The sequence below is a fragment of the Lissotriton helveticus genome, chromosome 4_1, assembly GCF_964261635.1.
Source record: "Lissotriton helveticus chromosome 4_1, aLisHel1.1, whole genome shotgun sequence".
Taxonomy (NCBI): Eukaryota; Metazoa; Chordata; class Amphibia; order Caudata; family Salamandridae; genus Lissotriton; species Lissotriton helveticus.
This window is the reverse complement of record NC_136063.1, coordinates 735,830,119-735,974,297: the sequence shown is the minus strand read 5'-3', so window position 1 is coordinate 735,974,297 and position 144,179 is coordinate 735,830,119. Positions and strand designations below refer to the sequence as shown.

General features: G+C 43.9%; 1 long non-coding RNA gene across 1 annotated transcript; it reads right to left on the bottom strand.

The window, feature by feature from the left end:
- Positions 1–64,029: 64,029 nt before the first annotated feature.
- LOC144827317 (uncharacterized) lies at positions 64,030–117,741 on the bottom strand. The gene is made up of 4 exons (XR_013610132.1): positions 117,709–117,741; positions 117,435–117,548; positions 75,354–75,448; positions 64,030–64,350 (listed from the first exon to the last, which is right to left on the bottom strand). It is a non-coding gene; the product is annotated as an uncharacterized LOC144827317 (long non-coding RNA).
- Positions 117,742–144,179: the final 26,438 nt, after the last annotated feature.

The window sequence follows — 144,179 nt, the reverse complement described above, 5'->3', positions numbered from 1 at the left end:
TCTATGGGTGATTGGAAGAGTGCATGGGTAATGTCTGAGTGTTTGTATGATTTCATGATTACTGTCTAGATGATTGCATGGGTAGTGCCTGGGTGATTTGAGTAGTGCAAGGATAGTACGTGGTGATTTTAGAAGTGCTTGGGTAGTGGTAGAGAAATTGGGTACTGGCTGGGTGATTGGAGGAGTGCATGGGTACTGAAAGAGTGAGTGGAGCAGTGTATGAATAGTGTCTGTGTTATTGTATGAGTGGATGAGTTGTGCGTGGGTGATTTGAGGAGTGCATGAGTAGTGTGTGGGTTACTGCATGAGTGGATGAGTTGTGCGTGGCTGATTGTAGAAGTGCATTGGTAATGCCTGGGTGGTTTTGTAAGTGCATGAATACTGCTTGGGTGATTTTGTAAGTGCATTCATAATGGCTGTGAGATTGCATGAGTGTAGAGGTAATGTATGAGTGATTGGAAGAGTACATGGGTAATGCCTGATTGCTTGCATGAGCTTATGGGTAATGCCTGGATGATTGCATAAGTGCATGGGAGTGCCTGGGTATTGCATGAGTGGATGAGTTGTGCTTGGACGATTGGAGGAGTGCATTGGTTATGCCTGGGTGATTTTGTAGGTGCATCAGTATTGCTTGGGTAATTTAGTATGTGCATGGGTAATGGCTGTGATATTCAATGAGTGCATAGGTAATGTATGGGTGATTGGAAGAGTGCATGGGTAATGCCTGAGCGTTTACATGAGTTTATGGGTAATGCCTGGAGGATTGCAGGAGTGCATGGGTAGTGCCTCGGTGATTGGAGGAGTGCATGGATAGTACTTGTGTGATTGGAGGAGTGCAAGGGTAGTGCTTGGGTTATTGCATGAGTGCATAGGTAGTACCTGGGTGATTGCATGATTGCAGGGGCAGTGCCTGGGTGATTGGAGAAGTGCAAGGCTAGTGCCTGTGTAATTTAATAAGTGCATGAGTATTGGCTAGGTGATAGATGGAGTTCATGGGTAAAGCCTGGATGATTGCAGGAGTAAAGTCTGGGTGATTGGTAGGGTGGATGGGTACTGCCTGAATGATTGAAGGTGTACATGGGTAATTACTGGGTAATTGCATGAGGTGCAGGGGTAATGCCTGGATCATTGTGTGAGTGCATGGCTACTGCCTGAGTGATAGTTGCAGTGCATAGTAATGCCTGGATAATTTGAAGAGTGCAAGAGTAGTGCTTGGGTTATTAAATGAGTGTACAGGTAATGACTGGGTGATTGCAAGAGTGCATGTGTAGTGCCTGGGTGATTTTGGAGGACTGCAAGGGTAGTGCATAGTTTATTCCATGAGTACATGGATAGTGCCTGGTGATTGGAGGAGTGCATTGGTAATCCCTGGGAGATTTTATAAGTGCATGAGTATTACTTGGGTGATTTTGTAAGTGCATGGGTAATGGCTGTGCAATTGCATGGCTATGGAGGTAATCTATGGGTGATTGGAAGAGTACATGGATAATGTCTGAGTGTTTGCATGAGTTTATGGTTAATGTCTGGATGATTGCATGACTGTGTGGGTAGTGCCTGGATGACTTACGGAGTGCAAGGGTAGTGTGTGGTGATTTTAGAAGTGCTTGGGTAGTGGCAGAGTGATTGGATGAGTGCATGGCTAGGTGACTGGAGGAGTTCATGGGTATTGAATGGGTGATTGGAGCAGTGTATGAGTAATGTCTGTGTTATTGCATGAGTGGATGAGTTGTGCTTGGATGATTGGCGGAGTGCATTGGTTATACCTGGGTGGTTTTGTAAGTGCATCAGTATTGTTTGGTTAATTTTGTGCATGGGTAATGGCTGTGATATAAGATGAGTGCATAGGTAATGCCTGAGTTTTTGCATGACTGCATGGGAAGTGCCTGGGTGATTGGAGAAGTGCATGGATAGTGCCTGGGTGATTGGAGGAGTACAAGGGTAGTGCTTGTGTTATTGCATGAGTGCATAGGTAGTACCTGGGTGATTGCATGAGTGCAGGGGTAGTGCCTGGGTGATTTGCGGAGTACAAAGCTAGTGCCTTGGTGATCTTATAAGTGCATGAGTAGTGGCTGGGTAAAAGAAGTAGTTCATGGGTAATGCCTGGATGATTGCATGAGTGCAGGAGTAATGCCTGGATAATTTTGTGAGTGCATGGGTACTGCTTGAGTGATAGTTGGAGTGCATGGATAGTGCCTGGATAATTTGAGGAGTGCAAGACTAGAGCCTGGGTTATTACGTGAGTGCATATGTAATGACTGGGTGATTGCATGAGTGCATGAGTAGTGCCTGGGTGATTGGAGGACAGCAAAAGAAGTGCCTGGTTTATTGCATGATTACATGGATTACCCTGAACACTACCCCCCACAATGTAAAGGACAACACTGTGGAAAGGAGCACCCGGGGGAAAAGGGAAGGAGACAAAATAATAAAAGAACACTGTGGCTTCACAGGTCTGGTCTAGATCGCCTGCCTTCTTCTGGTTGTATTGCATATAATAGAAAGTAAGAAGACAGTAAGAGGCATAGAATTCATACATACGGGACACCACTATTATTCAGAGAAATGGTACACTCACAGAGAGTTTCTGAGCCTGTGTCATTGTCCTGGGCTGCTAGAACCTAGAGAACTGCTCTTATTTACCTTGAAAACACAGTGCAATAGAGTGCGTAATTCTAGACCATCACAGGGTTAAAGTTGCACGGATGCCTTCAAATAATGCGACTGTTTATTCTCCCACCACACTACAGAGGTTTCTGAGGGCGGAAACAAACTTCGTAATGGTCTGTTACCCCAATTGTAAACAATATAACAAATATGTCCCAGCCGGGACTGAATCAAAACTGAACGGGGAAGCCTTGCACATTCGAACTGCCCCGCATTATACTGCTCCGGAAACTGGTGGTTAGTTCGTGGCTGACTGTAAATCAAGCCCTTCACAATCGAGCTGCCCCGCTGGTACCATGTTGGAAACTGGCAGTTACACTCTTTTGCCCCAAGAGGAGAGTGCTTCCGTGCGCAGTCTACCTCTCTCGAGGTGAAGGGAAAATATCTGCGACCACCAGGCTTGGAGTCCCTTAACTACATTGGTGCTAAGGCAATTCCCGCTGGGTGCTGAAATTTACATGATCCCATTGTTCATGACAAGGTCAGCTCGTCATAAGCACAGGATCAGTGCACTGCATGACGAGCTGACCTTGTCATGAGCATGGAAGGGGTTAATGCGCTGGCATCCGGAGTCCAGGAAATGAGCACCCGAGTGTTCTATGGCTTAGCACGGCCCCGTTGAAGAAAGGCAGCATCTCTGCGGCGCTGTACCGAGAGTCCTCCAGCAGGAAAGTACCATCCGCTTACTCGGCTTCAGGAGATTGTCAAGCGCCGTTCTCCTGAAGATATATAAAGGAGATTGGGTAACCCAGTAGACCCTTGTAGCCTTGGGCAATATGTAGTTTAAACGGAAGATTATCTACAAGGGATTTACTTAAGAGACTAATGCAGAAAGGAATCTAAGCATTTGTCTATAGAGTTAGTTATGAACAATCTAGCTCTACTGTATCCACAGGATAACGATGATTTTATCACAAACAAATAAATGTGAAATAGAAAAGGAAAAAGGCACACTGAAAAACCTATTTGTTATAGAAAACTCAATTTCATGAGGTTAAATCAACATGTGGAGATACATTAAGGAATATATCTCATCATATACAATTATGAACAGATAAAATAAATCAAATAATACATCAGTTCATAATCAAAACATCAACTCCTATCAATCAGCCAAGAGTAACTCAAGACAAACATGAGCCAAAGAAACTCTTCGGATCAATAAATAGTTTTTGGAGATGATGTGTAGGTCGACGTTTCGGTCTTGATTGCAGATGTCAAAAGACCATCATCAGGACAATTATAAAAATGTAGAGAAAACCCCTTCAAGGAATAGTGATGCAGAGAAATAAATGAATTGATCGCTGCCAAAGGCCGAGCAGACCGCAATGTTCTTTCTGTGTTTCTAGAGTGCAGAAATCTATCCCGGTATAGTAATCTGACGTCAAATGGTAAATGGCACTTTAGGTTTGGGTCGTCAACATTTGGGGTGATGGTGGTTCAGGAGAAATACACCACACGCATTTCCAGAGGCATTCGTACGTGGATGGGAATGCCTCTGGAAATGCGTGAAGGGGTTTTCTCTACGCTGTCTGCCACCACACACTACGCACACGCCTCCGCGACGCTGGAATCCGATACATGGCTCTGGACTGGACCACCTCCTCCCTCTCCGGCAGAACCCAGAGCGTCCGCTTCGCCCCTTTCTGCTCCAAAGCCACTGAGATCATCTACGGCGTACCCCAGGGCTCATCTTTTAGCCCGACATTGTTCAATATCTACATGGCACCGCTCGCCCTACGCAGACAACACCCAGCTGATCCTCTCCCTCACCAAGGACCCCTTCACCACCAAAAACAACCTCCACAAAGGAATGAAAGCCATCACCGAGTGGATGAAGAACAGCCATCTGAAGCTAAACTCCGACCAGACGGAAGTCCTCATCCTCGGCTCCACCCCCTCGACCTGGGACGACTCCTGGTGGCCAACCGCACTGGGAACAGCATCAACACCCACACGCGCAACCTGGGGTTCATCCTCGACTCTACTCTCTCCATGACCAAGCTGGTCAACGCCGTCTCATCCTCCTGCTTCAACACCCTCCGCATGCTTCGCAGGTGGATCCCCACCGAAACAAGAACGGTCACCCAAGCCTTCGTCAGCAGCAGGTTGGACTATGGAAACACCCTCTACGCAGGAGCCTCGGCCAAACTCCTTGAACGCATTCAGAACACCTCTGCACGACTGATCCTCAATATCCCTCACTGCAGCCACATCACACCCCACCTGAGAGACCTGCACTGGCTCCCCGTCAACAAGAACATCACCTTCAAGCTCCTCCCCCACGCACACAAGACTCTCCACATCACCGGACCAGAATATCTCAACAGACGACTCACCTTCTACACCCCCAACCGCCAACTCTGCTCCGCCAACCTCGCCCTCGCCACCTCACCTCCAAGACCTAGAACACCCTCCCCATCCTCCTACAGCAGACCCAGGATCTGCTAATCTTCAGAAGACTTCTCAAGACTTGGCTATTCGAGGGTAGCAGCACCCCGACCCCAGTGCCTTGAGAGTGACCCATGCCGGTGAGTAGTGAGCTTTACAAATGTTCTGATTGATTGATTGATTGACTCTTTTATTTTAGTTTCCAATTTTCTTCCATCCGCTCTACAACTTTGTAGCATTAAAATTACATATTGTCCAAATCTTTCTATAAATAATGTTGACAACATTTCTGATTTGCAGTGAGTACATTTCATATCTTGATTAGCTGATTTTACAATTTTTTTAAAAGACTCTGTTTTCAATCTGGCATTGTCAAATATATGAATCGTTCAGTGTCTATTTCAGTGGTAGAAGAAAATGAACAGTCTTCATATTTATGATCCCATCTGTAACGTAGTCCAAACAGATTTTCAATTTGTATTCCTTTATCTTCCAATATTGCAAGCATAAACATAAGAAATTCATGAGCATCTTGTTGTATATTGAGTGTAAATTGTGAAGAACCAGTACATATATCCAAATGATGCAGTATGGATTTTAGTTTTATCAGTTTTCAACTTTTCAAAAATATAATGTAACAAAGAACAGAATCTTTTTTCTTGATTTTCCATAATTTGATAATAAAGATCTAGAAAAAACATGACGTTCACAATTACATTACATAGCAGTTGATAACTGAACAATATTTTATTTCATTTTCTTTTCAGCCTCAACATTGTCTTGCATTGTTTTCTTCTTTCCAACCTCACTAGAGTGTTTCTCATATGTTCATTTTGGACATGCTACACATACTACGCATTTTTCATATATTGGATATTCACCTAGGTTAGGAGCATACAGTCTTCTTAACCAATTATACTCTCTTACACAATTTGCATCTGCACTAACCTTTTCCGCATCAAAATCAATCAAATACAATCCAGATAATGGTGTTACTCGAGACAATGCAACATATGCCATACCCTCTTTACTGTACTTCCAATGTTTACCAAAGCACTGTCTACACTTAAACCTTGAGATTTATGAATGGTCACTGCATTTGCTAAAGAAAGAGGAAACTGTTTTCTACGAACATACACGTCTTTACCAAGCAAAACACGAACAGCACAATGTCCAATCTCTTCAATCTGATCAAATTTAATCTTCAAGAATTCAATTCCATCTCTGTTTGGATAATTAACAAAAGAAACAACTTGTCCGATTGCTCCATTTACTAAACCTTTTTCTTCCGTTTTTTTTTAATTTTTTAAATGTATTGTTTCACCGGCAGTTTACAAAATCAGTTATAACAACTTCAAACAGCGAACCCCCACCCCGGGTCTGGAAAAAAAGAGAGAAAAAAAGCATACTGTATAGGGCTAATCAGCATTGCAAACTCTCGAGTATATAAATGTTTCAACATTAACTAAACAGTAGATACTAAATCAATAGAATAGCAAAAAAAAATATTTTCTTAAAGAAGAAACGTGGGGCCATTAATATAAAAGAGTATGAAAGGAGATGGATCGCGGGCAGGGGGGAGTGGTGGGGTGCAGTCGGTGCGCCAGGGGGGGAGAAGTAGAGGGAGAGGGTAAAATCCAGGGGGAAAAGAGAAAAAAGTTGTATACAGAGACCAGTGCATTATACATTCTGAGTACTCATAGTTTCGAGCCAAATGGTCAGGGGATCCCACACTAGCAAGCCCCTTTTTTTGGCCCTTCTACCTTTTTCAGCATAGATTGCCCTTTCCAATCTGTAAGTAGGTAACAATCTTGCTTGCCATTGATCAAAAGAAGGGGGATTCAGGTCTTTCCAGTATGTAGCTATACATATCCGCAAAATGGTCATTGCAACAAATATTAATGCCCCACCTTATTTCAGATCTATCTGGTCGTAAAGCCCTAATATAATGGTACTTGGCGTGAGATGAATGTCTAAAGAAAGAATTCTGCTTAAAAATCATTGAACTTCTACCAGTAAGGGCTTGAGTTTAGGGCATACCGCAAACATGTGTACTGCATCCGTGCTATATTCTGTACAGCGCGGACAGTTAGTTCCAGGACCGGTTGCCCATTTAGTCACCCTACTGGGAGTTACATAAAAAAAAAGCCAGTCTTGTAAAATTGTGCTTGCAATTTAGGAGATAGCAGATATGTTTGCGCTAGGCCTAAAACATTGCAAAAAACATTAGGTGGAGTATTTAATTTAAGCTGCCATTTGGTGTTAGTTTTGCTTATATCACATGGCCGCTGCTCATTCAGGATACAATAGATATTTCCTATCTTTGGTAAGCTATGGCTGAGTAATTTGTCTATAAGGCCTACCATCTCGAACCCCGCGGACCCCCCGGTTTTGTTTATTAGATAGCTCGTAATAGCATGATATTGAAATATCTGGTTATTGCCCAGCTTATAACAAGTTTTCAAATCTTGAAATGACCGGATGCGGCCAGTGTTGAACAGATCCCCTAATTTGCAAATACCTGCTGAATACCATTGATGGAAATATGCATTTTTAAATATCAGCGGTAGGTTATCATTATGTCTAATAGGGGTGTAGCAATTTAGCTTGGCAATTCCAAATACCCTCCGAACATTACAGAAGACCCGATAAGCACTGATCATAGTTTTAAATCGAACACTCTTGTAGTAGCGGAACTCTAGTTGACGCCAGAGACAGCCCCTTACATTTCCCCCCAAAAGTAGAAGGTAAGGAGAAGGCAATCCAGATGGATTTAGAACACAATCCTCGTATAATAATTCACAGCAGTGTTGTAGGGCAGCAGCCCAGTAATATAGTTTTAAGTTGGGAAAAGCCCAGCCTCCCCTTTCCCTAGGTATAGAAAGGAGATTAAAGGCTCTTCTTGGCTGCGTCTATGGCCCAAATGAACCACGAAAAGATTTGATCAAAGACGGCAAGTGTGTGATTGTTAAAAACAAGAGGAATTGTCCGGAAAGTTTTTTAGGAAAATATGTCATCTTTAAGACGTTACATCTTCCTATAATAGTTAAATGTAGATTATTAATTTTCTGAAGGGATTTCTCCATACCGGTAGCGAGAGGAGTCAAGTTTTCTGACACAAGCGTGTCTAAATCTGAGACTATATTGACTCCTAGATATTTTGCCTTCTTGGTTATTCTGCTGTCAGCCCCGCTTATTTTTCCATTCACAACAATCTGCATTTTTGTTTTGTTTAGGGCATAGCCAGAGATCACTCCAAATTCCTGAGCTTCTTGCTCCAAAGCCCTGATGGCCGACTCGGGTTCAGAGGTTATTATAGCTAAGTCATCGGCATAAGCCATGATCTTTGTATCGAATCCAAACCTACTTACTGGCAAAATAGAGGAATTTTGTTCTATTTTTTTGATCAGAGGGTCAATGTAGAGAGCAAAGAGCAAGGGCACCCCTGCCTCGTTCCTCTCAAGATTTAATTTGCTCTGACAAATGGCCGTTAATGAATATTTTGGCAGTAGGATCTTGGTAAAGTACCTGCACTGCCTGAACTATTCTTGGTCCGAAGCTGATCCTCCACATAATAACCCAGAGAAATTGCCAGGAGACCCAATCAAACGCTTTTTCAGCATCTAAAAGGATTAGTGAGATTGGGTCTCCTGGCACATTTGCGGCATCAAATAGGGTAATGGTCTGCCGGACGTGCTCGGTAGTGCCTTTTTTTGGTATGAATCCATGTGGCCAGCTCGAGACTAATTGCTCAATGTTGGCGGAGAGTCTGGTGGTGATGATTTTAGAGAAAATGTTGTCCCATGTTGGAGAGGTTTCCATTATGTCATGTATATCCACATTACGTTTTGCAATGGTTATTGTCGCTAGGTATTCCCTGATTTTGGTTTCGATGTCTTCATTTGTTCCTTCTATCTCTTCTAGGTATAGTTTCTCATAGAATTTCCTGAATGCTTCCTCTATTTTTCTGGGATCTGTGGTTGTTCCTTTAGTGTCTATATTAATTGCTGTGATAGTATTGGCAGTTGCCTGCTGCCTCGTAGCAATAGCTAGCTGATGGCCAATGAGTTCTCCCAACTCGTATCATTTCTCTCTTGATGCTGCCCATTTAATAGCTATTTTTCTGCCAACACTGCACACATCCCTGATTTGGCCACTGAGACCACTAACTGTGCCTCCTCTACTCCGGTTCCTGCCTGAACCGCCTGTATTCATTTTTTCTCCGCTTCTATCATCTGTTCTTGCAACAGGTTAATTTGAGTCTTCTCCTTTCTGTTCCTCCGGATAGAGAAACGTAATGTCTCGCCTCTTATTCCCTCTTATTCCCGCTTTAAGGGTGTCCCATACAACCATAGTGGATGCCGTCCCAATATTTAAAATAAAAAATTCTTGTATCAATCCGGCCATATATTCTCGGTAACTATTATCATATAATAGTGCCTTTTCAAAGGTCCAATGTGAGGTTGGCTCCTGATTAGCCCAGCCTTCTAGATTTAAAATAGGGGATTGTGATCCAACAATAGAAGGGGGCTACATCAATAGAGCAATCGTGAATTAAAGGGGGCGAGACAAAGAAGTAATCAAGTCTGGCTAATGACAAATGAGGAGCGGAGAAAAAAGTACAGCCTTTCTGATCAGGCTTCGAGAAAGCCCAAACATCCTTTAAACCATGAGTATTTACTAAGTTAAGAAACGCTCAGAAAACTTTAGGCTTCCTACCTTTATAGATACACGACACTTCTGGTTCCCAGGTACTGGGCAAGTTTAAATTCAAATTACTGCATAAGATTACTGGGAGCGGCCACTGAGCAAGCTCTTCATTTACGTGGTTTCTTATCCCCGGGTCATCTAGATTGCTGGCATACACAGAACAAATCGTGAATGAGAATTTAGAAAATAAAGAGCACCTTACCATAACCCATCTCCCTAGCGTGTCAGATATAACTTGATTCACTGCTAATGGTAATTTTTTACGGGCCAAGATACCGACCCCCTTCACCTTGGCACCCTGAGAGGTTGCCCCAATAGTTTTAAGCCCTAGAGAATTCAGCAGGGATTCTGGCCCCCTTCAATGTGGGTCTTTTGGAGACATATTATATCTTCCCCCATCAAGCGTATTGTCTGTGCAGTTCTCTGTCTCTTTAGTAGGTGGTTCAGGCCACAGATGTTTAACAAAATAATCCTAAGTTTATTTGATGGATTCATGTTTTATTCTAGTGGTGACCTGTGCATGAGTCACAGCAGCAAAGACCCACCCTGCCGACCACCAATTTGGGCTAACCGGGCGTCCCAGGAAGTGAAAAAGAAGGCAGAAGATGCTTATATTTTCATGTGCAACAAAAAGAGAAACCAGAAATTAAAGCTTAAAAGTGCCAGTCGAGTCTCCACAATACCTTAAAGTGACAATTTAGAGAGTCTTTGCCAGAGTCTTAGAGTTCATCGCTCAGGTTTTCTTCCTCCCCGTTATTTTTTTTAGGTACTCTTCAGCTTTGATCTTGGATAAGAACACGAAGGTTGATCCTTCGTATATTACTTTCAGTCTTGCCGGATTCATGAGGTAGATTTGAGCACCTAGTTGTTGTAGAGGAGTTATCATTTGGCGGAGCCGCCACCTCCGCTCAACTGTTGCATGGCTAAAATCAGGTTTGGAAAAAAACTTTATCCTGTCTACTTCTTTCGGAGAATTAGGTCTGGCCTGGTCATACACTATTTGTCTTAAAAGAAAGTTCCCAAAAAAAAAAAAAAATGCTCTAGGTTTCTCATTTCTGAAGCTACTGTCGTCCCGTCTTGATTTAAGGTTGAAAGGAAAGCGGTGCGCTCTTTGGATCTCCTGATCCCAGTTCAGATGTGAAGGAAAGGCTGCCCGGAGTAGTTTCATGATGATCCTTCTAGGGTCTTCACCCTCAGCACCTTCCGGTATCCGTAGTAGTCTCAAGTTATTCCTCCGCAGCCTGTTTTCCTGCTCCTCCAGCTTGTTCATCATGTCGGTAAGGCAAGCCTCATTAGTGGCGCATTGTTGTTTCACTTGCCTTACTTCGTTTTCAAGAGTCTCTGTTCTTCCTTCTAGCATTGAAACCCTGTCGCCAATATCGGTGCAAGTCTTGTTTAGTTTTTAAATACCACCTTGGAGTTTTTGGGAAGCCCCCTTTGCAGCTAGGCTGTCTATTCTAACTTCCTCCTGAAATTGCTTAATGGATTCGAGAATTGACAGCAAAGATGGTTCAGGCATATATGCGGTGGTTAACGCATTGTTGCTGATTAATGACCCCCGAGGGTGGGGTTCCTTGTAGATCTAAGTGATCCCACTTCAGCTGACTACGCCTTTTTGCTACGGGCTTTTTTTTATAGAACCCGCAACAGGATCACTTTCCTTCTCTTCAGACTTGCTGCTTTCTGATGAGCTTGATGCCTCATCGCCTGTTCCTGAAGGTCTGAGATGGAAAAAAAGTTTTCATTTGCTAAGTCTGGGGTCTGTGGGTCTATTGATTTATGATTCGCATTTTCAAAGCTGTTTTCTGCAACTTTTTTATCCTTGCATAAGATCATTCTTGAGGCTTCGAGTTCGGTAAAGGTGATAACAGTGGTGGCGGTAGTGGCAGTAGTGGGAATGTTATCTTTAGTAACAGCGGCGGTAATGCTTATGGCAGCTTGATCACCTAAGTTAGAGTGTGGTGCCAACAATTCTTCCCGCGTAGCGGTCTCTCTTCCGAGATCATTCATAGGTGATTGTGCTGTTTGCAGTGAAGGTTGTATGACGCCAGACGGACTACTAAGTTTGGATAGGGTGGGAATAGGAGAAGGAGCGGGAGTAGGGATAAGTGTGGGGGTTTTTTTAAGCATGGGAAAATGTCCTGCGATGGAACAAGAATTCCCAGCACCTGCAGCTAGATTTTCCTTTAAGCTGTTTACCCCGGGCTTGCCGTTTTTTTTACCCCGTACTTCCCTTTTACCTTTAGTCAGGAGGTCCGGTTTATCAGGTACTTTCTCCACCTTGTCTCTGTCTCCTGGCTCTTCGTGAATCGTGTTAGCTTTTTGTTTGAGGGTTTTCTGGCCTGCGTAGTCATTCCGCCACCCCTGCCGCTGCTACGCTTCCCAAACAATTTTCCGCTGCCTCCGCTCCTTCCGTCAGTGCCACTCAGCAGTTTCAGGCACTTTCGAATCCCGTCTGTGAGAGCGGAAGCAACACCGCCTCCGTTTGCAGGAGAGCCAGTGCAACAGCATGCACGCAATGTCACAGAGACCCAGGCTCATGATCCAATGTCTCTGTGTCCGCTCCAAGCGTAGACAGAGTTTCGAGGTGCCCGGGATTCGGTGGTGTGGAGTGGAATCAGGGTGGTGTGGAGTGCAAAAAAACGATGGATTTAGGCCCAGATCCTTGTACTGGGGTGAATGTATGACATTGTTCTACATTCTGTCCATCAACTGTGTTTTTTCGGGATTCGGGTTCAGCAGGCAGCGAGGACAGTGCGATCATCCGTCAGGTTCGTTGAAGGACCAAGACTTTTAGCCAGGGCAGCAAGCCGATTACAGAGTCCAGCCGTTGAGCCGTTCAGGTCATCTTCGGGTTGCAAGGGGCGTGGTGGCCGGGAGAGGAAACACTCACACCAGCACCATCTGCTGTCTACTAAACTGTTTTCTACATACAAATTATGCAGTAAAATTACCCGACAGTTTTCACATACATATAAAGTCTTTTCTAAACCAGCACTCTTAGATATAGACTTTTCCAGAGAATCCAATTTTGATTTACATTTTTCTGAGAGAATAATAGTAATTCCTTCATGTTCTATATTTATCAATGGCTTCCATTTTCAATATTTGTAGTTTTTCCAGCTTCAAAAGTTCTTGATTGAATGTAGAAAACTCTTGCAATGTTGGCATTAGGCAAATTATAGACATCTTTTCTCCAATTTTTTTGTATATTATTTCAGGACCAACATTTTCATTTGGAAACAATTTTGTAAGTTGCCAAATTTGTAAAGCTTCTTTACCATGTTTTGTCAAAACACCAATTCGTATATGTTGAAGAATGTTTCCATAATGTTCATCACTTGCTTGTCTCATATTCTTATAAGTTCTTTATATTCAAAATGAGACCAAATGTTGACATTTCCAATACTTCTCATAGATTCCCTAGTGTCTTCATGGACAAGTGTTTTAAACACTGATTCCCCTTTTACAGGAGTAAGTTGTAGTAGGTCGCCGAATACAATTACATGTGTTCTTCCAAATAAAACATCATAATCTATTTTTAGACTCTGCTGCATTCTTAAATGTACAAAGGCAAGCATTAAGTTTGATACCATGCTAAGCTCAGCAATGATCAGAAGTTTCATTTTCTTTAGTACTCTTGCAACTTCATAACAACCTTCTCCAGATAGATTGTGATACTCCAATTTATTTTCATGTTCAACTGGTAGCATCAGTAAACAATGAAATGTAATCCCTTTAATGTTGTGTACTGCTAATCCAGTTGGAGCAGTTACAACACAAGATAAATGTGATTCAGTGGTTTTCTGTAGATAACCAGTCAAAACTTTAGTTAAGAAACTTTTTCCTGTATCAGCTTGACCACTGATATACATTCGAATAGGTTTAAATGATGTGTAGTTGCATTATATTTTTCATGCAGTAAACTATGCTCTATCTGTTGTGTAACTTGCTGATATATTTCTGTTCAATATTTAGTTGTTCTTCCAAATTTCCCAACTCCATAATATCCTGTTGTGCTTGTTGCATTGCCGTTTCTATCTACTTCACTCAGCGCTATTGCTGCTTCCTTTTCAAGAATTGGTTGTCCTAGTGGATCTTGACTCAGTGGAGCAGAACTTTGACTATCTCTAGAACTGTCTCTAGCAATTTCAACTGCAATAGAAGTTTCCTGTTCAATCTCTTCATTCAACATTGTTAGATAATTTGGAAAAACTGAATTCAATGCTGTCTTTACATGCATTAAAAGAATCTTCATAGCAGTCAGAATCTCCATGTAATTCCATTTCAGTACACCAAGGCTTAAAGAGTTGCAGGAGTGCTAAATAGAAAAATTCCCTTTTATCTGCAGTATCACAGCTGATTTTCCTGTGATTAATAAGATTTCCTTTGGCATGTTTTACCAGACATCCATCCCATCCAAATACTGCATATTTGTCTTCATTTATATTTTCTGTAACACTCTCTTAAAGCTGTAATATTGCAGTACTTCATAGAGACATATGTTTTCCAGATGTAGACTTCTTTTTGGATAGTATGTATCCAACATGTTTGTTTCAACAATATTTGTAGTTTCCGGTTCATTTAATGCTAAATATTCAATTTCTTGTACAGATTTCAATACTCGATTTCGTGTTGCAGCAAGACCTAGACTTACCCAAATGATTCCTCTTGACTTTGAATATAAACTTGCAGAAGTCAACCAATCCGAACATTCATATGATCAATCTCTCGATGGGAAAGCATCTTCAAACTAAAGCTGTACAATTTGTTACTAAGAGTCTTCTCTTGTGAAATTTCTTCCCACATTTCTATAAACTCTGTCTTTTCAGATTTTGTTATATATGATGTAATATGGCGAGCAATAGCAATTGAATTATCTGCAACATAATGGGTATCCATATTTGCATTCCACATCGTCAAAATCACTGGATTGTAATCATTAATATACTTTGAATCTTTACTTCTTTTTATATTGTAAGTATTCTTTGGATATTTTCGAGTTATAGTATGCCTCACTGCTGACATGAAACTGTTGACTCTTCCTTTGGAAATTACTGGATGTGGGAATCCAAAACAACATTTTGTATAAAGTTTTTCTTTTGACTTGTATTCCCTTCGACAATATTTCCCACATTGATGACTTTGAAACCGTAAAACTTTTTGCCTCAAGGTATTTTCTCCTCCTGTTTTTGGAATAACACAGGTTACATAGTCTTCAATGAAAGATAAAACAGTCTCCTCAGAATTGGTTCCAAATTTAGGTCCATCCTTAATCCATTATAGCATAGGTATATGAGGAGCACCTCTGGCTTGGTACTCCTTTCTTCAAAAGAAATCAATACATTCTCCAAGAGGTGGGTTATTTTTATTGCAGATAAAAGACATCATTGTTTGAAACCTATGATTAAAATATCTGCACACATTTACAGGATCCAAGGAACACAGTTCTCCAGCTGTCTTCAATTCAATGTTTTTAATATTTGAATTTGCTTCTCATAGAAATTCAAGTAAATCATCCCATGCATATTCAGCACAGCTTAGCGTAACAAACCACATATGGATTCCTAAGTTCCTTAACACATATTAAGTTCTCCATGACGACGATACCAATACTCATTAGTACCACGTTGACACACCATCAAATTAATCAATTGAGATTCTAAATGATCGTCTCTTTGTTGTACTTTGTCCATAAATTCCTTTGCAGCAACATGTGTAAGATCAACCCCTGTTTTTAATATGTGGTTCACTGCATATGAAAATCCAGACAAGTCAATTTCAAACAAAAGATGAAATATATATGGAATACATTGTCGAAATCTTGGATCTTCTGAGTACAATCTTGTTGTACGATATTCTGAAGCTGGAATCTGCACTGGTCGTTCATCATATTGTCCACCTTTTCCAGTTGGGAAGAGCTGTAGAAAACAATGGGCTTCTAAACTTCTTTGCCAAAGGAGTTCCCTTCGCTTTCTTCACTTGGAATAATTCAATAGTATTTCCAATCACTTTTTTTATGTAAAGGGTGTACACTATAATGTTCATACATTTCTTCACTCCTGGAGATGTCCACTTTTTCGATTTGGACTGTTCTGCCAGATATACATTTTCATAATGAAGATTGTTTTTATGAGATATATTGTAGCCTTTTGAACTTTGGTGACATCTACTTACTCTTGCCATATTTTCCAACTCTTTGTTGGAATACCATGAACTAAAATAACTACAGGTTCTGTATTCCTTTCTTTCTACACCAATAGTTTCAATATTTTTCTTTAAGTCTAAAGGTAAATAGACAACTCTTCCTTTTAATCCTCTGTGTGAATCTGTGGGAGGCAACTTACCTGTTTTATGCTCCATAGGAACAATAGCCTGAAACGGGTACACAGAGTGAATCAGAATATACTCATACGTATTTAAATCCACCAGTTCTGGCGGAATAGCTATCAACTCTAGGTTATTATGTACAGCTCTAGCTGGCATTTTGTTCTCTTCTAATTTGCTGTAACAATATTTACAAATACATTGATCACTACCCATCTCTATAAGACCTTCTACCAACAAACAAGGACCAAATTCCCCCCACTAATCATTGTTTTCCTTTTCACTTTTTAAATACACATCAACATTCCTAGTTTGATTTCTATAGCGAGTATGTCTAATACAAACATAGTTTTTTTTTCTAGAACAAACTACCTTAAACTTTGTAATTTCTTCTACAAACTTCTCAGTAGTACTATCTTGCACCTCTTCTTCAACACCTATACTTAATAAACTTGCACTTTGTCTACAGTCTTCTTCAGTACTATAGAAACCAAACTCTAAATCATCACAAACTTTTTTTACATCCGATACTGACCCATGCAAAAGAGCAGTGTTTATTTCACTTAAAAATAATGCAGAACTGTTTACATAGTACAATCTTCCTATTAACTTCCACATTGCAGAGTGATGTACTGATAACATTCTCAAATGATGAAAAACACTTTGACACACTTTTCCAGAAAGACAAGCCAGAGAATGACCCTGCAAGCCAGTATATTTTCTCACTTTACAAGGATCTAATACTTGCAACATCTTAATCTTTTGTTTAATACTGTTTTAGCATACTCTCGTAAGAAATTAAACACATATCAATAGATTCCTGTTGTATAGTACAAATACTACTACAATCCCATACACGGGAGCTTGTCAACGTCTCACTTGAACTTCTTCAGCTATCACTTCTAGGAACCATATTTTATTTTTTTATTTGGACAACCGTTCTTAACTTTATAATCACGGCCACTAGTATTAACTGCGTGAACCAATTTATTGTTTTGAAAATAGCTCTCTTCATTAAAAAAAGGTTCTGAACTAGAAGTGTGCTTCCATTCACCCAAATTGTTCTACAAAAGTTAGTTCTGTTAATTAGTCTTTTCCTTTTCCTTTTGTCCTTCATAGAAGTCATTGGTTTATCCAATGTTCGCATTCTTTTCAAACTAATATCAACAATCTTCTTTTCAATTCAAAAACGTTCTCGACAATGCTTTCAATCTGTTGTTTCTTTTTGTAAAATGCATATCTTCTTTTATATTTCTTGCCATCTTTCAATACATTTTGAAGTACATACGTTTCCTAATATTCTGATATTGTTTCATCCTTCTTTCAACATATATTGTTTTCTCAGAACATGATTTTCCATTAATTTGTCCTTTTTTAATTTCATTTTTCTTCTTTCTACAACTATTCTTTCTATTTTCTGCAGTTTCAAAATTCTTACCAGTCCTTAAAAGTCTTTTAACAAATTCTTTTATTCTTACCACAACACTTTTTCTTTGTTGTCACATGTTGTAGTTCATCTAATTCCTGCTTTTGTCTCTCCTTTAAATAGTACTGTTTTCTTGGTTCTTTTTTCTTTTGCGCTTTTGTTGTCATGGTGAATCTTTCTTAATAATAATGAAGAATATCTAAAACAAGAATTTTAAAAATAATATATTATCAAAATAATTATATACAAATATTCATATCTATTACTAAAGAAACACCTTCTATTTAAAAGCTACAAACAAATGCATATATGGTTTTTAGAATATGGTGACACTTACACCTGAGCTGCAAAATAAGGGAAAAGGGGTGCCGAAACAGAAAAGAAGAATACAGCTGTAATGCCTGAGTGATTACAGCATTGCACATCTAGGGCCAGATGTAGGAAGCGTAATTCCGGTCGGTAACGGCCGAAATTACCGAATTTCGGCCGTTACCGACCGGAATTAGGCTTTTCATATGTAGGTGGCTTCATTTCAGATTCGGTAATTTACCGATTCTTAAAAATACAGAATCGGTAAATTACCGAATCTGAAATGTAGGGAGCACTCAAATGAGTGCTTTTCCCATCTTAGGATTCGTTATTTACCCCCAACTAGAAGTTGGTGGTAAATAATGAAAACCTTAGAAAAAGCATTTTTTTGCTTTTCCAACAGTGCCATGTTGCAGACATACATGCCCTTAGGGCATGTATGTCTGCAACATGTGCACCCATACACATTTGAGGGGTGCAACAGGGTGTCAAAGTGACACCCTGCCAACCTTCAATGTTTCCCCCATTTACCGAATCGGTAAATACCGATTCGGTAATTGACATTCATTCCTATGGGCCACCAGGCCCATAGGAATGAATGGCAATTACCGAATCGGTAAATACCGATTCGGTAATTACCGAAACTTACCGATTCGGTGATTATTTAAGAAAAATTACCTACATCCCACTTGCCTGTTCTTAAATACCGAATCGGTATGATTCGGTATTTAAGAATCGGTAATCTGGGATTACCTACATCGGGCCCCTAGTGTTTACATAATTGTAAGACTGCATGGGGACTACTTGAGTGTTTTTATAACTGCATGAGTATTGGAGTCAACTATAAGTCTCTCCATATTGTTACAAGCATTTACACATATGTCTCTATGTTATCAAAACATCATGATATCTAAAAAAAAATGTATATAATATTTCTGGGATATAATAGAATCTAGAAACTGAGACATGTAATAGATCTGCTTGAGTAATTGCATAACTCTATGGGTAGTGCTTGGGTGATTGAATGAGTGCAAAGATAGTCACTGGGTAATTGCAATAGAAGATGAAAGAGGGAAGACGAGTGCAGAAAGAGACAACAGGGGTCCCGAAAGAAGCAAGAGAGGTGCAGAAAGAAGCAACAGAGATGCAGAAGGAGGCAAAAGAACTGCAGAAAGAGGTAGAAAAGTTGCAGAAACAGGAAAAAGAGAAAAAGAAAGAAAGCTAATTGCAGACATAGACGTTGAGTGCACAGATGACTGTATAAATACCACCTGAAGGCATACACGAGTGAATAGATATAGACTGCATACTTACATGACTGCAGGGGTAGTACATAACTAGTGCCCGAGTGATTGCATGTCTACAGGGGTAACATATGGTGGATTACTGGAGTACATAGCATGAGAGTTTGCCCTAGCCAAATATAAAGCAGCACACTATTACAGGGAATGGAGGTACAGACAGAGGCAAGAGAGGTGCACAAACAGGTAAAAGGGGTGCAGAAAGAGGCAAGAGGGGTGCAGAAAGAACAAGAGCATTGCCAAAGAACCAACAGAGGTGCACAAAGAGGAAAGTAAGGTACAGAAGGAAGCAAGAGAACTGCAGAAAGAGGCAAGAGAGTTGTAGAAACAGGCAAAAGAGATACATAAAGAGAGAACAGGTGGGCAAACTGAGGCAAGAGAGGTACATTAAGAGGGAAGAGGGGTGCAGAAAAAGGGAAGAGGGATGCAGACATTTGGAACAAAGGTGCAGGAAGAAGCCAGAGCAGTGCAGAAAGAACCAACAGAGGTACAGAAAGAGGCAACAGGGGTACAGAAAGAGGCAAGGGGAGTGCAGAACGAAGCAACAGAGGTACAGAAATAACCAAACAAGATAGAAAAAGAGGCAAGAGGAGCGCAGAAAGGGGTAGGAGAGGTGCACAAGGAAGCAAGAAGGGTACACAAAGAGGCAGGAGGGGTGCAGAAAGAAACAGGTGATGAAAGAAGGAAAAGAGGTACAGAAAGAGGGAAGAGTGGTGCAGCAAGAGGGAAGAGAGGTGTACAAAGAAGCAAGAGAGTTGCACAAAGTGGGAACAGGGGTGCAGGAAACAGGCAACATGGGTGCAGAAAGAAGCAAGTGAGGTGCAGAATGAGGCAAGAGAGGTACACAAAGAGGCAAGAGAGATACAGAAAGAGCCAAGGGAAGTGCAGAAAGAGGCAAGAGAACTGCAAACAGAGTCAATAGGGTTGCAGAAAGAGGCAAGTGAGGTGCAGAAAGAAGCAAAAGAAGTGCAGAAAGAGGGAAGAGGGTTGGAGAGAGAGGCAAGAGGGATGCAAAAGAAGCAAGACAGGTGCAGAAAGAAACAAAAGAAGTGCAGAAAGAAGGAATAGAGGTGCATAAAGAGGCAAAAAGGGTACAGAATGACGTAAGAGGGGTACAGAAAGAAGCAAATGAGGTGCAGAAAGAGGCAACAAAGGTGCAGAAAGAGGGAAAAGAGGGACAGACAGTACAAGAGATTTACAGAATGAGGCAAGAGAAGTTAAGATAAAGAAAGAAACGTGTAGAAAGAAACAACAGAAATGCAGAAAGAGGCAAGGGAGGCGCAGAGGGAAGCAGGCATGGCTTGCACACCATTAGTACCAATTTAACACCCACATTTAGCAACAAGTAACAGGTGACCATTCTAGGATTCAAAAGGCCTTCCACCACGCTGTAACACTGCATAGTTGTTAACATTTGAGCCTTTTGAGATAGAAATAATGCTTTTTGTTGTTCAAATCTGCAGATTAGGGTGCAGATGATGAATTATGTGGCTAATGTAGAACATGTATAATTGTGCGAAAGTCGGTGCAGCCAAACAGTCACATAATTCTAGTGGCCCTGTTCATACCTCTAACTAGGTTCATAAGTGCTCCTCAGTGAATCTCCCCATGTTGTTAAAAGCATGCATACATATATCTCTATGTTTTCAAATCATCATATCTAAAAGAAATATGTATAAAACATTTCTGTAATATAGTAAAACATAGAAACTGATACATGTAATTGATCTGCCTGAGTGATTCTAAAACTCAATGGGTGCTCCTTGGGTGATTGTATGAGTGCAAGGGTAGTCACTGGATAATTGCACGAAAGGATGGATAGTCACTACCTAATTGCATGAGTGCAAACATACACATTGAGTGCATGGATAAGTGTATAAATAGCACCTGAAGGCATAGATGATTAATTGAGTACTGCCTAGGTGAATAGATGAATGCAACAGAAGGGCATGGGTGATTCTGCAAATGTAAGGGAAGTTGTTGGTAATTACATGATTCCCTAGGTACAGCCTGCATGATTGCATGACTGTAGGGGTAGTATATAACTAGGCCCTGAGCGATTCCTTGCCTGCACGGGTAATATCTGGGAGATTACTGAAGTACATAGCAAATGAGTAGGTGATTTATAAGTTCATGAGTACCGCCTGTGTGATTACTGAACTACTAAGATGCTGCCTGAGTGATTACTAGAGTGCAAAGGTAGTGACTGGGTGATTTTAAAAGTACATGACTGCTGGCTGAATGATTTCATAGTACAAGAAAAGTGTGTACATGATTGAAAGAGTACAAGGGGATTAATGGACTACATAGGTAACACCTCGGTGATTGCATGACTACAGGGATAATGGCTACAGATGTACATGACTACATAGCAAGTGACTGGGTGATTTTATAAGTGTATGGGTACTTCTTGGGTGATAGCAGGACTACTGAGGTAGAGCCTGAGTAAATAAAAGAGTGTGAAAGTAGTGCCTGAGTGTTTTCATAACAGCATGACTACTGGCTGAGTGATTACATGAGTACAGACGTAGTGCCTCCATGATTCAAAGAGTGCAGCAGTAGTGCCTGGGTGAGTATATACGAAATACCTTAGTGATTGCATAACTGCATAGACACTGTCTAAATGATTGCATCAGTACAGCAGTATTGCCTGAGTGAGAACAGCACTGCCTATGTAGTGCCTGCATCATTGTAAGACTGCAAGGCGTGTACTTGGGTGTTTTTATAAGTGCTTGAGAGTTGGGCCTAGCCAAATATAGAGCAGCACACTATTACATAACGCTGCAATTATAAGTATGTCCATATTGTTAAAAGCACACGTACATATGTCTCTACGTATTCAAATCATCATGATATCCAAAATATGTATTCAATATTTCTGAAATATAGTGAAACCTAGAAACTGAGACATGTAATAGATATACCAGAGTGATTCCAAAACTCAATGGGTATTCCTTGGGTGATGGTATGAGTGCTACGGTAGTCACTGGGTAAGTACAGGACTAGATGAAAAGTGGCTGGCTAGTTGCATGAGCACCGATATAGACGTTGAGAGCACGGATACGTTTATAAATAGCAACTAAAGGCAAATATAAATCATGACGTACTGCCTGGATGAATAGAGGACTTACAATAGTACAGCCTGCGTATTCCATGACCGCAAGAGTAGTGTGGGGGTTATTACCTGAGTACATAGATACAGCCTGGATGATTACATGGCTGTAGGGGTAGTACATTAATAGTACCTAGATGATTGTATGACTACAGGAGTAATATCTGGTGGATTACTGGAGTAGATAGCAAGTGCGTGGGTGATTTTATAAGTTCATGAGTACCGCCTAGGTGATTACTGAACTACTAAGATACTGAGTACAAGAGTGCAAAGGTAGTAACTGGGTGATTTTAAAAGTACATGAATACTGGCGCAGTGATTACATAATTACAAGAAAAGTGTGTCGGTGATTGAAAGATACAAGGGGAATAAAGCAGTACATTGGTAACACCTCGGTTTTTGCATAACTACAGGGATAATGTCTGGAGATTTACATGACTACATAACAAGTGACTGGGTGTTTTTATAAGTGTATGGGTACTTCTTGGGTGATTCCAGGACTACTGAGGTAGAGCCTGAGTAAATAAAAAAAGTGCAAAAGTAGTGCTTGGGTGATTTCATAACAGCATGACTACTGGCTGAGTAATTACATGAGTAAAAAGGTAGTGCCTCCATGATTCAAGGAGTGCAGCAGCAGTGCCTAGGTGATTCTATGAGTAACACCTTATTTATTTATTTTATTTTTGGCATTTAATAAAGCACGAACAATTGCCCGTGGGCGTCTCAGCACTGTTACTACTGCAAACTTCTCCACAACTGAGCTTCAGGCGATTACTGATTAAACAGCCAGGTTTTCAGTTTTTTTCGGAATGACATGAGAGTAGGGCTAGTCCTGATAGACTGGGGGAGTGTGTTCCATAATTTTGGTGCGGCAACCAAGAAACGACGAGATCCCCAAGTGACCAACTTTGTGTGGGGCACCACCAATTCGTTAAGATTGGAGGAGCGGAGTGGTCTCGAGGGGCGGTATGGAGTTAACTGGTCTCTCAGAAACTGGGGTGCTTGTTGATGCAGTGATTTGTAGACTATGCATAGGGTCTTGAATTTAATACGGTTACCAATGGTGAGCCAATGATAACTTCTGATGGTATCGGCTATGGGTTTATACCTAGTAGTTCCCGAGAGAAGTCTGGCCGCCGCATTCTGTACCGTCTGCATTTTCTTGATGACCCTAATCTGGGCATTGGCAAACAAGCCATTGCAATAGTCTAATGCAGATAAAACTAAGGAGCTTACCAAGGTCTTAGCTGCACTCTTCGGTAGAAAAGGCATGATTTTTTTCACCAATCGTAATTTGTAAAAAGCTGTGGCAGCAGTCTGATTGGCATGGGCTACAAAATTAAGGTCGTTATCGAAGATAACACCTAAGTTTCTCACCTTGGAAGTTGGTTTCGGCAGGGTACCGAAAGATGTTGGCCACCAAACAGGGGACCAGCTAGGAGATAGGTGTCCAAAGGTTACCACCTCCGTTTTATCGGAATTAAGTTTCAAACAGTTTGCAGACATCCACTGTTCGATTGCCAGCATACCTGTTTTAAAACCCTCTGCCACTTTTTCTCCATCATTTTTGATGGCCAGAACCAGCTGTGTGTCGTCTGCGTATGAGGTAAGGTTCATCCCGTATGCTTTGATGGTTTTTGCTAGGTCCGACACATAGATGTTAAATAGTGTCGGACTAAGGGATGAACTTTGAGGTACCCCACACGGCCAAGACAAATTGGCCGATTGGAACGGTCCCAACGTTACAGCCTGCGATCTTTCGTTCAAAAAAGAAGCCAATAGGTTCTTAGCTGTCCCCTGAATATCCATTTTTTCGACATGGTCGACCAAAATCTGATGGTCGACCGTGTTGAAGGCTGCAGAGAGATCCAAGAGCACCAATAGTGCTGAGCCTCCTTGGTCTCGGATGACTCTAATGTCATCCGCAGCCTTGATCAGAGCAGTTTCTGTTCCGTGGAACTTGCGGAACCCATATTGGGTTTCGTCGAGTAGGTGATGTTCCTCGATAAAAGCTGCTAACTGGGTGTTCATTGCCTTTTCCGCAACCTTAGCCAAAAATGGCAGATTGGCAATCGGTCTGTATTTTTTCAACTCTGTTTTATCTAAGCCTGGTTTTTTCAGGAGGGGCTTCAGGAGGTTTTTTTTTCAATGAACTCGGATAGATTCCTGTGCTAAACATGAGATTACAGATTTGTGTAATAGTAGGAATCAAAGAGTCCATGATCGGGACAAGAGTTTTCAGAGGACATGGATCCAATGCTGATCCCGATTTAATAGTGCTTATGATATCTCTAGCTTGGGTCTCTGAGATATCTGCAAACTGAGAAAATGCACTGCTAGGGGGGACAGTGTATACAGCGTTAGTACTGTGATTAGCATTGGAGGAGAAGGCTGAATAAATATTATTCACTTTTGTGAAGACAAATAGTGCTAAAGAATCACAAAAAAATTTGTGAAGCAGGGGGATTAAGATCAGGAGCACTTCCTGCTAGCTGCTTGGTTATGTCGTATAGCTTCTTATTGGAGTTTTTTGCACTCTCTATTTGCTCGCTAAAATACTTTTTTTTGGCCTCTGTAATCATGGATTTATACTCAGTTAACCGCTCTTTATAACATTTTTTACTTTCCTCATCATAGTTTTTTCTCCAATACCTTTCCCTATTTCTGCAGAGTTGTTTCTGCTTCCTTAGTTCCTCAGAAAACCATGGGGCCGAGGGGGTCTTCCTATTTCTGGTTATCAGTTTGAGCGGTACCAGTCCGTTAATAGCTTGGTCTAACCAGTCCTGGAATTGCTTAATGGAAATATCCGGATCATTAGACAGAGTTGGTTTAGTACTGTCAAGTCAAATTTTGCGATTAGGAATATTAATGTCTTTCCAGGCCTTAAAAGGTTCACGACTAAAGAGGGGTATCCTAGCGATGGGGACCTCATTAGTTATAATTGCACCAAGAACTACATGATGATCAGACCAAGGTAGCGGGAGGATATCAGTTATTTGTAGATCTTCTAGATTAGTGAAGATACCGTCCAACGTATGTCCTGCATCATGAGTAGGCCGGTTTACTAATTGAGAGAGCCCCAAGATTTCCATCTCAGATAGAAGAGACAGTGTATCGTTGTCATCAATTCTATCTAAATGGAAGTTGAAGTCTCCAAGTACTGTAAGTGACTTCTCAATTGCCAATGATTCCAAAATAGTGCCGACTTCTGTGAGGAATCCGGAGCATGCTCCTGGCCGTCTATATAATAACAGTCCCCTAAAATTGTACGTGGGGGAAAGATGAATATCAAATTGCATTGCTTCGCAGGTGATCGAGGGTATCGGTGAGGTCCGGATATTATACGTGTCTCGAGCAATTATAGCTATCCCACCTCCTCTTTTACCCTGTCTGTCATATCTATGGATTCTAAATCCACTGGGGACCGCAATCACAAGATCTGGGTCGGACGACTTGTCCATCCATGTTTCAGTCAGAAACATAATATCAATATTCCTGTCTCTAACTAGGTATGATATTTCTTGTCGATGCTTTCCTAATGAGCGGACATTAGTAAGCGCTAATATGTTTTTTTTTTCAGGGTGTTTCTGATTAATACAATGAGTAGAGTTGTTCTCTAAAGGTATGGTGGTCTGACAGTGCATACATTTGAGCAAGGTAATGTCTAAGGTGGAGCCTAGGTTAAACTTGGTGCATTTGTCTGCGGGCGAAGGACGAAGATCAGTCAGCTTTAGGGATGAATAGGTGAGGTGGCAAGCTGTACCGTGAGGTCCAGGGGTTGTGGCCCTCGGCCCGGTTCCGGCACGGACGGGCGCAGACGGGCTTGCATTTGGCGCGCCTTGGGAGTGCCGCCGGCGCGCCGGCTGCACCCACCCGCTGCGCGGACGGGAAAACATGGTTCCTTTATACAGGGTGGAGGAGGGCGTGAGGCGTCCAGCAGCTGGACCGCAACCCTCTCCTACCAGTAATTTGGCGGCTGTAGTGTCAGAGTCATGGCGTCAGCACCTTACTCGGCTGCGCCGTGACAATCAATCGAGTATGTAAGCCTCGGTGTGAAGTAATCTCACACACGAGAACCTGAAGTGCAGGTAAGCTAAAAATTACGTATTAAAATATTTACAGCTTTTAAAACAAGTATTTACCGGCAGTTGTAAATTCAGTAAGCTGACACAGAGATAGCAGGAGAAACCCCCGGCTTCCGCCTCAGGGGAGAAAAATGCAGTTTGTGAGCGCGATATCAATTAACAGCCTTAAATAATCTGGGAGGGCGGGAGGCGTCCAGCAGCTGGACTGCAACCCTCTCCTACCAGTAATATGGCGGCTGTAGTGTCAGAGTCACGGCGTCAGCACCTTACTCGGCTGCGCCGTGACAATCAATCGAGTATGTAAGCCTCGGTGCGAAGTAATCTCAAACACGAGAACCTGAAGTGCAGGTAAGCTAAAAATTGCGTATTAAAATATTTACAGCTTTTAAAACAAGTATTTACCGGCAGTCGTAAATTCAGTAAGCTGACACAGAGATAGCAGGAGAAACCCCCGGCTTCCGCCTCAGGGGAGAAAAATGCAGTTTGTGAGCGCGATATCAATTAACAGCCTTAAATAATCTGGGAGGGCGGGAGGCGTCCAGCAGCTGGACTGCAACCCTCTCCTACCACTAATATGGCGGCTGTAGTGTCAGAGTCACGGCGTCAGCACCTTACTCCGCTGCGCCGTGACAATCAATCGAGTATGTAAGCCTCGGTGTGAAGTAATCTCACACACGAGAACCTGAAGTGCAGGTAAGCTAAAAATTACGTATTAAAATATTTACAGCTTTTAAAACAAGTATTTACCGGCAGTCGTAAATTCAGTAAGCTGACACAGAGATAGCAGGAGAAACCCCCGGCTTCCGCCTCAGGGGAGAAAAATGCAGTTTGTGAGTGCAATATCAATTAACAGCCTTAAATAATCTGGGAGGGCGGGAGGCGTCCAGCAGCTGGACTGCAACCCTCTCCTAACAGTAATATGGCGGCTGTAGTGTCAGAGTCACGGCGTCAGCACCTTACTCGGCTGCGCCGTGACAATCAATCGAGTATGTAAGTCTCGGTGTGAAGTAATCTCACACACGAGAACCTGAAGTGCAGGTAAGCTAAAAATTGCGTATTAAAATATTTACAGCTTTTAAAACAAGTATTTACCGGCAGTCGTAAATTCAGTAAGCTGACACAGAGATAGCAGGAGAAACCCCCGGCTTCTGCCTCAGGGGAGAAAAATGCAGTTTGTGAGCACGATATCAATTAACAGCCTTAAATAATCTGGGAGGGCGGGAGGCATCCAGCAGCTGGACCGCAACCCTCTCCTACCAGTAATATGGCGGCTGTAGTGTCAGAGTAACGGCGTCAGCACCTTACTCGGCTGCGCCGTGACAATCAATCGAGTATGTAAGCCTCGGTGTGAAGTAATCTCACACACGAGAACCTGAAGTGCAGGTAAGCTAAAAATTGCGTATTAAAATATTTACAGCTTTTAAAACAAGTATTTACCGGCAGTCGTAAATTCAGTAAGCTGACACAGAGATAGCAGGAGAAACCCCCGGCTTCTGCCTCAGGGAAGAAAAATGCAGTTTGTGAGCGCGATATCAATTAACAGCCTTAAATAATCTGGGAGGGCGGGAGGCGTCCAGCAGCTGGACCGCAACCCTCTCCTACCAGTAATATGGCGGCTGTAGTGTCAGAGTCACGGCGTCAGCACCTTACTCGGCTGCGCCATGACAATCAATCGAGTATGTAAGCCTCGGTGTGAAGTAATCTCACACACGAGAACCTGAAGTGCAGGTAAGCTAAAAATTGCGTATTCAAATATTTACAGCTTTTAAAACAAGTATTTACCGGCAGTCGTAAATTCAGTAAGCTGACACAGAGATAGCAGAAGAAACCCCCGGCTTCCGCCTCAGGGAAGAAAAATGCAGTTTGTGAGCGCGATATCAATTAACTGCATACATAGTGTCCAAATGATTGCATCAGTGCAGCAGTAATGCCTTAGTGATTAAAGCACTGCATATGTAGTGTGTGCATCATTGTAAGATTGCATGGCGAGTACTTGGGTGTTTTTATAAGTGCATAAGAGTTGGGCCTAATCAAATATAAAGCAGCACACTATTACATAACTCAACTATAAATGTGTCCAGATTGCTAAAAGCACGCATACATATGTCTCTATGGTTTCAAATCATCATGATATCTAAAAGAAATATGTATACAATATTTCTGTAATATAGTTAAACCTAGAAACTGAGACATGTAGTGGATATGCCTGAGTGATTCCAAACCTCAATAGGTACTCCATGGGTGAGTATATGAGTGCAAGGGAAGTCACTAGATAATTGCTCGATAATATGGATAGTGACTAGCTAAATGCATGAATGCAAACATACACGTTGAGTGCATGGATTCTTGTTTAAATAGCACCTGAAGGCATAGATGAGTCATTGAGTAGTGGCTAGGTGAATAGATCAATGCAACAGAAGGGCATGGGTGATTCTAAGACTGCAAGGGTAGTGTGTGGATTATTACATGACTGCATAGGTACAGCCTGCATGATTGCAAGACTGTAGGGGTAGTACATAACTAGTGCCTGGGTGATTGCATGCCTGCAGGGGTAATATCTGGGGGATTACTGGAATATATAAAAAGTGAGTGGGTGATTTTAAAAGTGCATGAGTACTGCCTGGGTGATTACAGACATACTAGGTTACTGCCTGACTGATTACAGGAGTACATTACACTATCCAAAACTTATCATTTCAACCAAACATGTAAAACTATGCATCATCATTCAACTATACCTTTCTACAGACTAGAAAAAAGAAGCCTAATTAATAGCACCTTATGTGAACATTTATCAAAACACACTTTTGTGCTACATCTTCACCATTCTATCTAAAATGATGCGGCATCATTCAACTATATCTTCCTGAGGACTAGAAAAAAGAAGCATAACTAATAACACCTTATGTGAACATTTTTCAAACCACACTTTTGTGCTACATTTTCACCATTCTATCTAAAATTATGCGGCATCATTCAAATATAACTTTCTACAGAGTAGAAAAAAGAAGCCTAATTAATAACACCTTATATGAGCAGTTTTCAAACCACACTTTTGTGCTGCATTTTCACCATTCTATCTAAAATTATGCTGCATCATTCAACTATACCACCTTTCTACAGACTAGAAAAAAAGCCTAATTAATAACGCCCTATGTCAGCATCTTTCAAACCACACTTTTGTGCTGCATCTTCACCATTCTATCTTAAATTATGCAGCATTATTCAACTATACCTTTATACAGACTAGAAAAAATAAACCTAATAATAACACCTTATAGGAGCATCTTTCAAACCACACTTTTGTGCAGCATCTTCACCATTCTATTTAAAATTAGATGGCATGATTCAACTATACCTTTCTACAGACTAGAAAAAACAAGCCTAATTAATAACACCTTATGGAAGCATCTTTCAAACCACAATTTTGTGCTGCATCTTCGACATTCTTCTAGTACTCACAGTCTTGACCCTACCACATAAAAAGCAACAACAGCTCTTTGTGATACATCATGCACCTTCAAATGTCTAAGACATATGAAAATTCATATACAAGTAAAAACATACTCGGGACAGAAATCCATGCACACCTTAAAACTTGACAGACTCCACCTCCAAATTTAAACCAACAGTTAAAATTATACGGTATACTTCAAAGGTACATATCCACACACTAAAACAAGCTACCATAATCACTAATCCAGCTTCCAAACTACACATACTACTATACAGAATCTTTTTCAAACAAAATTTAAGTACAATAAAACAACTCTACATTTAGTAATATATTTCAACTATCACCGTTTTTAATACTTTTAAAAGTTTAAAAATAAGCCTTACATAATACACCTCACAAATGTATAACTCACCTTCCAAATAGATGTGTAGGATTTAAAACATCACAAACTCTTAAAAGATTTTCTTTTGCACACAATCAATATAGTGCACCAGTCCCAGTAAGCTAAAACCAGTAATGGCAGACTTTCCTTCTTTCTCCACACAAATTCATGTAACAAACCACACTGCTTCCTAGATTATTTTAATTTGTAAAACACATTTCTATTGGTTACACATATTTACCCTTACCAACTGACTTCTAAAAGTGCCCAAACTGCTTCTAGATTTTTTTTTTAAGTCACGACTCTACCGTGCACCTTTGCAATGGAGCAGCGAATTGATACGGGAGTTCAAAAATATCTTACACATAAAATTACCACTATTTTTTAAGAACACATCACTTTTAAATATAGTACTGACTTGGATACTTACTTTAATAACATTCCCAATTTTGTCAACATTTAAAGCTGTGATATGTAGTACTCGCACCAGTCGGTGCCTCAGTAAAACATACTAAAAACGATATACAGAAGGAAACAATAATGAAAGTTGCAATAAATAACAGATAATCTGCCAAAAGTGAAATGGTCAGTTGACCCTGTATTGTATATATTATAACAGAGGATAGTAAGGAGTCAAGTACAAGAATGAACTAAGTTGCAACCCTACGTGTTGAATGGAGAACTAAGGCAATGAACTTACAATGTGTTGTGCAAATCACACATAGGGTCCCTCATAACTCATGAGAAGATTCCCATCAGTCACCACTCGGATCCGCCCTTCATCATCTGGGATCCTTATTTCTCACTTGTATATTATGGAACCCACAGTGGATTGGCAGATGGTAAAAGCCTAATCCTACATGTGGTATACAATGTGAGTGAAAAAAGGTAGTAAAGTGACTGAGAAGCAGTGCTAAAAAATAGTGAAGTGAAAGTGAACTAGTGAAGTGTACTTGTAAAATTAGGTAATGAAGAGAAACAAATTAATTTATTAGGATTCTCTTCAATCCTAAACATAAAATGAGTGCGTAGTGGTATACACAAATAACCACTAATGGAGATGGAGGGTCGACATGTTTCTGCAGACTTATTGGATCCAAAAGGTATCTAGCTGCTTCGTCAGGACCATTACCGCTACTGCTTGAACCAAAAACAAATAGAAAGGAAAAAGATATATATCACCTGAGTATAGTGATACCGTCCTTCTCCTGACTGTGTAGAGGCTCTGGCTGAGGGATGGTTGTTAGAAAAAGAGGCACAATATCTATGTGCAATGTTGTATATAAAATGATGGATAGTCATGTAGTTTCTTGATGTTCCTTTATTCATGTAGGATGGTAACAAGATATGATGAAGAAAACCCCACCAGGAACAGGATGGTCACTGCTCAGCCCACTCTCTTCAACTGTCATTTCACATACACACCAGGCACACTAACATTCTACTCACTCTGTCATCCAGCATTCAACATTCTACACAGACATCACATTCATACTGGCTGAGCAGCTACAAGGAGATAATCCAATGTACAACATATCCCCTTTTCTTCAATAACAATAAACACAATAATATGTTACATAGCTATTTAAATTGAAAAGATTACATAGCTATTTAAATTGAAAAGAGAAAACTTGCAATATATCACATAGTTCATAATATCAGAAAAGAAAGAAGAGACTAGGTGGTAAAGAATATGTAGCTGAAAGTGAAGGCACACATCTCCTTCCCTTGGAAAAAATTAAAAAAACTTAAGAAAGAAATGTTGTTTAGTAAAAGTGAAATAGTACAGGACTGAGAGAGAAGAAAAACTTTGCATAGAGGTCCCAAAACTATGTATATGTACTTAACGCATTGCCTAAGGCATAAAGGCTCAAAGACATAATATTGCATAAAGGCACAATGTATAGGTTAGATAAATATAAGTGCATAGCCTATTGTATACTGGCATAAATGTATAGGGACATGACCCATGTATAATTGAAATGTATAGGTAGATGACAAAGTGCATAACTCTTCAAATACAGATACAAATGAATAGGTACATGACCCATTGTATTTTATAAACTGAAGTGTGAACTCAACATTGTAATCCGTAGTGTAGAAACAATGAAAAAAGTGTGCGCACCACCCTCATTGAAGAATAGAATAAATGTAAAGAGGCCTGCTCCTATACATAACTACACTACTCAACAAATCAAAACTAGAGTTCTACAACAGTTAATATCATTCAGATAAACACATGTTACTTCTTTAAATTCTAATTATAGAATCATGTAAAATACTGTGCATATAGCATGTAATCATAAATAATGAAAATACAGAAAACTTCAACTACGTCTTAACATCAGTGCGCAGGAAGCGTTTCGTGACTTATAATATATGTGATCAAACTTAGAGCTGTACATATATCAATATTAGCCAAATATAACATATAATAAAGAAAACTCTAAAATAACATCACGTCTTAGTATCAGCGCGCATGAAGCATCTCGCGACTTATAACATGCGTGACTAAATTTGGAGCTCTACTAACCTCAAGACTCATATTATGTATGTGAGTCACGTAACATGCATTAATACTAGTGCATGTAGGAAGCATTACGCGATTTATAATATGAGCGTTTTAATTAAATTGTCATATAACGCGTTTTAATATCAGTGTGCAGGAAGCATCTCGCGACTTATGAAATGCACGTGTTCCTACCTCTTTATACATAACTACTGCTAAATACATCACAGGAACTATGAATTTTAGTACTAGTTAATATAAGCTTAATAAATTGGAATCACAATCACAAATAAGAATGCATGTAATGTAATATAAACAGTGTAAACTCAATAAAACTTGAGTAGAGTTCACATTGACATAAACATTGCAGATAATCAATGTTTAAGATAATAGCACTGTAGATTATAGTTCCACTAACTGTTTGTAGCGAAATCACCACTTGTCTTGAAATCCCATGTTCTTAATATTAGAAATAAAAACCGGTTACCAGTTAAGTGCAGGCAGTTTCAATCGAGTATTACAGCTTCACTAAGTTTTGTCCGACGAACTTCACCATCGGCAATTTGCGGCAGTTCTCAGAGACAAGTCTTAGATGGCGGCACGTTACTTGACGTTGATCCGGGTGGTTCACGGTGCTCTAGTGCACACTGACGACTAAAAGCAGTTCCGATCGTCATGGAAATAGTTTTGCCTCACGAGGAGATGCAGGTGAGCTCGAGTGCATGGCTCGTGTTTAAATCAAACTGACAACGGTCATACTGCCTTCGGGTGCTCCAAGTGATGTACATAGAAAACATAAATAAATAAATAAAATCTGCATACATACGAACTGCTCACTCGGGTGTTCGATCACAGCGAAGGAAATTATTCCGACATTTTCTTTGAAACATTTTAGAGCAGATGTACAGTACTCGTACTGGGGATCTAATTCCAATGAAATAAAAGTTCCTTTTAAATCCAGTAGATGGCAGCAGCACAAAACAAAATACATGGAGATCGTTTTCTAGCTTGTCTGTCCGTTTTGACAGTTGAGCATTCCTTCTCCTCAAATACCTCTCGTACTGCTCTTGGACTGGTGTGAGAGATGACTCATCACTCAGGAAATTAGCAGGAGCAAGTTCAGTATAATTACGGAGCCAAAAGCAGTAAACAGTCAACTGTATTAATATTCGCTTGAAGAGCCCCGAGTCCTGACACTCTTCAGTGTGTTTCTCCTGCTGGTCACACGTATTACGAGAGGTTACACATCTCATTAAATGACACAGCTCTCTGCTATTAAGGTCAGTAACTTTGAACATATAAACTTAACATGGCACTGGTTTAGAGTTTAGGGCGACCGATTTCGGGGTCACTGGTGGGGTTTAATAGTGCCAGTTTGCCTAAATGTATATTTTAAATTGAAAAAAAATCTTTACCTTGATCCAATTCTGTTTCTTAAGGTTTTATTCCTTGTAGATACCTTAGTTTGTTTGTACGTAGTTTCTTGCACGCTTTAAGTTCTCCAAACGTCGCCAAAATGTCGTATATAAAATGATGGATAGTCATGTAGTTTCTTGATGTTCCTTTATTCATGTAGGATGGTAACAAGATATGATGAAGAAAACCCCACCAGGAACAGGATGGTCACTGCTCAGCCCACTCTCTTCAACTGTCATTCCACATACACACCAGGCACACTAACATTCTACTCACTCTGTCATCCAGCATTCAACATTCTACACAGACATCATATTCATACTGGCTGAGCAGCTACAAGGAGATAATCCAATTTACAACATGCAACCAATCCAATCATGCCGTATTTCTATATACTGCCAAAGGTACACAAACCCCAGAGACCACCGCCTGGGCGCCCCATTATATCGGGCATTTGCTCGTTGCTTGAGCCATTATCCACTTTTGTGGATCACTTTCTTCAACCGTTGGTACTTGAGATGCCAACTTACTTAAAAGACACCAAGGCTGTGCTTAGAACTTTACCAGAAGTCAATTACGATATTGATCAAGATCTTCTATTCTCTTTCGATGTGGAGAGCTTATATACTTCCATACCTCAAACTGAAACTTTGGAGGTAATAGAAAGCTTGCTCGAAGCGAGAGATCTTAATTCTATCACACCCGTGAGGTTGGTCATGACTCTTGCCACCTTGGCGATGACAGAGAACTTTTTCATGTTCGAGGAGACTGTGTACCTACAGATTAGCGGGACCAGCATGGGCAGCGTTTTTGCCCCTAGTCTCGCTAATCTGTACGTACACAGTTTCGAACAACACCACGTACTCAATGTTATCAATCCATTCCTAGACAATGTGCGTCTATGGAAACGATACATTGATGATATTTTAGTGGTGTGGCATGGCTCAATCGAGGATCTGAATAAGTTCCATGGGTGGCTAAATGAAAGAAATCCTTTTCTGAAATTTACCATGGAATACAGCAGTGATAAACTTGCCTTTCTTGATCTTTTGATCACTGCTACTCGTACTGGTTTGCACACAGAAATATACCGTAAACCAATATCAAGGAACTCTTTACTGAGCTATGAGAGTTTCCATCCCAAGGCACTTCTCAACAATTTGCCCTACGGACAGTTCCTCCGAATTCAACGGAATTGTTCCAGCAGGGCAGCATTTGACGAACACTCTCAGACTCTTGAACAACACCTGATTGAGAAGAAATATCCGAAAAGCCTAGTAAAGGCCGCAAAGAAACGTGCTTCGAACAACAATAGGGAAGGTTTATTAGAACTACTACCTCCCAAGCCGTCACTAAAAAGGATTACATGTGTCAATACTTTTAGTACTAAGTCGAATCAGATCCAGAAAATTGTGAGGAAGCACTGGGCGATTTTAAACACAGGGAATGACACGGTCGATTTACCAACCCCCTTATTCGCCTTCAAACGAGGACGAAATATGAAAGACCAGTTGGTCCACACTAGACCTAAGCCCACGATTCCCCGCACCATAGGAACCCTATGGGACATGCCTGCAGTCACAGGACATCATCCTTGCGGGAATTGTGTTGCTTGCCCATTAACAACTAAGTCGACTCAGATTGATATTGGTACAGGTCGTCCCTGGGAGCAACAACGCTTCACCAATTGTAACAGTCAAAATCTAATCTATCTGATTACATGTCCCTGCGACAAACAATATGTGGGGATGACTACACGTAAAGTGAAGCTAAGAATATCAGAACATAAGAGCTCTATTAGATGTTGTAAACAGGCCACAAGACTCACCTCACATTATATAGAGGCTGGGCATCTACCAACAGAGCTGAAGTGGACTGTCATTGAACAGCCTATGATCCCTCCCCATATCACTGACATCAGCAGCTTTCTTTTTAAAAAAGAACAAAAATGGGTGTTCAAACTCAGATCTGATAAAGAGGGCCTCAACGAAAATATTCCCTGGATGGCACTATAAAGACCTTGTGGTAATATTTATTACCTATGGCATTGATAAGCATCACTCTCTTTCTTTACAGTCTTAGAAATTGTGAAGATTTGTCTATTTTTTCAGTTGATCACTCCAGACATTACATATGGAGAATATACATTTTCAATCACATAGGATGCTTTTCACTTTTTAAACCTCTAACTGATATCTAGGGTTATTTTCTTATGAGATACCATCCAAATATCGAGCCGCTCGAAGATTAGCAAACGCTTTTTTTAAATATTGACAGCGCAATTGCCATTCTCGCCCTTACTACAACTCCCATGAGGCTAGGGGTGGCGCGGAGAAACTGACGTCACCCAGGCGACTCCGGCACCGAAGAAGAAGCCGAGATAAAATGGACAACTGCTGCGCACCGCGTCGGTACCTCCCACGACAGCCCAGAGGGACGCCTGGGGTACCGACGGACAGGTAGGCGCCGTCACATCTTGCGCTGCGTTTCGAGGCTTATGATTTACCGGCATACGCGTGCACCTGTGGTTGGCTAGCAGCGTGAATATCGGTAAAAAGCTGTGTAAGAGAGGCTTAACTCAGTCATAGTTTTGAAAAGATACCTTTGAGTCCCGTGGCCTTCGTCCGTCACGGAATCCAGCAGTGTTGCCGAGTGTTCCACGTGACGGTCGGCAATCGCTTATTTTACAATGCTAAAGCACTGCTGGTTTGAAATAATGGACACGAATAATGCGTCTGTGTCAAGACATGCTTGTAAAGCACGCATAACTACGATGATTTTCAATGCTAAAGAACAGCTGGTTTGAAATAACGGATACGATAAATGCGTCTCTGTTAAGATATGCTTGTAAAGCACGCATAACAACGATGATTTTCAGGCGTAGCACTAACGCATAGGCGTTTCACAATAGACATTGTCAAATGTGTTCGTTGTAGGGCTCGCCTGTTAATGTTACGTAACGACTATGGTTGTAAATAATGGCATCAGTAACATCTGAGTAATGACCCAATGCGAACATTTGGCAAATAATTGTTGGGACATTCACATGGAATAGTCTTTTTGACTTAATGATTGTTTGCTGGAGCAGAGTGGGACCTTGGGTGTCCTAATTTTCTTTTCATTGATTCTTTTTTGCTACTTTAGAGCGGTGCCCTATTTTACCTGCGCTGTGGCCAGGTGAGGTGGGACTTTTCTCTCCTGCCAAATTGGTAAGTGAGCAGTCAATAGTCTTTTTTGCTGAGAACAGATGTGTATGATATATACAGTTGAAATACTACACATCTGCAACTAAAGAAGTTGTATCTGCGTTAAGAAAAATTCATTTCTAATACAGTGTTTTGTACCTAATTTTGTATGCACTTTGTTTCTTCCCTTTATGTGTATCGTGTTATGAATGGATTCACTTCTTGGTTTTGACTACACAGTCAGGAGAAGGACGGTATCACTATACTCAGGTGATATATATCTTTTTCCTTTCTATTTGTTTTTGGTTCAAGCAGTAGCGGTAATGGTCCTGACGAAGCAGCTAGATACCTTTTGGATCCAATAACTCTGCAGAAACATGTCGACCCTCCATCTCCATTAGTGGTTATTTGTGTATACCACTACGCACTCATTTTATGTTTAGGATTGAAGAGAATCCTAATAAATTAATTTGTTTCTCTTCTTTACCTAATTTTACAAGTACACTTCACTAGTTCACTTTCACTTCACTATTTTTTAGCACTGCTTCTCAGTCACTTTACTACCTTTTTTCACTCACATTGTATACCACATGTAGGATTAGGCTTTTACCATCTGCCAATCCACTGTGGGTTCCATAATATACAAGTGAGAAATAAGGATCCCAGATGATGAAGGGCGGATCCGAGTGGTGACTGATGGGAATCTTCTCATGAGTTATGAGGGACCCTATGTGTGATTTGCAGAACACATTGTAAGTTCATTGCCTTAGTTCTCCATTCAACACGTAGGGTTGCAACTTAGTTCATTCTTGTACTTGACTCCTTACTATCCTCTGTTATAATAGCTGTTTACTGGGACTACAGTATTGTTGGGTCGTTAAACGGTCCCTCAGACCCTCATTCCCCTCGTTTGCTAATGACCCTGTATTGTAATCAAATGTTGTACTAACTGCATAAATGCTCATTTTTGATTGCTGTTAACATTTGACTGACCAATTATAATGTTTGTTAAAAACAAATTAATTGATAGACCCTATCAAATAATGCAATTCAATAATGCAGACACAACCACAAAACAAATCCTGACATTGGCATAAGACCTACTAGTGACAACTAGTGGTATTATTTTATTGCAATAACAAGATGTAAACAATATGGAGATCATAACTCTGACGTATGTATCTCAGGCCACAGAATATAAGTGACAATTCACATAAGCATGATACCAGCATAAATGCCGATAATTCATGTTAGAGCAAACTACCCATATGCCTTCCATGACCTCATAGCTTATTCTACATCTTAACATGCCAACTCTATGTGGTGTTGCAATAGCGATACATCAGCCGAATGAGTCAGGGTCACTATCTAATTGGCAAACCTTAGGCAGATTCATTCTCTTTAATGTAACTGGGGCATGGTGCCCCTACTCCTCATTCCTAGGCACTGGATTTTGTACAAACTTAGCACTTTAAAGTGCAATGTGTTTTCATTTATAAAGTGCAAATAGTGTTTAAATGTAATACCAATATTATAGCCTTAAAACCACTTCTAAAAAACACTTCTAACTTAATATTATTTTTATGGGATTTTTTATAATTTTTTTATTTAAAAACGTTATGTGTGATCATTGGATGGTATTTGTATTAAAATACAAATCATGAGACTGAAGCTAGTTAATAAATAGAACGTACCCTAGAATAAATAAAAAAAAATCACTACATTATTTCAAGATAGGAAATGACTTTGTGGGAAATATGACCTTACTGATTATATAATTAATAGTGCAAGTCCTCAGTGGTGTTAAGGCCATTTGGGGCCATGCTGTCAAATTCCATTATCATGTGCGTTTCAAGTTTCCTAAGTTTTAATTCTCTATTACCTCCGCGGAGAAGTACAGGAATCGCCGCTATCACATAATATTTTAGACAGCTAAGGTCGTTGTTGTGTATTGCCTTAAAGTGCCATGCTACAGTATAATTATTGTAATTGTTGACAATAGCACGCAGGTGCTGTAAGATTTGTGCAAGTACCGGGAGTTTGGTGCTCCCTATGTAATTTAAGTTGCAGGTACATCAAAGGACATATACAGCGAAGTTTGTACGCCATGTAAAGTGACCTCTTATTTCTCTTTGATGTGGGCTGAACGGAACAGTGTAATGGGTGGTATTCCGGCCAAATTTGCACGCCCTACAATTAGAACATTTGAAAAAATATATATAACCCTCCTGACTACAAGCCTCATTCTGATTGGCTGCTAACACTCCTCTTTCTGCAACTCTCTTGCCTGTTTCTGCACCCCTGTTCCCTCTTTCTGCCCCTTTTCTTGCCTGTTTCTGTATTTCTCTTGCCTCTTTCTGTACCTCTGGTGTTTCTTTATGCACTTCTCTTGCCTCTTTCTGCACACTTTGTGCTCCTTTCAGCACCTTTAGTGCCGCTTTTTACACTTCTCGTCCTTCTTTCTGCACCCCTCCTGCCTCTTTCTGTGCCCTTCTTGCCTCATTTTGCATCTCTCCTACCTCTTCCTGTACTCCTCTTGCCTCTTTTTGTACCTCTGTTGGTTCTTTCTGCACTGCTCCTGCTTCTTTCTGCACATCTTTTGCAAATTTCTATAGCCCTCTTGCCTCTCTTTGCACCCCTCTATCCTATTTCCTCACATCTCCTGCTTTTATCTGGACTTTTCTTGCTCCTTTTTGCACTGCTCCTGCTTCTTTCTGCACCTTCTGTATCCTTCATACCTCTTTCTGCACCCCTGTTCCCACTTTCTGCACCATTCCCGCCTGTTGTTGCACCTCTCTTGCCTCTTTCCTCACCTCTGCTGCTTCTTTCTACACTTCTTCTGCCTCATTCTGCATCCCTTTTGTCTCTTTCTGCACTCATCTTCCCTCTTTCTGCACCTCTCTTTTTTTTTTTTTTTGGTTAAAAACTTTTATTGAGCAATCAGATAAAAAGTACAAAGATGGGCCTACAACCACACGGGCTGGCCGCTAATTCGCAAAGCACGACACATGAGGTAGACAATCCTTTCCGTGGCCAGGACGAAATCATAGAGTAAATATTGCTCCAGACATAGGACAGAACATGATAATTTTCTATATTAAACATTAAAATAACGAACACTAAAACAAGGCGAATGCAGCAATCAAGTCAGCCCGGATGTCAGAGGGGAGGGCCACTAATCAGGAAAACAAAGGTGAATCAATGAGACTCGGCAAGGCCGGGGGAGGGGGGAAGCAGGGAGGACAGGAAAATCCTAAAACAGAATGAAAAATTTCGGGAAAGTCAGCCTAGGGAGACAGGGTAATATCGGAGGTGTCAACCAAGGGAGGGGTACAAATTTCTCCACGATATGCATTCCATTGACCCCAAATTTTCGTCCACGCCCTGGGTCTGCCCCTAGCCACATAGACGGTCTTCTCTCGGAACATGGACCAGTCCATGTTATCCTCCCACACAGAAACGTCTGGAGGACGGGATGCGCCCCAAAGTTGCGCAATGTCACGCTTCGCGACCATGTAACCCAAGGTCGCCCATCTAGTCTGGGCCACAGAGTAATCGGAGGGTTCCCACACGTTCAGCAGGCATCGTCGGGCCTCAGGCCGCAGTACAACACCAGTCACAACAGTCATTATCGCAAGTACATCCACCCAGTAGGCTGCCACCACAGGGCACTCCCAAAGTATATGCATAAAGGTAGCGCTCATCCCACACCCACGCTTACATAAGCCATCCGGGGAAAAACCCATTACCACCAGACGCGGACCAGTCACATACACCCAGTGGAGGATTTTAAGTTGCACCAAACGAAGACGGGCGGGAATGGCGACTTCTTTCGGAGAGGAGAGTGCCGACTGCCAATCCTCGTCATCTAATTCCAATCCGTCACCGACCCACATCTCTCTGAGCCGGAGCAACAAATCAGGGCGAGTATGAATCAATTTTTTGTAAATAAGGGAGATAGTGCTGTCGGGCAGGTGTCCATCTAGTATACGATCCTCAAGGGGGGAGGACTCGGGCAGGGCCACATCAGGAGTCAGAACTGAGGACAGGGCATGCCGGACCTGCAGATACCGGAAAAACTCTCTATCACTCAAGTCGTATTCTGCTTTAAGGGCCTGGAACGACTTCACGCTACCATTCACACAAACATCACCCACCTTACAAATCCCAATCATATCCCAGCGGTCAAAGCCCTTAGTAGACCAGAGACACCCCAAACGTTCAGAAGCATAAAGCGGAGTCGCCAGCGTCAGTCGATTCTCCCATCCCAAACTCACATTCGCGGCGCGCCACACGTTGACTGCGGTCCTGGACGGGCCCGTAAGGTGGCGCCCGGCCGATCTAGAATAAAGCGCTCTATTAAAGTCCCCTCCCGGCAACTGGAACCTATCCATCTCAAAGGCCGGATCGCGACCCGGCGAATACATCGCGTGGTTAATGGCAGATAGCTGGGCAGCCCAGTAATATCTCTTGATATCGGGGAGCGCCATGCCCCCGTCGTACCAAGGGATGGTAAGTTTCGCAAGGGCTATACGTGGACGCCGGTCCCAAATCAGTTGTCTTTGCAGACTCTCGATCTCTCGGAAATAGGTAGCGGGAATGTCGTCATAGGAATTTTGAAGTGCGTAGAGGAACCGCGGCAAGGACATCATTTTAAAAAGAGCTGCCCTACCCAAAGGAGATAGGGGCAGCTTACGCCAACGGGCCTCATCCAGTCGCAGTCTAAGAAGCGGGGGGAGGAGATTACGCTCAAACCGGAGTAAGGGGTCCAGGGTAATAAAAATCCCCAAATACTTGAAGCCAGACTGGACCAACTGGATAGGAAATCTGTCCGGCAAAGGGGGCAAAATACCCGAAAGAACATACACACAGGACTTAGCCCAATTAATAACAAGGCCCGAATTAGCACCGAACGAAGTAAGAACATCAAATAAGACATTTAAAGATTTACGCGGGGAGGTAAGATATAGAAGAATGTCGTCCGCGTAAAGAGAGACACGGTCCTCAAAGTCCGGTGACCAACGGATCCCTTTGAGCGAAGGCTCCCAACGAAGCCACGCAGCTAACGGTTCCAAGGCAAGCGCGAAAAGCAATGGAGACAAGGGGCAACCCTGACGGGTCCCCTACCAAGGCAGAAGGGGACAGAAACTTTACCGTTCACCACTACTTGCGCTAAGGGTTCAACGTACAACAACTTCACCCAACCGATAAATTCAGGGCCAAAACCAAATTTTTCCAGAGCTGCCCAAAGATAGGGCCACTCTACAGTATCAAAGGCCATCGAGGCGTCTAACGAGGCCAAAATGGCCGGCTCCGTCAGAAGCCCTGCCCTCGCAACAGCACCGTGGAGACGACGTAGGTTAAGAGCCGTGTTACGATGTGGGATAAATCCGGATTGATCCGGATGAACCAAGCCACTAATGACCGTCAGTAGGCGGGTCGCCAGGAGCTTAGCCAGGACCTAAGGCTCAACATTTAACAGGGAAATGGGCCTATAAGACGAACAAAGGTCCCGCGGTTTCCCGTCCTTGGGAATTACGACTATCGTAGCCAAACGCTGGTCATGCGGGAGAATACCCCGTTCCCGGGACTCCAAAAACATAGCCCGAAGATAGGGCGCTACCCTGTCAGGGCGTAGCTTGTACAGCTCAATCGGTAACCCATTGGGGCCTAAGGCCTTGCCCGAACGGAGCGAGCGAATGGCAGTCGCTATCTCATCCGTAGTAAAAAGGGACTCCAATGAGACACGGTCAAGATCGGAAACAATGGGCAAAGCTATATCGCGCAACAAAAGGCGAGAGTCAGCCACATCCCGTCCAGACACAGGGGTATAAACCACATGAAAATATTCCGCAAAACATTCAACGATTCCAATCGGGTCCGTCACTGCAACACCAATCGATGACTGAATCACAGGCACCACACGATTCGCCCTCTCTTTCTTATCCAACCACGCCAACAATTTACCCGCTTTATCCCCCACATCATACAGACGACCCTGCTGTTCGCGGAACATCAGTTTAGCCGCATCCGTGACCAAGGACTTATAAGCAAATTGTTTCAGACCCAGGGCGTGGAGTTTATCCGAGGTGACATCCGACTCCAAGTCGGCCTCCCTCTCCGCAATCTCTCTCTCAAGGTCCACCGCCTCCCGATTCCTAGCCTTCTTGGATTCAGCAATAAGGGAAAGGGCCTGCCCACGAATCACTGTCTTAAAGGCCTCCCACAGGGATACCGCAGAGGAAACGGACCCCTCGTTGTCTAAAAAATAGGCATCCAACGACTTAGTCAAAAGGTTGCAGGTCTCAGGGGAGGTAAGATACCAAGGGTTAATAGGAGCCACTCGGCTCGCCGCCTCCACCCCAATTTCAAAACAAAGCCAGAGCGGAGAATGATCGGAGATGCCCCGGGGGAGGTGTCTAATTTCACGCACCGCTGGCGTTTGCGCCGCGGGTATCAGGAAATAATCCAGTCTAGACAGACTCCCATGGGCCCCCGAATGGAAAGTGTATTGAAGCTGGGTAGGATGCAGAAGCCTCCAGCAATCCACCAAGCCAAACGTGTCCAAAAACCCACCCAGCCACTGATGGGCCGAAGGAGTATCCCTAGGGGGGTAACGATCGTGTAGACCGGAGATCACAGAATTAAAGTCACCTGCAATAAAGAGAGTACTATCAGGGAGGTTCAACAACACACGGCCCAAATCGGAAAAGGTAGAAGTCTGTAGGCCGGGGGGCACGTAAACAGTAAACAAGGAGAGGGTACGACCCTCATAACGACCCACAAGGACAGCATAACGCCCCCGGTCATCAAGGATCACATCATCAATAGCCAGGGGGAGGGAAGCCCGAACAAGGATACCCACCCCCCTGGAACCCGTGGTAAACCCCGAATGTGCGGCAAGGCGATATCCCCACCTATTCATCGCACGACAAGTATTACCCACCAAATGAGTCTCCTGTAGAAAAACAATATCTGGAGATAAACGGCGTAGACATTTTAACACCACACTCCGCTTAATGCGATCTCCCAGACCATTAACATTCCATGAAACAAACCTCAACCCGCTACCCCCATCCCACACAGCAACGCCGAAACCCCTCTGCAATGAGCATGACATAAAAAACATCAGAAACAAAATAGAGTCGCCTTGAAAACATAACACACAAACATCAAACGTCCCAACCACCCACCCCCCAACAATCAAGATAACACCCCCCACCCTGCACCCCTGCAAAATGCTAAAAAGCCACCCCAACATGCAGTGTGCCTGTCGCCCAAGAACCCCAATTCTACAAAAAGACCCCGGAGGAGGAAAGGCTCCGGTCCACCCGCCACCCCGAGCAAGACAGATAATGAGGAGAACACATAGACAGTGGAGGTACTGAGGCATAGAATCCCTGAAAAGTTTACTCTATACGAGGGCCCAGGCGTAGACAAATTGTTCAGCTCTCCACACCACCCTCAGCACCACCCGGGTGGGCGTCGGACTCAGTCGCAGGAGGCCGGTCAGGCAGAGAGTCCAGCCAGTCATTCACAGAATCAGGTCGATCAAAGAAGAAGGTTCGGTCATTGTACTCGACGCGCAGCCTGGTCGGAAAAAGCATAGCGTTGCGTAACCCCATGTCTCGGAGACGTTTCTTGACACCACGGAAGCCCATACGCTGTTTCCGGACCTGTTGAGAAAAGTCCGGATAAAAGTTCACCGTGGCGTTCTCAAAGGCCACCGGGCCCTTCACACGTGATGCTTGCAGGATAGCGTCCCGATCCCTATAATGGAAGAGTTTCGCAACAATAGGCCTCGGCGGGGCACCTGGCTTACCCTGGCCCCCCGGAACACGATGGGCACGCTCCACTGCGAAAAATTTACTCAGACCAGACGGAGAGAGGTAGTTCTGGATCAAGTCCTCAACAAGGAGATCAACAGAGTGAGGTTCTGGATTCTCCGGAACTCCGACCACGCGCACATTACAGCGACGTGCCCTGTTCTCAAAGTCCTCCAAGCGCCGGGTCATGAAATCGTTCACCTTACGGAGGTTGCCAATCTCCGTCTGTATCTCCGAGACGTCTGCCGTGAGGCTGGATGACTTGAGATCCAATGACTTCACCTTCTCATTGGTTTTCGACAGGTCGGCTCAAATCAAGTTTACATCAATGGCCACGGTGTCGATTTTGTGGGCCAAAGTTTCATATTGTTGGCCTATCGTCTCCTTCATGGCAGAAATGGCGCCCATGATGTCCTGCAAGGACGGCTCAGTTGACGCTTCTACAATGTGGTCAGAAGTACTTGATCCGGGCAGGGCGGCTCCGGAGGACTCCTTTGAATGGGTGTAGCGGTCCATAACGTTAGACTGAACCGGGCCCCCACGCAGGGGCGTCTTGGTCTTCCGAGTCTCTCGGTCCCCTCTGCCTGCCATGCTAGAACTGCGTCACCAGGAGATTTACCAGGCTCGATGGAATGGCCACAGGAAGGTAGGGCTTCGGGATCAAAGAGCCGCTACTAGGGTACCACTAGAATAGGGCCAGCAGATAGGAGAATCTACCAGCCAAAGGCCAGACCGCCGTTTCGTGCCCCGGATCCAGCCCAGGCCAGGCTCCCCTGCCAGATGTCGCAGTCTGAGGCAGAAACGAAACCGAAACTTAAGAGGGGGACCCACAAGTCGAATCCCCCTGCCGCTGTTGTTCAACTCCAAGACGGCCACAGAGCCTCACCCAGTCCCGGGCGCACCTCGAGGGCGGAGCCCAAAAGTTCGAATCACCGTAACTCCGGCACCTCGGGTCCAAATCAAATTACAAAAGTTCCAGGGTAATCAGCTCAGCGTCCTCTACACAAATCCTTGTAAAGAGTCAGGATATGTTCAGGATGTCATGCCGGGAGTGGCGGGGGTCCGGGGAGCGCTGTGCTCACGCGGCCATCTCGGATGCTCGCCAAGCTCCTCTTTTCTGCACCTCTCTTGCTGCTTTCTGCACTTCTTTTCCTTCTTTCTGCACCTTACTTGCTTCATTCTGCACCTCACTTGCCCGTTTCTGCACTTTTCTTCCTTCTTTCTGCACCCTTCTTCCCTTTCTCTGCACATTTCTTGCCTCTTTCTGTACCTCTCTTGCCTCTTCCTGCACATCCCTTGGTTCTTTCTGCACAGTTCTTACCACTTTCTGCACCCCTCTTTCCGCTTTCTGTACCTCTGTTGCTTTTTTCTGCACTTCTCTCTGTTCTTCCAGTACCCCTCTTGCCTCTCTCTGCACCTCTGTTGCTTCTTTCTGAACTTCTTTTGCCTCTTTCTGCACCTCTCTTGCTTCTTTCTATACATCTGTTGTCTTTCTGCACTTGTCTTCCCTCTTTCTGCACCTCTCTTGCTGCTTTCTGCACTTCTTTTCCTTCTTTCTGCACCTCACTTGCTTCATTCTGCACCTCACTTGCCTGTTTCTGCACTTTTCTTCCTTCTTTCTGCACCCTTCTTCCCTTTCTTTGCACATTTCTTGCCTCTTTCTGTACCTCTCTTGCCTCTTCCTGCACATCCCTTGGTTCTTTCTGCACAGTTCTTACCACTTTCTGCACCCCTCTTTCTGCTTTCTGTACCTCTGTTGCTTTTTTCTGCACTTCTCTCTGTTCTTCCAGTACCCCTCTTGCCTCTCTCTGCACCTCTGTTGCTTCTTTCTGAACTTCTCTTGCTTCTTTTTACACCTCTCTTGCTTCTTTCTGTACCCTACTTCCCTTTATTGCATCCCTCTTGCCTCTTTCTACAATTTTCTTGCTATTGTCTGCACCTCTTTTGCCTCATTCTGCACCTCACTTGCCTGTTTGATCACTTCTCCTGCTTCTTTCAGCAATTCTCTTGCCTCTTTCTACACTTCTCTTGCTTGTTTCTGCAACTCTCTTGCTTCTTTCTACACCTCTTGTGGTTCTTTCTGCACTGCTCCTGCTTCTTTCTGCACCTCTGTTGCAAATGTCTGCATCCCTCTTGCCTCTTTTTGAACCCCTCTATCCTCCTTCTGCACCTCACTTCCTTCTTTCTGCACCCCTCTTGCCTCTTTCTGCACCTCTCTTCCGTCTTTCTGCACCTCTGTTGGTTCTTTCTACACTGCTCTTTCTTCTTTCTGCACCTCTGTTGTAATTTTCTGTATCACTCTTACGTCTTTCTGCACTTCTCTTGCCTCTGTCTGCATACCTATTTCCTCATTCTGCACCCCTTTTGTCTGTTTATGCAACTCACATGCCTCTTTCTGCAGTTCTCATGTTTCTTTCTGCACCCTTCTTCGCTTGTTCTGCACATCATTTACTTCTTTCTGCACCCCTATTGCCTCTTTCTGCATCTCTGTTGCTTCTTTCTGTACTGCTCTTGTATCTTTCTGTATATCTCTTGGTTCTTTCTGCACTGCTTTCTCCTCTTGCTGCACTCCTCTTGCCTCTTTCTGTACCTCTGTTGTTACTTTCTGTACTGCTCTTGCTTCTTTCTGTACCCTCTTTCCTCTTTCTGTACCCCTCTTACCTCTTTTTGCAATTCTCTTGCCTCTGTCTGTACTCCTGTTCCCTCTTTCTGTACCTCTTTTGTCTGTTTCAGAAACTCTCTCGCCTCTTTGTGCAGTTCTCTTGCCTCCTTCTCCACCTCTGTTACCTGTTTCTGCAACTCTCTTGCCTCTTTCTGCAGTTTTCTTGCCTCTTTTTGCACCTCACTTGCCTCTTCCTGCACTTCCCTTGCTTCTTTCTGTACCCTTCTTCTCTTTTTCTGCACATCTCTTGCCTCTTTCTGCACCTCTTTTGTCTCTTTCTGCACATCCCTTGGTTCTTTCTGCACTACTCTTTCCTCTTTCTGCACCCCTCTTGCCTCTTGATGCACCTCTTTTGCTTCTTTCCGCACTTCTCTCTTCTCTTTCTGCACCCCTCCTGCCACTTTTTGCACCTCTTTTGCTTTTTTCTGTACTTCTTTTGCCTCTTTCTGCACCTCTCTTGCTTTTTTCTGTACCCCTGTTGTCTCTTTCTGCACTCATCTTTCCTCTTTTTGTACCTCTTTTGCTACTTTCTGCACTTCTCTTGCTTCTTTCTGCACCTCTCTTGCTTCTTTCTGCACCCAACTTCCCTGTTTTACATCTCTCTTGCCTCTTTCTGTAGTTCTCTTGCCTTTATATGTACCTCTTCTTCCTCTTTCTGTACCTCACATGCCTCTGTCTGCACTTTTATTGCTTTTTTTCATGCCTCTGTTGCTTCTTTCAGCAATTCTCTTGCCTCTTTTTGTACTTCGATTGCTTGTTTCTGCACCTCTCTTGCCTCTTTCTGCACCTCTCTTACCTCTTTCTGCGCAACTGTTGGTTCTTTCTACACAGATCTTACTTCTGTCTGCATCTCTGTTGCAAATTTCTGCATCCCTCTTGGCTCTTTCTGTACCCCTCTTCCCTCTTTCTGCACCTCTCTTGCCTCTGTCTGCACACCTGTTCCCTCTTTCTACATCCATTTTTGCCTGTTTCCGCAACTCTCTTGCCTCTTTCTGCAGTTCTCTTGCTTCCTTCTGCACTTCACTTGCTTCTTTCTGGATTCTTCTTTCATTTTTCTACACATTTCTTGCCTCTTTTTACACCCCTCTTGCCTCTTTCTGAGCATCTTTAAGTTCTTTCTGCACTGCTCTTTCCTCTTTCTGCACCCCTCTTTCTTCTCTCTGCTCCTCTTTTGCTTCTTTCTGCACTTCACTCTTCTCATTCTGTACCCCTCTTTCCTCTTTATGCACCTCTGTTGCTTCTTTTTGCACTGTTCTTGCTTCTTTCTGCACCTCTCTTACCTCTTTCTGCATCCCTTTTCCATCTTTCTGTAATTCTCTTGCCTTTGTCTGTACCCCTGTTCCTCTTTTCTTCACCTCTTTGTCCGTTTCTGCAACTCTCTTGGTACTTTTTGCAGTTCTCTTGCTTCCGTCTGCACCTCTGTTGCCTCTTTCTTCACTCATCTTGCCTCTTTCTGCACCCATCTAGCATCTTTCTGTACCCCTGATGCTTCTTTCTGCACTGCTCTTGCATGTTTCTTCATGTCTCTTGCAAATTTCTGCATCCCTCTTGCCTCTTCTGTATCCCTTTTCCCTCTTTCTGTACCTCACTTGCTTCTTTCTGCACCTCTTTTGCTTCTTTCTGCACTTCTCTCTTCTCATTCTGTACCCCTCGTTCCTCTTTCTGCACCTCTGTTGCTTCATTTTGCACTGTTCTTGCATCTTTCTGCACCTCTCTTACCTCTTTATGTACCCCTCTTCCTTCTTTCTGTAATTCTCTTTCCTTTGTCTGTACCCCTGTTCCCTCTTTCTTCACCTCTTTGTCCGTTTCTGCAATTTTTTTTAAAATTTTTTTTATTTAATCCTCATTAGCCTTATCGCCACCCATTATATGGAAAAACGGTACCGCCCATGGGCTTTTACCTCATGTACCTACTTGTCCAAAATGGCTTCTTACAGCATCCCTCGAGATTACGGACTCTCTTTTTTCTTACCAGACCCTGATTACAGTCCGGCACTCGAACGACTACTGTTACCATTTCGACTCAATGCAGGTGAGATAGGCCAAGACCTTAATCATTGGATTTTTCATTTAAACATTACTCATTATTAATACCCCTACCATTACACTACTACTACCCATTATCTCCCTCACCCGAAAAGTGTAAAAAATGGCAACCAATATTTACATTTTTTCTCATTCTGACCCATAGAATCTACTCTTGCAATATTCCTCATGGCCCTCACCCAATCCATAAGCGTCGGGGACACATTTGATACCCACAATTTACACAGCTCTCTACGGGCCAGGAGTATCCCATAAAACACTAGTTTAACTTTATCATCTATATTTTTACTCTGTAAATCAAGTCTTCCTGTTATTATTAATTCAGGGCTTACCTCTATCCTTTGAGCTGTTACCTCCGCCAAACTTTTACTTACAGCTCCCCAGAATTCTCTAATATTCGGACACTCCACAAACATGTGTAGGTCATCCACATTTACACATCTGCACTTCGGACACTCCACTACCCCTTCGGCTCTGAACTTGGATAATCTGCGAGGGGTCCAGTAAGCCCTATGGGTTGTAAACAAATGATTCCGCCTTAAATTTGCAGATTTAACTGTTTTGTAAAGTATAGTCATTGTTACTTGCCATTGGGTTTCCGTAGCGATGTCTGGCAAGCAATTCCTCCACAATACTTCCGGAAGTAGAAATACACCATCCTCCGCCTCGAGTATCAGCCAATACCAGAGTGATATTTCCTTCTTGTGTGAGCCTATTGACATTAGTTTATCTTCCAGAGCATTCTGAGATCCAATCATATTCTCTGCTTTGCTTGCCCAGCTGCGGATTTGCAAGTACTTAAATTTTGAAAATCCCTGACCCCACAGACTCTGAACTTGAGTCCAGTCCATCAAATTTCCTTCCAAAAATATGTCTTCCCAGCAAACTACCCCTGCAAGTTTAAGAGGAATCGCCAAAGCATCAAGTGCCCACATAGGTGAACCTGGTCCGTCCCACATCGGGGCCCTGTAACTATAGTATGGAATCTTCAAAGTTTTCCTTATACTATACCACAGTACTGCAGCATCATGTAGCAATTTCAACCGAACTTTTTTGAAGTATCTTGGGTCGGAAAATTTACACATAAATCCATGATCATTATATTTACAAAATTTGAGCATTGCTGCATACATTTTGCCAATATCCGAGGCTGGCGGTGTATCCATTAACATCCTCAATTTTTTTAATTGAAAAGCCCAAAAGTAAATCTGAACATCTGGGGCCGCAAAACCCCCCTTAACCAGCCATCTCCTTATCTTTTTCCAGGCCAGCCGAGACCCCTTTGAGGCCCAAATAAAAGAACATATTTCACTCATCACCTTTTTAAACCAATCCTTTTTTAAATTCTAAAGGGATAGTTTCAAACAGAAATGTCAGTTTCGGCAGAATTGTCATCTTTATCAGGTTAGTACGCCCATATAAGTTAAGTGATAGATGCCCCCACCCCTGTAACATGACTCCTATTTCTCTTTTTATCCTGAAAACGTTAGTTTTTGCTAGCTCCTCAAGCTTATGAGTAATCCTTACCCCCAAGTACCTCATCTCCATTTTGCATTTGATTCCAGATGTGTCCAAATTCCAGGCCATGATTTCGGTTTTATCCTTATTTATTTTGTACCCTGAAACTGATCCAAATTCTTTCGCTATATCTAATATGGCTTGTAGTGACTGATGTAGATTGGGGGTATAAATAATAATGTCGTCCGCATAAAGACCCATTTTTTTTTACCATGTTTCAAATCTAAACGAGGGGATATCTTCCGTATTTCTAATCCTGCACGCCAGGGGCTCTATATACAAGTCAAATAATAAAGGGGACAGTGGGCATCCCTGTCTCGTTCCTCACATTACCCTAATAGATTTAGTTAACATCCCATTAATCAGTACTTTTGATGTTGGTGAGTCATATAAGGACATCAATACTTTAGTAAACCTGGTCCCAAGTTCTAGATGCGCCAGCAAGGCCTTTAGATAGTCCCAGTTAACCCGGTCAAACGCCTTGGCGGCGTCAAGTGCTATAAGCGCCAGCGGTAGTCTCTCTGTTGTGGCCATATCTATTGCACCAATTAAAGTAAAAGTAAGCTCCTTCATAAACCTGCCCTTAATAAAACCCTTTTGATCTTCATGCACCAACTTGGGAATAACCGTGCTTAATCTATCCGCCATTATTTTCGCAAATAATTTGTAATCGCAATTTAATAGCGAAATAGGTCTGTACGAATCTGGATATTTAGGGGATTTCCCTGGTTTCAGTATTAAAACAATAGTAGCCTCATTCCATGAATGCGGCAGAGATACCTCTCCTAAAAAGATACCATTAAAAAGTTGGCAAAGTGAGGGCTTATTATCTCAACTAAACTTTTATACACCTCTAAAGGTAAACCGTCTGGTCCCGGCGCTTTTCCTTTCTTCCCTTCTTTAATAGTATTTACGACTTCATTCAAAGATATTTCCCTATTTAATACCTGCTTAAACTCAGTCGGGAGCGGGTCCAACAAGTGTAACCAACCTCTTATTGCAGTTGCCTCTGGTTTTAGCTCTTCTTTGTATACTTTTAGAAAATATTTATAAAAAACCTCCACAATTTCTTTGCTGTCTGTAGTGCTTAGATTGGCTTCTGGAGATATTATTTCTTTAATGCAACTACGAACCTGCTCTTGTTTTGCCTTCCAGGCTAAAAGTTTCCCACATCCCTCTCCATAGCTGAAATGTGCCACCTTGCTTGCTTCCCACGTCTCTTTAATTCTGTAATAAAGGGTTGCCATTAACTCTAATTTCCAGTTTTCCAAATTCTGCAAGACTCGGTCGTAACTACCGGAAATCCTGGCGCTAATAACCTCTGCCTCAGCCGCCCGAATTTTTTCCTCCAGTTCTGTAATTTTACTGTAATAAAGTCTCCTCTTATTTGCTCCAACTGCTCCCAACCTCCCTCTCAAAAACGCCTTACAAGCTTCCCAAACCATATCAGTGCTTGCCGTACCCAGGTTACTATCTACAAAAACTTCTAGCTCATCCTTGATTGTTTTTAAACTATCCTCATCCAGGAGAACTGTCCTATCCAGCCTCCATATTGTCTCCCCCCTAACCATTTCTAGTTTTTAAATTCAGAAAGACAGCTGAATGATCTGATATATGTACTCCCACATGTCTCACCTCTGTTACAAAATCCTTCAATCTGAAGTCCAGAAGATAATAATCAATACGGGATCTGTGTCTGTATTTTTTATTATAGTACGTGTACCCCAACTGTCTACCTTTCTTTACCCTCCATATATCACAAAGCCCAAATTGAGTCATCAGCCACCTTATTTTTGCAGTCATTTTAGAATTTATTAAACCCCAATCTAATACTACATTAAAATCGCCTACCATGATAATTTTTCCCGTAAAGTCTACTAACTCCCGGGCTATTGTTTCTAAGGGAACATCATCATCCACATTTGGACCATAATAGCCTATTATAACAAATGATTCTCCTGCTATTTTTATTTTCAAAATTAACCACCTGCCCCTCGGATCTGCCCTAAAACATTCAACACAAAAATGTAGGCCTTGTCTAATCAAAATCGCTACTCCTTTCGTAACTAAAGTTTGAGGCGTATAACCTGAATATGCGATCCACCTCTGAGCCGACAACATTTCTTTACATTCATCTCCCGTTAAATGTGTCTCCTGTAATATGATAATTTGAGCTTGTGAATCTTCTAAATATTTTAATATTGCATGTCTTCTATGCTTAACCCGTAACCCGTTAACATTCCATGACAAAATCTTTAAGTCCATGGTATTAGCGCCACTCATACCATTAAAAAAAAGTTGCTACTATGTAAAACCGGCTAATGAGGAAATTTTTTCCTATTTTCCCCCCTACCCCTTCCAACCCCCAACCCCCAACCCCCTCTTTCCCCCCCGTGCCCCCCTGGAAAACCCTCCCATTCTTCCCAGTGGCAAACAGCCCATTGGGATGCCAACAAAAGGTGCTGCAGATTAGATACACATTTTTGCAATAATTCCTATTATGAAATAAGGTGAAGTTCGGTGCACAATCCTCTCATCCCTGGAACTTATACACCATCCTGCCGCCCTGACTCTTGACATTGCGCTATAAAAGTATCCACTTCCTCTATTACCCTAAAGGAATACATCTTGTTCCTCCACATAACTTTAAAAAATGCTGGGAATTTAAGCTGCACTGTAGCTACCAGTGCCCTTAAAGGATCAATCCGTTTTCCTAATTCCCACTGGCTGTTTGCGGTGGCGGGAGATAAGTCAGATCTGACTTCAATTTTTACTCCATCCAATAGAATAAACTGTTTTTTCAGGGCGGCTATCAGGATTTTTTCTTTTAAATCAAAAGTCAAAAAATGTATAAGAATCTTCCTGGGTTTGCTACGATTTGGATTCAACCTAAAAGGATCTCGGTGGACCCTCTGAATATCGGCCAATATGTCCTCTTCCCCAACATCCAAGTCCAACTCTATTTTCAGTAAGTGTGCCACAAACTTTTTTATATCCGAACCTTCCTTTCCCTCCGGTAATTTCAAAATTTTTAAATTATTGCGTCTTTGCATATTTTCCAGCCTCTCCAGTCTATCTTCTTGTACCCTCTCTCTGGCTTTTATTTCATCAATTTCCTTACGGTTCTCTGCAGCGGATTTTTGCAACTTTTTGGTCTCGGCTTCTAACTCCTCTGTACGGGAGCTTAATGCATTTAACTTGGCCTCCAATATTGTGCATGAAGCTTGGATACTATCCTGGTTTACCTTCGAAACCTCAAAGCCTTTATGTATATCTAAATCTAACTTCTTAAGTAGGGCAATTACTGAAATATCCATATTAAACATCTTTAAGTCTTCATCGTCTTTATCTTCTGTAGGAGCACAATCCAACTGATTAAGAGTTTCTTCTTGAACCCCTGGATCCTTTGCTTCCTCCAACACTGTACCTATCGAACTTTGAAAGTTAGACTTGACTAAACTATTTTCCTGAATCTCCTGATCCCCCATTTTCTGTTCTTCCATTTCCGACATAAGCATTTGATATCGATTAGGACTTAAATGTTTAGACCAATCTGATAATGAATCCTCAATTTCTCCCCCTTTACCCTCCTCGTCGTCAGAATTTATTAAGGGCTTGAGAATTAGAGTTTTTGGGACGACTTTAAAATAAGAATTGAGAGAGGGGGTAATTTTTGGTTTGACCTCTGCTAGCTTAGTTTTACCTGATTTGTTTGCACTCTTAAGACTCTTCTTGCTTTGCAGTTTTTCTGTAGTAACTACCTGTACTTTTTTTTCCTTGCGTTTATTAATTCCGCAACCTTGCTTTACCCCTTCCCCTCCGACCCCTCTCCCAGCACTTCTCAGTGCGTATCCCACTACCCTACAATCCGCCTTCTCTACCAGCTCTTGTACATCCAAAACCTGTGAAGCCTGTGAAGTCGGTATTTCAATCTCGGTCTCTCCTGATTTTAACTCACTACCCCTTCCACCGCTCCCTTTGTTTCTGTATCCAATTTTTGCTGCTGCTCGTCGGCCTCTTCCCACCTCAAATGCCGCTCTCCCCCAACGCCCCAGGTCTGTCCGCGTTGGACTAACAACTGCCCCCGCAATAAATACTTTGTTTAGCTCCGCGTTATCAGTCAACGTACCCTGTGTAACTTTTTCCTGGCTGCCCGCCATACAGTTGTCCACCACTATTTTCGCGGCGTTGCCTGAAGCCAAAGACTCGCATATAGCCAATCTCATGCCCTTTACCTCTGTACAAGCTTTTATCCTCGTATTCACAGTATCAATGCCGCCGCCTTACTCTCTAAGTTCCTTCTCTGGAGCCGCCACCAACAGCCGCCGTAAACGGTCTCCAAAACGCCAAAATGCAAAAACCGCCGTAACAGCCAGCAGTCGGCAGCCAGCAGTCGGCAGCCGATCCCTCGAAGCCAGACCCGATCAGCTGATTGCAGCTCCTAACCTCCAGATCAGTCCGAGCAAAAAACACATTATAGCTCCAAACGTAGGCCGATATTATTTGGAGAATCTTATTTAGAGAACCGCAATGACCGAAGAGTTCTGCCAAATAACCCCGCCTAAGCACAGACCGGAGCGGCTGGTTTTAGAGTCTACGCTGCAGCACCCTTTCTCCGCACCCGCGACCCGCTGCTAGCCGGCCGCCATGTTTTCCTCTCTGCAACTCTCTTGGTAATTATTGCAGTTCTCTTGCCTCCTTCTGCACCTCTGTTGCCTCTTTCTTCACTCATCTTGCCTCTTTCTGTACCCATCTAGCATCTTCCTGTACCCCTATTGCTTCATTCTGCACTGCTCTTGCTTGTTTCTTCACCTCTCTTGCAACTTTCTGCATCCCTCTTTCTGTACCTCACTTGCTTCTTTCTGCACCCCTCTTGCCTCTTTCTGCACCTCTCTTGCCTCTTTCTGCACCTCTGTTAGTTCTTTCTACACTGTTCTTCCTTCTTTTTACACCTCTGTTGCAAATTTCTGCATCTCTCTTGCCTCTTTCTATACCCCTCTTTCTTCGTTCTGCACCTCTCTGGCCTCTGTCTGCACACCTTTTCACTCTTTCTACACCCCTTTTCCCTGCTTCTGCAACTCGCTTGCCCCTTTGTACAGTTCTTTTGCTTCCTTCTGTACCTCACTTGACTCTATCTGCACTTTTCTTGCATCTTTCTGCACCCTTCTTACCTTTTTCTGCACATTTCTTGCCTCTTTCTGCATCACTACTGCCTTTTTTGCACGTCTCCTCCCTCTTTCCGCAATTCTCTTGCCTCTGTCTGCACCCTTGATCCCTATTTCTGCACCTCTTTTGTCTGTTTCTGCAACCTTCTTGGCATTTTGTGCAATTCTGCTTCCCCCTTCTGCACCTCTGTTGACTTTTTCTGCACCCCACTTGCCTCTTTCTGCATCTCTTTTGCCTCCTTCTGTGCCTTTCTTCCCTCTTTCTGCATCTCTTTTGCCTCTTTCTGCACTTCTCTTTCCTCTTTCTGCACCCTTTTCACCTCTTTCTGCACCTCCTTTGGTTCTTTGTGCAATTCTCTTGCTTTTTCCTGTATCTCTCTTCCTTTTATCTGTACCCCTCTTGCCTCTTTCTCCACATCTGTGGCTTATTTCTGCACTTCTCTTGCTTCTACCTTTTTGTACACAAATTTACAGAGTATGCTGTTTAAAGCACAGGTATTCACTGATTTGCATGTTTATATTTATGTAACTTGACACTAGATAAAAGCTGACACACACGTGCATACCTTCACAAACTTGGTCAGGCTTACAACAGTGATACGCTTAGGATTGCTGTTTTATATTTGGTAGGTCTAACATTCTGAGCAGTCGATGAATATTGAACCTTCATGAGAAAAGTAAGGTTTAAGACATCTTGGGAGACGGATTTGTGATGAAGCTACTTTGTATGCGTCTGTTGTAATGTTCAGACAAAGTAGGCCTCTTTTTGCACCTCTGTTGGTTCTTTCTGCACATCTCCTGCTACTTTCTGCACCTCTCTTGCTTCTTTCTGCACTTTTCTTGCTTTTTCTGAGCCTCTCTTGCTGTTTTCTGTACCCTACTTCCTTTTTTTGCATCCCTCTTGCCTCTTTCTGCAATTCTCTTCCCCTTTTCTGCACCTCTTTTGCTGCTTTCTGCATCTCATGTACCTCCTTCTGTACTTCTCATGCTTCTTTCTATACCTCTGTTGCTTCTTTCAGCAATTCTCTCACCTCTTTCTGTACTTCTCTTGCGTGTTTCTCGTGCCCCTGTGTTCTTTCTGCACCGCCCTTGCCTCTTTCTGTACCCCTCTGTTCTCTTTCTGCAGCTCTCTTGATTCTTTCTGCACTTCTCTCTATTCTTTCTGCATGCCTCTTGCCTCTTTCTGCACCTCTGTTTCTTCTTACTGCACTGCTCTTGCTTCTTTCTGTACCTCTCTTGCCTCTTTCTTTGCTCCTCTTCCTTCTTTCTGCAATTCTCTTGCCTCTGTCTGCACCACTGTTTCCTCTTTCTTTACCTATTTTGTATGTCTCTGCAACTCTCCTGACTGTTTTTGCAGTTCTCTTGCCTCTTTCCGCACCTCTGTTGCCTCTTTCTGCACCCATCTAGCCTCTTTCTGTACTCCTGTTGTTTCATTCTGCACTTCTCTTGTTTCTTTCTGCATCCCCTCTTGCCTCTTTCTTTACCATTCTTCCCTCTTTCTGCAGTGCTCTTGCATCTTTCTGCACCTCTATTGCAAATTTCTGCATCCCTCTTGCCTCTTTCTGTATCCCTCTTCCCTTTTTCTGGACCTCACGTGCTTCTTTCTGCATCCTTCTTGCTTCTTTCTGCACCTCTCTTGCCTCTTTCTGCACCTCTGTTGGTTCTTTCTGCACTGCTCTTGCTTCTTTCTACACCTCTGTGGCAAACTTCTGCATCCCTCTTGCCTCTTTCTGTACTCCTCTTCCCTCATTCTGCACCTCTCTTGCCTCTGTCTGCACACATGTTCCCTCTTTCTGCACTATGTTTGCCTGTTTCTGTAACTTGCTTGCTTCTTTCTTTAGTTCTCTTGCTTCCTTCTGCTCCTCACTTGCTTCTTTCTGCACCCATCTTGCTTCTTTCTGCACCCCTTTTGCTTCTTTCTGTACGTCTGTCTTGTCTTTCTGCACCCCTCTTGCCTCTTTCTGCACCTCTGTTGCTTCTTTCTGAAAAGCTCTTGCTTCTTTCTATACCTCTCTTGCCTCTCTTGGATTGCGAGCAGCCCGGTGGCAGTGGGCTTGCTAGCAGGAGCTGAGGGCTACGTTTACATTTTTAACTTTTGCGCGTTGTCACGCTGACTGAGAGCGGAGGCGCGCTTGTATTTTTAACGTCGTTTGTGAATGCATTTACTAACCTGTACTGAACATCAACAGGTTTATTAATCACCCACCTTGCTTCCTAGGGGCTGTGAGGGCTGGCCGGCAGCTAATTCTATCGCGGGCTTGCACCAGCCGTGGCCGCCATCTTGGCTTGGGCTGGATCGCCCAACCCCACCCACGCCACTCCCCCCACGCTGCTTCTCCATTTAGGAGCACTTCCGACGTTGTCCCAGCGATTGCGAGCAGCCCGGTGGCAGTGGGCTTGCTAGCAGGAGCTGAGGGCTACGTTTACATTTTTAACTTTTGCGCGTTGTCACGCTGACTGAGAGCGGAGGCGCACCTGTATTTTTAACGTCGTTTGTGAATGCATTTACTAACCTGTACTGAACATCAACAGGTTTATTAATCACCCACCTTGCTTCCTAGGGGCTGTGAGGGCTGGCCGGCAGCTAATTCTATCGCGGGCTTGCACCAGCCGTGGCCGCCATCTTGGCTTGGGCTGGATCACCCAACCCCACCCACGCCACTCCCCCCACGCTGCTTCTCCATTTAGGAGCACTTCCGACGTTGTCCCAGCGATTGTGAGCAGCCCGGTGGCAGTGGGCTTGCTAGCAGGAGCTGAGGGCTACGTTTACATTTTTAACTTTTGCGCGTTGTCACGCTGACTGAGAGCGGAGGCGCGCCTGTATTTTTAACGTCGTTTGTGAATGCATTTACTAACCTGTACTGAACATCAACAGGTTTATTAATCACCCACCTTGCTTCCTAGGGGCTGTGAGGGCTGGCCGGCAGCTAATTCTATCGCGGGCTTGCACCAGCCGTGGCCGCCATCTTGGCTTGGGCTGGATCGCCCAACCCCACCCATGCCACTCCCCCCACGCTGCTTCTCCATTTAGGAGCACTTCCGACGTTGTCCCAGCGATTGCGAGCAGCCCGGTGGCAGTGGGCTTGCTAGCAGGAGCTGAGGGCTACGTTTACATTTTTAACTTTTGCGCGTTGTCACGCTGACTGAGAGCGGAGGCGCGCCTGTATTTTTAACGTTGTTTGTGAATGCATTTACTAACCTGTACTGAACATCAACAGGTTTATTAATCACCCACCTTGCTTCCTAGGGGCTGTGAGGGCTGGCCGGCAGCTAATTCTATCGCGGGCTTGCACCAGCCGTGGCTGCCATCTTGGCTTGGGCTGGATCGCCCAACCCCACCCACGCCACTCCCCCCACGCTGCTTCTCCATTTAAACGTCCTTCATGTGTCTGCGCAGCGGACGAGCGCAGCGGGCGCACCGTAGACGCGCCGGAGTCACGCCAGAGTCCAGCCCGTCTGCGCCCATCCGCGGCAGGCCGGGGCTAGGGGCACCTCCTAATGTTCCACTGCTGTCTTATTCCTCCCTCGGTCTTCTGTCGCTCTGGACCCCTGGCACCATTAGCTTGTCTGTCTCCGATCGGCTGAAACACTTAGGTCTCCTTTCCAGTCTCCCGCCCATTCCTCCAGCTACCACAGCTGGTTTGTTCCCCTCGCCCTGCACTGTCCCCCCCACCCCTTCCTTTTTACCTGCCCCCCACACTCCGGCCTTTAACACCACGGCCGCGCTTCTTAATACCAGATCAGCAGTCAGCCACCAGTATGAGCTATTCGACTACATCGATACTCATAAACCGGATCTCTTGTTTTTAACAGAGACCTGGTTCAAGGCCGACTCCCTGCCCAATGTCCTAGCTGCACTACCTCCCTCATACTCTACCATCCGAGCGGATCGACCGGAGAGCAGGAGAGGCGGCGGAGTGGCTCTGATAGCTCATACTGATTTCCACTTTCAGATTCTTCCCTCCCCCCCCCATTCCGGAAGTCGACTGCCTGATAATTCGTTCTAGTTCTCACTTGACTCCCTTAACTGTTGTCCTCATCTATCGTCCCCCCACCCCACTCCCACCTTCGTCTCTAGTCTTCAGGACATTCTCGCAACACTGGTAGTAAACAACTCGTCAGTGTTAGTCCTAGGCGACCTGAATTTTTGGCCTAATGATCCCGCCGAAAGCCCCTCCTCCAAAGAATTCACTGATCTTATGATCAGTCTCAACTTCACCCTTCATGTCCACAGCCCTACTCACGTACATGGCCACTCGCTCGATCAGGTTTGGACCCTGAACATTCCCATCACTCCACCCACCATTTCCCCCTGTTCCTGGTCTGACCACTTTTTAATCTCCTTCTCCCTTGCCTTAGCCCCAGCTGTCAAACCCCCTCTCCCTAAGAACATCTGGGTCAGAAAATGGGGTAAAGCCGACATGCCATCCCTTTGCTCATTCCTGGCCAACTCTAGCCCCAACCTTATCGGCCTCGCCGCCCCGGCCCAACTGGCCACCATCAACAACTGGTTGACCCACGCAGGCGACGACTTTGCCCCCTTAAGGCGGATCACGGTTAAGCGAACTCATGCTGCTAACCGTTGGTTCACCCCTGATCTCAAGGAGAAAAAGCTGGCCGCACGCAGAGCAGAGCGCGCATGGAGAAGAACATACTGCCCCGCCCAAAAAATTACCTACTTTTCCGTGCTCAAGGTATACAAGCAAGGCATCCTTGATGCTAAGACCGTGTTTTACTCCAACAGGATACTGTCAGCTGAGTCACAACCTAAAGAAATCTTCGCCACGGTACACGAGCTTGCCTCATCTAATAGAGCCACGGCTTCGATCCCCCCCTCCCAACCGCTCTGCGACTCGCTCAACGATTTCTTCGTTGATAAAGTCGCAAAGATTAAGGTCAATATCCCCCCTCCATCCCCCACATTCATCAACCCCTCCCCACCTGCTGTCACTTCCAAACTCGCTTCCATTTCCCTCCTGACTAAAGTCACGCTCCCCCCTCTGCTTCAAAAGGTGAAGTCAGGTTCCCCCCTGGACTTTGCCCCTGCCTACATCCTGAGAGAAATCTTCCTAGCTTGTCCAACTCCACCCCTCACACTCCTGAATGACTCACTCAGGAACGGAGTGGTTCCCGCTGCCCACAAATTCGCGGCTATTATTCCCATCTTAAAAAAGGCTGGTGCCGACCCCTCATCCCCTTCCAACTACCGTCCCATCTCCCTTCTGCCTTACTTGGGCAAGGTCTTGGAAACCCATGTAACCAGCACCCTGAGCACCTACGTGGAAATCAATCACTGCCTCTCCCCTCGGCAGGCGGGCTTCCGCCCCCTCCACTCAACGGAAAAGGTGGTGATCTCAGTGATGGACAGCCTACGCGAGGGCATTGACACCAATCTTCCGCAGGCCCTCATTCTTTTAGACCTGTCCGCCGCTTTTGACACGGTGGATCACTCCATTCTTCTTACCCGTGTCAGGGCGGCGGGCATAGAGGGCCTAGCCCTCGCTTGGCTCGAGTCCTTCCTGAGTGACAGGGCTCAGGCGGTCCATCTAGCTGGTTTCATGGCTGCCCCCCGTAAGGTTGCTTGCGGGGTCCCCCAAGGTTCCTCACTTTCCCCTCTTTTGTTTAATTTATACATCTACCCCCTCATTTTTATGTTACAGCAGCTCGAGGTCACGGTGTTCAATTACGCCGATGACCTCCAGCTAATTTTTAACCTTTCTCATTCCCCTTCATCTTCCCAGAATGTTCAATCTGTCATGCTGTTCATCCAAGATTGGATGAACTGCAACCACCTCAAACTCAATCCGGACAAGACGGAGCTAGTCTTGACCGGAGGTGGTTGCAGTCCCTGGTCCCCTTCCCATTGGCCGTCTTCACTTGGTGTTTCCCCGCTTCCCGTTCCTAAGGTCAAAACCCTTGGTATCTTCCTTAATTCTTCACTTTCTGTTCACTCACAGGTTAATTCGGTTGTCTCCTCCTGTTATTTTTCCCTCAGAACTATTAGGAAGATCTCTCGCTTTTTTTCCCTTCCTGCCCTAAAGATCATAGTGATGGCTATGGTGCTCTCGCGCCTTGATTATGGTAATATCACCTATAATGGCGCTCCGGCCTACGTCACCCACCGGCTGCAGCTAGTGCAGAACCAGGCTACCCGCCTGATCCATGGCCTGCCTAAATATCATCGCGCCACCCCTTTACTGCAGGCACTGCACTGGCTGCCGGTGAAAGAGCGAGCCTTATTCAAGCTTGGTTGCCTCACCTTTCAGGCTAAAATGGGCACTGCCCCGGAGTTTATTTGCTCCGCCGTTAAGCCTTACATACCGGGCAGAGAGCTTCGTTCCACCCACCAGGTACTCCTCACCGCTCACCGGTTCAGAAAGAAAAAGGCGGGCGGAACCAAATTTGCAGTCCTCGCCCCCATGTTTTGGAACTCCCTCCCTGCGGAACTTCGCATGACACCCTCCTACACTGAGTTCCGTAAAGGTCTTAAAACCCTGCTCTTCTCCCGAGCCCACGCTGTCTAAAACCCCCTCCGCTCCTGCTGCCTCCTCGCAATCTAAAAGCGCCAAGAAACCGCGTGGTAAATGCGCGCTATATAAATGTTTTTAAATTAAAAAAAAAATTCAAATTCTTTCTGTACCCCTCTTCCCTCTTTCTGCACATCTCTTTCCTCTGTCTGTACCCTTGTTACCTCTTTCTGCACCTCTTGTGCCTGTTTCTGCAACTCTCTACATTCTTTCTATACCCCTCTTAGGTCTTTCTGCATATCTGTTGCTTCTCCTGCACTTCTATACCTTCTTTCTGCACCCCTCCTGCCTCTTTCTGTAACTCTTGTTTCTTTCTGCACTTCTTTTGTTTCTTTCTGCACCTCTCGCGCTTCTTTCAGCATACCTCTTGCCTCTTTCTGAACCTCTTGCTTATTTCTGCACTTTTCTCTTCTCTTTACGCACCCCCTTGCCTCTTTCTCCACCTCTATTGCTTCTTTCTGCAATGCTCTTCCCTCTTTCTACACGCCTCTCTTCACCTCTTTCTGCATTTGTCTTGCCTCTGTCTGCACCCCTGTTCCCTCTTTCTCCATCTCTTTTGTCTGTTTCTACAACTCTCTTGGCACTTTATGCAGTTCACTTGCCTCCTCCTGCACCTCTGCTACCTCTTTATTTACCCTTCTTCCCTCTTTGTGCATCTCTCTTGCCTCTTTCTGCACTTCTCTTTCCTCTTTCTGCACCCCTCTTGCATCTTTCTGCACCTTTGTTGGTTCTTTGTGCACTTTTCTTGCTTCTACATTTTGTACAAAAATTTTCAGAGTGTGCTGTTTGAAACACAGGTATTCAAGTATATGTATGTTTATTTTTATGTAACTTGTCACTAGGTAAAAGCAAAGCAACACACATGCATACCTTCACAAACTTGGTCAGACTTACAACAGTGATATGCTTAGGATTTCTGTTTTATATTTGATAGGCCTAACATTCTGAGCAGTCGATGAATAATGAACTTTCAAGGGAAAAGTAAGATTTACAACATCCTGGGAGACGGATTAGTGATTAGGCTACTTTGTATGAGTCTGTTGTAATGTACAGTCAAAGTAGGCTTCTTTCTGCACCTCTGTTGGTTCTTTCTGCACATCTCTTGCTTCTTTCTGCACCTTTCTTTCTCTTTCTGGACTTCTGTTGCCTCTTTCTGCATTTTTCTTGCTGCTTTCTACACCTTTCATCCTTTTTCTGTGCCTCTTATTCCTCTTTTACATTCCTCTTGCTTCTTTCTGCACCTCTCTTCCTCTTTCAGAACTTCTGTTGCCTCTTTCTGCATTTCCCTTGCTTCTTTCTGTGCCTTTCTTCCTCTTTCTGCACATGTCCTACCTATGTAGGCATAGTTAGAAATTAGCATTTAAAAAACCTTAGAAATTCACAGAAAAAATAGAGGTTTCAAGGAAATTATAGCTAGAGATTAGCATTTAAAAAACCATAGAAAGTTACTGAAAAAAACACAGTTTTCAGGGACATTATAGTTAGAAATGTTCATTTAAAAAACCTTTGAAATTCACTGAAAACACCATAGGTTTCAGGGACATTATAGTAAGAATGCACTGCTCAGGAACTCCCATTCATGACATGGTAAGTGATATCACTGATGACATCTCAAACAACCTCTCCTACTCCTACTTACATATCTGCAAACCTCACCCATTCGCAGAACTTTACCAGTACTCACATACCCACTCACTACTACATAGATCTACTCACACACCCATTCACTCATACAGCCACTCACACAACCATACAGCTACCCATACAACCAGTTACACTCATACAGCCAGTCACATAACTACACACTCACCTATACAGTTACTCACACATCAACTTGTTTACTAACAAACTCACTCACACACCCACTCTTCCATCCAAACAAACTTTCAACACAACCACTCACTCACCCATAAAAGCCATCACACACTAATATACCCTTTCACACATCCATACATGCACTCACAGATCCACATTCTCACTTATACAGCCATTCATACAGATACTCACTCTCCAATACAGCAACTCACACACCAACTCATTTAATGCAACACCCACTAAAACAGCTACTCAATAACACATACAGCCACTTACACACCCAGTCAGTCCCTCATACATCCGTTCATATACCCACTCACTCACCCATACAGTCACTACACACCCATTTACTGACCCATAGAGCCATTCACACTGCCACTCACAAACCCATACAGCCACTGACACACCACTCACTCACCAATACAGCTACTCACAAAGCATTTCACTCACACACACAGCTACTCACACAGCCACGTATACACCCATACAGCCACTCACATACCCATATGCACAAGGATATATGCAGTCATACAGCCACTCACATAATATATATTAGAAATAGCATCACTCATTAGTAGTACACCTAGTATACTACTTCAACTTTTGTAGTACCTTAGTGTATATGTTTAACAATCATACACTCTTACAAAATACTTTCACTCACCGAATGATGTAATCTATGATGTTATCAGTGATGTCGTTTGAGATGTCATAAGTGATGTCATCAGTGATTTCACTGACTATGTCAGGAGTGATAGACACAATCGCAATGGACCGCACACCGCTAGCCCCTCCTCTGGATCGCCCCTAGGGACTCTGGTACATGGAGTTCTTGAGTGGTTCACCCCAGTGGGTGCAAGTAGGTACTTGTTGAACTGATGATCTCTAGACCCAATACATGTGCCGGGTTTTTGGATATCGCCCGAGACATGGCTCGGGTTTCGGGATAACTTCCCTCATCAGTGGAGAAAATAGTTAGGGGTGGAAGAGAAGGCCGCCAAGCAACCATCAAAGGCCTCGATGCCCGAACCGGCAGGCAGGTGCGTCGTCCAGGAGCCCGTCGGCTCAAAGCTCAAGGGAGCCAATTTGTAGACACAATCGCAATGGACCGCACACCGTTAGCCCCTCCTCCGGATCGCCCCTAGGGACTCTTGTACATGGAGTTCTTGAGTGGTTCACCCCAGTGGGTGCAAGTAGGTACTTGTTGAACTGATGATCTCTAGACCCGATACATGTCCCGGGTTTTTACTATCGCCCGAGATTTGGCTCGGGTTTCGGGATAACTTCCCTCATCAGTAGAGAAAATAGTTAGGGGTGGAAGAGAAGGCCGCCAAGCAACCGTCAAAGGCCTTCTTCTCAACCCCAGATACGTTCTCTACTGATGAGGGAATATATCCCGAAACCCGGGCCATGTCTCGGATCTAGAGATTCTTGGGACCAACAAGTACATACTTGCACCTACTCAGGTGAACCACTCACAAACTTTACAGTCATTCTTCGAACTTCACGCACTTCATGTACCAGAGTGCCTAGGGGCGATCCGGAGGAGGGGCTAGCGGTGTGCGATCCATTGCGTTGGTTTCTTATGTCAGGAGTGATGTAATATGCAAGGTCATAAGCAGCGCATTGTGAGGGTGTACATTATAGTTAGTTCAGGTAACTATGACTGCAAAATTGACTGGTTTTGTACGAGTGAAATCTGAGCCTAATTAGGACGTCCCTGTAACCTTTTGTTTTTTCAGTGAATTTCTAAGGTTTTTTAAATTCTATTTGCAAACTATAGTGACCCTGTAACTTTGGTTGGGATCATGTTTCCATAGAAGCTTTTTTTTGGTTGCTTATAACTTTGGTGTCATTTGGCAAATTTTCACAAACTCAAGGAAAGTCTCATCTAACTCACCCCCTCCCTGGAAGGTTTTTGAATGACCCATCTAGTGGTAGAGGAGAGAAAGAGGAGTCCCAAAACACATTTCCCCCCTACAATCTTTAATTAGAAATAAGATACAGCTACAGCCAAATCAGCTAAAATGTATTTCACCACATTTTGCAGAAAGCTAGATCTTGGTCCAGAGAGCATGCTTTTGTGATTTGGGTAAAGCTGTTCAGCAAATTTTTGAAAATTTAAGGATTAAAAAATGTAACAGATCAAAACATATGATCTGTTAAATTTTTTAATCCTTAAATTTTCAAAAATTGCTGAACAGCTTTACATATGATCTGAAATCCTAAAGGCGGTGGAGGACTACAGGAGGAATCATTTTCGAAAAAGGTGCAAGAGTGGGCGCGACGCTTTGTGCTCGTATGAGTTTAAAAGCGCACTTTTGGATTTATCAAGATTCAAATGGAACCTAAAAGTCCTTAATGGACGGAATTGGACCCTAGGATTGAATGTAAAACTCAAAAGAGGACAAGCTTTTACACATCGGGGCCACAACTATCATATTGATGAGTGAAAAATAGGAGTGCATACCTGCGACAACAATCTGCGTAAAAAAATGAATTCAAATATCCGGGATACCTTCCATCCGCTTAAGAGAAAAGCATCTAAGGGAATACTCATAATCATAGACGTTTGGAGAAACTAATAACGAGCCTTCAGAAAGCCTTGTGGGCGAAACGCACGTCGGCTGCTGTTTTCTTCTCGTGAACTGTGAAATTAAAAACAGACCTCAACCTAAGAAGATCTGTTTGGACTATTTACTTCTTCTTTTTGAAAATCTCTGGATCTAGAATACATAGGGTGCTGAGACGTTACAGATTGTTTTGAAAAATATCTATAGTATCGATTTTGGAAATAATGATATTGGTGTGCTCAGGTGTTTTGTGTATATATGTATGACCCTGGTTCCTTTGAATTCTGGTACTGAATGACACTTTGATGGGTAGGTGTCTTATACCTTACGAGCACCCTAGCCATAGTCGCTTTCTGTTATAAATTGATGTTCTTATCACAATTGGCATAACCTTGTGATGTGCGGCTCAAGTTAAGCAAACCCATTCAATCTATGTGCAGGAGGAACATGGTGGCGGGCTGACGCCGGTCGCGGGAGCTCTTGTTCCGATCAGGAGATTACCCCGAGCTAACTGACCTTCTTTGACGTGGATGGACGAGATTCCGGCGGTGAGAGTGGGGGGATTCTTCTGCACCCATAGTGCGGTCGTCGCTTTGCCTGCGAACCGGGTGCACGTTAGTGGAGCCGGGCTTTGAGACTCGGGAGGCTAAACCCGCATGGGGATGAAGACAGAGGTGGAGGCCGAGTCAGAAGTGCTCGAGCTACACGGAGGCCATGGAAGATATCGGGAAAAACTTTGGAGGAGGATCAGGGCAGCAGCGGCGAAAATTGATTTCCGTGCCCCTGAGGGTCGAGGAGTTGCTGCAATACGGTCAGTGGGGGCAGGGATGGACTGTATGCAGCAGCATTTTCAAGGGTGCACTGACGTTCCATCACAAAGGGAGCTGGACGTTTTTCAGGTCCTGCCCATGGAAAAGGACTCTCCTGTCCCAGGTTTGGCGAGTGTTGATACAGCTGTGAAACAGGGCCCAGCCACGAGTCACAGAGCTAGGGATAGGACCACGGCCACCGAAGACGGGGGGAGAGAGCATTTCCTGCTAAGAACAGGTACCAGCTTCACTCCCAGTTAGAGCTGCAGAATAAAGATTTACAGGTAGCCCAGGGACATAGTACAGGGGGGTGTGAGTTGTAGTCCCATTGACCCCTCTGAATAAGAAAAACAATACGAAGGTGGGGGAGCTTAAAAAACGTAAGACCTTTAAAGACATCGCCCCACCTGAAAACCACGCCTTCGCTCAAATCGTATTTTAAGATAATGGAGCAAGTGGCAATCTCTAAGGGGCTGAGGACTGCCTCTATATCTTCCTCTATACATTCTCCCCCTCTTGTCTCCACCGAAAATCGGTATTCTCCCTTAACCTGCGACCCTGACATTGGAGAGGGAATCTCACCCACATTGGAGTTAACTGATCTCCTGGTTTTATTCGCACCAACCACCCCAACTCAGTATCCAGATCAAGACCCCGATCCTACTATTAGTACTAATATCAACACCAGTACGGTAGTAGGCTCTCCATCAGTCCTATGTTTAACGCCAGGCACTGATGTAGAAGGAGGGAAAAAAACAAACCAAGGCGCTCTTGGAGCAGGATCTGAGAATTTGAATAGCGGGCAATTACAGCTGGAGTTGCTGCTACAGTCCCTTAGCGGGGACTTACTTTCTAAATTTGAAATCTCCGAGGCAAACCAGAAAGGAGTCCATCAGAAGTATGAAAACCTCAAAACTAAAATAGACAACATTTGCAAGCAAACTGGAGTTTTGGAAACAGAAGTGGCTACGCTCTCAGATGTAGTTCAAGGGCATACAAAAGATATAGCGGGGTTAAAGGCGCAGAATAAATCATTCCAAATGTACATCGAGAGGCTCGAGATTCATGCCAGAAGGAACAACTTAAAATTCCGGAAGATTCCGGAAGGGGCGGAGAGTGGGGATGGTAAATCATTCATTTGTAAACTTCTCAAAGAGGGAGTATTAAAAGATAGACCAGATTTAGACCTCGAGAAAGAAATCCAAAGGGTCCATAGAGATCCCTTTAGGCAGCATCCTAACAGGAAATCTCCCAGTAAAATGTTAGTTAATTTCCATACTTATGCAATCAAGGAGTTGATACTGGGAAGAGCGCTAACTGACACGACACTCCAATCTGACTCTGTGAAATACCTTATTCGCTCCGATATGGGAAAAATAACGGCACAAAGGCAATGGGAGCTGGGGTATAGAATGCCCGAGTTAAGGAGCCCGGGAGCGCATGTCCAGATGAAGTTCCCCGCATTATTAAAGGTGATGTGGAGAAACAAGCTCCACAACTTTACTATCCCCCAAGAAGTTGATACCTTTCTGATCTTAATAAAAGAAAACTCCCATTAAGGGGTCACCTAGATGGAGGGTTGGACTTGAAGTTGAGATTCTAGTGGCACATTCCATGGTGCCCTCCCTTCCTATATGGTAAATTATAAGGAGACATCAATAATGGATTTATAGATATAAAATATATTTAAAAAAAAGGGGGAGAGAAAGCTTGTACATAATTATAAGAGGGTGATAGCATATTAGGTATTACGTTTCACATAAGGGGGTTTTGTCCTGGTGTCGGGTCAAGGGTGGTCCCAAATAGGGGACAAGGATCGCCAAAGGAAAGAAGGGTGGGTTCCTTATGGGGGGATGGGGGAAGGTTCAATAGGGAAAAAATAGAAACATTAATCCTCATACAAGTGTGCAGAAAGGAAAGTACAATGTCCATGTGGGAACAGAATTCAGTTTATATAAGTAAGTCCCAAAATGAATAGCACCATTAATAAAATCAAGCTAATCAGCTGGAATGTGAATAGGTTAAGAGATGGAGAAAGATGTCTAGAGTGAGTGAATTTCTCAACAACTGTAAGGCCCATATTTGCTTTTTAGAAGAAACGCACCTAGAATCACAGGAGTGCAAGCTGGGGTTTGGCAAGCTCAGTTGGGTCCAAGATGTTCTCTATTCCGAACAAAAGGGCAGCTCCAGGGGAGTAGCAATAATAATCAGAAGCAATGCAGGGATCAAAGTGGAGAAGCTCGATACGGACCAATCTGGGAGGTGGTTGGTGGCCTCGCTATCAATAGCAGGTTTACCAATGGTGTGTGCAGTTTACTGTGGGCCGAATCAAGATAATCCAGGGGTTCTCCTGAAATTAAAAGCTAGTCTTTTCGATACAGCAGCACCCATTATCTTAGGGGGAGGTTTTAATTTGATATTTGATGAGTGATTAGATCGCACCTCAAAAGCCAAATACACCCCTCCTCTTAAATCACACCTGGAGCTTAGAAATATCATTAAAGAATTCAACCTGTTAGATATTTGGAGAGTAAAAAACGGACGTAAAAGGGATTTTTCCTTTTATAGTCAGAAGTATAGACATCACTCCAGAATTGATTTATTTCTGCTGGATCAGACCATCTTTTCAGCAGTAGATTCAATTTCTTACATTCCAGCTGTACTTTCTGATCATTCTGCAGTGGAGTCGAATGTTAAGCTCAAACAAAAAGAATGCCAGAGAAGGTGGACTCTGGATAGATCCCTATTACTGAAGGAGGAGGTTAAGCTAGACCTTGTGACCCATTCAGAGGAATATTTTAGGCACAACTGTGGCACTGCAAACGACCAGGTTGTTTGGGAGGCTTTTAAGGCTGTTTTAAGAGGACTATTAAGTTCGCTGATGATTAGGAAAAACAAATCATTGAGAAGGCTGGAGGAGGAGCGCCTCTGTAAGATTAAGGAAAAAGAGCAAGAATTGCAGAGGGCCTCAGTCGTCTTCCGGATATAGTACCACGTCTGCAAAATGAGTTAGATGCACTCCGGGCAGAATTCCAAGCTAGCATGGACAAGACTTTAAAAGAGAGGTGGGAAGCTAGCAAGCTCCAAAATTTCTCTTATGGGGAAAGATGTGGCTCTCTTCTTGCCTGGAAGACCAGGACAGATAGAGTATGAAATCAAATTAAAAGTATATCTCAGAGTAGTACAGGAACTATTTTATATGATGATGATCAAATTCGGGAGGAGGCCAGAGCATTTATGCAAGATCTGTATAAGGAAGACACTGACTATACACCTCAGAAAGCCAAAGAATGGTTAAACCAGTTAGATCTCCCCCAGCTGTCTGAAGCAGATAGGGCCCTCTTACGTTCCAGCATAACAGAGGGTGAAGTCGAAACTCAGCTGAAGAAAATGGCCAGGGGCAAGGCTGCCGGCCCAGATGGGCTTCAGACTGAGGTATATCTCGCGATATCCGACAAGGTAGTGCCTGTGTTAAAAAATCTCTATAACAGAATATATTTGTTGGGTGAGGCCGTCCCAAAGTCCTGGTCTGAAGCCACAGTAACTTTGGTTCTGAAAGCCAACAAAGATCCGTTAAAAATTGAGTCATATAGACCAATTTCATTGTTAAACTCGGATTACAACATTGTTGCTGGGGTTTTGGCAGCAAGGACAGCAAGAATTACTAAAACAATAATACATCAGGATCAAAGGGGTTTCATCCCCGGTAGACAGTTGAATGAACTAACTTTCCAACTTATTGGGGCAATAGATGTGGCGACGGATAAGAAGCTCCGACTGACGTTAGTTGCCATTGATGCCGCTAAGGCTTTTGACCAGGTGAACTGGTCATACTTATGGGAATCCCCGTCTAGTTCTGGATTCCCTTGTAATTTTGTCTCAGCGGTTAGGTCTCTTTATTCTGGCCCTCAGGCAAAAATCTTAGTCAACGGAGCTCTGATGGACTGGGTCACCATTTCCCGTTGCCCTCCGTCACCTCTATTGTTTAATCTTTATATCGAACCTTTTGTCTGTCAGCTTAGGTCCGACCCTCAGATCAAACCTTTTAAAATTGCAGATTTGGAGTTAAAATTTGCTTTGTACGCTGATGATGTGCTTATGTATACAATCAATCCCGCAGAAGCTATTCCTAGACTAGTAGATCAAGCCGAACTTTTCGGAAGAATCTCGGGTTACAGAATAAACAAAGACAATACCGAGATCATGGAATGGAACCAAGATGCTGAAACACAAGGGATTAAGCCCCGAATGAGGTATCTTGCTATCCATATAGCCCAGAAAATTGAGGATATATCCAAGATCAACTGGACTAGGGTTTCTAAAGATGTCTGTAGCTTGCTTCTGCAGTGGTCAAGCCTCCCTTTAAACATCTTCGGAAGGGTAAACCTGATAAAAATGATCATCCTGCCAAAAATAACCTTTCTATTTAATTCAATTCCGCTATCTTTTATGGCATCAGTTATTGCGAAACTGCAGGGAAAAATTGGTTCTTTTATCTGGAACACTAAGTCCCCTATATTCACTTGGAAAAAGCTTAGGAGAAGTCTAAACACGGGTGGTCTGGCTTTACCAGATCTACTCACATACTGTCACGCATTTCATTTTAAAAGCTTTAGAATTTTGGTTAACAAGACTGATTCATCCTCATTGGGTCTATTGTTTCGGGCTTTATTACATGACATCCCTCAGGGGCAGGAGTTGTTTCTTTTCAAATTTGGGGACCCTAAGTTTTATAAGAAAGTCAGGCTTAAGATTATGGGTGCTGCTTTAAAAAATTGTCTCTACATTAGAAAAAGTCTTAAAATTCCTTATTATGTATGCCAGACCGCAATCTGTCTTAGAGATCAACTTTCCGGCCACTGAAAATGGCAGGCATTCTACTCTGGGGCGATCTCCAGAAGGACTCGCAGCTGTTGAGCTGGGAGTGCCTTTCTGGTATAACTGGTGGCACGCTCACTAGATTTAAGTATTATCAGCTGTCGGGATGGTGGGCAACGAACTCCTGGGATCATGAAGAAGCAAGCTCCAATTTTGACTCGGTTTCAAGGAGGGGAGGATGGAAACCGGAGATCTCCTTTTGGTATTGGGCCCTTCTGGAAGCTGGTGGAGCTACGGAACCCGAACTTCAAAAACTATGGGGTAGTGTCCTCAGTGCCAATACTAATAATATCGGGGGCATCTGGGGTGATTCCTTCACTAGGCTGCTCTTAAAAGAAATCATCTTTACACTGCATATAGGGTATATTGGACACCTGGAAAACTAGCTACGGTGAGAGGTTCAGAATATCACTGCCCTTGGTGTAAGCACCCGGCTGCAGATGATCTCCATATGTTTTTGGATTGTCCAGGGATTTTCCACTATTGGACTGAGGTGCAAGAATTCTTGGAGGATGTGCTCCATCAACAAGTAGAGGTTATTCCTAGGACAATCTTTTTTGGCCTTACAACTGACTACCGCCTGAACGATCCTGCTTCCAAATGTATCTTTTACGTCATAATCCTGGCGAGGAAAGAGATATGCAGGGCCTGGAAAGCTGTAAATGCCCCAACCTTTGTGGAGTGCCTGAAACATATAATTTTTACAAGTGAATCTGATTTGGCCTGTGATAGTACGAGCTTAGATAAGATCTGGGAGGCCCTAGTGGCCTGGCAAAACAAGTAACGGTGGTCCTATGATTTTGCCAGGGCTCTGTTGGCTCTTTTTCTCCTAAGTAACACATGGTCTTGTAGGCGGTGTGAACCGGAGTGGATTAAGAAAACAGTACCGGCTTGAGGGAATTCCATCTCCCGCTTTTCATAGGCCTAAATGCCAGGGTCGGAACAGGTTAGCTAGATGAGAAGGGATGTAGGTTTCCCATCAAGAATGTCCATCACGGTGTATGAGGACCAAAAAAACCACACAAAAAAACATACAATCTGATTGGCTGCCACTACATAAACCAAGATATGGTCACAGCAGTTTTATCACTTGGGTACTCAGTCTGCTGTCATGAATAAAAAACTTCATATAGAGGGGCAGGAAAGGGATACCCTGCCCCCCCTGGCCTGTTGGGAATAAGAAGGGATCCCACAGTGAAAAAGATTGATTTCTTTTAATTATCAAAGAGAATCCATGGAATAAACATAGGCTCTTGCCCATTTTAAAACATATTTCCTGGGTGAGCTAGGTCCCAGGGAGTCATCATGTTTTTTAGGGGGCGGGGGATATGCCACCCCTGTCACCGACTATTTGTCTGGGACCCCTTTCTCTAGGGTTGTGTTTTATTAAAAGGGAAGAGGGGGTGCACAGTCCTCCCTCCCAGAGCCTTAGTAGGCCCTGAGAAACCCTTCCCTGGGTCTGATATACATAGTTAAGGAATGGGGCATATGGCTGCCATTTTAGAGCCTCAAAGACTGACTAATATTTAATTTTAGGAGTGGGGTGTGCTGCCCCCTTCCCTCAGTCATTGGATGGGCCCTCGCACCCCACCTCAAATGGACCTGCAGTGTATCAGGGACTCCATACCCTGGGACACTTTAGTTCCCTGTCCAGGAGAGTGCAGGCATTCCCTGTCCACCCTCCCCTGACCAGGAAACAAAACTTTTCTTTTTCCCTGGCGGGAGCAGTGAAATATGTTGCTCCAGCCTAGGGGCAAGCAAAGTAACAGAGCCCACTCCCGCTAGCACCATAATGGGTGATAGTGGGGAGCCAGCTGGGGTCTCAAGGCCTTTGGGGATCCCCTTGCAACCCTCAACATTTTGGACAGATGTGGTTGCACCAGGTGGGCACTGGGGGACCCACTTTTCTAAAAACATTCTGATTCTTGCTGGCAGCTGGTAGGGGTGCTGCTGGGGTGCCAGCAGGGGCACAGGGGTGTCAGGTAACCTGGGACTACCCCCTCCACCCCAATTATTAAAAATGAAAAGGTGTAATTACATAAAGAAGTCCCTCATATATTATTCACTGCTCAGCAAGAAGCACCCCAAATATCCTAGGGCTTTTAAAATTACATATGTTCTACTTTGTGGTGCCATAGAAGATGCATGAGCACAACCAACCATTTTTATGTCGGCGTCTACAGGGAGTGCAGCAGCACCTCAGCAACAATGAAAGAATCACACAGCAAGTCACTTAATCCATGATCCCTGGAGAGCTTACCATATTTTTGGGAAGCACTTCGAGCTGGAGTTTTATGCTCTTCAGGTGGAGTGCCGGGTCCTTTTGTGGTAGGTTCTATGGCTGCATTGTTTGGCCTGAAAGATGTTAAAAAAAACTTCAAGATATGTTTAATGTTTTTTGTGAAAAATGTATCAAAATAACTTTGGGCAATGACTATAAGTTTAAACAGTGTCAAGTGTGAATTTATGAAATATATATTTGAGTATAGTTACAGGTGACATTTTAACAAAACCAATATGTCTGCTTATACATGTTGATGTGCTGACCACTTGATACGAGCCAATTGTTGCTATTTTGGCAAAGGCAAAGTGGCCTTGCATGGCTTCATAAATTTCAATTTTAATTTGTGTCGCTCTTCCAACACGATGCATTGTGCAAGAGCAACACAAAGGGGCTCATAAATATGGCCTCAAAGGTTACAGGGGCGTTATATTTAGGTTTCGATTTTACACACACAAAGTCATAGACATTCAGCAGTTACAGTTTTAGTTATTGTTATCTCATGAAACAATAACTCATGTCCTAAGGTAACTTTAACTCACTCTCCCGCCATGCACAACTTCCTCAGCAATATTTTTATTTTATCGTAAATGTTGCATAAAAGATGTCATGACTGATGTAACATGTGGGATCATTAGCAGTGCATGGATATATTTACCTGAGGGTACAAGTTATAGTTTCTTACGATAAGTATAACCATAACTGCTGAATTTATATGGTTTTGTGTGCGTAAAATCTGAACCTATCTATACTGTACCTGTAACATTGGCTTTTTCAGTGAATTTCTATTTTTTGTTATTCTATATTCTTACTATATCATCCCTGTGACCTTTGTTTTTTTCAGTGAATTTCACCTTTTTTAATGGTATTTCCTAACTATAACTTTCCTATAACCTTTATTTTTTTAATGAATGTCTATGTTTTAAATTTAAAAAAAATAATATGTAATTTTCAAATGATAATCCAACCGCCATGGCACACAGCCTTTGATCAGGTGCAGTAGGGGTTGGCCACAGGCCCTGCGCTCATGCTCTCAGCCAACCCCCTTATGCAGTCAACCTCACGCCTTGGGACCGATTTTGGTACAGGGACCCCATATCCCTGGGCCAGCCATTCATGGCCCGGGGATCCATCCTCCAGGACCCGCTGCTGGATTTATGGGGATGGGGGCACACAGTCCCCCTCCCTGGGCTGATTTCAGCATGTGGACCCCATCATCTGCAGCCAGGCAATATTGTAAATAGGGTTGGAGCACATAGTCCTGCTCCCGGACTGATTTCTGGTCCCAAAAACCTAATTCTCCAGGGCCCTTAATCTTCTTAAATAGGGAGGTGTGCATGCAGCCTCCTCCCCTGGCCTATTTCAGCCCCGGGGACAATCACTAAAGGGGGAGGAAACATGCAAACCCTCTTCCTGGGCTTATTTCCCCAGGGCCTGACCACCTGAGGGTGGGTGCCCTGATGCCCATCCAGAGAACCCACCATGTTCTTGTTGGGGGCTGCAGTGGTAGCTGGCATTGCTCTGGCCAGTATGTCCCAAATTAGTTTGCTAGTCACTTCTGCTGCTGTCTTGAAAGTTTCAGGGTGATTCATTAAGTGGGGGATAAGAAAAGTGGTCATCCCAAAATGCATTTTCCCCATGTAATTTCCCGTGGGTATTTTAGACACAATTACAGCCCGAACCGCTTAACGGAACTACACCAAATAAGGCAGAGAGCTAGATGTTGGTCTAGAGAGAGTGTTTTCTATAATTTATTGTAAATCTGTTCAGTAGTTTTGGAGTTATTAAAGAAAAAATAAGTATCGGGATAGAGATATCCTGACGCCGGGGGGGGGCTGATAAAGGGGTCCGAGAGGGACCCCACATGGGGAACAAGTTGATGATTTTTTTTGCACTCTCAAGGATCCATGGATTCATCATGGCACTCAGTACGACCCTGTGTGAATTTGTGAGCGATCCACAGATCTGAATCCAACTGGATCAGTGAATCCAGACTCTAATTAAAAAAATGCACCCACTCAAAGAACCACTTGTGCACTCTCTCACACACTATTCAAGAATCCCTTCACCCACTCACACACCCATATAGTCACTCATACAACCTTACTGTCACTGATACATCCACTCAGAAGCATAGATAAAATCTCACACACATCCACTCACAGACCCACAAAGTCACTCACACAGCCATGTACATACCCACACAGCTGCCTACACACCCACCCATAGACCCACACAGCCCCTTACATACCCACTCACTCACCTATATAGCAAAACCACTGACACACCCATACAGTCACTCACACATGGCTTAGAGACCCACACAGTCACTTATGCTCCCACCCATCACACACTTACTCACTCTCCCACACCCCCACACAACCACTCACACACCCACACATGTGGATACACCCACTCACACACCCAGTCATTCACATATTCTCTCATGCACCCATACTTTCACTAATACATCAAGTCACAAACCCAGAGAAGAACTCACACACACACACACTCACAGACCCATAGAGGCACTTACACACCCACTCACACAGCATCATAAATACCCAATCATACATGTACCCTTCACACACTCACATACTCTCTTACAGCATTGCTCCACCAATCCCTCACCCACTCACATGTCCATACACCCACTCAAACAGTCACTCACACACCCTTTCACTCATCCATACAGTGACTGATACATACACTCGGAGCCCCAGAGAGCCACTCAGATACCAACCCACAGATTCACACAGGCGCTCACACAACCATGTACATGGCAATTGGGGAGTAGGCCTTAGTAAATGGATGTATGACATTACAACGCATGCTTTTACATCGCATGCCTTTACAACGCATGCCTTTACAACGCATAGTGCTTTTGGGCGCTGGATAGTGAATTGTTTAATTTGTGCTAGGGATTTGACTAGTCTTAGCTTTAATCTTTTTTGAGTTATCTAGAAATTTTGGAGTGTTAGGTAGCTTCTTCCAAATGTTCTTTGGAAGAAATTGGGCCTCTCCTCCATTGAATTGATAGCTTTTGCATCTTGAGAGATGGTACTATGGTAGATATTCCATCATGAAATGTTAAATTTGGTTTTGTGCATGTGTCCTGATTAGTGCAGATGACCAATCCAAGTGTCTTCAAAATAGTCTATTAGTGGTGATAGTTTTTCAGTTGTATGGGGATTCTAATACCATGTCATAGACCTTGCTTATTTCACAGGGACGTAGGTTAATGCTGCTAACTTTCTCTATGCAAATTGCGTGTGTGTGGTGCGTTCTGTGCTGAGTGTAGATTGTCGTAGTTGACTTCTTATACTTTGGTTGATCTTGTTCGAAAATAATAATGATTTATTGGGGAATAGTAATTATTTGTTTTTTGTTTCATTAGTGTTAAATGTTCATTATATTTTTCAGTTTGCTTGTTTGGCAGCAGTACATTTATTTAAAGGGATATTTGTTTTATGGTATTGTACATGTTTAGTGTACATTTGTGTAAGAGGTGCTGGGCACAATTTAAAAGTCCGGCCCATGACCCTTGGGTTGTACTATGTTAGGATGAGTAAATGATTGCTAGTTGCATACACCCTGATTCCTTTGCTTTTATTTCATTGTCATGAAATAAGAAACCTTGGTTAGTATGTAATATTTTTAAATGATGGATATTTCTACATATGTTCTGGATGTTCTTAGGATATACTTAGTATTTCTTCTTGTTCTATTTATCCATATTTTCAGATTTTCAGTGGGAGAGAGTTGCCCAGTTGTTACTTCAGGAACTTGGGGAATTACATTTTTTGTATACGGGACCCTTACGAGATTGTGCTCTCTTCTCATAAGTATTGTAGGAAGTTCCTATCTTGAATTTAAGATACGGCCCGAGGGTGATTGTGTTTCTTTGTACTTTCAACAATAAGTTCTTTTGTGGTGACCCTGCCAAGCATTAACTGAACAGTTGTTTCCTCTTTTGTGTTTTGATATATCCTACAGCTTCCCCCATTATATCTGCCAATGACAGATATATCAAAATATATGTTTGAACTAACAAGCATCGCGCCCTCTCACACTTTATAGTTCAATTAAGAAGGCCTGTTTGTTGAGATAAGGAGGTTTCAATAAAAAAAAATCCATTTGATTCTTCAGGTTTAAAATTCAAAGTATTTTATTTAAAATTAAAGGAATGGGTATCCAAAACATTTTGGCGAACACACGTCATCACTAAGAAATCAATGATAACTTGCTGCTTCTTCAGAGTCAACACATAGTTAATTTCATTTTGGCTAATAAGTCTAATTATTTGAACTTTTTGAGAAATCTTGTATCATAAATGAAAAACACCTATTGGAAAGCTAAAGCCTCAATATAGTTTGATCATTAATTTGAGCTACAAAGCACTATGATAACTCCGTACCAATCCAACATCAGTTCTAGTTCCAGAACTGATGTTGAATCAATTATGTGTTGACCTTGAAGATTCTCCAAATTGCAGTACATTCGTTAATCGCGAAACACATGTTGTCCAAAACATTTTGTATATCCATTCCTTCAATTTTGAAAATAGTACATTGAGTTTTATTCCAGAAGAATAATTTAAATTATTTTCGATTCAACCTTAAAAAACAATCATTCTGAATTCAACTATAGCGTGTCAGAGTGAGAAAAAGAAATAATTATTTATTTTTTTAACTAGATTGGTGAGTGAGGAGTTTATAAAAAAAAGAAAGAATTCTTTCTTTTTCTGCATCTCTCTCCATCCATCTTTGATCACTAGGACTGTGTCCTGGGGATACTCTCTCTTTGTTTCGTAAAAACATTAAACTAACCATTGCATAGTAAACAAGTGTGTATAAAAGGAAGTAGGTACACAAACATGTAAGTGCTGAAGGATTGGAGGAAATGTAGGTCCCGATGTATTTAACATATTTAATTTTAAAAACCACCACATCTAGTTCTATAAATATGTACTCAACAAATGCATAAAACTAAAAGTAAATAAATGGTTAATTTGCACATGCTCACCCACACACACACGCACCCACCCACACACGCACCCACACACACAACAGAGAGTGCTCTAACCTTCCCTGTGATATACAGTACATGGTTTTCTATTTGCAGAGCATCGAAGTTATATTTCAAGGTCTCACATAATACAATAATCCTTCTACATAACAACAGTCAGATGTGTATTAGGCTTTTTTTTATTTTCAGACAGAGCGAACTGGCTCAAACAGTACACAGTGTGAAAGAAGAAAGCTTTTCAAGTGTCACTAATGCCAATGGAAGAGGGAAAATGTTCAATGCTCTTTGCATGAAATGAAAGCAACTGCTGGGACTCCACGGGGCCCAGGATGAATACGCACATGCAAGACAGTTTCTTATGCTAAATTTCTGATTTTATGGACTGCTTTTCCATATTTACTTTCATGAGTATTCTGGGGAATCTGGCTCTCTGTTAACCCCACTGGCTTTGTTTACAGATTCAGAGGTTGGCTTTTGTAGATAAACAAGTCCATCTGCCACTCATGAGCACATATGAAAAGTCGTGTGTACAGAAATGAAATCAAACACGTGAAATGGAAAGGAAGGCAAACACAGATAGGATCTTCTGCAGGAGTAGTTGCGATATCAGGGAAAGGAGAAGCAAAGGTATTTTAGATCTCACAGAATAAATATATTGTGAATCTAAAAATGAGAAATCGCGGAATGTGATAAAAGCAATGCAAGGCTCCTTTACTCTTCTTTCTCTGTGAAACATGGAGCATCACTAAAATATGAAACTGTGAGTTTTGACTGACTTTTACCTATTCTATTTGTAAAATGTTTAATGGCTTTAAGGATCAACAGGAGAGACGTCCAAAACATTGGAGAGAATCTTAGTTGAAGCATGTAAAGGGCTGTCTTAAATCTAAGATTTACCCCTGCGTGTAAGGGGCAGATTTATAAGCCCCTTGCGCCACATTTACGTCACTTTTAACAAGGGAAAAGTAACATAAATGTGGTGCAAGGGTCTTGTAAATCTGCCTCTAAAGGTATAACTGACAAAAAACAGGACCAACTTGGGGGCATATTATCAAGGACGGCATTAAAATTATCGCTGGTTTAGCAGCAGAAAACTGCCGCTAAAGCAGCGATAAAGGGCTTGATAATATGCCCTGAAGAATTGCACTACAAGCCCATGTTCACACCAGAACATGGACTTCTATTGGAATTTTCAAGGACATATTATCTAGCCAATTATCACCGCTTTAGCTGCAGTTTTCTGCCTCTAAACCGGCGGTAATTTTTAACACAGTTCTTGATAATATGCCCCCTTGGTTTTCTGTCCAATTGTTCAAATGCATATAACTGAATACGTCATCCTCTCTTAACCTCAGACAACTAGGTGACTATGAAAGTCCTCTACCACCCTCCAAGTAGAGTATAACACCACTTTCACAAAAGGTAGTCAGGCCGTTAGAGTACTAAATGGAAGACTGCAGAAAGTTATGGTCAATAAATAAAAGGTTTAAGCAATTACGTTTTATGGGATTATTCGCACAGCTTGTGGAATGGCATTCCAGACTTTGGGAGCACTTGGTTAGAAAGGCTGGTTACAGGTACATTTTTTAAAACAATGGTTTGTAGCAGAAGATTGTCAGGGCTGAGGAGTTGTTCAGAACCCATGAAAATCTTCAACTCTGTTGAAAGATAATGTGAATAATCTTGTGAAGAAGCTTATACACTAAACATGGCACTTTATATATTGGGCTACCATCAACACAGGCCTGCGTTAAACGTGAAATGCACGACTGATGTGGTCAAAGCAGCCAACAACCAAGATAAATCTAACTGCTGCATATAAGGAAGCTTTGTGAGGGACCAGTTGGATTTTAGGAATGCCAGAGAGAATGGTATTTCAATAGTCAAGTTTGGAAAGTGCTGGAATTCAACCACATCTTTATGGAACTTTTGTAGAGGGAGTGATGATGTGATCTCAAGGGTTCCATGATAGATGGGGTGTGGTCTAAATTGTGGGACGAGTTTAGCCAATGATGGACATGCAGAGCATTAATGATCGAGCTAAATAAAGGTTTTTCGATTGAAAATAAATCTTAGATTTTGAGCTGCCATTCAGGATTAAAAGTCAAAAACTGGTGAAGCTACTAAACTGGTGTATGCAAAACGGGAAATCAACAAATAAAACTAGGTGTCCTCAGCCTGTATGTGATATGAAATACCAGACCAGCAGATCAGGTCATCCAGGTTTAAGGAAGAGATTTGAATGTGCAGAGGCCAAAGCACAGGCCCGAGTAACTTCCTATGAAACATAAGCAGAAATGGACAAAGAGATGTCAATTTTTGTCATTTGAGAATAATTAGTCAGATAAGAATTAAAGTAGCCCCGAACCTTGCATTAAAACCCTATTATTATATATTATTATATGTTAAAGGTGTGTTTTCAAAATCAAAATTATTTCATAGTGCGCACAATGTGAATAGTAACTATTATTAAAAAATCAACAAAATAGTTGTAGTGATATTTACAAAAAGGATGATTAGCAAATAATATTGTAAAATGTTGTGATATCAAATCTTTTTATTTATTTTAATATCTCCATCCCCACCCTCATCTCTCTGGCTAACTAAACTAAACCAGCACCAAGAAAGGGACCTATTATGAGTTTGAGTAATGGTTCGCACCTGCATATCTCGACTGAACAAGTTCTGCAAAATAGCAGCATCTGCTATTCTCGCCTGCGTTGGCAGGCTGGCTGATAAGTCCTGGTAGCCTACAGCAAAGAACGTTGAATCACTTCTGTTTGGCTCTGTCTCAAGTCACATGAAGATCCCCTCTGTATCGTGACACTTTGTTCTTAGTTAATATAAGGTATATAATCATTGTTGAACTTTTCAGAATAAACAAGCAGCAAAAAAACCTTGGCACCTTTTCACATACTTACATCTAATAATCTTCTTATTGTTTAAAAAGAAAATGAGAGGTGAAATTATAGGCTTTCATGAAACTTTGTTCTTTATTTGAAAAAGTTGCCAGAACAAATAATTTGATTCATATGAAATGGCATGAATATTTTCAAGCTGACTTAAATTATCATAATCCAATGAGTAATAACATGAATACATTTGAATTTTATATTTCAACATTTATCTCTAAATATCGTGCATGTATATTTCAAGAAGGGTTACCTGAAAGGGAAAAACAGTAAATTGTAATTGTGGCTCTGCTTCAAGAAGAGCATTAAGAACAGGTTATTGCATCAAAGAAGAATGAAAGAAAAAACATTGAAAGAACAAATGGGAGTTAGACTAAGCCTTGCTAAGAGTAGATGCAATATTATTCGGTTTAGTTTGGAGATGCATCTCAGTGAGGCCTTGCTTTGAAATCTCTCTATCAGGGCGAGTCACAGCACTAAAAAGATCCTTGAGGTTACTCGAAGGCAACTAGAACCACAAACATGTTTCCCTACAACACTATGAAACAGTCGCGGTCCTTGCTGGTAACAGCGGCGGGGCGGTAGGGCTATGTAAGGGGGATTCCAAGGGATGATGAAGAGGGAAAATTAAACTTAATAATTCATTTTCCCTCATAATCGACCCTCGGAAGACCCCCTTACATGGCCCCACCGCTCTTACCTACACGGACCGCGGCTGCTGTGAAAACTCAAACCCTAAACTCTGTGTGAAGCTTCTCTTGCATAGCAGCAGCCTGAGCTTATGACCTGGAGCGTCACAGGGGTATGTTCACAAGGAAGTGGCGGAGAGAGGCGTTAGCCTTTTTGGCTTAACGCCTCTCTCCGCCACTTTGGAAACGCAGGGCTGCACCATATTCGCAAGGATATGGTGCATCCTTGCATTTCCCCCTGCGATGGGGCTAAGTTTCACAACTTAGTGCCAACGCAGGCACCCTTGCACCAGAGTGCAAGGGTGTCTGCAAGCAAGGAGGTTTGTTTATGTACAGCACGGTGTCCCTTACTACACATTAACAAACCTAAAATGACAGTTACAAAACGGCATTTGAAAAAAGGTTTATTTATGTACAGGAAGGGACACCTTCCTGTACATACACAAACCATGGTATTTTGCTTTTTCCATGTGTGCTTCACAAGTAAGCACACATGGAAACACCAAAAACGAGGGAAAACAAATAATTTCTCCTCATTTCGCCAAATTAAGACCAGCGTTTTCCTGGCCTTAATTTTGGGGCTACCTCTTATTTACGCTGTCTTTGTGAATAGGGGGCAACGTCAAAATCAATAGTTGTTACGGTGGAACGCTCACCACAACACTCACTGCACGCCTCCTTCACGCTAAACAAGCGTGAAAGGGGGCTTATTCACAAGGCAGCGTTAAGCCACATTAATTGGCTTAACGCTGCCTTGTGAATAAGGCGAGGCCCCTATCACCATCACAACGTCACTGAAAGTGGCGTTATGGTAGCGATAAGGGCTTGGGAATATGCCCCTTAGACCTTAAAGACTCCCAGGGGTTTTCAGGTACCTTCTACTAGTAGGGTTCTACCCCTTATGATGCAGTTCATTGCACCTTTTACCGAGCAGGTAATTATTTGTTATAAAATATTTGATAACCTATTTCGAATTAAAAAAATATTTTTGTGTTATATGTTTATTTTAGTCCATGCCAGATTTCATGCTGCTCACAGAGAACTGATTGTATGTGTGTCATATACTATTAAGGTATTTAAATCATAGGATCTCTATAGGAATGTTGAGAAAAATCTCAAATTATTAGGACACACAGAGACAACTCATTGTCCTTTATTTTTGAGTTCATTAATATCCAAAAGCACAATTTGTAAATTTAAAAAAAAAATCAAAATAGTTATTTAACATTTTATAATTAAATAAATATGCACTATTTCTATATATTTTGAACATATTAATTTATATTTACTTTTAACTATTTTAACCCCTCAACTGGTGACGCTTTTTCACCCCAGCCCGGAGCCCTTCTTTGGCTGATTGGGGAACTTTACACTCATATCTCACAACTTTTTTTCCCACATGTGTTTCCACCCCAAACATGCGTCCTTTTTTTCTTACATCCTGTGGATTGTAAAGGTACCCATATTGTGTGTGTTCTACCTTGAGGGGTCAGAGGAAATAGTCAAAATATAGCTAGATTTTGAATTTTTGGGGAACTACAGAAAAAAAGTGTCTGGATCTTTTCCTTAATATGGCATCAACAAAAGGTTTGCTATGCTAAATCACCATATTTCTATAGTTTGGGGACAGGTAGAACTAAATCAAAACAATATTTTTTTGTTTACTACAGTTTTGTCATTTTTCAAAGAGGTAGCCCATTTTTTCAAGTTTTTGTGCTTTCAGTTTGAGGCGGAAACTGGTGAAAAACCCAGGGGTGATCCTAGAAAGCTATAGATTTTTAAAAGTGGTCAGAATTATGAGTTCAGAAATGGGTCATTTGGTACATCTCTCAAGCTTCTTTGAAAGAAACTAGTTGTTGATATTGAAAAATATTGAAAATAAGAAGAAAGGACAGTCCTTTGTGACAAACTTTTCATCTCTAACTTGTTGTCATGACGGGTCACATACAAAAGCAAAATGCCATTACGCCCACTAAGACCCTCTGGTTGCAGGGATATGTAGGGTTTGTTGGTTGTCTAAGAACCCATGGTTCCCAGAGGCAACAACTGAGCTGTGCCGTACAATGCTTTTTATTGTGTACCAGGTATAGAGCAATTCATATGGTAAACAACACAGAGTGAAACATGGGTATCAAGGAAATCTACATACTTCTGAACTGTACCATAATGGAAGTTAGGAACAGTGGTTATTTATACATCTGTGAATTTGTGTGTATCCATACTAGCATGTGATTCAGCAGGCATATTTCAAAATGTCTTCTTTTTTACACACTTGCTTACATTTAGACGGCACAAACGAAGAGAAATCCACTCATTAATAAGAATTGTTCTAGTATTCTGTTTTCCCACATGTCTTCCTGATGAAAATTGTACCTTGCTTGTGTAGGTAGGCTGAGTGCCCATGACAGAAAAGGGCCCCGAACTCAACATGGACACTTCACATTTTTCTACTGATAACTGTCCCTTCTTTGTAATGCAGGTAGTTGTGGATTCTGGGCCCTAGCTTAGCCTGCACCTAGGAAAATCTGCAATTGATTTTAAAACAATACACTGTCGAGCAATCCATGGAGGGTGGCATGCAAGACTCGCCCCAGGTTATATTACCCTGAATCCCTTGCAAACATCAAAGTTTGTCTAAAAACATACATTATTCCCACATTTCTGTGAGGAAATCTACTGAAATCTGCAGGGACCCATAAATGTCATACCACCCAGCATTTCCCCTGGTCTTCCAAAAATAAATGGTATCTCACCTGTGTGGGTAGACCTAGTGCTCATTAGAGGAAAGAGCCCAAATCATGACATAGACAAATAAACGTTTTGCACTGAAAATGTACCCTTTTTTGCAATTTGGCTAGGAGTGAATTTTGGGCCCTAGCTCGGCTGGCAGCTAAGGAAACCTAGCAAACCTCTACAGTTGTGGAAAATAGACAAGTGACCCCAGAGGTGTGTGACTTGCATGGCTCTCACTGGGTAATTTTACCCAGATGTGGAGCCACACATTTCCTGCAGGAGTTCTCACACGTCTCTCGATAATAACACGTCTCCATTTGTGTGGGGGGGCAAGAGACAGTTGCACAAAAGGTCCTAAAGCATTTTTGGAGAGATCAGCGTTGGGGTAGCTTCTGCATTAAGGGCTGTGCTGTGCTACCCCCATGGAAACCCACCAACCATACACATTTTTTAAATTAGACACCGGGGGATTCCTGGTGGTATGACGTGGATCATACAAGGTTTCTTATCCACAATTTCCTGCAAACCACAAACTTTGTCAAAAATCATACATTGTCCTTACATTTCTGTGATTGAACCTTCAGGAAGTAGCAGGAATCCACACAATTCCTACCAGCAATTGATACTCCACTTCACTCCACTCCACTCCACTCCAGCCCTGGGCACCGCCCCCAAGCCAACAGACTACACACGCAACCTAGGCTTCATCCTGGACTCCTCCCTCTCGATGACCAGACAAGTCAACGCCGTCACCTCTTCATGCTTTCACACCCTCCGCATGCTCCGCAAGATCTTCTGATGGATCCCGACCGAAACCAGGAAGACGGTCACCCAGGCCCTCGTCACCAGCCGGATGGACTACGGAAACACCCTCTACGCCAGAACCACAGCCAAGCTACAGAAAAGACTACAACGCATCCAGAACGCCTCCGCCCGACTCATCCTGGACATCCCTCGACGCAGCCACATCTCCGGCCACCTGAGGAACCTGCACTGGCTCCCCGTCAACAAGAGGATCACGTTCAGGCTCCTCACCCACGCACACAAGTCTCTCCACAACCTGGGCCCCAAGTACCTCAACGACCGCCTGACCTTCCACACGCCCACCCACCAACTACAATCCGCTAGCCTCGCCGTCGCCGCCGTACCACGCATCAGAAGAGCCACCGCCGGAGGCAGATCCTTCTCCTACCTGGCGGCCAAGACATGGAACTCCCTCCCCATCCACCTTCGGCTGACCCAGGACCACCTCACCTTCAGGAGACAACTCAAGACCTGGCTGTTCGAGCAGTAGCGGACCCCCCCCCCCCCCCCAAGCGCCTTGAGACCCTCCCGGGTGAGTAGCGCGCTATACAAGTGCTATGATTGATTGATTGACTTGTCCTGACAAAAACACTATCCTATTTGCGTGGCTGGGCCTAGCACCTGTGACACAAACAGATCAAATCAAGGTCAATGGAAGTGCCCTGTAAAGACTTCCTTTGACTCAAGTTTGATGTGTTCCTGTCAGAGGAGCAGATTAAAACCCTCCACAGCAACGGCCTATGGCCAACAGATGTACTGGTGGGTAGTACAAGTGTCAGTCATTGACTGACGCCCACACTAAAAAGGTTAAATTAATATTTCATTTAACATAATTTCCTATGGAGTATCATTTCAAGTCCATACCTCCATTATTTTCTACAGGAGGGTGTTGCAGTACTAGTGGGTGCCTATGTAGAGTGCTGGACTTACAATAAAAGTATAACTTACTACAAAAGTGCAGTTTGTGATAAACGAAAAGTAGTAAACTAACTTAAAACTGGAAAACTACTCAAAAGTGCACTTTGTGAATCATGCCACTAGTCTTCTCTGTAATATATAGGATCCTGGGATAGTGCACGTTAAAGGTGCTAGAATGACATTGAAGAGGACTAGGTTGAACAGGGATAGACTTGCAGGGCAGTAGAGAGTCCCTTCCACAAAGCTATTATATTGGATTTTCATCTGCTAATCTATTTGTTTAGTCCATTTGTCTCACCAGATGATCTATCTGATTAGAAACTACTTTGTCTGGAAATCAGTAGCAGATAGAAACAGAATCACCTACCAAAGAAGTAGCAAATATCTTAAAACACTGCTTGGCCCACTAACACTTTAGAACTAGCCAGGTAAACTTACACCCATACCTGCTGTGCTAGAAGAAGCCATGCACGTTGGACAGAAGAATTCTAAAATAGCTGTTAATATCAATGCCTGAATAAGTACATCTTCATTCCTTAACTCAAAATGACAATTGATTTAGGCAGAGTTTCTGTGGTAATGTGTTTCAAGCACAGGTTCTGCTCCATATTCTCTTTTAAAAAATCTAGAAACACTCAAAAGTTCACCATGATTTAAACTGAGAGCTCAAGATAGCTTACACTGCCTCAGTGTTCTCCTGAGAAAAGCTAGGTGACCTTTGAATATTAGCATATGCACCATGTTTGACCTGGGATCTTTTGGCATGTTTCTCCTGTCTCCTATTTTGAATGCTACGTTGTTCTGATGGTGTAGTGCCTCTGCGCACTTTCTCACTATTGTTCACTGTTAAAGTGCAAGGGCTCCTAATGTAAATTGTGCTTATGAATTGGTGTTTCCATGTTTGGCTTATTTGATTTAAAACTTAGGGGCTGATTATGATGTTGTTCGGCAACTGTTCCGAACAAATCGGTCTTGGTATTGTTTCCAAACTAATCAGGTCCTGCGAGTCCGAACGACCAATTACGATGCTTCTCAACATCATTTGGTTGGACTCACATTGACTTCAATGGGAGCCTATGTTCCTGAACGAGAAGTCAGGCTTCCATTGAACAAGCATTTACAATGCAACGGTTTCGCCTTTGGAGAAGTTAGAGCTATTGGCATTGTAAATGACAAAATGTGTACTTATGTGTTGGTTTTGAAAACAGATAAATAAATGGCATTGTCATTTACATTGCCAATAGCTTAATATCTCGCAAATGTGAGAACTATTGTACCCTACGGACGAGCTCAGCAGACAGCAATTACTACCACACACACACACACACACCCAGAGCCACACACACACCCATAGCCAGCCCCACACACCCAGAGCCAGCCACACACACCCAGTGCCAGCCACACCCAGAGCCACACACACACACCCAGAGCCCCACACACACACACACAACCAGAGCAGTCACATACACACACCCACTGGAGTAGTCACACACACACACACACTGGAGCAGTCACACACACACTGGAGCAGTCACATACACACACACACACTCTGGAGCAGTCACATACACACACACACACACCCTGGAACAGTCACACACACACACACACCCAGGAGCTCCGGCAATGACGGGCAGATCTGTCTTCCAATGGCTAGCCTCCATTTATGGAGCTATCCAATGGAAGACAGAGGCGGGAGAAAGCTCCATACTTGTTTACAAAAGTTTTCGCCTGCGCGATACTGCTTGCGCAGTAAACGCCAGGCGAAACCTAAAAATGACTAAAGCATGGGAAGTCTCCATATGTCCTGCTAGTAATACTTATTTACACACTAGGACTATTGTTAACCAGACATATTTGAAATAAGAAACAGGATAAGAAGACCACCAAAAGGTCAAATATGATTTACATTCACTCGAATTCTGTACAATGTGAACAACAATTAAATCAAAAAAGAAAACGCACTTATGAATTATGCCTCTCTGTGGACCAAACTAAAACAAAAATAAAATACACTATTTGAGTGGTATTCCGAAACATCAACTTGGACAATTCTTCCTTGATGCTTTGTACATCCACACAGTGCTATTTAGGGCACCCAAAATGCATTTGTGAGAACCCATATTTCTGAAAAGAAAACATGATTCTGCTTTACCTTTATCCATGGCCTGAAAGTAACTGAATCAGTAAGTTGTTCCCTACACGCAAAGTCGATTTCTGTGATCATCATACAGATGCTGATTCAATTGCCCAAAGTTTCAATGCAAAGGAAGAGAAAACAAAGAATTTCAGTATGTCCCAATACTTTGGAAAACCTTTTGAAATAACACAATCTGCCTACCTTAATAGAAATTCAGTAACCCTAATAATCTCCCATTTAGCTGATCATAACAACGCACAGTGTTTTAAACACACACACACGCTCGCATGTCACACAATTCTCGAATAAACGGAAGCACGCACACATTGTTATATACCTAAACGGGTACACACACACTAGCATGTACATACACTTCTTCCAGCATACATGCAATGCTCTCTTCAGACATGGCTTTTCTCTAACGCTCATGCACAATCCCCTATGTATGGATAAACACACCCCCGTGGAGCTGCAGTACCCTGGCTCCCCCTACTCGGCGTGCCCATCCGCGGCTGGCAGAGTGTGTCCTTTTAGGGCACGTGTGCTGTGACTGACACCTCTTACCAGTGACAGCCTCTGAGCTGTGGAGGGGCCGCCGTCCCTCTCAGCGAGTGTGGCTGACACTAACCGGTCTGCCTGCACTTCACCCACATCCTGCAAGCGCCTTACCCTATCCCACGATAAGCATGAGCGGGGGGGTGTGGTGCGCAGCCCACTCACCCCAAGAAATATCACCAAACTTCTTAAACTGCCAGGCAAGCTTCCATGAAGTGCCAAGCTCGGCGTATCTGCGCCTGCACACACATCGCCAGCTGACCGCAGGTTCGAATCCACCCGGCAATATAGTGCGAGGGAACATTGACACACATAGCACATGCTGACCTGCAACAGTCCACACACAGCAAGACAGTGTTGTAAAAGCGCGGCGAACCACGTCAGACTGCCTCTGTTGCGCAGTAGGGTTGGCACAGGGTCAGTCTCGCGCCAGAAGGGGCCAGAGGAGCTGTCAGGGGCAGGGCTGGAGTAAAGTCATGTCACTGCCTGAAAAGCGAAGCCGGTAGGGATGGAACAGTCGATTGCATGTTAGACTTCTTCCAGGAAGAGGCAGTCCATTCTGCCAAGTGTTTAATTTGAGCAGGTGCTCAGCACCGGCGATTATGTCGCATGATTTCCCCTGGACATTGAGGCACGCCGAGACTCGAGCCCGGTTCTCCAGCTCCGAAATAGGCAGCTTCTAGCCATTTGGCCAAGTCCTCTCCAGAATAACGAGTGCTGGGGCTCTAGTCGGGAGGCAGATTACACCTGCACATTTCTACGGTTAGCGCTGTCTCCTGATGAGAGCCCCGGCACTTTTTATTTTACAAATTAACCACTGAGTTTCTAGACAGCTGAGGTAGTCAGGCACTGGCAGCGTTTTCTCAGAGACAGCCCTACAGCCCGGAGTGATTGACTTGGCGCGGGCCTGCCCCGTGACTGACAGCCTGCCCCGTCCCCGGCACACGTGCAGACGCGAGGTGTGGGGTCGCTCACCTAGTAGCAGCAGCAGTAGGGCCCCCCTGCCGGCCGGTCCAGGGTCCGAGGTGCTGCCCCCTGCAGGCGACGCCATCTTCATGCAGTCCAGCGCCCAGAAGAGGTGAGTCAAGAGCCTGGGCGCCGAGTCAGATGGCAGGAGACGGTCAAAGGCGAAGGATAAAAATAGTGCAAGAGTAGGTAGAGGCCGGAGCCCGAGCAGTCCGCAGGGCGAGTCTGTCTAAAGTTTTAACAGGGAAATCAAGTCCACGGGCCATCTCCCTTCCCCCAACTCCTCATTCCTGTCTGGTGCTCGCTGCTAAGCCACCTCTCCCTTCTGTCCCTCCTCCTCTCTCACTTTCTCTCTTTCCTTCTCTTTACCCCTCCCCCCCCATCCACTGCTACTTTGCTGCCCCTCTTTCTGTCTCTTCCCTATCTCTTTAGGACTCTGTTTTTTCTCTTATCCTTCCTTTTTCTCTTCCTTATACTTGCTTCTCCCCTCGCCCGTCTCTTCTCTTTTATCTATACTGTCGCTATCTCTCTATGTTCCTACATCAACATTCTCTTTTAACTCTGTATTGCCATGCCCCTCTTTCTCCTCTACCGACCTCTCCTCCCTCTTTTTCTACTTTTTATTCTCTCTCCACTTGTCACCCCCTCTTGCTACCCTCTAGCTGCCTTTTTAACCTGACTGTTCTCCCTCTCTTTCGTTTTTTTCTCTGCCTTTTCCCCCTCCCTCCCACTGTCTCCTTCGTCCCTGTCTCTCTCACCCTCTCTTGCGCTCTCTCTCTCGCCAGCGCTCTGACTCTCTCACTCCCCTCTAACCCCAGGAGTCCTAATCCTCCCTCCCCCTCCATACCTCACTGTTCGATGAGGCGTTGATGGGCTTTTCTGCATTTAGAAGACAGTAGTAAACATCCATCCACGGAGGAGGGGAGAATGCTTACAATTCGACCAGGGGAACAAAAGGCCGTAGAAGAGCCAGGGAGGGGGCAGAGTGGCTCGAATGAAACAAGCACCTACGAGGACAGGGGGGGGGGCGGGAGAGGACACGAACGGCGGGAGGGAGGCGGGAAGCGCGGCTCGTACCGCAGCTGTATTCACACGCAGCGGGGCTCATGGGGGGGGGGGGGCTGCAGCTGGGCAAGGGCGATGCGAGCCTCGCTGGCAGGGCGGCTCGGGTCGCGGCGGGGCTTACAGGGCAGGCCGCGCAACTCCATTGTCTGCCGTGAGCCGGGTGACTGTGCCTGCAGCAGCCCGGGTTAGGAGAGCCAGTGTGAGGAGAGGGTGGCGGGGTGGAGGGAGCAGGGCAGGCCGAGCAACTCCATTGTCTGCCGTGAGCCGGGTGACTGTGCCTGCAGCAGCCCGGGTTAGGAGAGCCAGTGTGAGGAGAGGGTGGCGGGGTGGAGGGAGCAGGGCAGGCCGAGCAACTCCATTGTCTGCCGTGAGCCGGGTGACTAATCTTCCGTCGTGGGACCCAAAAAAATGGCGGCCGGCAACTCCTGAATTTTTTCAGATTCGGGGGGCGTGTTTACAGCGGGAGGGGGGCGGGAACGTTGCACGGACAGCGGGGGGATTTATACATGTATTTTTAAAAATTATGCTGCAAAGACAATGGGACACAAGGGTTGTTTTGCTTCTGTGGGAGGGGAAGGGGACATGGACGGCCGGCGGGAGGGAGGCGGGAATCGTGCACAGGACAGCGAGGAGGGGGGGGGGACGGCGGGAGGAGGGACACAGAGTAAGGCAGGACAGCAGCAAGCACGGCCCGGCCGGACCAGATTCGGGGGCGTTCCCGGCTTTTGGCTGACGTATCATGACGTAGCCAAAAGCCAAAGATTCTCGGGAACGCCCCCGAATCTGGTCCAGCCATGACGGACGCCTCTCTGTTCCAATGGCTAGCCTCCATTTATGGAGCTAGCCAATGAAGCAGAGGGGCGTGTTCAAGTCACCCATACTAGAAACTACAGATTTCTCTGGAGGCGGAGCTTACAGCTCCGCCCTCCAGCGAAACCTAAAAAAGGGGAGGTGGGGAAAACCTTGCACCCTGTGGCGGGCAGCCCTTGGAGCCTGCTACATTGTACACAGTTGGGAAGAGGGGTCCCTAGGATACACCATCGGGCCCCAATTGGATGCCTCTGGGTGATGGAGGGCCCTCAACGGGCCCCCAAAGACAGAATCGGACAGTCGTTTCATATCGGGCAGAATCGGAACGGCTGTCCGAATCTCTCATTGTAATCGCTTGCTCGGAAACCATAGAGCTGTACAATTCCGCTCCAAAAGACTTGCTCTATCCGAATGCCTTTCAGAACCAATTTGGACTGCCTGAACGGTTTCCAGGCATCATAATCGGTCATAGAGAAATGTATCGTCCCTATTATAGTGAACTGTGTGTGCCCAAGGCCAGGAAATCAAATGCTGCTAGTGGGCCTGCAACACTCATTGTGCCATCCATATAAGCAGCATTTCAAAGGTCTCTCAGACCTGCCTCTGCAGTGTCTGCGTGCAGTTCTTGCTGCCATGTCGACCTGGCAAGTGCCTTCACTTGCCAGCCCCTAACCTTTTCTTTTCTAACATTTAAGGCACCCCTCAGGTAGGCCCATGGTATCCCCCTGGGCAGGGTGCAGTCCATGTGAAAGGTAGGGCATGCCCTGATGTGTGTGACATGTCCTGATAGTGAAACACTGCCAATTTCATTTTTCGCTATTGCAAGGCTCTCTGTCCCATGGGCTAACATGGGAGTTTCTATGTAACATCTTATAAGTATAACTTTCCATTGAGAGAAGATAGCGAAATTGAATTTAGGCTTTTTGGACTCAGAATTTAATAAAACATCTTTTTAGGGAGATTGTTTATAAATTGTGCTTTTGAAAATGCCACTTTTTGAAAGGTACTAATAAAAAAAGGTTGTTTTAGCTCTCTGTTTACACTGTCATCTACTTCCTACTCGGCAAGGGCTACAATATCCAGCATGCAAGGAGAGCTCGACATCCGGCAGACTCATACTATATTGAAACCAGAAGACGCCTTGAACGGATTTGCCGTTGGAGACAAATACTCACGTATATATTGTCAACACCAGCAATGCCCAAAAGTAGGTAGCAAAATCAACTGAGACAAAAGATTTAATGTTAACACCTTTACTGCAGTAAGAATGTAAAGTGCAACCAAGGCAAAGAAACTTTTGAATATATACTTTTCTTGGGAGATATCAAAACACAGCTTATAGTCACGATGGGTAACGGTAGCCAAAAATTAAGCAGCTGCACAATGTCCCAGTATGGAACAGATGCAAAAATGTCAGGGTCGTAACACAAGCCACGAGGCCCCCGGGGTGCGGGAGTCACCCCCAAGCTCCAGGGGGCCCTCACAGCACAGCACTCTGGCTACAGAGCTCCTGATGGAGCACAGAGGGGGCCCCTCCACGTGCCATGCAGGGAGTCCGCGTCGAGTTTCGTTATGTCAATGAACTATGTATCTAAGTATAAATTCACAACCCCCCACAGGTTGATCATTAAAGACCATTTGAAAAATAAAGAATCCTTGACTCCTTGTGATTAACAACCTGACCGAAACCTGCATAAATCGCTTCATACTGTCTACTAGAAGAGTTCAAGCTAAAATAAGGAACCATTGATTACAGAGTAGTAACACATCTAAGTGAAGATAGAGGGTTAGTGAAAAGAAGCTAATTACAATCCCTTTATCATTATCTGCAGAATATAGACAGTCATCTAGCCAGTCATTGTCCTGAGGAGAACCCCTATAGCGACAATGGGGTATGAAATGGGTCGGCATACCTACATTTCTTGGGGAACACAATCCTATGAATAGGATCACCTAGGGGAATGGTCAAGAACTTTCAACCCTAAGAACTGTGGTATTAGTTCCTAAGAGTTATAAGTAGCATAACAAATCCATCTTTGACAAAAGGAACCACAGCTACTGTTGCTTTATTATGTAAATAGATGGCTGTTTCATTTCTGTGACAAATTTTACACATGTATTGTCGTTCTTCATGGCCTATTCATTTTCATAAGTGTGTTTATTGTTGTGATTTTAAAAGTCTGCTAAAGCTTTTGTTGATTTGAAACGCTGCAAATAAGTATATATAAATTGAAAGAAATGATTGTGGCCTCCCTTTTTCTCTGACAAAAAAGAGAATGCGAGTTAACAGAAACTGTAAAAGAATCAAGGTTAATAAATACAAGGGCCATGAAAATGACTAATTGGTCCTAGTATGTTGAAGTAGATGACAGTGTAAACAGAGAGCTAGAACAACCTTTTTTGATTAGTATATTAATGGCCTATTCTAGCTGTCAATAAAAATAACAACCCCTCCAAATATGCTAGGACTTTTAGAAAGGTGGCATTTTCATGTCTAACCCTTCTTCATGCCTCTGCTGGTTTGTGTATTGACTGTCTGGTTTTGGAGTGACACGGGCTGGGAATGTGCAGTCACTGTAGATAGCCGCAAGGGGGGTTGAGGTGTGTCCTGCCTTTCCTGGGTGTCATAGTTGGGCTGAATAGTCCTGGTCTGCATTTAGAGTGGTGGGAGGAGTTTTCACTAGCACCTGAATAAGCAGTGTCTCCTCTGCACGATGCTCTCTCCACCTCCTGTAGTGAAGCTGGGCCAGAGAGTGCAGAACTGGTTTGGACTGGACTCAAAGACACTTGCCACAAAGAGAACAAAGAGAAAATGTGGTATAAATATTGGGTCCCTGACCCCAGGGTTTTAGAACTCTTTTGGATCATTTGCTACCAGCACTCGGAAGTGTGTGTTTTGAGCTGCAACGGAAGAAAAAGAAACCTGGTGCTGTCAATGACTCAGTGGCCAGGTCTGTGTCTTGAAGGCATAGCAGAAGGCACCATCACACTTTGCACAGCAACCCTGGTCTCACCAATGCCGCCACCAAGCCACTGCTTGCACCGTGACCTGTGGGCACTACACTTCACACCACCTCACTTCACACCACTGCCCTGGTATCCCTGATGACACCACTCTACACCAACATTGATGTCTCTGCTTGCTTCATGGTTTGAGGGCACCGCTCAAAAGTTACACGATGCACCTCACCTATCCCACACCGTAGCCTTGGTCTACTGATGCCAGCGCCATTGACTCCAGTTTGTCAGACAATGACAGCACTTCAGCAACGATGACACTGCTGCCTGCACCGTGACCTGCTAGCACCACAATGAACACTGCACCACCTTGCACCACAGCCCTGGTCTCACCGACACCGATGGATGACTGTCACTATGCCTATGCCTGCACCGCAACCTGAGGGCATGGCATGCTGCACCTCTGTACTTCACACCGCAGCCCCAATGCCAACTTATGCCAGCGCTCCTGACAGGCATACTAAACTCGATTTTCTACCTAGTTCCCTGACTCAGTTAGGATTATGAGATGTAATAATCAAACTGCCCATTATGGCCTATGAGGAACAGATAGCCTTGCAATAGTGAAAAACGAAAATGGTTGTAATTCACTATTAGGACGTGCCACACACATCAGGGCTTGTCCTACCTCATACTTACAATGTACCATGCCGTTGGGCCTACTATAGGGGTACCTGGTGTGATGAAAAGGGAAGGTTTAGGGACCAGTAAGTGGGTGCACTTGCCCAGTCAACATGGCAGTACCAGACTGCACACAGGCTCTGCAATGGCAGACCTGAGACACACTTTACAGGCTGCTTCTGTGGGTGGCACAACCAGTGCTGCAAACCCACAAGCAACATTTGATTTACAAAACCTGGGCACATGCAGTGCACTGTACTAGAGTCTGACAAGTAAACCAAACCAGCCAATCATGGAGTCACTAATCCATACATCAATTTACAATAGGTTAGCATATGCACTTTAGCACTGATCAGCAGTGTTAAAGTGCCCAGAGTCATAAAACCAACAAAAACAGGTCAGAATATATACATGAGGAAGGCAAAAAGTTCAGAGATGACCCTGCAAAAAGGGCCAGGTCTAACACAACTCCCTTCCAGCCAAAACGCAGAGGAGACCAATCACTACCCTGATGGGCTTCTCTGGTTTGGGCGACAGAACATGGACCCTGGCCTGCAACAGCCGGGGCATAGTCCAGTTCTATGCCAATCTGAACCTTTTTATATCCCTCTGCCCATACTCTCAGGGTCCGCCATGCTACCCATTGGGAACCCTTCTCCTCACCTGTGGACACCATTTGTGCAGCACCTAACCTTAGCTTGCTCACAGGTGTGTCCCAGTAGACAGACAGCAATCCACAGTGGCCACTGACAGTAGTCAGTGATGAGACCCAGGCCTTATGCCTGTCAGGGCTCTCAAACCTTTGTGGCATCAGAGAGCGGGGGGCAGTCGTCCCATGTCCTTGGCACCCTTCATCCGCTCTCCCTCCTGTCAGGTCAGGTATGAAATCCTGACTCTGACCCACCAGCCCCAAGCCTTTTCCCGGTGCCTGGACAAGAGACTGGGGTGGGCTCTCCCACACCCGGTCCTCCTCCTTGGGGCTCAGTACCCTCCCACCTGGAGAGGTACCCCCTCCCAGAATTGTCAGGGTGCCTGTAGCCGGTGTCCTGCACAATTAACCCACCAGTTTAGGGGTTCTATCCTGCAACTGGGCTTCCAGTTCAGGGGGGACCCTGAACCTGGCACTACAACCTAGGGTCTACACCCTCAGGCTGCACTGGGGTCAGAGGCGAGGACTCCCTCCCTCTGAACCCCCTTCCTGAGCACTGCACCATCCTAACTGGAGTTGTACCCCTAGAAGCTAAATTGGTTAGGTCACTGATTACAGTTGCCCCTTCCTCCAGGGCAGACAACACCTCAACCTGGCTTCCTAACCCAGGGACCAACCCCTGTGGTTGAACACTTGCAAGGCGCACCAGGACTTCATTGGGAGCAAACATGCCCTCTCCAGGGGTGACACATAACTATTGTGTCGTGTGACAGTCTGTCTGGTGCAGATCTCGTGACCCCTGCCCATCTGACAGTGTGTGAAGATCCCCACAACAGAAGTGGTGTCACCATGGGCACTCCTTGGTGACTCAGCGCTTCTGGCTGGCCCCTGACCCACTGGTTCTTCCATTGGGTACTCTTTCCCCCTCTCACCCCCCACTCTGGACTTCTGCACCCTCCACATAGGAGTGGTACTGCCAGACACCAGAACTGATGGAGGCCTGCTTACAGACACTCCCAGTTCACTAGACACTAGGGGATTCCCCTCAATGGGCTTCCCATCAGGACAGCCTCGGTGCTCTACCTGGTGTTCCCTTAAAGAACCATCCAGGCCCTGAGTCTGGGTTTCGGGCACCTTGGGACATGCAGCCCCACACTCACTCCTTCTCCACTGAGACAGGACATGAGTCCCTACACCCCTCCCACTACACAAGGACCTAGCTGGGCTACACTGAACCTTTTCCCCCACTCTGGATTGGAATATACCTGAGCCACTCCTCTGAGGGTCACTCCCCAATACCTCTCCAGACCCTCTGGAATCCACCAAAAAGTCTGCCTCCAATGTGAGCTCCCTGGGGTCAGAGAACTCACTCTCCAACAGGTGTTGGCATAGCTCTGGAAAACAGGGACTTACAATATGCTCTCCCACGATTGGATCACACAGCCCCCTACAAGGGTTAACCAAACTATCATTCACCACACCATCCAGTGCCTCGCACACATATTCCACACCACCCTCCTGAGATTAGCAAGACAGTATTTGACTGTCTCTGTCACTCAAACCACACTCTTCTGGGCGGTCTTCACACTCACATACCAGGACTTCAAACTTGCGGGAACCCCTCTCCCTGCATCTCTCATCTAGAGTCAATAGAGTGTCTCTCCCACCACTAGAACAATGAACTCCTGCATTAGTTTCCCCATTCTCCTCAGGGAGACTGCGCACTACTGGAGCTACCTCATGTCCTTGAACCTCCTGGTGTATGTTAACCCTCTCCTTCAAGTCAGCCGCGACATCTCTGGGTGTATGTACTGCTCCCTCAGCACTAGATAACCCAATTTTGCTGCCACCATCTGAGCTAGATTCCACCACCAATTCAGCAAAGCTCACTTCCTGAGCTACACACATTTCTTTTTTCTGGGCTGAGACACTCATGGCCTCAAGCCTCTCAAGCTCCAAAAAAGCTCCCTCATTCTCAACTCATGCTCAAACTGCATCCTTTATTCCTCTAGGGCCAATTTCCTAGTTTGCAACTCCAATTCTAACTGCCCACTCAACTTGAGCTTTGTCAGCTCCATCTCATGCATACTACTCTTCTCCCTGTCCTCCAGCTCTTCTGGGGACAGGCCCTTGGCAGAAACACTGCTACCTGCTGGGGAAGGTGCTCTCCTCCCCCCTGGTCCCAATGTCCTTTCCAGCTGCTCCTCTGCATTTTCATTCTTGGGGGTATTCCTTGCTTCGACCCAGGCCCTCAGCGCCTTTTGAAACTCCTCTTTCGTGGAGAGACCGGTCATAGCAACTTTAAATCTCCTGCAGAAGTGCTTCAGCTGTTTCACATTGTAGCATTCTAATTTCTCCTCTTCCCAATCAAAATCAACAGATGCTATGGATGCTGCATTCTCCATGGTGGTTAAACTTGGCAGTTCTTGGTAAAAATAGAAAATCCCAGGAAAAAAAATCTACCAAAATGTATGTGATTGCGTTTGGTCTGCACTCACTAGTAGTGTTCACCAATCACTATATATGAGTCACAAATGCAGGTCCAGAATCCTCACCACTGACCACCAATGTTAGATTTGACGGTCTCTAGTAGGCATAGGTAGGTACCTATGACAAATAGGTACCCTTGCGTCTAGTCAGGGTGAGGGGGTACACTCCTAAAATAATCCCTATACAACAAAAGTGTTGCAGGGAAGGTGATGCGTTGGTTCCTGACACGCAGGAACAGTGATGCGTCGGTTTCTTACTATGCTTCCGTGGCGATGCCGCTAACAGCGCCGTGATGCGATGTCGTCTTATCCTTGATGCTACACGATGCATGCACGCCTGATGGCCGTGCGGCGACTCAACGATTCTTCTGAGCCGTGACAGGCCCTGCGACACGCTTCTCTGGTGATGCCGGTCGCTTCGGCGAGGCGATGCGACAACTGCAATGGCAACACCCTTGTTCAGTGATGCGATGACAGCGGCTGCGGCGGCAACACTCTCCTCCGGTTATGTGAGACGCTTCTGCGATGCAATGCGACAGCAACAGCAGCGACACCCTTCTTCAGTGATGCGATGACAGCGGCTGCGGTGGCGACACGCTTCTCCGGTGTTGTGAGACGCTTCTGAGATGCGATTTGACAGCTACAGCAGCGACACCATTCTTCAGTGATGCGACAACATCGGCGTGTCTGTGACAGCTACAGTGGCGACACCCTTCTTCAGTAATGCGACAACAGCGGTTGCGGCGGCGACACGTTTCTTCTTCGTTAGTCACACTTCCAGCCCCTTGTGACACGCAGTTCCTCAGAAAGCCCAACACAACTGCAGGCACTTCCAAAGAACTCTCGGGGAGCTGACAGTTGAAGTCTGTTGTCCCTGAGCCTTCAGCAGGAGCCAAGCTCTTTCTCAAGCCCTTGGGGATCCATCACAAGTTGATGAAAGTACACACAAAGTACCTCTCTCCGCTCTTTGGCAGTCAGGCAACCGCTGCAGGCCAATCCCGCAACCAGCACTTCAGCTTAGGGATAGTCTCTCCTCAGTCTCTCTGGTTCCTCTCCTCAGCAAAGGTTTCTTCTTGTTTCCCAAAAGTGATCTAAAGTTCTTGGGTCTGGGCCACCCTTTTTATACACAGTTTCTCTTTGCTCTCTGAAGGCAAAGCGGCCTGTGCCTAGTTCAGACCAGTTCTGGTCAGTCCTGGAGCACTCAGTTTACTTGTCTCCTTCTTTCCTTTCACAATGCAGGGCAGAGACATCAGACGCACCACAGGAAGTGGAGCCAGCATTGTGGAGGGAAGGCAGAGCCCTATTCAGGTCCCAGGTGCAACTCCTCCCACCCATCTGCATGTAGATCTCTCTACTCAGCCCTGTGCTGACTCACCCTGTCTCCTGGAATACCCCAGCCCTTGTCACTCAAACTCCAGACAAGGAATACACAACCTAGCAGAGGCAAGCTTGGGTGGTTAGACAAGAAAAGACCTACTTTCTAAAAGTGGTATTTTCAAACACAGAATGTTAAAACCAACTTCAATAAAAGATGTATTTTATCATTCTGAGTTCAGGCATACTAAACTGGAATTTATACCTAGTTCCCTGAGTCAGTTAGGATTATATATAATTCACTATTAGAACATGTCACACACAACAGGGCTTGTCCTACCTTATACTTAAAAAGCACCCTGCCTTTGGGCCTACCATAGGGGAGTCTGATATGAGGAAAATGGAAGGTTTAGGGACTGGTAAGTGGGTGCACTTGAACAGTCAACATGGCAGTACTAGACTGCACACAGGCATTGCCATGGCAGACCTGAGTCACACTTTACAGGCTACTTGTGTGGTTGGCACAACCAGTGCAGCAAACCCACCAGCAACAACATTTCATTTACATGCCCTGGGCACACACAGTGCACTGAACTAGGGTCTGACAAGTTAACCAAACCAGCCAATCATGGAGTCACTCATCCATACATCAATTTACAATAGGGAGAGCATATGCACTTTAGCACTGATCAGCAGAAGTAAAGTGCCCAGAGTCATAAAACCAACAAAAACAGGTCAGAAAAAATACAGGAGGAAGGCAAAAAGTTCAGGGATGAGCCTGCAAATAGGGCCAAGACCAACAAACCATAACACACAATTGCTGATATAACTCCAATTACACTAGGTAATTTAATGTTTGCCCAAGCATAATTACAGCCCACTACCACTCTTGTCTTGTCTCATCTAAAGTATGCAAATTGCCTCTAGGAGATCCCTTTGTCCAATTCAAGTGCATCAGCAATACAGCTTATCTACCTTTGTCAACGTTGAAATTCACTTCAGTAACACCCCTAAGGAAAAAGTCATCAGCCACCCTACTATTCTGGCAAATTATAGGCCTATATCACTATTGCTTATGCCAATAAAGATCCTCAGAAAATAAATAGTCTGCTCTCTTGTTTCTTAGAAACAAGTTTTCCACTAGATTCCACACCTAGGGCCAGATGTAGGTAGAAAAGATTTACCGATTCTTAATTACCGAATTTTACCGATTCGGTAATTAAGAATCGGTAAATCTGAGGGGTGGATATGTAGGTATTCCAGATGTGCTGGAATACCGAATCGGAACAAATCGGTATTTACCGATTCGGTAAATACCAAATCGGTAATGCCCATTCATTCCTATGGGCTTTGAAGCCCATAGGAATGAATGGGCATTACCGATTCGGTATTTACCGATTCGGTAAATACCGAATTTCACAAGGGTGCAGGGGGTGTCACTTTGACACCCTCTGGCCCCCCCAAAACAGGCTCGGGTGCCATGTGGCAGGCATACATACCCCAAGGGCAGGTCTGCCTGTCATATGGCAGAGGTGTGCATGCACACATGTGCATGCACACCAGAATCGGTATTTTACCATCAAATTGGATTTGATGGTAAAATACCGATTCGGTAAGGCTTGTGGGACTCAGAAGAGTCCCATCTACATCTCAGATTTACCGAATCAGTAAAAATACCGATTCGGTATTTAACAGAATCGGTAAATTTACCGAATCGGTAAATTTACCGATTCTTTAAAATTAAGGGTCCTACATCTCAAAATCCAATTACCGGTCGGTAACGGCCGAATTCGGCCGTTACCGACCGGTAATTGGCCACCTACATCTGGCCCAATGTGTCTTTCATAAATGGTACACTACTGAGACAGTGTCATTGGCAGCAACTGAAGCCATCAGAGCTCTACTGAACAGTAATTGTCAGTAGCCCTAGACAAGTAGATACTACTGGACTAAATTGTTGCATTTAATATTAGGTAAACTAAAAAGAGATTGCTCGGTGCACAGCTGCAGTTATTAGCAAGTAGTTCAACTAAAAGTTCAGTAAGGGGTAGGGTGCTCAAACAGGTAACGTATCCGTCCAGTTACGTTCTGTAATTACTATCACAAAAAGTGTACCCATAGATTATGAGTGCATCCCTGTAGTATGGCACACCATAGGTTCTAAACAGAAGACTCCGCAAAGAATGTTCAATTGTTTTAATTAGAGGTATCAAGAAATGTTCATTTTGATATTTCAGTTCATATCATGAAGTTTTTTGGACAATCCTTTAAATCACATAAACAATCCATGGTATTTCTAAATGCTCCGATGCATTTCGGGCAACACAGCCCTTTATCCAGGAGCTCTATAAACAAAATCAGATATAGTCCATTACACGAATATATATGTATGAACATATAAATAACCATACATGTAAATGACATTGAGCATACATAAAAATAACTTTCTAAGGTGCAGCATGCATGTGAACACGGCGAGTGAAGGGTGACCGTACCCCAAGTGTGCAACTTAAAAAACGAATAAGGGATATAACCAGTTTAGAGTTCTTGCACAAAGATGGTTTCAGCACTATCCTGAGCCTGAACATTTCTTGATACCTCTAATTAAAACAATTGAACATTCTTTACGGAGTCTTCTGTTTAGAACCTATGGTGTGCCATACTACAGGGATTTAATATTAGGTCCCATTTTATTCGCCTGGATTGAATTTTCAACATTGGAATCTGAGACTATGCAAGAACCTGGATCAGTGTTTTCTTGTCTAATCTATTTGTCCCTAACAGCCAAAAGATCATGAGCTTTGTTTTAGAGTACCGCATGGCTCTGCTTTCAGGCCAATACTTTTTATGATACATTATCCCCTTTGCTAAACTGGTTAAATCTTTTGGTGTACCATTTGTGTCAAACACCGATGACACCCAGATGGTTTTTACTCTATCTAAAACTAACCCTCAAAATCCAAGACAATTTCAAGTCCTGTCTCAACAGTTGCAGTGTGGATGTCCTCTAACTGACTGAAATGTAACAGCAATAAAAAGATTGTGTTGTTTGATCAGTCTACTTTTCTCATGTCTCACTATTGATGGTTGAAGAATTGGGCCCCCCAGCCAATACTGCTCAAAATTGTGGCATCACAATTGACTTCTACCTACTATTTGCCTACCATATCAAGCTGGTCTCGTCAACGTGATTTGTCCTCCTTAAAGCTCTTCCTATGTGGATTCCTCGTGTGAAGACCACCAATTTTGCCAATGACATCACAGACTTCCTTGCACCCTTCATCCTCAACACCAGCACTCTTATGCTTCCATGATACCTGAACTTCCACCTAGTACACTGATCTGACCCTAACTCTATGGCCCTTCTAGTAAACATCAGAAACCTTTCCCTCACCCAGCACATTACCGAACCCACCCACACCACCAGACAACAAATGGACCAGATTTATTCCCTAATCAGCAGCAAATAAATTGGCAAGCCAGCAAGAATGACCTGGACAGACCACGTCCTCGTCAGGTTCAGCATATCCATCTTGCACCACCGCAGATCTACCACTGCAATCGCAACTGGGGAAGCATCACAGAAGAGCAGTGGGCTTCTGCTCTCTCCAAACACTTGCGCAAGCACACCAGCAACTTGCTGAAAGCCATTAAGAACCTCGTGGCTGGGTCACAACAGGCACCAACACCCTGGCTGCCCTCAAGTGGAACCCAACGACAGCAGCCTGAACACAGTGCAGCTGTTACCCAGATTATTTCGGACTGACCAACATCAATTCAAGTAACTACAATTATAATTAAAATCAAGTTAAATCATAAGTTAAAAAAAACATATAGACACATCTTCAAATCGGCCGTAAGATGCTAACACCAGAGGATACAGAACACCATGGCACAGCTCTTGCAGATAGCATAAACACCAGCACTAACAGCAGCTGAGAAATCTTTGCCATCGTCAAAGATTTTACCGTGCCTCCTGCCTCCTATAACAATTAAACTCCTCACAAGACCTTTGCAATAATCTCTCTCAATTAATCTGTAACAAAACCATCTCCATATACAGCAACTTTGACCCTCAACCAGACCCTTTCACAACTTGTTTCCCAATCACTACAGATGAACAAACCCTGACCTTGTGGCCTGCCCTCACCACAGTCAGAATTACTGCTACTAAGAAGACCATCCACTTGGACGCTCCATTTAACCCGTACTCTTACAATGCCTTCAGCAAATGACTCCTACCAATCAGTGAAGCACTAACACCCATCTTCAGCACCTCCATCAGCTCATTCTAATTCCTGGGCACCTGGAAACATGCTACAGTCATGGGCTGCTCAAGAAATCAGCCGATGACCTAGCCGAGCTTTCCAACTACAGACTCATCTCCTTCCTACCATACCCGCCAAAGGTCTCAGAGAAACTAATCAACAGACACTTCACTGACTACCTCATCATCCACAAGCTCCTCAAAACCACACAGTCCAGATTCAGGCCCAGCCACAGTACGCAAACAGCACTAATGGTCATCACACATGACATCTGCATGATGCTTGACAGAAGAGACATGTCAGCTCTCATTCTCCTGGACCTCCCAGCAGCATTTGACACAGTCACATTCTCCATCCTCATTTGACAAATACACACAATTGACATCCATGTAGCTGCTTGCCATTGAACGTGCTCCTTTTTAACGACTAGAACACAAACTGTTATCCTGACACCTTACTCCTCGGAAGCCCATGAACTCCTCTGTGGCACACCTTAATGCATACTTGATCAATCTAGCCAATGTCATCCTTGCACACCACATCCACAGCCTCTCCTATACCGATGAAATGCAACTCATACTCTCCCTCTGAGACAAGTGGACAAGACCTCACAACACAAGAAACATGTTCACTGCCTACATGACCCAAGTTGCTAACTGCTGCAAAGGAAAGGTAGTAGCGCAGTGGCCAGAGTTCTCGACTCTGGAGCTAGGGATCCGAGTCCGAGTCTCATTGTCAGTGAATATCCTGATATTCTGGCCAAATCACTTAATCTCCCCATGCCCAGGGAGAGTGTCTGACTACCATCACGAGTGATAAGCCACACAATATAAATCTGCAAATGCACTTTTAAATTTAGATGTCTGAAAGCCAAATGACTTAAGTTCAACACCAATAAGACAGAAGGATTGGTCTTTGGCAAGAACGCCTTTCCATGGGACTCCCACTGGTGGCCAGCCAAGCTGATGCAAACACCCACATATAGTACCCACATCAGGAATCTTGGAATAATTATCAACAGCAAACTTGGCATTGCTGCACAAGTCAACTCTGTCGCTAAATCCCACTTCGACACCCTGAAGATGCTAAGATTGATCTTTAAATGCCTCCTAAGCAACCCTCGAAAAACTGTCACTCATGTCCTAGTCGCCAGAAAGTTGGACTATGTGACACCCTTCAAGGAGGGATCACCAAGCAATTCACTAGAAGACTACAAACCATGCAGAATTCGGCAGCCAAACGTATCCTCAATCTCGCACACAAAACTGACATCACATGACACCTCAAGGAGTTACACTATCTCCTGATACACAAATGTGTTCAATTCAAACTCCTCATATACACATTCAAGACACTGCTCAACTCAGGGCCCACTTATCTAAACAGTCACATCTCTTTCTACCAATCACCTAGTCATCTCCACTCCACAGGACTTCTCCCACATTCCACGCATACACAGGACCAGATCAGGAGAAAGGGCAGTCTCTTACATCTCTTATAAAGCATGAAACAGCCTCGCACTTCACATCAAAGCTTCCTCCTCTCTTCTAGAATTCCTAAAGAAGCAGAAGACCTGGTGTTTCAATTTAACAACCTACCACAGGCAGAGCTGCTGAGTGCTAAGATACCATTGGGGTGATAGTGTGCTTTACAAATGCACATAACAATAACTTTACTCCAATGCAGAAACGTAAAATAATTATCCATGCCATCATAACTTAGAATTGATAATGGTTATTCTTTATTATATATTACCCCAAAGTACTTATTGAAACGTCTCAAAACTGTTCATAAAACAGCTGTGAGACTAGTACTAAATATTCCTTAGTGCAAATCCATATCAACTTCACTGGCATTTTTACATTGGTTGCTATTTTTAAAAGAATGCAATTCTAAACTCTTCCCCTGATATACAGGGCACTAAACTGCACTAGCTGTAAATATCTACGGGCATTTTATCTCCTTAAATGCCAGCTTGACTTCTCAGATCATCATGACAAGAACTTCTTTGCCTCTCACATTTACATAAATTGCAGAAGGGAATTAACGCTTTTGCTGTTTGTGATGCTAGACTCTGGAACACGCTTCCTTTGCCCATTCTGAATTTTCTTTTCACAAGCTGATGAAACACAGCTTTTTCCCCCAATAGTTTTTTACCCAACTATGTTGGTTCTTTATCTCTTTGGCTGCTCTTTTGGTGCCAAGACACTCAGTCTGAGTAGCTGTACACGCTTCAGAAATAATTTTGCATTCATGAATAAAGGGAGCATTATATCACACCAAAGAAACAATCTACACATGGCCAGATGATGTGTATTCAAGCACAATGTATTTTCCGAAGTTGATCTGTAGCAAGTGTCCATGATTCATATGAGTAAAGCTACAAAGATTCTCTCACATAAACAATCCACTGAAACCTCAGATAATTATCACCCAAAGAGAAAGAAATGCAAAATTATGACATTTCCTCCCATATCCAATATTACACACGATTCTGACAGCAGAAACGATATGGCTCTTCCCAACCAGATGATGTAAAATCAACTAACCAATAAACTAATCAAGCAGATCAAATACCCAACCCAAGCAGAGTATGGAGATGAGCTAAACATAAACCATATTGACTGAAGAACTGAAAATTGCCCAGCTAACAAGGGTCGTTCACATAATCCCATGTAAAATGTTCTCTTATCCTACTTCTTTTCAGTCAAGGAAGAATAACATCTGCATTGCCGCTACCTGCTACTTATCACTCAAAATACAAGCAGACTTCTCAAATGGCCATAGTTACAAAACACCCTTCCATCAATACACAGTAATAATGCAACGTTTAAACTGTCTATTCGTAAGTCCTTACTGCTCAAATATACACTGAGGGCTAGATTTAGCAAGGGCAATGCAAACCCTTAAGTAGGATTTACGATGCCACGCAGAACCACCTTGCATGAATGAATGAATGAATGGACGTACACTGTTACTCGTTAGGTGAGCATCCGGATGTATGACATTACAACGCATGCTTTTACCACGCATGCCTTTACATCGCAGTTTTTACAACGCATGCTGTTACAACGCATAGCGCTTAGGGGTGCTGGATAGTGAATAGTTTAATTTACTATTCCAACTCAAGTCCCCGTGGATAGTAGGGAAGGTGTTGGATAGTAAATTAAATCCATTCCCTATCCTAGAGCACCCCCCAGCGCAATGCGTTGTAATGGCATGCATTGTAATAGTTGCGTCGTAAAGGCACTGCGTGGTAAAAGTTGCATTGTAAAGGATGTTTCCCGAGCATCCTGGTTCTGTACTAAGTAGCATTGCAAACCTTGTCATAGACCTGAATGGCGATTACTAAACGAGGGCATGACAGAGTGCATCGGGGACTTGGAAGGGTCATGTCTTCATGTTTTAAATTATTTTCTATAAATCGAAGGTGCATTGGCAGTTGATTCCAAGCTTTAGTGTCAAGCACCATGAAGGATTTTCTCCCTCGAGTTTTTATTCTGAAGGATGGGGTATCCATCAGATTTGCACTTGTGGATCTCAATGTTCTCTGGTCTTGGAGAGGTTAACACTTTCCAGGATTCTTTTTAGTATAGGTAGCCAAGGAATTCTTTGTAAAGCAGATGATGCAGTGCTCTGTTTTAGGAGCTGTAACACCATTCTAGCTGCTGCATGTTGGACCATCTGAAGTTTGTAATTCATCTGTTTTGAGAAGTCCGTATGTAGGCTGCTGCAATAGTCCATTATTGACTCAACGAGGGCCAATTCTACGGTTTTCCTGGTGGTGAAGAGAAGATAAAAACATTTTTCTGAGAGATTTAATCACAAGTGTGTCAGTGTAAATGGAGAACAGTAATGTGCCATATAATTAAAAACACAACACATCCTGCCCTCTCCATTTCATGCAGTGTAACAAGTTGCTTTGCTGCATTGAGCTTCATCAAATGTTAGTAAATCTGCCCCATAATTGCAGCAAATGATGACAGCATAAGAGCACTATTATGGTTAACATACACAACACCATAGCTTTTCCCACAGAGACCACACTACAATCCAACTTGCTTTCAGTCAAGCAAAACATATGATGTAGCATGCAATCCACTACAAATACAGTTCTGCACATATTCACTTTGTAAATATAAGTAACAAATAATATAATACGCTCTGTAGAAAAGTATTGCTTGTTGCTTTTTAGAAATGGGGGTCTCTAGTTGGTAGAGGTATGCACCTTGTCCAAGTAAGGATCCTTCATCTCGTCACGGTAAGGGGATTACACTTCTAAAATAACCCCTGCTCACCCATTTGATAGCTTGGCATGAGCAGTTAGACTTATCTCAGAGGCAATGTGTATGGCATTTGCACATAGCACACAGTAATACAGTGAAAACACTGCAAAAGGACACCACACCAGTGTTAGAAACATAGCCAGTATGTATCTGTGCCAAACAAGACCAAATTGATAAACATCCAGCATACAGTAATAAAAATATGAATATTGCAAAAATAAATGTAAAATACAGTTCCTTGAAGTTGATAGCTCCGTTTGAACAACCAAATCCAACAGTTCAGACCGAACGCTGCATCGCGGGCCAGCTAACATGTGAGGAAAACCCGCAAACAGTACCTTTGAAATGCAGGGCATTGGGGATGTTGCAATGAGATCCAAAGAAGTGGCGATGTAGTTGCCAGAGGTCGGTGCAGGAGTCAATGGGTCCTTGAGGTCACACGTGTTGCCGATCGAACTCCCAGAGGTTGAAGCCAGGATCATCAGGGCAGTGGTGTGAAGTGGAACAGTGCCCTCAGGTCATGGTGCAGGCAGCCGCACGACAACAGCATCTAGCGGAGTTGGTGAGACCAGGGATGCAGTGATAAGTGGGGTGGTGCTCATCGCAGTGCTGGCAGGTAACGGTGCAAGCAGCCGCATTGTCGTTGCTGAAGCACTGTCGTCGGCAGATCTGGAGTCAATGGTGCTGGCGTCGGTAAGTCAAGGTGCTGGTGTGAGATAGGGTAGTGAATCGAGTAACTAACAAGCGGTGCCCTCAGGCCAGGGTGCCGGCAGTTGTATCGATGTCGGCATAGAGCAGAGTCATTGGGGATACCAGGGCAGGAATGTGACATGAGGCAGTGCGAAGTGCGTTGCCCTCAGGTCACAGTGCAAAGAGCGGCTCAGTGGTGGCTGCGGTTGGTGTCGTTGATGAGATCTGGGTTGCAGTGTGAAGCAGGGCAATGTTCTCTGTGGTGCCAATAAGGCGTTAAGTTGCGTTTTCCTCTGTGGCAACTGAAACACACAGTTCCAGAAGTGGGTACCGAGAGGAAGGTGAATTATTTGCTGTTCCTAGGACTTCTTGAGCAGTGGGCTAGCTCTACCTCACACCCTTGGAGAAACTTTGGAAGATAAGTTGCAAAAGTTCAGTCCAGTTTTTCACTGCCCAAGACAGAATCAGCCATGCCAGGCCATCACAGCAAAGCACACAACAAAGTGGTAATTCCTCATCACAGCTTCTCCAAACCTTCTTCTTGGCAGGATCCTTAGTCCAAAAGAGTTCTAAAGTTAAAAGGACACCACACTAGTTTTAGAAGAATAGACAACATGTGTCTGTGCAAAACAGGACCAAAAGGATAACACTCCAGCATACAGTAATAAAAATACGAATATTGCAAAAATAAACTTAAAATACAGTTCCTTGAAGTCGATAGCACAAACCAAATCCAACAGGGTAAGCCGACCATGGTTTTGCAGGGCCAGCTACAGTATGGGGAACACCCACAAACAGTACCTTGCAAATTAAAGGCATCCTGGACCTTGCGATGCACTCAGAAGAAGCATCGTCATCTGTGCCAAATGTCGGTGCAAGAGTCTTTGAGTCCTTGAAATCATACAAGTTGCAGATCAAACTCTCTGAGGTTGAAGCCAGAAGTGCCGACATTGGGACCGCGGTGTGAAATGGAGCGACACTGTGTGCAGTGCCCTCAGGTTGCTGTGCAGGCAGCAGCTCAGTGACAGCATCCAACAGTGTAGGTGAGACCAGGGATGCAATGTGAGAGGGATAGTGCTCATCGCTGTGGTGGCAAGTCACGGTGCAAGCAGCAGCACCATTGTTGCTGAAGCACTGATGTTGGCAGAAGATCTGGAGTCGATGGCGCTGGCATCGGTAGGCCAAGGCTGCATTATGGGATTGAGCGAACGTCAATTAACTCACTACCAGGAGTCAGGCCATGGTGTAGGAGCAGCATTGATGTTGAGCATGGAGCGGTGTCATCGGGGATCCCAGGGCGGCGATTTGAAGTAAGACAGTGCAAAGTGCAGTGCCTACAGGTAGCACTGCAAGCAGTGCCTAGGTGACAGCATCATTCGGCACTGTCGCTGAGACCAGTGTTGCGGTGTGAAGTGTGGCGATGCTCTCTGCTCTGCAAACAGGTCACAGAGCCGACAGTGTCATTGTTGACGGTGTCAAATTGCTTTTTCCTCTGTGGCAACCAAAACATACAGCTTCGGAAGTGGGTACCCAGAGGATGGAGAAGTCTTTGCTGTTCCTGAAACTTCCTGAATAGGGGCAAGCTCTACCTCAAGCCTTTGTCGAAACTTTGGAAGATAAGTTGCAGAAAGTTGCTTCCAGTCCTAACTCTACCCAAGAGACAGAAGCAGCCACTGCAGACCAACACAGCACAGCACTCAGCAAAGTGGTAGCTCCTCCTCACAGCTTCTCCAGATCTTCTTATTGGCATGTTCCTTAGTCCCAAAAAGTTCTAAAGTTTGGGGTCAGGGCCCCAATATTTATACTCCTTTTCCCTTTGATGTTTTAGGCAGAAAGTTTCTGAGTGTAGTAGAACCCAGTGTATCCTCTCTAGTCCAGCTTCACTACAGAAGATGGAGACAGCATTGAGCAGAGCAGACACAGCCTATTCAGGTGCTAGTGAATACTCCTCCCATCACCCCAAATGCATAGAAGGTCTCTCCAGCCTGGCTATGGGTCACCCAGGAAAGGCAGGACACACCTCATCCACCCTTGTGACTGTCTAGTGTGAATCCACATCCTCAGCCCTGTCACAGGATGGTTCAGTAAGAAAATGCCCCCTTTCTAAAAGTAGTGTAAGTAAATGGTGCCTACAAGGAATATTTTTCATATGCAAAGTTATTCGATAGTTCAAAGCAAATTATGAGAGCCCTTGTTATTGGCCTCTTGTAAAATAAATTTGAAAAAAAAGTGTAACAATTCTATATGGACTTATCAGAAAAGGGACAACAGAAAGGGGCAAGAAATACAAATACAAAAAGATTGTATGCTTTTTTAATACAAATTTATATAAATAGAGTAAAAGGGTACACAATGTGTTTCACATACACAAAAGCAGCTGAGAGGAACACTTATTTTTACACAAATCTTTTCCCAAGAACACTTTTGTAAAAACCCATTTCTTGCACTTAGTTAAAGGGAAAACATCATTAAAATACAATGCACAGCTCCTGTGTACAAATAGGGATGAAAATGGATGGAGAGTGTCGACGTTTTGGTATTATCTTGTGTAATCATCTACAAGACCATCTTCAGGACAAGGTGTTCAGGTGTGAACTGAAGACCCCTATAGAAATGAGTAATCCAATAAAATATGTATGTGTCAGTGTAAGACATCAATTTATAAATCAGTTGCTTGTGTGTGTGAGAAGTAGGTGCATTTACCAGGTCAACATGGCAGTAAAATATGGGCAGTGGCAAATCTGAGAAACCCTTTCAAAGGCTACTGGTGTGGGTGGCACAACCAGTGCTGCTAGGCCATTAATAGCATTTGATTTACAGGCCTTGGGGACACACAGTGCACTGTACTAGGGACTTACTAGTACATCAAATATCTCAATCATGGAAAACCAAACATAGCACAATTTACAGTAGGAACACTTGCACGTTAGCACTGAATAGTAGTGAAAAAGCAAAAACAAAGTCCAGCATACCATCAAAAACAACAGGGTTGAAAGCAAAAAGACAGGGGAAACACACTAAAAGATGACAGTTCTAACATTGCTGCTTTAAAAATGTCTAACTATATGTTTTGTGGTGAAAGTCTATTTGCCATAGACACACTTTTATGCACACAATTCTTCCTGGCATCCTAGCCATCCTGCCCATTTTCTGTTTGACAATGGTATCTTGCTCATTCTCTACATGAACGCCCCTAAACATGCTACTCTGGTATTGCATGTGCCTTGGATTTAATACAATGTGGCTGGTTCATACTACACAATCCCCCATAGTTGAGGCGACATCTGAATCTTGGTCTTAGATTGCTACATGAGGAATTAATAACTGAGCTTTCCCTTTCTTGTGCCCTATTTACGCTGATAACTGTTGTGCATTCAAACAATGGATTAGGATGCACCCAGGTTGGTATTTTGCACTGTCAAATTATGCTCAATCTGCCATGCCAATCTCTGTATGTCAGTGGTTGATATATTCCATTTTGACTTGAATATGTCATGGTCACTTAAGCTGCTTGGGTATTCCGCTTATCTATTCATTATCATGTACTTGCCTTTGCGTGAAAACACCCCTTGACTACTTCCCCTTCCGATTTCAATACAAGTGCTGTGAGACAGATAGTGGGCAGGGACATATATGTATATTATCAGAATCATTATGTGTATCAGAAGTCCCCCTTTAGATATGCTAACTTTGAAAGGGTGTGGAGACTGGGAATGTAGGTTATATGTTTGCGTGCCCAGCTGTGAGCAACTGAGAAAATCATTAGTTGACTCCACTCTTGGAAATGCTAGCTGGTTTTCTAGGCTAGTACGTCCATGAGGTGAGGAGGTGTGATGTAGCCAGTGTTTGCACATGTGTGGATAGTGCTTGACTCTCCCAAGGGCTCAATTACATGTGATATATCAGTTTGCCATTGGTACTCACAGGGCATTCAGTATTAGCCCCTGAGAAATGAGGAATTCCAATGGGTAATAGGTGTTTCCACAACAATCTTCACATAAAATGTGTGAAAAAGACCAGGACCAATTATTTTACTGGCCGTTAGCAGTCTGGTGAAATGCAGAGATGGGGCACAAGGGTAAGACTATGTATTTTCCCTTAGTCAATGGGATGAACTGTTGTATACAGGTGGACACCTGCAAAGACCATTTCTACACTAGGCATATACAACTGTTGATGAAGTGTATCTACACATATAACATACTTAGTTATTTTAAAGTTAAGAGCCTGGAGAGAGCCATCAACTACCAGTGGGCTGTGTTTGCCCTATATAAGGATTGCTCACCAACCTCAGGATACCCTCAGGAACAGATCTTTATTCACGCGGTCCCCCAGAAGGCCTGATATTTTGTTTCCAGCTCACTTCATCTACCCCCCCTTTCCCACCCCCACTGGACTCTCCTCTGTGACCACCGAAATTATATGCAGGCCCCTCACCACCAAGGACTGAAGGACTGCCTTTCTCCCCACTATTCTTGGCTCCCCAACTGTGAATATTGTAGTACCAGTATCATGAGCATTGTTCATCTTAGGGCCAGGTACTACAACTAATACAGTCAGCCCAAACTTCACCTATTAGCATTGGTTATTATAGGTCTCACAATTGGTATAATAGTGAGGCTATAATGAAATATTGGTAAATAACAGATTCAACCTCTTGTTTTATAAGAGGCTTGTAGATGAGATCTGCTTAAGTGAGAAATCCTAACATACTGGGATCCCTAATAACCTGAGCCTCCTTTACTGGAATGCACATGGTTTCAGTATTATCACATAAAACTTTGTTGTTGGTGAATAGTCTTTGAGACAATTACATTTTATTATTTGAGGAGACTTGAATCCCGGCAAACCCAGCCATATTAGGTTATGCAGTCGTCAATACTTTTGGCCTTTGTTGGGTTATATACAATTGCATACAAGAGTTTGTTGTGTAGTTCCTACAAACCTATATAGGGTCTGCACATGTAGACAACATCCACTGTTGGATTGGTGTCCAGACTTATTCTAGACACCCCCACTGGGTATGTTAGCCTGTATACTAGCTAGCTCACAGTGCCACTAGAAACCCCTCTTACCAAGGAGAGAATAGTTATTGGCAACTATCGAGCATGACAATCCTGATCCCTCAGGATTGTGGAAAGAGTTTGATACTTTTTAATCACTCACTCATGCTCATTTTGTCTCAGAGAACTACACAGAATAAATGGTGAGGACGTTTTTCAATAAGCATTTATTGAACCAGCGTCATTCTAATGTAAATTAGTCTTGCTGAAACAACCATAATACAGAAACAGATATAAATGATCGTACGCACCAACAGAGTAAAAGGATGGTAGATTTCTACCATAGTGCTAAAACCATGAATACAGGCAAGTATAAACAATAAAATGCGTACTCCTACAATGCAATCCTAACAAAATGTACCTAAGTGTTCCTAGAATGCATGTAGGTGTAGAAGACAAGAATCCCTCTAGGATAAAGCCAACCCCATTATCTAAAGTGAGAGACTGTGGGACCCCCGTCTTGGTCCCGAGGTGGACACCCGCAAGGAATGTCAGACGACTGCGAGCTGGAGTGTCTGCGTGCAGGAACCTCAGTGTCTCATATCAGTGTGTCAGCATGAAAGTTCTTTTCCTCTCTCTTGCCACAGATATGGCATTTATATACCCAATGTGGTACCCCCACAGGATATACCTTGCTGTGTCATGTCGGACTGGGATGACTGAATGAATGACCATTATACATAGTTATTATGCAGGAGATCGTGTTCTGCTGTATCCTGCTGTGATTCCAAGAATCCTCATGCATAATGAATGAGGCTAGTTTTTAGAGCAAACCCCATGTAATTTAGGCATTACTGTAACTAGGTAAAAGGTCAGTACCAAGAACCGTTATGTAGTGCAATGGAAGGGGAAATGTAGGTGAAAGGTCGGGTTGCTACCTGAGCCTATATTGGGCAAGTGTATGAAGCATAACAAGTTAATATAAATTTATTCTGCAACTGTTGCTGTTTGGCTTCTATATACACATTGGAATGGCATATGTTTGGACCAGCTGCAACTGAAATTGGTAGAATCTGATCTTACCAAAATTAGTTAATCATACCTCCAGTTTCTCTTGGTGGCATCGCGTGATTTTAGCAGCAGACTTTTTCATCTCAATATGAAGGTAGTTCAGCTGGACCTCTTCCTGTTTTTTGTGCAATGGCTGCTTACTTCCCTAAAGTTGGAGCAGTGTAGATACACAACATAACATAAAATATGTTGTTTAGTCTGGGCTTAATTTGCTTAAATGTTTGTAGATATAATGACTCCCCCATCCAAAGTACTTTTCAATAGGGTACATCACTAGCTCCCATAGATTACATATTTATACTTACCCATCAATTTGCTTTTTGCTGTTTTTCTGAAACTGAAAAACATAAGACAGTAATTTCTGCTCATATGTTAATTGTTGGGCATATCATACTTCACTGTAAACAGACTTTTAACATGGCAACAGTTACCTTGTGAGGATTTATGCACTTAGTGGCGCTCCTTAACTCTCAGATAGATCAAGTTCCTAAAACTGACTTTTAATCTGAGGTTGATTTCCTTCCTTAATATCTACTGTGTTTACAAGTCTCCCTGACACCATAATTGTTAACAGAAACTCTCAATACATTTATGTAATCCCCATAATAAAATGTATTAACTCATGTCATCTGGAGCTAATGGTTTATGTGGACAAAACTCAAATTATAGAATACTGGATGATGAGCTTCAAATGGTACAATCTCACTTTTAAACCAGTCAGTCTGCTGTGGCATATTGGGTGAAGAGAAATTGTCTGCAATTGAATCAGTTTTCATGGAGTATCGTACCGCACAAAATGTATGTCTTAAGAAACAAGAAATCAACAATTGTGTGTAACCTCATATGCAGTCCCTTGTCTCATGGTGGGTGTCCACGTGGGATCTCTGTTTTACGTGAAGGACCGAACTGACGTGGACCATGACGGGTATGAGAGGACGCCGCATCACAGTGGGTACATATGGAAAGAATAAAACATTTAAGAAGTATCCTCTGATGGTTGGCCTTTTGAGACAGAATTAAAATCTCAAGCTTAGACTTAATACCGTGGGATCAATACAGTCAAGAATATATGAACCTTGAGATACAGAGATTAGAGATTACATGGTAACCTACAGCAGTGAGCTGATCATAGGCCCACCTGCCATCCCCAACCAGTCATCCTTCCCATACCTTTCCTCACTGTATTCAACAATATGAGATAGTAAGTTAAATTCATCACTTCTGAAGCTCCGCTCAGTGACGATACAGTAATAGCAATGTCCATAATTAAATAGATAAGTATGAAGAGTGTGATATCCAGTGGTACATTTAATAAATATCCCTTATACCCTTGTCACCATTAGAACAGTGAGGTTCTTGTTGGAGCGTTAAACAGCCTAATATCCCCACTCTTATGACATATCAATCACTTTTGTGTCCGAAGAAGGTTGCTCAAAATGTTGTCAATGATAGATCTTCTAGTTTGTATTCTACTCGCTTGTAAGATGCTATTGAAAATATTTCCCTGAGGTAACCGCTAAGACTGTGGCAAGCCAGTTACTAGATTATAGAATGATATCTGGCTATGAGGACATTTCATCAAGCATTTTTAGAGTCCACCGGTTCACCTGTGATCCCAATCAAGGTTTCAGTTTCTGACCAGAAATCATCCCAATAGGATCGCACCTTCTGACATTCCTGAACTACATGATTGATGTAAAGATCAGTTTTGTGGCATCTCCACCAGGTTAAGTCGCCAGGGAGCCCTGCCTTCCTCAGTCTATATAGGGACCACTGCCAACTTTACATGATTTTGCAGTGTTCCAGCTTCAGTCTGTCCACTCATAAGATACTTATCATAATGTCTTCATCCATATATTTTAGGTACATTCTGGTGGACTACCAGACTTTGAACTGAATCTGTGTTGGGAACAAGAAAAACAAATCGATTAGGAGTTTGTATAGCCTGAGACTCTCCCTTTGTAGGTTCCCAAAGTTTGTAGTAAGACTACAGGGTAGACTCACTCTGACAAAGTAGCTGGACATTGTCCCATAGTTACAGCTGGAAACTGCATTAACTGGCGGTACCTCCAGGACGACTGATGTAGGGAAAGTGTGTATATGGTGTGTGCTTCAGGGAAAGACATTTTCCTGCCTTCTATCAGTATTTGGTCTTTTTCAGTCATCGCTTTCTCAACAAAGTGCATCCAAATAGGCTTGCAATCCCCGTCAGCACGTAGAAAACTGTGGTGGCAGGTGACTAGTGCTTGAGTGACAGTTTTCCTCATGCTGACGGGGATCGATATGATGATCTTTTGGAGCATGCGGAGGGTGTGAAAGCAGGTGGAGGAGATTGTGTTTATCTGGTGTTTCATGGTGAGAGTTTGGTCCTGGATGATGCCAAGGTTGCAGGCGTGGTCTGTCGGTAAGGGTTCGAGTTCAGAAGACCACCAGGTGTCATTCCACAGGCAGGTGTTGTTCCCAAAAAACTGCACTTCCATCTTGTCCGTGTCGATCTTCAGGCAGTTGGTCTTCATCCATTCAATAACAGTTGTCATGCAGGTGAGGAAGTTGGTACCAGTGGTTGGTGGGTCTTTAGAGAGCGAGAGCATGAGCTAGGTGTTGTCTGCGTAGGATATGATGGTCAGGCAATGGATACTGATGATGACAGCCAGGGGCATCATGGAGATGATGAAACGGTGGGGTTGAGGGATGAACCTTGATGAATGCCACAGTTGGCACTCTTTGGTTCCAAGGTGAAGGTTGATAGGCTGATTCTCTGGGATTGTCCTGTGACAACAGATGCAATCCATTTGCTTGTGTCTCCCTGCATCCTGATGTGGTGGACGCTCTTGATGAGTATGTGGTAGGATAATGTGTTGAATGTTGCTGAGCCGTCAATGAAGAACAGGGCCCATGATTCATAATGGTCGAGGAGGGTTCTGCTGTTGTCTGTGGCAGCAATCGGTACGGTCTCTCAGTGGAGTCTGTGAGCATCATTTTCATTATCACTATGCCACTCATCACAAATATATTGCTGGCCCTGGGTGGCACATTTGTTTTAACAACTGGCACCTTGCCCCATAGTGATTGCATGAGAGCAGACCATCTCTCCATATTAAGCTGGATTTTCGCAAGTAGGAAATTCAAGTTACCTTCTATGATATTAGAAAGACCAGGATTCATCAAGATTCCAAAGTATTTTAGGTTGGTTGGTTTCTATCTGAACGGATGGGACCCTCATTTAGTGATGGTGCTGGTGTAGGTCAGGAGGGTGGCTTTACTTTTCAACTAGTTAATACAGTAGCCAGAGAAGGTTGCACATTTTGAAATCATGGTCATAAGGTGCGTCAAGGATGCTACCACAATGTATAGAATCAGTAGGACTTCCCAAGAATAAACTATTGCCTTTAACTCACCAGTGGGAGTGAGAACACCTCGGATCTGGTGTTTTCTAATAGGTATCAAAAGCAGCTTGAATATGGGAACAAAAAGCGGCAGAAATAATTGGCATCCCGGCTTCATTCCCCTGCAGATTGCACAGGGTTGCCAGGTATGCCAATTGCAGAAGACCACTACTTTGAGACAAGTTTAGAGCCATTTCACTGTGGTCAAGAATCTTTGACCTAAACCCATGGAGTTCAATAAACTGAATAGATATCCCCCCTCAACCCCCTCAAAATCCTTCTTGGAATTAAAGGATACTTTTGTCTTCCCTTCTGTATCATCCCTCATTTGACAGACTACATATGTTAATGTTCTTTAAGTTAAAGGCAGATGACCAATGTGGAATGAATCCCACTTGGGCAGTGTGTATCAGTGATGACAGTAGTTCCTTTAACTGGTTAGATACAACATTTGCTAGAATCTTTAAGTCCACTTTGATTAAAGAAATTGTCCTGTAGCTCTTTGTCAGGTTAGAGTAAGCGTACTAGTCTTACTTTGTTAACATCAGAGAGTGGGGAATCATAGTCTTCTACCTAATTGTGTAACATTTAGCTGAGTAGCCATCTACTCCTGGGTCTTGGAAGTGGGAAGGTTGTCTATAACCTGGCCTATCTCTTTTTCAGTGTTGTCATCTACCAGTTTGACTGTTATCTCAGGTAGTGTTTGGGTGTGGGTAATTGCGAGGAAACTCCTCCTCTGTGTATTCAGAGCAGTTTGCTGTATTCAGTCTTTCGTAAAAAATATAGGACTTGTAAAATGTCTGTAGATGTGTTAGCATTACACACAAGTCATTCCTAATACCTGTGATCATGTGGAAGGCTTCCTGCTGCCTCAACTGGTAAGCTTTCAGGCCTTCCGCCTTTGCTCATCTCTTATAATGCCTCTGTTTTCAGCTAAGGACAGAGTATCCTGCTTGGCAACAGTAGATCCCATTTAGTTCAGATTTGTTTTCCAGAGAATTTCTTCAGGTGTGTCTCAGGAATGTGTTTTATTGTACCATATGGTAAAGTGAGCCACTTGTCGCCTAGTGTTTCATGAGCCACAAGTCCCTGTCATTTCAGAAGGGCTACATTTCACATTAACATCCCTGTAAACATGCCTTCCCCACCTCTCACAATACATAGGAAGAGGGCACAGAGTGACTATTCTCGCCCACATAAATAGTGGCTAAACCATGCACTCTACATTTCACTTCTGATATTTTAAGCCTTGGGTTGTGTCATTGGTCCATTGTGGATGTTGGTATACCTATCGGAAGTTGGAAATGTACCACATCATGATTGGAAGTGCTGTTTGTAATAATCTCCGCTTCTTCAATGTATGGAAGAAGGCTGGATGTACATAGGTGTTATACCTGCTATACATGGCCTGTTTTTCCCCCAAATCTTTTGGCTTTCCTTCACCTATTTGTCTAAATTCGCTTCTTGTTAGCCATAGTACTGTGTGCACATAACTACTCCTAACCAGTGCTAAAGAGTTTGTGCTAACTCCTCTAAACGTGGTAAAACTGACTTACCCAATTTGTTAATTTAATTTACTTATAGGTCCCAAGTAGAGTAGTACTACATGTACCCAGGGCCTGTAAAATAAATGCCACCAGTGGGCCTGCAGCACTCATAGTATCACCCACTTATGTAACACTTCAAAGCATGTCTCAGGCCTTCCATTGCAACCTGTGCAAAGTTTTAAACTTCCATTTCGATGACCTGGAAAAATAAAATTTTTGCCAGGCTAAACTTTCCTTTTTAATACACATGTTGCACCTAGGTTAGACCGTAACAAGCCCCAAATATTTTAAAAGTTGGACATGTACTTTTAAGTTTTACATGTCCTAGTAGTGAACAACTCTGTACATTTGTTGTGTACTACTGTAACACCCACCTCTCCCATAGAATAACATTGGATTATCTTATTTCATTGAACACGTGATAACTTTTGTTTGGGAACATATAGAAATGACATGTTTAGTCAATAGAGTTGTAATTTAAAACCTACTTATTGCAAAGTTGCATATTAAGTCACAATTCTTAAAATGCCACTTTTAGATAGTTGGTATTTTCTTGTCATAATTGTTTGGTTCCTGTGTCCTGGGTCACAACTAGGTGTAGCTGGCCTTTGTGAATTCCTAACAGACAGTATCACAAAGGGGGACTGGATGTTGGCAGGATTGGCCATCATGACCTGATGGGATGGGTGGAGATGCGACCTACCACAATTGCTCCTTAAAGGAGTTGCCTCTAAACACAAAGAACTTCACATTGACCTTTGTGACTCCAGATCTTCTGGGAGAAGGGCAAGGCCAGGAAGGAAAGTCCAGCACCAGATGGAGGAATTGTAGATGTTTCTCTCACTTCAAACCTGGCACCAGATATAAATATTGGACCGTCAGACCAACTCCTCAGCACATTCCTGGACCTCTGGATACTACAGAAGAATAGTTACCCTGCTGCCAGAGTACTGTCCTGCTGCTTGGGACCTGCCCTACCGTCTGAGAAGGAAGACTGACCATCTTCCTTCATCTCTTGATACCTGAAGTGACTCCAAGGGTTAGCTGACTGGCCTCCTGTTTAGAGCTGCAGGGACATAACAAGCTCCATTGGTCTTTCTAAAACTGCCCAGTTCACCTACTGAAGTGGATGTGTCTGGCACACAACTGGACTTACATGAGCCATACTGGCTTCTGCTGGAATGAGTTACTGATCCCCAAGAGGTACCTCCCAGGTCCTGGACCCTAAGGGGTCATTATGATGACGGGCGGACTGTGAAACGGGACCGCCCGCCATAAGGGCGGGGGTCCCGTGGGGGGAATTAGGATGTGCCCACCACAGTGGCGGGCACATCCTGTAGTTTTAGCATTGTGACGGGCGGTGCACTCTGCACCGCCCGCCACAATGTAAAAAAATGTTTTTTTGCATTTGCATAGGCAAAGCGGCAGGCACCGCGCGGTGCCTGCCGCTTTGCCTATGCAAATGTGGGGGGGTACCATAGGTACCCCCCATGTGCCCCCTGACAGTGGTGTGAACCTGGGGGCCCTGCAGGGGGCCCCCGCAGCAATCCCCGCCTGTCTTTCCGTGGCGGCATTGCCGCCGCGGAAAAGCCTCTACTTTGTGCAATTATAATATGGCTGGCGGTGTCCATTGGACACCGCCACCATATTAATCCATTACCGCCGCGGTCGCCTTGCGACCACGGCGGTAAATCGGCGGACGGTCTTTCCGTCCGCCGCTGTGCCCTCCGCCATCCTAATCTGGCGGAGGGGAAAACGGGAGTGCTTGTCGGGCGGATTGCCTCCGCCAGGGTGGCGGTGGCCACTGCCACCCTGGCGGAGGCAATCCGCCCGACATCCTAATGGACCCCTTGGTTTGGGACAATTTGAGCTCCTCCTAGGAGAAGTAGAGAAATGCTGCTGCAGATTTTGCCGCCTGAGATGGACACTGAAGTGAAGATCCAGTGAACTGACTCTTCCTGCTACAGTGACTGCCAAAGACAATCGGCAATGTGAGATCCGCAATTTGTGCTTCAACATCGACAATCTGTGATGACTGCCAATGTGAAGATCCAGCAATAACCATCTACCTGCCCAACTGGTTCTTTGTGCTACAGTGACGACCATCCACGACATCCTGCCTGCTCCTCACGGCCTCCTCTGTAGCAAACTGGATTCTTGTGCTGGACTTTTAGAAGGTAATATTTTCAGCTGTACTAGCCTGGCCCTTATATCTAAATCACTCTCCATTACAGTTGGCATGAAGTTGTGACTTTCCCAGGTCTAGCATGACCGGATGACCATGAGTGGCGCTTTGTGCTTTTATGCGCTACACCTTCTTAAAATTTTGCAATTGCATATCTCCGGTTCTACTGATTGTTATTTTGGTGGCAAATAATGTATTTAATTTTACTCTATTTTTTCAAATTGATGTGGGATTTTGCCTGTGTTCTGTTTTCACTTTATTACTGTTTGTGTGCTACATAAATACTTTACAAATTGCCTCTAAGTTAAGGATAACTGCTTTTGTGCATGCTACCAGAGGGTTAAGTACAGGTTAATTTATTGACTTTTGTGGTTCACCCTGACAAGGATTGTGGCTGTTGCTTGAGAAAGGGTCACATCCCCCTCAACAAAAAACCCGATTTCTCACAGTAGGTAATAGTGAACCAGAGTGCTGGTGCTATATGTGCTGGAGGTGAATGTGTAATCACAATATTAAAGATGAGTCAGTCTCTAGGGGGTCTCGTAATGAGTGGTCAAATTGTATTCAGTGAGGATATGGCAATACTTCCATCTGGACTTCCCTTGGTGGTCAGGTTTGTCTAGTACTGGGGACCGTGACTAAATTCCAGTCACCTCCCAAGAGTGATTTGGTCTTTGGCATAGCAAGGTGAGTGCAATATTATGCTACCTCATCTCTCATTGGGGCATTTACAGAACCAAACACTAGTGTTAAGCACTAGATGCTAGCCTTAAGAATTATGTATTGCCCTTTTGGATCAAGCCATATTTTGGGTACTCTCAGCGACAATGCCTTCTGCCTCAAAATATCTATCCTTACTTTATGATGGGGCTTGTTTGATGGTGTCTCATCCCCTTTTTGGGATACCCCACATGCTTGGTATTCCCTGCCAACTCAATCTCATCAGAATTTCTCACTTTGAAGGTGGGAGAGGTGTTTTTCTTGGATAAATACCGTACCCATATGATGAGTATGCTGATTCGTGTTCACAGAAGGGTAGACACTCCAATAGGAATGATAATTTAACTTATGGAAATAGAAAAGCTTTGACTCTCTAGACAGACAATACAATAGTTATATGAGAGGCAGACAAAAGAAGTAATATTGTCATCATGTGAAGAAGTAATTATGATAATGAAATCAGGAGCCAATGGAGTGATGTTCACTGGTATGGAAAAATTCAGGTAAACCCAATTTATGAGGACAACAGTTGAGTTTCTGAAAAATGATATTCTTGGAAAGAAATTGAACTGTTAGATGAAAGTGAATTCAGATACCTCAGAGTTGCTCATGCCTACCCAAAATCCATAAATCTAGGAACTCTCCACCTGTCAGGCTAATTGTTTCTGGAGACACCAAGGCTCTGCAGCTGTGGCTTACTGAGAGGTTGGAGGATCTCACCCCTAAGTCAGCCCCCCGGTCCACGGTAATACGGCAATCTGCGTCGTGGTTCACGGAGGCGCTGCGCGTGGCTCGCAGCCAATGTAAGGTTGCTGAGCGGGCCTGGTGCCTTCAGTACAACGGGGAGGCTAAAAGTGCCTACAGGGCGGTTGTGAAAGCATATCACCGGGACATCCTAGGCGCTAAGAAAGAATATCTTGCTAGGAGGATTGAGGCGTCGGCGAACTCCTGTAAGGAGATTTTTACGATTGTGAAGGAGTTCACGACCCCTATCTCCCACTCGCCCCCGCCAGTATCATCGGATGCGTGGGCGTGTGATCTTGCCAGTTTTTTTACCAACAAGATCAAGGCGATTCAGGCCTCCTTCTCGGAGAGCTCGGAGGAGGGCTGTTGCGGCCCCGGGTCGGGTCATGGGTTACCATCCATGCCGGTCGCTGTGTTGTCAGACTTTCCAGCTGTCTCCAGCGACGCGTCCCGGGTGTTGTTGGCCAGTCTTAAATCAGGTTCGCCACTGGACCCATGCCCTGCCCAATTTTTGACCGGGATAGCGGCGGTGGTGAACCCCCTGGTTAACCCTATCCTCAATGCCTCCCTGAGGGAGGGGAGTGTTCCACGTACCTTGAAAAGGGCGATGGTAATCCCCCTCCTGAAAAAGCCCGGCCTTGATGCCACGGTTTTGGCCAATTATAGGCCAATCTCACTTCTCCCGGCTCTGGCTAAGATCACAGAGAAACATGTCCATGGCGTCTTGTCGAGCTTTTTAGAAGCCAACAATCTGCTCCATCCATCCCAATCCGGATTCCGCCCTAATTTTAGCACGGAATCGGCGTTGTTGGAGGTCTCAGAGATCATCAGGGAGACTTTGGATGTGGGTGGCAAGGCCATGTTAGTCATGTTGGACCTGTCGGCGGCCTGTGACACCGTCCCCCATGAGGCGCTCCTCGCCAGGCTTTATGACATCGGCATCAGGGGAACGGTGTTCAAATGGTTTACATCTTTTCTTATAGGCCGCCGCCAAACGATCTGGGTTTCCCAGAGCTCCGCCGAGATGCCGCCATTGGGAGTCGGGGTTCCACATGGTTCGGTGTTGAGCCCGTCATTGTTTAACATCTTCATGTCCCCTTTGGCGGCGGCGGTGGAGGCTTATGGGGCCCAGATCGTGTCCTACGCCGACGACACGCAACTCCTCTTCACTTGCGGTAAAGATCAGGCATTTGATGGGGAGAGTATTCGGGGCTGTCTGGGAATGGTCTTTGACTGGTTCCAGCGGAACAGTTTAAAGGCCAACTCCAGCAAGTCGGAGGTCTTATTCTTTGGTTGTGCCACTGACCCTGACTGGCGGCAATGGTGGCCCTCTGATATGTGTCCTCCTGCACAGTCATCACAGGTTGCTAAAAATCTTGGTGTCAAGCTGGATAACAGGCTCTCACTAAGAGCTCATGTCCTGGGGCTGGCTGGCACCTGTTTTGGTATTCTTAAGATGCTTCGCAAGTTTTTACCACTGCTGTCTGTGGAGCATAGGCGGATTACTGTGCAGGCGCTCATCGGATCCAGGTTGGATTATGCCAACGCCCTTTTCCTTGGCCTTCCGGACTACTTGGTCCAGCGCCTGCAGGTGGCACAAAACTCTGCTGTCCGCGCCATTTTTGGCCTGCACAGGCGAGCACAAGCTTCTGGGTTGCTGCACACGCTTCACTGGCTGCCTATCCGGGAGCGGATTATGTTTAAATCCCTGACGCTGATGCACAAAGCATTGTTTGGTTTAGGTGCTGGATACCTGCGGCGAAGATTGGCCTTTTATTGCCCAGCCCGCTCACTGCGGTCCGAATCTCTTTTTAAGGCTGTGGTTCCGCGTGTGAGGAAGGCCCGCACTGGGGGCACTCCTTCAGCTACAATGCCCCCCAGCTGTGGAATTCGCTCCCGCTGGCGCTCCGCAGCACCTCCAATCTGCTTCAGTTGAGGAAGAGCCTGAAGACCTGGCTTTTTAATCTTTAGGCGTTCCTCTGGTGTTTTTTTTTTCTCTTCTTCTTTGTATCTGTTTATTTCGTGTTGTGTTATTCTACTTCGAGCTGCCTGTGGAAAGCGCCGGGACACTCTTTTAGGGTAGCCGTGCGCTATATAAACTTAATTTAACATAACATAACATAACATAACATAACATCTTGGAGTCTCAATGAGCACTTATCTGAGTATGTTGGACTATTCTTAAAATCTTTGGTGGTTAACATGCCCTTTTATATAAGAAACACAATGGTCATGTTGAACAAAATGATTGATGTGACATAGGATTCCATCATGATGTTTGTATCCTTCAATGTAGTAAGACTTTATACTTAAATATTTAATGAGTTTGGTCTCTGGGCCCTGGAACATTTTTTGTTGAGAAGGAGTGCCAGTTTGTTAGAACATTCCAAGATGTTGATTGAAATGGCAGAACTGATTTTGACTAATTACTTCTTCTTGTTTGCAGTGATTGCTATTACCAAGTCCAAGGTACTGTGATGGGGTCCAGGTTTACACCCTTTTACTCCAACCTTTGTATCGGTTGATTTGAGAGGGTGATTGTCTGGGCCTCATCTACTAGAGAATGAATGGAGTACATCTATTTCTAAGGATGCTTCATTGATGATGTGCTGATCACATTGGCATGTATGAGTGAGAGTTTAAATGAGAATGGGGAAAATCTCAATGAAAATGCATATCAGGTGCAATTCACGATGTGCAATAACCCAGATAAAATCAACTTTTTGGATGTACAATTGTTTATAAAGGGTGACACCATACAGGGTAGACTGTACTGCAAGGAAACAGCTACCAACAGTATCTTGAGAGTGGACAGTGCACATGCTTTTTCAGAAATTGGTGAAATCCCTTATGGTGAGATGATCAAATTGTGCAAGAATTGTGGTCAGGATCAAGATGTTGATGCAAGCATGGAAGATCTAAGAAACAGATTCAATGTATGGGGGTATGATGGTAATTTATTGAATTGAGCAGAAAAGAGAATATTGATAGAAGCCTCACTCTTGTACAGAAACCAAAGAATAAAAAAGGTGATGAAAGAGTAGCACTAGTGGTGACTTGCAACCAAGACCACAAGAAGGTCTATAAAATATTACATAAAAATGTCTCTCTCTTAATTGGTGGGCCTGGTTTGGCTGATATCATCTCAGCACCACCTACTGTTACCTATATAAGGGGCCAAACAGTAAGAGACAAAGTGATGAGAAACTACTTCGACATTATTGAGTGTAACAGTGACAACTGGTTGCCAGATCCACCTAAAGGGTTCCATGCTTGTGGTGGGTGTAGTGTCTGCCAATATGGTCTCAACAAACTAAAAGACTTCAGTTACAATACATGACAACATATATATATATATATACAACAGTTGATCAATTGCAATATTATGGCTTCATTTGTAAAAGCTCAAACGTATATATAGGGGGTACTAAGAAACTACTGAAATGAAGGATACAAGAATATCATAGGTCAATTGCTAGCGATGATGTACAGTCATCCCTGGCACATCACATCAAAGATTGTCATCCAGGCTGTACTGATTTTAAATTCCATGGAGTAAAAGAAAATTGTGAAGGACAAAAGGGTGGATGACGTGGAATTAAAACTCTTAGTTAAGGTGGCAAGGTGGATCATTAAAAAAGGGCACTGGAGAAGGGAATTAAATTAGGACATTAGTTACATTACTTTTTATGCTGCACTTGCAAATGAGCTAGATAATTTTATAGATCGGCAGATTGTCAACGCTCCGTCCATCATTTCCTTTGGTTTTTCTTTGTTCACCATAAGTTGGCAGGGTATGCTCAGACGTGAGGCCCTTGCTCACTTTGCCACTGGATTCAAGCAAGCCGGGCTGCAGACGGCTGAAATGCCAGAAACCGGTCCTCGGTAGCTTGTTTCCGGTCCAAGGAAGGCATGGCTTGGCAGTTCGGGCTGGACTGTTCCCAAGAGGCACAGGGTCAGACTGATTTGCATATGGCCATGTCTGAACTGGGGTGGCAGAGTGGGCTAAAGAACGGTGATGGATTAAACCCAGATCAGTTGACTGGGGGTCAGTGCTTGTATTGTCAACGCTCCGCCCATCATTTCCTTTGGTTTTTCTTTGTTCGCCATAAGTTGGCAGGGTATGCTCAGCCGTGAGTCCCTTGCTCACTTTGCCACTGGATTCAAGCAAGCCGGTCTGAAGACGGCTGAAATGCCAGAAACCGGTCCTCGGTAGCTTGTTTCCGGTCCAGGGAAGGCATGGCTTGGCAGTTCGGGTTGGACTGTTCCCATGAGGCACAGGGTCAGACTGATTTGCATATGGCCATGTCCGAACTGGGGTGGCAGAGTGGGCTAAAGAACGGTGATAGATTAAACCCAGATCAGTTGACTGGGGGTGAGTGCTTGTATTGTCAACGCTCCGTCCATCATTTCCTTTGGTTTTGCTTTTTCAGAAGCCTGGCATCTGGTTGTGACCCCAGATGATATGACTTTATTGAGTGAGTGTATCTGGTTAGTCTTTTCGCATGACACTTTCTAGAATGCACGTTTTGAGGAATGAGGTTAGCATGGCTTGTGACAATGGAAGTTCTTGTTTTTGGACGTCCATGATTAGTGGTTTTGCATTTTGGGAAATGTTGATGTGTCAGAGTGCTTGTGATATTTAAAGCAAAACAAGTGAACGATTGAGCCCAAAAAATACCTACTTAGATTATGATTTGGTGCATTTTTAATCTCAATCAATTAATATGGGGAATTGTAAGCATGCTAGGGTCTCAAGGCACAGGGGGGGGAGGGTCAGCAGAACTGTTTAGCCGAAGAGCCAGATCTTGAGGGTTTTCCTGAAGGTATTCAGGGAGGGGGCGCATCTGATGTCTGCCGGTAGCTCGTTCCAGGTCTTGGCTGCAAGATGAGAGAAGGATATTCCGCCTGCTCCAGCTCTGTGGATGCGTGGTGTTTGACCAGAGCAAGATTGGTCAATCAGAGGGTTTTTTTGGGTACGTGGAAGTTGATTCTGTCACGGAGATATTTGGGTCCGTTGTTGTGTAGGCATTTGTAGGCATGAGGGAGGATTTTGACGGTGACTCTTTTCTCAACAGGGAGTCAGTGGAGTCTACGTAGGTGCTGGCTGATGTGTTCGTGCCGGGGGATGCCGAGGACGAATCTGGCGGCGGTGTTCTGCATTGTTTGGAGTTTGCGTTGTAGGGACTTGTTGATGCCGGATTAGAGTGCATTTCCATAGTCCAGTCTGCTGGTGATGAGTGCTTGGGTGACTGTCTTCCTTGACTCAAGGGGGATCCATTTTAAGGTCTTGCGGAGGATACAGAGGGTGTTGACGCAGCTGGAGGTGACGGCGTTGACCTGTCAGTTCATGGTGAGTGATGAGTTGAGTACAATGCCAAGGTTTTTGGCGTGGGCTGAGGGGGTAGGTGGGCTTTCGAGGGCGATCGGCCACCAGGTGCTGTCCCATGCTGAGGGGGTGGTTCAGAGGATGAGGACTTCTGTCTTCTCAGCGTTGAGCTTCAGGCAGCTGTTGTTCATTCAGACTGGGATGCCTTGCATTCCTTTCTGGAATTTGAGTTTGGCAGTGGTAGGGTCTTTGGTGAGGGAGAGGATGAGCTGGGTGTCGTCGGCGTACGATACAAAGTTGAGGCCGAGTTGTTGGACTATGGCTGCGTGGGGGGCCATGTAGATGTTGAAGAGGATCGGGCTCAGTGATGACCCCTATGGGACTCTGCAGGTAATTTTCATGGGATCGGAGAGGGGAAGGGTGGTAGTCTGATCCTTTGGCTTCTTCTGGTGAGGAATTATCGGATCCAGTCCAGGGCTGTTCCTTGTATGCCGGCGTTGTGTAGTCTGGTGACTAGCGTGAGGTGGGAGACAGTGTCGAAGGCCGCTAATAGGTTGAGTAGGAAGATGGCTGCGGAGTGGCGTTGGTCCAGGTGGGTGCAGATGTCTTCTCTGGCAGTGAGTGGGGCGGTGTCGGTGCTGTGGTTGCTTCGGAAACCGGATTGGGACAGGTTGAGGGCAGAGTTCTCTTCGATGAATCGAGTCAGGTCCCTGTTGACTGTTTTCTCTGCAACTTTAGCTGTGAAGGGGAGGGGTGAGATGGGCAGGTAGTTCTTGAGGTCGGTCATGTAAGCTGTATGCTTCTTGAGCAGGGGCCTGACTTCAGCACGTTTCCAGTCATCTGGGAAGGTGCCTGTTTCGAAGGAGGAGTTGATGGTGCATTGCAGTTCGGGTGCGATGACAGCCGCGGCTCTGTGGTAGATGTGGGGAGGGCAGGAGTCAATAGGGGCTCCCTAGTGGATGCCTTTCATGGTCGAGGTGGTGTCTTCGGTCGTGATCGGTGTCCAGTTGGAGATGGTGGGCTGGCTGGTTTTTCTGGAGGGGGGGCGCTTGTGTCGACTGGTGGATGGTCGACGAAGTTGTCATAGAGTTTTTTGATCTTGAGGTGGAAGTAGGTTCCAAGCTTGTTGCAGACGTCTTGGGATGGGGTGATGTCTGTGGCTTCAATGTGTGGGTTTGTGAATTCCTGAATGACGTTGAAGAGTTCTTTGGAGTTGGTGGAGTTGGGGAGGATTTTATTGGGGATGAAGTTCCTCTTGGCGGTTCTGATTTCATTGTGGTTGCTCGTCATGGCATTGTAGGTGGAGTAGTTTTCAGATGTCTTAGTGTTTCTCCAGTTGTTCTCCAGGTGTCTGCATGTGCGCCTGGCTTCTTGGAGGTCGTTCGTGAACCAAGCGGCTTTCCTGGGGTGTTGTTTGTTGAGGTTGCGTGGCGGGCCAAGCTCATCTGTGCAGTTGGGGATCCAGGTGTGGAGTCCTCTGGCTGCGATGTTTATGTCGGATGCCCAGGTGTGGTTGTTTTGGGTGAGGGTAGAGTTGAGTTGCTCGACGGAAACCTTGCTCCAGTTCCTTTGTGGTGGGCCACGGGGCTGGTTTCGGTGCCTTGGGTTTGTCGACGGTGAAGTGTACGCAGTGGTGGTCGGTCCATGGCAATTGCGTTGAGTGCCTGAAGTGAATGCTGTTTCCTGCGGGGAAGATGGGGTCGAGTGTGTGTCCTGCTCTGTGGGTTGGTGTGGCAACGAGTTGTTTAAGTCCGATGTTGGCAAGGTTGTCACGGAGGATGGTTGGCGGGGCTGTTGAGGCGGAATTTCAGGGCTCCAATGAGTATGTAGTTCATTGAGGCGATGACGTGGAGCGTGATGAAGTCAGTGATGGTGGTGGCGAAGGGTGTCTGGGGGTCGGAGGGTCTGTAGATGAGGGTTCCTCGGTTCCTCGGAGCGTAGCTTTGGGGTGGGTCTGGATCTGGAAGTGCAGGTGTTCGTGGAGGGGAGGGGATGGTTTTGGTGGAGGTGGTGAGGCAGAGGGAGCTCTTGTGGGCGATGGCGAGGCCCCCTCCTGGGTGGTTGGGGCAGTCCTTCCTCTGGATCTTGTATCCGTCTGGGATGGCGGTGCTAATGTCCGGGGCGGAGGAGGAGTTGGTCCAGGTTTCCGTGAAGAAAGTGAGTTTGGGCGCGAGAGAGTTGAGTAGGTTCCAGATTTCCACTGCGTGTTTGTGTAAGGAGCGCACATTGAGGAGGATGCATTTTAGGGTATCATCGTGATGGTGTCGGTAGTGTTGGAAGCTGGGGTGATGGTGAAGGTCTGGCGGCAGTGAAGGCAGGAGAACTGGCCATGGGTTGTGTTTGGTGAGGCCTGTTGGCAGTGTCTGAGTCTTCTGGGGTTGAGTGCAAGGAGGGTGGTAGTGTCGTAGCGATGGATGGTCGGAGATCTAGGGTTCCTGGTGCTGGACGTGGTTGGTCGTAGACGGGTGCAGACAGGCTTGCCTTAGGTTCACCCACTGCATGCGTCTGCTGCTGGAATGCACAGCGGCTGCCATTATATAGTGAAGGGGGAGGGACGTGCAGCTGGGAGGTGCGAGCGGGGACCATTTGGGGGCGGGCTGCAGGGGCAGCTGTGGTGGGAAAGACCACAAAAGTGAAAAGTGAAATAAACCAATCCAAAACAGAGGCTGGGGACACAACAAGACTGGCATAAAAGACAAAACTAAGTGCAGAAATGCAACAAAAGTAAAAAGTGAAATAAATAAATCCACCAAGAATCCTACTATGGCAGCAGGCAAGGTGCGGTGTGGAGGCAGCGGCAGATATCAGCCAGGTGGGGGCTGGAGGTCTGACAATGGCACAGCGGAGGTGCTGGGGAGAGAGCCGGCCTAGACCAGAGGCCAGAGGTCTAGGTTGCATTGATTGGGCATAGGGCTCATGTTTTATAGGTCTGTGATTGGGCTAGACTACTGTGTAGCTTAATGTTGGAATTAAGATTCTGCTGATGATTGAGCAATGTCAATTGACCTGCTTCAATGGTGGTACTCGATGATTGGTGCCTTTGAATGCTGTGATGCATTGATTTGACATAGGGCTCTTGGTTTTCAATGGTGAGAATTGGGCCGAACCACAATGTAAACCAGTGTTGGAACTATCATGGCGTTACTGATACCACAGGCTGATTGTAGAATGGTGTAGTAGGGATGAATTATTTCAAAATATTGAAAGTAAAAACTTTTTGAAAACCCTGCTTTTGTGAGGCACAAATCGTGTAACGTTCTATTAGCGTGTCTTACGACGAACTAGTAGTGCAATCTACATATTTTGTATTGAGCACACTGTGGCTCCTGAGGAAGAGAATCCTCATGTTGGTACCATAACGTACTGCACGGAATTAGGCAATTACAATGATATGATACATGCCATGGATTGGGAATGATACCCATCAAGCAGAGAGCTCATCACGGAGTTTTTCGGTGCTGTGGCATCGTGAAGCTGATGAAAAAGCTAATGAGATTGTTTTGTTTACTTGTATCATTGGATGTTAAGCTTTGTGAGTTACAACATTGTTGAAATAATATTGTTGTGAACAGCTTTTACTAGGATATAATTTTGATGGTAATTACTATAGCAACAGTGCGCAAAGGCCAGGTCTTAGTGGCTTGTGTTAGGTTGGCACTGATTGGATGGGACACTTTCCTAACTGAGAGCTATTATGTTGATAATCATGCAATACGCCAATTATGATATAGTGATGTGGATATGTATAAATGCATACTAATATAAGCAACAACATTGTGTTAGCTGAATTTTTGTGAGGCACAAATTGTGCAAGTCTGAAGTTACCACAAGATGGTGATAATTCTTGGGTCTGTGCTTTTGAGTACCGTAATGTGTTTCACGAAAATGGACAATTTGAATCATATGATGCACGGATTGGATGAGACATTCTTCTGGTTGAGGGCTCGACACAGAAGATGACTCCAACATTGCTATTTGCATGATTCGAGTAAGGGTTGTTCGGATTGGCTGATGTTGCTTATAATGCTATATGATATGGAGATGGGTGATTTGAATTTTATGGCGCACTGATTAGGTGAAACACCCCTCAAATAGAGAGCTCGACATGGAGCCCAATTATGAGAAACATACGTATCCGTGCTGTAGTGTGTCTTTTATACTTTGCAGGTTAGTGATTGATGGCCAAGGGCTGGGAGAAGCCTTGAGGCATGAGTGGACTGGTGGTATGAGGGTGTGCACCATTATGGCTGGATTTGAATTGTGTATTGGAAGTACATGTATTTGAGGCAAATTTACTTTAAGTAAGGTACAAGATTGGGACATGCTAATGAGTGTGGAATATGGTGTGTTTGGTACTGTTGGGAAATTTTATATTGACAGTTGATAAAGGAAGATTGGGATATGTTAAGTAGTGTGCAATATGGTGTGTAACTTTAGTGCTGTTGGGAAATTTTAAAGAGTATGAGTTGATAGAATGTCAGACAAAATATCAAAACACAAAATATCGAAATACAAAAATATCAGAGCAATAATATCGATGTCAACCATATCGACATCCTATCTACAACAAGGTAAATACAAAAATATCGGAAAAAACTATTGATGTCAAAAATATCGTTTTAAAAAAAACATTGTTTTTTTAAATTAAAAAAAGATGGAAAATTATCAAAAAATACTTTAAAATATAATAAAGATAGTAAAACATATTTTATAGTATTTAAAATTAATTAAGTAATATACATAATTTAATAAAAAACGAATTACACATATACATATAATATACAATATACTTAATCAGTTTTAATATTCATTGTAATAACTTAAAAACAATTAAACATATTATAACTTACAAATTCATCTATACACATAAAATAATAACATAAATAAAAATTAAATAATTATGCAAAACTAATTAAACATTTTTTATTTACTTTTAATATTTAAAAAATTAATTATATACTACATTAACTAAAACAATACAAACAATATTAAGTAACAGAGGGAATAAAATACTATTCCAACTCCCAAAAAAACAACAGTTAGGAAAATGTTGGATAGCGTAGGGGTAGAAATTACTATTCCCACAACAGAGAGAGCAACAGTAGGGAAAGTGTTGGATAGTGTAGTGGTAAAAATAACTATTCCCACTTCAGAGAGTGCAACAGTAGGGAAAGTGTTGGATAGCGTAGGGGTAAAAATTACTATTCCAACTCCAGAGAGTGCAACAGTAGGGAAAGTGTTGGATAGCATAGGGGTCAAAATTACTTTTCCCACTCCAAGGAGTGCAACCGTAGAGAAAGTGTTGGATAGCGTAGGGATAAAAATTACTATTCCAACTCCATAGAGTGCAACAGTAGGGAAAGTGTTGGATAGCGTAGGGGAAAAAAATTACTATTCCCACTCCAGAGAGTGCAATAGTAGGGAAAGTGTTTGATAGCATAGGGGTAACAATTACTATTCCAACTCCAGAGAGTGCAATAGTAGGGAAAGTGTTGGATAGCGTAGCGGTAATAATTACCATTCCAACTACAGAGAGTGCAAAAGTAGGGAAAGTGTTGGATAGCGTAGAAATTAAAAATAACATACTTATAAATAAATTAATATTTTAAAATAATAAAAACATTATTTACTAAATTAATCTAAACTATTTACAAATACCAATAAATAATTATAACAAAATAATTACCAATTAACATTTAATATCCCAAAAATGAATTATCAATACCCAACTATAATTGTAATACCTACTTAATTACATATCAATTACTTTAACACAATATTCCTCTATTAACACACAACAAACGCCAATAATAAAATAATACACTTAACATAATTATCAAGTAATCAATTAGTTAAAATTAATTACCAACTTAAAAAAATTATTACCAATTAAGAATTAATTACCAACAATATAATTAGCAAAAACAATTAGTGAAAATAAATTAATACTTAATTACATTTAAATTACTTCCCACCCTATTACCCTGTAAACCCCTAACCCGCTACAGAACATAATTATTAATTAATCCATTAATTAAAATAAATTACCAGTTAATAACAATGTATTACCATTTAATTAAAATTAATTTATAATTCCTACAAAATTAATAATTAATTTAGTATAATTAAATTACTTCCCACCCTATTCCACTATAAACCCACAACCCACTACAGAACAGAATTATCAATTAATCAATTAATTAAAATAAATTACCAATTAATAAAGATTAACTATCAATTAATTAAAATTAATGTATAATTCCTAAAAAAAAAAAATTTAGTATAATTAAATTACCTCCCACCCTATTCCCTATAAACCCACAAACCGCTACGGTACTAAAATACAAAATTTACTTAAATGACATAAAAAAAAGAATACATTTTAAATACATAATAATATACATAAAAATCATATAAAAATCGAGATTAGTAACATGGATATTACTAACATCGATATTAGTAACATGGATATTACTTACATCGATATTAATAGAATCGATATTACTTACCTCTGAAATTCTGTCGCTTCGATATTAAAAAAATAGATATTACTTACCTTCTATATTCTGTCCCTTCTATATTAAAACATCAATATTATGGTAGGTCGATATTAAAAAATCGATATTTTGTCTGCCTACCGAGTTGATATATGGGTGTATGGAAAATGAATGTATATATTAAGCATAATCTTTGAGAGTATGATTAGGGTGTCTTCGAAAGATATCAGTAGTGTATGAAATGACAGAGCTTGATTTATGGAGCTGGTCAATCATAAATGAGTGCGAATAGTAGACAATATTTATGAGGCTCCTTTCATTCATCTTACCTTTAGAATCCACTTGGGAGTGACAATGTTTACGACTATATTGGTATTCTAATCTACTGCAAATCCTGAAAGATAACACAGGAACTTACCAAGTGAGTTGACTGTGATATGAAATAAGACTCTTCATGGACAGTGTAAATACTTCGATGCCTTACAGCTTCTCCTAAATCGTAGGACTTAATAACGCTTCTCTTAGAATATAAGGTTGTCCAACACTTGGGTCATCCTGGGGTATTGGTTATGAGTTATTGTTATTGTTTAGTATTATGATATAGTAATATTTATGTATAGGGTATCTGTTGTAATATTACATTGCTGGTTGAAGTGAAATATGTGCATATTCTTGTCTAGTAAGTCGTTTCACAACTGTATTTTGTTGGAGGGTTTTTGGGAGTGATAAGGTTTCAGTCATGGTGATTTGGTATGTATTTAAATTGGATTGTGACTGTACCACTGTCACTATATATTTTTAAGAATGTACATGTATGTTCGATTACTGCTCTGATTAATGAATTTACAGTTAGAGAAAATACTCAAATATAAAAATTCACATAGTGTAGCAACATGAGATGTCAGTTTGGACCCATTATGCTGACACTGACTATAGAGAGTGCATCAATTCACGTTTGACTTATATATAATAGTTCAGTTACTATACACAAACTACTTTACAATGAGTATGAATGGACTGAGCACTGTTTCCTGAATTGATTATGAAATTGCAAAGCGTACAAAAGGTTCAAGTGATGCCTGTTGATTGCCAGTTATAGTGCACATTTACTTAACTAAGCAGGAGCACTTTCTGTTTAAACACAGTACTTTATGACATAAAAAGAGCAATCTATTTTTAATATATAGATCTAGTTATCATGTACACTTGTCAGGAAAGACCTATGTCAAGAGCTCAGGTCAGTATAGCTTTGGGAGATGGAAAGAGGGACAGACCATTTGCTGTATTTATTTATGTATATGTTTGTATAGCGCTTGAATCAACTCCCGAAGGTGTATCTCTGCACTTAGGCGGGCTTTGAGGAGGATTGAGGACACTAGCATACTCAGTCAGTGTGAAACAGAAAAGTCCTTAACAGTTTCCTAATTTTTGTGTGTTCTGGACAGAGTCTAAGGGAGTCAGGGAGATCATTCCAGAGGCGTGGGCCAAGGTAAGAGAGGGCCTTCCCTGCCAATCTTGCCCTCTTAATGATTGGTATTTCGAGGAACTTTTTACTGCTGGAACGAAGAGCACGTGAGGGAGTGTAAGGCAGTGTTGGAACCGGAGGTCTCTGGTTGGCACAGGTATGCACTTGTGACAAGCAGGGACCCTCACTTCCAGTCAGGGCAAGTGAACTACTCCTTCGAATAGCCCCTGCTCACCCTCTAGATAGTGTGGCGCGAGCAGACAAGGCTAATCCTCAGGGCGATAGTTAGTTAAGCATTTATGACCACACACAGTAAACCCACTGACCCTCCACAAGTGGACACCAGTCAAATGGTTGTATCAAAAATACGTATACTTTATATAAAAGATAGATTCAAGCAGGATTATCCCAAGACCAAAATACCGTTTAGCGAGTTGAAGCCACCAGATTACAATAGGCAAGCTTAGTCTTTGAATGTTCGTTGTTCAGCAAGGTACGATGACAGGGAAATAAGAATGTTGCGGACCCTGGATCCGATATGAACTCGAGACGGAGTTCAAGTGTACCTTGCTTGTGGAAGTCCGAGGCATTTCAGGCGCGGCTACTGATGAGGGCGGACCCTGGACGAGGCCGACGGTTCTCCAGAGGATCTCTTCGGCTCGGTCCCCCTCGAGGAGCGAGGTGGGGGAGCTAGACTGAGGAGGGTTGAGGCGATCCGGGGTCGATGCAGCTCACGGGGCGAGGCGCCGTTCAGGCCTGCGGGACGTACTACTTCTTAGCACTCCGAGTCGTACTCGTGGATCTGTGAGGGACATTGCATTCTATGGTAGGCGGGTGCAGCACCAGGCTTCCGGTACCACAGTACGGGGAGGCATTTCTTGAGGTCCGGCGCGAGCCTTGGTATGCAGGAGGGCAAAGCGAGACAGTCGGGTACGTTACGACGTACGGACCGTCCGAGGCTATGGAATGCGCTCCGTGCAAATTCCGGCGGGAGAAGATGAGAGGTTCCCAATGCGCTTGGTTAGCGGCGAGGTGACAGGAGAGCGGGCGGCCCGGCACTGAAGCGGAGAGCGACTCAGGGTTGAGCGGGGCTCTCTACGGCGGGGCGACCAGGCTCTGAGCTGTCACGACCTGGGAGGGGGCGAAGGCACCCGAGTCACAACTCTGGCGAGGGAATAAGAACTAAGGCCCAACAGCAGACGGGCACAAGCAGAATAGAACCCAATGGTCCTGGGGTTCCGTTCAGGGGGCAAGCTCTCGATCAAGCCCTTGGAGATCGTTTCAGGCACAAGTCTACAAAGTCCTCTCTGGTCCTTTCCTCTCCGTTCTCAGCAAGGCACCACTGCAGGCCAGTCTAACAGGATACAGACTGGTTTCCGTCCTTCAGCTTCTCTTGGTCCTTCTAGTCAGGCAGAGGTTTGTCGTGGTCAAAACTGGATCTGATTTGTAAGGAGCGGAGCTCCTATATTTATACTACGTTTCCTTTGTCTTTGCAGGCCAGGGGGCCTGAGCCTGGTTCAACACGGTTCTGGAGTACTTTGTCGGCAGGATGCTGCTGTCTTCTTTCAGGGTGCAGGGCAGAGACATCAGACGCTCCGCAGGAGGTGGAGCCAGCATTGTGGTGGTGGAGCACAACCCTATTCAGAGTCAAGGACTACTCCGCCCACCCATCCTGGTGTAAGCACCCCATTCACCACCTGGAGCACTCGACTGTCCCCGGGAATCTCCCACCCCTGTCAATCACACAAACCCAGACAGCAGATACACATCCTGGCAGAGGCGGGCTGAACAGTTAGGCGAGCCAAGGCTAACTTTCTAAAAGTAGCATTTGCAAACACAGGATATTAAAATAAACCTTACTAAAGGAAGTATTTTATTATTCTGAGTTCAGGCATACTAAACTCGACGTGCTACCTTGTTCCCTGAGCCTGCCGGGACTATAGCGTGTAATAGTTCCGACAGCTCATCTGGCCTAAGAGAACAGGTAGCCCTTCAATAGTGAAGAACGAAAAGGGCGGTAATTCACTACTAGGACATGCAACACTCTAGGCTTGTCCTACTTTACGCTTACAATGCACCCTGCCCATAGGCCTACCATAGGGGTGACTGATATGAAGGTTAGGGAAGGTTCAGGGACTGGCCAGTGTGGGCACTTGCGCAGTCAGCGTGACAGAACGGGACTGTACGCGGGTTCTGCAATGGCGGACCCGAGACACATCTTACAAGGCTGCTTCTGTGGGTGGCGCAACCAGCGCTGCAGGCCCACTAGCAGCATTTGTATCTACAAGCACCGGCACTCCTCGTGCACGTTACTGGGGACTGACAGTAAACCAAATAAGCCAATCGTGGAAATCAATTACACATACACTTTACATTGGGAGCACTTGTACTGCGGGACGATTGGCCGTGGCGCAGTGCCCTGAGCATTGAACACCAGCAAAACATCTGAGGCACATCAGCTAAAAGTGGAAGGGAGTCTCACGCTAAGGTGCAAGGTCTAACAGGCAGGAATTTGTCCGCCAAGTAGGAGGGGCCCATATTTTGGAGTGCTTTGTGGACAGTACAACAAGTTTTAAACTTGATCCGTTGGCGGATGGGCAGCCAATAGAGCTTCACCAACAAAGGTCGCGAAGGCAACCTGGGTGGCGCATTCTGGACCAGTCTGGCCGCTGTATTTTGGACTACTTAAAGTCTGCTTAGTAAAGAGTCATTAGCAGAAATCAGTAGCCCATTACAGTAGTCCAGGAAACTAATCACCAGAGCCTGGACCAGAGTTTTCGGGTGGAGTCAGGGAGTAGGGGAAAAATTCTTCGGAGCATTCCAATTATATGGAAGCATGAACCAGCTGTTTGAGTCACCTGCTCTTTTAAACTAAGGGCATGATCCAGGCAGACACCTAGGGTTTTAACCACAAGCTTGGGGACAGGGTTAGGACCCAGATCTGATGGCCACCATTCAGGAGTCCACAGAAGAGGGGCCTCCCCGATTAGCATCACCTCTGTCTTCCCTACATTACATTGTAGGTAGTTGTTTACCATCCACTGGGACACAGCACGCATTCCATCAGAGAAGGCCCGTTGGACCGCGGTTGTGAGTTTACTGAATGGAAAGAGGAGCTGGGTGTCGTCGGCATATGAGACGGGGATGAAGCCGTATGTCCTTAGGAGACTAGCCAAGGGGGCAACATATATGTTAAAAAGCGTAGGGCCCTGTGGCACCCCCTTAGTCAATTCCACGGGGGTCGAGCGATATGGGCCGAGGTTGACACTCTGCGATCGCCCCGACAGAAAACTTCTCATCCATGACAGAGCTGGCCCCCTTAGCCCCACCTCTTCCAATCTTCTGAGCATGACGTCATGGGATATTGGAGTTTTTCTGAATGGGTCTCACCTGGGCTGTCTTCCATTCCTGTGGCACCAGACATTGTTTTAGGGAAAGGTTGACGAGGGACTGGACTATATGGCCTAGTTGTTTAACCAGGGATGGGATGATTTTAGCGGGGATATAGTCAGATGGTGAGCCGGATTTGATCTTGCACATCATGTATATAATATATTCTATTTCTATAGGTCAAACATAGCAAAATGGCAGCGAGTGATGGGAGAGGTAGCTGGTTTATCGAGGGTTAATGCATTGTGATGTAGTGAGTCTTCAACTCTTCCATAAATTGAAGCAGCGTTGTGCTTTGCTGGTGGATATGGGATGTTGTTCCAAAACCTGGGAGCATGGAGAGAAAATGCTTGCAGGCTTATTATTATAATTATTTTTACACTTCTTGACAGGGTTGCAAATGAATAGCCTGCTGCAGAGGTATGCAGGGTAAACGAGTCTAATTGATATTCAAGAGACGCAAAGAAAGGACTGGCCGAGACTCCGCTACGACCTGAGCAGCCATTGTGTTGTGCTGCGACAGAGCCCAAAGTGTGTAAAGAATGTGAACATTTACTGTTAAATTGATAACAACTTGTGTAGAGCAAGGATAGTGTCACATTCGGAGCAGCAGGAGGTTTTCAAAAAGATGTGCCACCTGAGAAAAAACAAATTGAGTCAAATTTTCCTTGTTCAAGAAGAGATGCAAATCATTTTCAGCGGGCCTTCGTTCAGTTTGAAATCCGTCATTAATCAAAAGATCATTGGTGCTTTTCTTTCTCAAAAGGAAAAAAAGGAGTACAATACGTGTAGTGCTCTTCTGATTGAAGAGTATTGTCCTGATGGTATCGTTTTTTAATATTATACTGATGAAGTTCAATGTTCTCCCCTCTCTTACAAGCATTCTTCATAGTCTTAAGTGTTTATGCTAATCATCTCGTAATGAACAACGATGCCGGATTTGCAATTACCAAACAACAAAATGTTGCTTTACTGCAAACTGTACACAGATAATGAAAAAATAATTAATCTCGCTAGTATAGTTCATTTGTTGCCATGGAAATATCATGTCTCCATAGAGCCATTAGTAAACATTATAATATTTGTGCGGCCACTAGCATAATGGCCCTTGGCAGGGCCTGCAATGCCATCTAGAGACTTAAATTCTGCTAAATACATATTATCTCACAACGGCTATTTTCAATTGTACCAGATTAATTGTAAATTTGGTGAGCTGCTGAAAAAAGAGTGAATGTGCTGGAATTTAGAAGAGCATTCACTTTTTATTTCCGATTTTATTAGATTTGCAATATGTTGCCATCGAGTAATAATCATTCATGAGAAGCCTTAGAATATTTCATATAATTAAAACTAAATGATAGACAATATTAAATTACTGATTGTAATTAGGACTCATTTAGCCACAGGGTATTCCACATTGTGCGATAAACAGATCTCTGCAAGAAGCAGAACCATTCAAAAGAGGACACATGAAAAGTTTGCGTAAATTGCACGTAGCATGGATTTGCAGGGA